Genomic DNA, 121,896 nt, shown 5'->3' with positions numbered 1-121,896 from the left:
ACAAGAGACACAGAGGAGCACAGGTCACGTGGGGAAAACACACAGAGACATGAGACAGGGCTAAGACCTGACATTATGAAATACGAATTATTCAGTTGTCAGGTCTCCAGGATCTCCTCTCACACACCCGAACTCTATTTCCCAAAATCCCACTGGCCATGACGTTACCGTCAGCCGCTCACTCTCACCCAATCGCGTTACGCTCCCCCGTTCTGAGTCACCTGTATTCTAAGAAGTTCCGGTTCATAGTAATTCCATGTTTTGTATATATAGGGTTCGGTTAACGTCTGTTCTTCGCGAGGTATTGCCGACTCATGTTGCGTACTGAGCGTTATTCCAAACCCTTTTCTGTCTGCCCTTTTGTTATGATCTTTTTGCCTGTATTACGGATTTTGCCTTTTGTCTTTGCCCTTATTGGATTTGTTATATTATCGGACTGTCTCTCTGGCTTTGGATCTTGGACTGTCTCCTGTATTACGATTCCTGCTTCCAGTGTGAGTCTTGTTCAACCTGTTCTCTGGCTGTGTTACTCTGTTTACTATTCTGTAAATAAACCCGCCTTTACCTTTTACTCGGCGTGCGTCTCTCCTATCTGTCTGGCGTTACATAATACCTCGCCACAAAGACAGATGGCTGAGTTTAAGGATTTACAACAGGCTGTAGATAACCAGAGGAGATTGCTCGGGCAGCATAGCCAGCTGTTCGAGGATCTCACTCATTCTGTTAGCGCCCTCACCGCCCAGCAAACCGAGCAACACTCCCAGCTAGCCCAGATAACCGCTAGCCTCCAGGGTATCTCTGCTCAGTTAGCCCAGCTGAGCATAGCCACCCCAGCTAGCTTAGCTCCCGCTAGCCAGGCCCCGGCTAGCTTAGCTTATCCAGCCCCGGCAGCAGCTGTTTTTTCCGTGAGCAAACCGGATAAATATGACGGCACCCCTGATCTGTGTAGAGGTTTTTTGCTCCAGATGTCGCTATATTTTTCCAACATGCCTTCTACCACCGACAGAGCTCGGGTTTCATTTTTTGTCTCACGTTTAACCGGCAAAGCTTTGGATTGGGCTACTGCTATCTGGCCGGTTGTAGAGAATGGCACCTATGAACAGTTTCTGAACGAATTTCAGATGGTTTTTGATCACCCTCATCAAGGACAATCACAGGGGGAGTTATTGATTCGTTTACGCCAGGGAAACCGTTCTGTTGCGGATTATGCGCTGGAATTCCGTACGCTAGCGGCGGGTAGTGGATGGAATGAGCCAGCTTTGCGCGTTATGTTCCGTAATGGATTACATCCGGACATTTTAACCGAGTTAGCTTGTAAGGATGATGGTCTTCCCATGAATGACTTGATTTCCCTGGCTATTAGACTGGATCAACTAAAACGTAACTCGTTTGTTGGTCAAAAGAACACTCCTACAGCGGCTCACCTGGCTACTCCCCGCGCTTCTGGATTTACCCCCCGCGCTGCTGGATTTACTCCCCGGTTCTCCACCTCACCTCGACCTGCTGCCATTTCATCTGCTCCAGAAGAACCGATGCAAATCGACGCTTCTAGGCTATCGAGAGAGGAGCGGCAACGACGCATCCAAGCCGGTTTGTGTTTATATTGCGGTGGAACTGGTCATGTGCTGCGGAATTGTCAGATTAGACCCCCCCGAGTATTAAATAACAATAATACTCCTGGCTTGTCCCGCGGTGGGCTCTCCCATGGTTTCCATGGCAACCCGGACCGTCCATACGAGCCACCTGCTACATACTCGGGAAAGCGTGTGGAATCCTCTCCACACGCTAAAGGGGTAAGCGGCCTATACTCTGACATGATTTCTAAATCTATCTTCATATCTATTGTTCTGCTCTGCCAGTCTGCTTCTCCTTTTGTGTTTCCAGCACTAATTGACTCCGGTGCCGAGGGTAACTTCATGAATCACCAACTGGCCAGACAACTCCAGATCCCAATAGAACCCCTGGATAACCCTGTCAAACTGTCTGCTGTGGATGGGAAACCACTTGGACAGGGAACCATTTCCCACGTCACCGTTCCTGTCAGAATGAACGTCAGCGCTCTGCACTCTGAGGAGCTCAGGTTTTTTGTCATAATGGACTCTGATTATTTTGTTATTTTGGGTCTTCCTTGGTTGAGAAAACATAATCCATTGATTTCCTGGTCTAATAATGAAATTATGTCCTGGTCTCCATATTGCCATACACATTGTATTACTGCTCCTAAACTAAAAGTCCAGTCTACCACTGTTGAGAGTCCTGAGCCTGAGTCTCTTGCACATATCCCAGTTGAATACTCTGATCTTGTTGAAGTCTTCAGCAAATCTCGTGCCACACAACTCCCACCACATCGTCCTTACGATTGCGCTATTGATCTCATTGACAATCAAATACCCCCCAAATCTCACATTTATCCCTTGACTCAGACTGAGGAACAAGCTATGGAGGAGTATGTGCAGGAGGCCCTGGCTCAGGGTTTTATTCGTCATTCCACTTCTCCAGTTGCAGCATCATTCTTTTTTGTAAAAAAGAAGGATGGTGGTCTTCGACCTTGTATAGATTACAGACAACTTAATGCAGTTACTAAAACTTACCCGTATCCTCTCCCTCTAGTGCCTGTAGCTTTAGAACAATTACGTGGGGCTTCTGTCTTTACCAAATTGGACCTTCGTAGTGCATATAACTTAGTGAGAGTAAGGGAGGGAGATGAGTGGAAGACTGCTTTTTTCACCACAAGGGGGCACTATGAATACCAAGTTATGCCTTTTGGCCTCAAAAACGCCCCGTCCGTGTTCCAGTCCTTTATAAATGATGTCCTACGTGACATGTTAGGAAAGTTTGTGATTGCATTTTTAGACGACATTCTAATCTACTCATCCGATCTGACCACACACATTCCCCAGGTCCGCGCTGTCCTATCTCGTCTGCTAGAAAATCAACTTTTTATCAAAGCTGAGAAATGTGAATTTCACCTCTCCTCTATCTCTTTTCTGGGATATATCATTAATGCTAAGGGAGTTTCAATGGACAATAATAAAGTCCAGGCAGTAGTAGACTGGCCCATTCCCAAATCAGTAAAGGAACTGCAGAGATTTTTGGGTTTTGCCAACTTCTATAGACGTTTCATACGCAATTATAGCTCAGTAGCAGCACCACTCACTAATTTGTTGCGACATAATACTAAGACTTTAGTTTGGTCTGAACAAGCGCACGATGCTTTTTCTACCCTTAAGGGAAAGTTCACTTCTGCCCCTCTGTTAAAACATCCTGATCCAAAAGAACCATTCATTGTAGAGGTTGACGCCTCCAGCGTGGGAGTGGGGGCTGTACTCTCTCAAAGATTAGGCTCACCCAGTAAAATGCATCCTGTGGCCTATTTTTCTCATAAACTTTCTCCTGCTGAACAGAATTATGGTATTGGGGACCGCGAACTCTTAGCCATTAAATTAGCTTTAGAGGAATGGAGGCATTGGCTGGAGGGAGCTTTACACCCCTTTGTAGTTATCACTGATCACAAAAATTTAGAGTTTTTGAAATCCATGAAATGCATGAACTCACGTCAGGCTCGATGGTCTTTGTTTTTTGCTCGTTTTAATTTCACTGTTACTTACCGACCAGGGTCCCGTAACACTAAAGCTGATGCACTCTCGCGTATCTATGATGAAAATAATTCAGTCATCTCAGAACCCACCACTATTCTAAAACCAGAGGTAATTTTGGCTCCTATCAGGTGGGAAATTTCGGAGGAGATTAGTCAAGCTAATCAAATTACACCTCCTCCCGCACAATGTCCACCTAACAAAACATATGTACCAAATCAGTGTAGAAATAAATTAATCACATGGGCTCACACTTCCCCATCTTCTGGACATCCCGGTGAGACCCGCACCTATCAATTATTGGAGGGTCGATTTTGGTGGGAAAACATGCGTTCAGACATCCATGAGTTTGTATCATCGTGTACCATTTGCGCTCAATGTAAAATTCCCCGTACTCTACCTGCCGGTAAATTAATACCATTACCAGTTCCAGCTCGACCTTGGTCCCATTTGGCAGTAGACTTTGTTACAGATCTTCCTGATTCCATGGGTAATACAGTCATTATGACTGTCGTTGATCGTTTCTCACGTGGTGTTAGGTTCATTCCCTTCGCTAAATTACCCACTGCTTTTGAAGCCGCTGAAAGCCTGTTTAATCAGGTATTTCGTATTTTTGGTATTCCCGAGGATATAGTGTCTGATCGCGGTCCTCAATTCATATCTCAAGTCTGGTCAGCATTCATGAGTAGGTTGGGTGTCTCTGTCAGTCTGTCTTCCGGTTATCATCCTCAAAGTAATGGTCAGTGTGAAAGGATGAACCAGGAACTAGGGAAATTCTTACGTATATATTGTTCTAACAATGTTCATGATTGGGCCCAATATCTCCCCTGGGCTGAATTGGCTCAAAATTCTCTTGTCAGCTCTTCCACTAAGTTAACACCCTTTCAGTGTGTCCTAGGTTATCAACCTCCGCTCATGCCATGGTCAGCTGAACCTTCTGATATCCCTGCAGTAGATCAGTGGATGCGCCGTAGCGAGGAGGTGTGGGAGGAGACTCACAGACGTATAGAAGCCGTGTTAGAACAACACAAACAGCAGGCTGATCGTCATCGTCGTGAGGCCCCGCTCTACTCCCCAGGAGATCGCGTTTGGCTATCTACCAGGGATTTCCGGCTCCCCGAAGGCAACAAAAAATTATCAGTTAAGTTTATTGGCCCTTTTAAAATAATCAAAAGAATCAACGAAGTTACATACCGTCTTGAATTACCTTCTAATTATCGTGTCTGTCCTTCTTTCCATGTTTCTTTACTTAAGCCGGTTATCCCTGGTCCGCTGGATGAGACCTCGCATGGGGTGCTGCCTCCTCCGCCTGTGCTCATGGATGGTGGACCCGTCTACGCGGTAGAGCGCCTGTTAGACTCCAGAAGGAGGAGGGGAGCCCTGGAGTACCTGGTTGATTGGGAAGGCTACGGACCTGAGGAGAGAAGCTGGGTTACTGCAGCAGACGTCCTTGACCCATTGTTGGTGGAAGAATTCCATCGGTCGCATCCGTCTCGTCCAGCACCACGCCCTCGGGGTCGTCCAAGGAGGAGGTCTCCTGACCCTGGAAGGGGTAGGCGCTATAGGTCTGCTGCTACTCGGTCTCTCAGTTCCGTCCGCGGCTCCAGGAGGGGTCGTCCCAGGACCAGGGCTCCTGTTCAGGCTATCCCCGCTTCGGGTTCTCGTGTCCGTCGGGCCTCCGGGCGGAGAGGGGCGGTTCCTGTGTGTCGTCCTCGTCCTTCGGTTCTTTCGGACTCCTCGGGGGGAGGTACTGTCAGGTCTCCAGGATCTCCTCTCACACACCCGAACTCTATTTCCCAAAATCCCACTGGCCATGACGTTACCGTCAGCCGCTCACTCTCACCCAATCGCGTTACGCTCCCCCGTTCTGAGTCACCTGTATTCTAAGAAGTTCCGGTTCATAGTAATTCCATGTTTTGTATATATAGGGTTCGGTTAACGTCTGTTCTTCGCGAGGTATTGCCGACTCATGTTGCGTACTGAGCGTTATTCCAAACCCTTTTCTGTCTGCCCTTTTGTTATGATCTTTTTGCCTGTATTACGGATTTTGCCTTTTGTCTTTGCCCTTATTGGATTTGTTATATTATCGGACTGTCTCTCTGGCTTTGGATCTTGGACTGTCTCCTGTATTACGATTCCTGCTTCCAGTGTGAGTCTTGTTCAACCTGTTCTCTGGCTGTGTTACTCTGTTTACTATTCTGTAAATAAACCCGCCTTTACCTTTTACTCGGCGTGCGTCTCTCCTATCTGTCTGGCGTTACATCAGTATTAACTCATTATTTATGAAATACTAATTATTCAGTATTAACTTATTATTTATTAAATACAAATTATTCAGTATTAGCTTATTATTTATTAAATACTAATTATTCAGTATTAGCTTACTATTTATTAAATACTAATTATTCAGTATTAGCTTACTATTTATTAAATACAAATTATTCAGTATTAACCTATTATTTATTAAATACTAATTATTCAGTATTAACCTATTATTTATTAAATACTAATTATTCAGTTTTAGCTTATTATTTAGAGAATAACTTATTATTTATGAAATACTAATTATTCAGCATCAACCTATTATTTATTAAATACTAATTATTCAGTATTAGCTTATTATTTATTAAATACTAATTATTCAGTTTTAGCTTATTATTTATTAAATACTAATTATTCAGTATTAGCTTACTATTTATTAAATACTAATTATTCAGTATTAACCTATTATTTATTAAATACTAATTATTGAGAAGAACTTATTATTTATGAAATACTAATTATTCAGTATTAGCTTATTATTTATTAAATACTAATTATTCAGTATTAGCTTACTATTTATTAAATACTAATTATTCAGTATTAACCTATTATTTATTAAATACTAATTATTCAGTACTTATTATTATTGCATACCTTAAGTTTTTTTTTCTTATATCTCCTTCATTATTCAGTGTCTATGAATTATACAATAACTATTAATTGTTAAGTACATTCTTCTTATTATTATTTAATATGTAATATTGAATAAATACTAATTATTTTGTCAAAACCCACCAGTGAACCTACACATCTTTTTGAGTACGCTGTTTAAATAAGTGCTGATTATTTTTAAAAATTGCGAAAAATATCAATAAACTATGTTTTTTTTTAGAGCCTTTTTTCCTACACAACTACATAGATGTTTTCACATCCCGTCATATTAATAATGTTCGGTTCTTCTCAGAACTCTGTACGCAGTTCCATTTGGAGAAATAAGCGACTGTGAGGGAGCTTTTAGAGGTTCAGATATTAGGATAAACTATTCTTAACAGATTTATCTAGTTTTTTTTTAAATAAAGAAATTTAATATATATGCCGAACCCACTCTGGAGAGAATTAAAACGGATGTAGATTAAGTTTAAAAGTCACTTTTGATTGAGGTTCATTAAAGGGGGAGGATATTGCTCACTGCAATAGATGTTTTTACAGCATATTTTTACACCTCCGCTCTGCTGTGATTCATGGGCAGCTGATAGTCATGAGTGTGAGGTGTGAGGTAACTCTGAGGTGAGAGCAGGGGTCCAGCAGGGTCTGCTCTGTTCTGCTGTATTATTATTCATATTAACAGTCGCCCCGTTCTATTGGTCAGTGCTTCTGGATGGAGGTTATGTAAGCTGAGTGTGAACGTCTGGTTCAGCTGTGGGTTATTATTAGGTCAGGGGTTTGACTAGGACACATTTTGTATTAGGAGCATCTGTGTGTTGCTTCATGAACTGAAAATTGAGAGAGCACTTCAGCTTCTGAATCAGTTTATCTGATTTTGATATTTATAGGTTTATGTTTGAGTAAATTATACATTGTTGTTTTATTCTATAAACTACAGACAATATTTCTCCCGAATTCCAAATAAAAATATTGTCATTTAGAGCATTTATTTGAAGAAAATGAGAAATGGCTGAAATAACAAGAAAAGATGCAGAGCTTTCAGACCTCAAATAATGCAAAGAAAAAAGTACATATTCATAAAAAGTTTTAAGAGTTAAGGAATCAATTGTTGGTGCAATAACCCTGGTTTTTAATCAGTTTTTTAGTTTGCATCTTGGCATATACTCTCCTCCACCAGTCTTACACACTGCTTTTGGATAACTTTATGCCTTTACTCCTGGTGCAGAAATTCAAGCAGTTCAGCTTGGTTTGATGCCTTGTGATGATCCATCTTTGCTCTTGATTATATATAACACATGATAAAAAGTAAATTATATTATGCCTATAATGTCTTGACAGTAATGACTGTATGTAAGGCTTTATAATGTGTTAAGCAACAGATGTGAGACCTGCAGTTCTTTAAATATTGTTCTGGGTTCTTTTGTTTGGGACCTCGTGTATGATTTGTTCATGCCCTTGTGGAGTAATTTTAGTCGGCCGGTCACTCCTGGGAAGGTTCACCAGTGTTCCATGTTTCTCCATTTGTGAATTATAATAGTGAATCACTGTGCTTCACTGGAGTCCCAAAGCTTTAGAAAATAATTTTATATGTTTTTTCTTCATAGTTTTGATGACTTTAGTATTAAAATCTACAATGCAGACAATTTTAAAACAATGTCCAAATGTTTATGGACACCCCTTATAATGAATGCATAAGTTACAGAATATGATACAGAAGTGCAAATGCACACATACAGCTTGCCTAGTCCCTGTATCATGTAGAAATATTTTTGCCAATAGTATAGGACTCTACGGTGTAGCTAAACAAATATCAACCTATTAGCATTATGTCGAAAGTTAGCTAAACACCCTACAAGAAGTAAAAACCCAAAAATAACCCTATTTTCACGTTTGTAATAGTTTTATAAGTATACACCATTTTCCAGGTCTTTGTCTCAGTTCTCATATCTGTTAAAAAAAGTATTTTACAATCTGTGTGCTGTAGATTATGGTTAATTACCCTAATATAGATTAGCTGGAGATGGTAGCGTTATGCTAATCGCATTCTGATCTTTTTGAAGCGGCTGTTCTTGTTCTCAGCTTGTTCATCTCGAACCTTTGATCTTTCGGTATATAAAGCACATTTTGCTGTGCTAGAAAAACAGGACAAAAGCCACAGAGATAATGCTTATAAATAATTGGCACAGAATCTGAAGTCCTACGTTTATTTATTATCTAGGCATTAATAAATCAATGAAGTGACTGGACTGCACATAATGACCACCTCCTTGTTTCTACAGCCATACTTTATTGTCCTCCTTTCACCCTGTTCTTCAATAGTCAGGACCCCACAGAGTAGACCCCCAAAGATCAGATATAGTGCCATTAAAAATATTTGCCCCAATATAGATTTATTAAATTTTTTTGTCATACTAATATTTTTCAGATTATCAAACAAACTTTAATACTTTAATATTAGACAAAGGTAACCTAAGTAAATATATGAAAAAAAAAACTTTTTAAATTATACTTTTACTTAATAAAGAAAAAAAAAAACTATCCAAACTCATCTAGCCCTGTGTGAAACGATGTTTTTCCCCCCTAAATCTAATAACTTGGTTGTGCATCTCAATCAGACTTTAACTAGATCAATCCAAAACCTTCATTTAGTTTTTTTTTAAGCCATCCAGAGGTGAACTTGTTTGTGTGCTTTGGGTCATTGTCCTGCTGCAGAACCCTGAAGTACACCTGAGCTTGAGGTCACGAACAGATGGCCGGATAATTTTTCTCATTCTCCTTCAGGATTGTCTGGTAAACAGCAGAATTCCTGGTTTCATCTACAGTATTTCAGCAAGTTGTTCAGCCCCAGACTATCACACTACCACCACCATGTTTTACATTCAGTATGATGTTCTTTTTCTGAAATGATGTATTATATTTACAACAGATGCGAGACCTGCAGTTCTTTCAATGTTGTTCTGGGTTCTTTTCTGACTTCCTGGATGAGTAATTCATGCCCTTTTGAGGTTATTTCTTTAGGTCAGCCGGTCACTCCTGGGAAGGTTCACCAGTGTTCCATGTTTCTACATTTGTGAATAATAATGGATCTCACTGTGGTTCTCTGGAATCCCAAAGCTTAGAAATCACTTTGTAATCTTTTCCAGTCTGATAATTAGGATCAATGAGTTTGTTTTCTCGTCTGTTTTTATTTTTATTTCTTCAGATCAGGGCATAATGTGTCGTTTTCGAGATCTTTTATCTAAATAAAAATAAACAAATATTACAAATAAGTGATTTATAGATTCTAAAGCTCTAAATCTCTTACTGCACAGTTGTGTTGGTCATCATCTAATCATCACCAGGGCCCACAAGACGCTGTTGGTGGAATATTCTCAGTCCAGTAGTGACACTGAGATCCAACAATGCTTGTGATCTCCTCAGTGTAGAGTGAAGCGACAACACCATCTGGTGACGGCGATAAAAAATACAGTCTGGTGTATTTTTAACAGTGTTCAGTTCTCTGGGTTGTTTTATAGATTTTTCTTATGGATTCTGCTCAAGCAGATTCTTTACCAGTTTATACACAAAGAACCTTGATGTAGTTCTCCATCTTTAAATTAATTAATTTAATTTAATGAATTAAATTAATTAATTCAAAAATTCTCAGTGCTTCATTTTAAATGACACCGGGACCCATGGATAAAAAAGAAATTTAATCAAACAAACAATATAGAAGTTTGTGCTCACGTTTTCTTTTAATCGAGTGAACGATTTGGATTTCGTGCTCCTGATTACTTTAATTTGTGCTCAGGCTTTTTTTTATTAAAGCGAATGATTTCTGTAATTCGAGCAAACAATTTCTTTATTTTGAGCAAATTAGTTTAAGGAATCATTTTTTGAAAGGAGCATTTTTGGTCTAGGTCTGTTACAGGGCTGCTGTGATGATAATCAGTTATCTACATTTATAACCTGCTAATTATTAATGCTTTAGTGTTAAAGTTAAATGATACAGTGTGTAGACTGTAGCCAAGTATAAAAATTGTTCGCTTGAATTAAGGAAATTGTTCGCTCCAATTTAAAAAAAATCGTGCGCTCGGTTTAATTATTTTTTATCCACATCTCCTCCAGGGCTCTGTAGAATTCTACCAATGAAGTGTGAAGCTACTTTGAGTTTGTTAATTGTGTAAAAACACTGGAGTTCTCCTTTACATGGCAGGTTTACCAGTATAGGGTATTTTTTACACCCGAAAGACCAGCTTTTTGAAACATGACCATAAAGACCAGTTCAGGTCTTGAGCTGGATTTTTGTAGCAGGGCTCTGGGTGAGGAATGTGTGTGTGTTTTAGTGAGTTAGTGTGTGTGTGTGTTAGTGAGTGAGTGTATGTGTGTGTGTGTGTTTTAGTGTGTGTTTTAGTGTGTGTGTGTGTGTGTGTTAGTGAGTTAGTGTGTGTGTGTTTTAGTAAGTGTGTACACATGACCCTCTTCCCCCTGGAGCTTTTTCTCACGCTGAGCCGCACCAGATCTCGCGATATGACGACACGCTGCTTTACCGCGGACTTATCGCGTGTTTTGAGAACTTTCCCACGCCTGTCCTACTTCTACCCCTCCTCCTCCTCCTTCTCCTCCTCCATCGCTCCTCCTCCTCCTCCTCTCGCAGCAGCTCACACTCCTTTCTCTCAGTTCTATAAACAGACTTTCTCTCAGTCTATCTATAGAACTAATATTATGTCCAATACACAGTTTTTTTGCTTTTAAAATTAATTAATTTAATATTAGCGATAAATAAAAGTGTGGGCAAGTCCTGTTGGAAAATGAAATCCACATCTCCATACATCTCCACTCTTCCTCCAGACTCTGCTCCCCTGATATCCAAACGAAATGCAAATTTTACTGATGGTCAGTGATGGTTTGGAGAGTCATGTGATCTGCTGGATGGGAACAAGATAATTTTAAAATACTTTTTAAAACATGGGAATGAGACCCTAATGCATGGCCACAACTTATTAAAGCATGGGAACCAGAACCCACGCATTAATCCACCCAGGATCTTGTTCCCACGCCTTAATTATCTCGTTCCCATGCATTAGGATCTTGTTCTCATGCCTTAATTATTTAATTCCCACGCATTAGGAGATTGTTATTGTCTAGTAGGCAGTAGGAAGAGAACAATATTTACAACAAAGTAGAATAATAAGATAAAATACATTTAGAAAAAAAAAATAAAAATAGAAATAAAAAAATTAAATAGAATAGAATAGGAATTCCCATGCTTTAATAAGTCTTGTTCCCACGCCTTAATTATCTTGTTCCCACCCCTAAATGATCTCGCTCCCACGCCTAAATTGACTCGTTCCCACGCCTTAATGATCTTGTTCATGTTATTTGTTATAAAATGATGTCACGTTAGAGGCTCCGCACATTATAGTACTGTAAATGAGAAGTTTTCCCACAAGAAAGAGATCCCTCAGGATCACCCCTCCTGCCCTTGCCTAAATTATCGCGTTCCCACGCCTTAATGATCTCGATTCAGTGCCTTAATGATCTCGCTCCCATGCCTTAATTAATCTCGTTCTCACGCAGATCTCGTTGCCACACCTTAATTATCTTGTTCTCGCGCACTAGGATCTCGTTCCCATGCTTTATTTATCTTGTTCCCACGCATCTAGGTTGTCTGCCCCTCTGTCTGTCTCCTGTTCTGTAGTAGTAGTAGTACCATAGACATATGAGCAGTACTTGCTGCTGCGTGTAACAGGAGGAGGGGGAAGTCTCGCGATAGTTGGACTTTATGAGCGACTTAATGGAAGATGGCGCCTGTTGTGACAGGGTAAGCGATGAATTTAACAGCGATGGAAAAGCCCTGAGTTAGGAGTTCGTGTTTAGACGGTCTGGTTTTGTTGGTGGGGCTTATTTCTGTCTGTCCGGGGCGAACCCGTCTCTCAGTGCTCCCCCCGGCCGGTGATATCAGCCCGGTCTGCGCGGGTTTAGCCCCTTTCTTTATTCAGTTAGCAGCAGCGCTAGCCAACTTTCAGCACTTATTTCACTAAAGTCGGAGAATTCCGCTAAAACCGGGGTTCAGACTGAGAAACAAAGAGTCGGTTTAGCGTTTACATGTTTTCTACTCGTTTAAAACAACAGGGAAAGCGTTAAAATACGTTTAGTTTAAGGCGTTCAGCTCAGTGTCAATAGAAAAAAGTCGTTAGCGCGGTGGCTAACCTAGCTAAGCTAACTGTTAGATGCTAAGCTAACTAGCTTGCTTAGATACTTAACGTTATTTAGCTTAGCTTAGCCTGGCTAGCGTTAACTGTACACTGAAAGTTAGCTAACTAACACAGCTACCCAACTTAGTAACAGTCAAACTTTTATTCAACAGCTTTTAACTAGTTTAAAACTGAACAAACAACAACTAAAGCCACACAAAACATTCACAAAGTTAAAGCTACAGTATGTAGATTAATAAATAGCGTAATAATCCTACAGGTAGCTTATCGGTGTTTAATAGGGACTCGCTAAATATAACTATAATACACAGAATTATTCGTTTCAAAGTGGCAAAAAGTGCTTTTAATTAAGTTAAAAAAGACCGAATTATTTATAACTACCACACAATGAACCATTTATTCATTTATAAGTAATGTTGTGTTTGTTAGTTTGTTTGCAAGAATGTTTAAAGTGTTCTTTGTTTAGTACTTTTATTAATATTTTTTTAATTTGTACTTTATAGTGACAAAACTAGGATTAATTCATTAAAATGTAGTTTTCTTCAAAAGGGTGTAACTGATTTGTTATGCTGTTCTATTATTATTATTATTGTTATTATTATTATTATTATTATTATTATTATTATTATTGACTGCTTCCTTACGCTATTATTATTATTATTATTATTATCTCAGCGGCATTTAACAGTACTTTAACGTTATCAACTTATTGTGCAATAAATATTAATATTTTTTAAATTTGTACTTTATAGTGACAAAACTAGGATTCATTCATTAAAATGTAGTTTTCCTCAAAATATAATAATAAATTATTATTATTATTATTATGTCAGCGGCATTTAACGGTCCTTTCACGTTGTCAACTTATTGTGCAATAAATGGACATCATTGTTGTATTGTCTGCTAAGATTAAGATGTTAAAAATGATAACTGTCCAGCAAATACGATGATACGATAATCACGTTATCGACTTAACGTACAACGAATGCACATGACAATACAATTCATTAACGTTTGATAGTAGTGATATCGTCCATTGTATGTATTTGTATGTATGTTCACATATATATCACAGTTTGTGAAGTTCACAGTATGTGAACAGTATTTTAGCCAATCATTCAACTCTTCACCATTGCATCAGTAATAATAATAATAATAATTGAGACTCCATACATCTCCTTCAGTGTTACAGCCAATGAAAACTGAAAAGTCAATGTCTCAGAAAGTTTTAATATTATATAAGACCAAATGGTACTTTTTTTTGGCAGTGTGCCAAGTCCTGCTGGAAAATGAAATCCGCACTTCCATAAAAGTTGTCAGTAGCAGAGGGAAGCATGAAGTGCTGTAAGATTTTGTGGGAAAACAAAACTGCACTGACTTTAGACTTGATAATAAAACACAGTGGATCAACACCAGCAGATGACAGACATGTTTGTTGAAATGTTCTACATAGACCTATCACAACAACTATTTATTTTTATTAGAATATATGTTGTCCTAGAAATAAATACAACCGTGTTATTGTTATTTGTACACTACTGCAGTGTACTCTGTGTGCCGTTATCAGTGCTGTCAGACTGTTTAATATTATCGTAAGTCTTGAGACTTATTGGCTAGAGCAAATAGTGACGTGAACAATGTCACCAACCAATAGGAGAGCTACAGGAAGCTGCAAGGCAAGCGCGGGAAAGTTCTGTTCACTCAACCAGGGTTGTGTCCACTAGGGGTGGGCAATAATATATCGTATACAATATATCGTAACACAGAAATATCATGATATTAAAAATCCATATCGTGATAATAGAGATGTTCTGTCTTAAAAGTAGTCTATTATTTACTGTGAAGCTTTAGGTGTATTTATTGTATAATTGTTTTAGTTTGCATTATTCTGCAATATGTTTTGCTGCATTATATTATTTTATGCTTATATTATTTATTTTGCCACATTATGATTATGCTGTTATACTATTATACTATATTCCTGAAATTAATTCATTATTTTTCTGTTTTCCTATATCGCCAAGTATATCGTTATTGCAAAAATACCCTGAAATATCGTGACATTATTTTAGAGCCATATCGCCCACCCCTAGTGTTCACATTCAGCTGCCTTGTCTTTTTCTTTTTGGCAGTTTTTTCCTGAACAAATAAGTACAAACCCAAAGGCAACTGTGGCCAAAATATGCTTCTGTTTCTGCTCCACTGTTAAACAGCTTCTCTTCCTGATAAAATCCACCAGAAGCATGATGGGAAATAATCTCAGAAAGAATCTAGTTGCAGTCTTGCAAATAGTAACTCTGCAAGATCCCTAGTCTTTGCAAAATCTTAGCTTATGACTAAAAAGTATCAGACTTTAGTCTATTAAAAGTCTTTTTAGAGTCTTTTTGGAAATGTCTAGTGTATTTTTAGCATAAGCCAATAAGATAATAATAATGTAGTTATTGTAGCGATGCTAATTTCAACTTTTCTTTTTTCCAACTTGAACAATATTTAAGTCTTAAGCTGTATTTGTGCTTTTTTTCGCAGGAAATTTGGGGACCTTCCTCAGCCAAAGCGCCTCACCAGGTAAATATCCCCAACTTTTTGTTAATTATCGACTTTTTAAGGGTTAATAAAGGTTAAAAGATCAGCAACTTTACATACCAGATGTTGTTATTTATAATCTAATGTGTTTTCATGCTCTTAAAACTGATAGCACTGTTAGTTTTCAATGAAAATCACAGTATAAAGTAGTTTTGAAGCATTTGAATTGGTCCATTAATGAAATTATGTCACAAAGTAAATGATTTTTGATGTAGATGACTGTCAGTATGAGGCTAATATCAGCATGACCTTATACCTTAATACTGGATCTGACCCTGTAACCAATGAATTGTGTCCTGAAGGAAACCTTCAGTACTCACACTGTGATGCTGAGAAGCTCAGCGATTGCCTGGAATGACTTATGGAATGATTTATGGGAACGTTTTGGTGGAGATACCACAGATACCACCTGCAAAGCTCTGTAGATTGTTATTTTTTTAATGGCACAGGATTTTATTTTCATATTATTTATTTTTAGAGCTTTTATTGTCTATTGTAAGACTATTTATTTTGGATCTTAAATCCGAATTATGGGTAGGGATTCTAACTGTGTGAATCTGTTTTATCTGTCTGATTCTTTTTAGAGAGGCGATGCGTAACTACCTGAAGGAGCGAGGGGATCAGACGGTGCTTATACTGCATGCAAAAGTCGCACAGAAGTCATACGGCAACGAGAAAAGGTACAGAGCATACAGAATGAGCTTTTTCTCTGATTACAAGTTCTGCAACCTTAAGATCGTGTTCTGTTATAGTGTTTTCCTTTAGGTTTAACTGTAATATGTAGCATACTGCTGAATCAGATACTAAAGTACAGTTTAACAGGAGTAGTTAACAGGTAAAACCAGCTAATTGCACAGGGTTTTTTTTATTTTTTTTTATTTTCCAGCCATTTTTTTATGATAATTATTCTCTTCATATGGGCAGAATCTCGCATCATTTTTCACATAAGCAACATAAATGTATGTATTTCCTTCTACAGTGGAAATGTGCTGTAAGATTATCCGCTGTGTTTTCAGGTTCTTCTGCCCGCCGCCATGTGTGTACCTGATGGGCTGTGGCTGGAAGAAGAAGAAGGAGCAGATGGAGAGGGAGGGCTGCTCGGAGCAGGAAGCTCAACCTTGTGCCTTCATCGGAATCGGCAACAGCGAGCAAGAGATGCAGCAACTAAACCTGGAAGGGAAGGTAATTAGGAAACACTGACAATCTGGAGCATTTTACAGCAGTAAAAACAAAAAGGATCAAATATGGGTTATACTTATGTTATAACTCACTGAAATATGAGTTTGTGAGATTAGGCCTGGCCTGGTCTGTTCCAGTGCATCCCTAATACTCAGACATTTATTAAATGAATATACAGTGGGGGAAAATAAGTATTTGATTTTGCGGTTTGTAATTTTTACTGTAGCTACTCCAACTGTCAGAGGCAGAATCTAAAAGAAAATCCAGAAAATCTCATTTTATAATTTTTAAATAACTAATTTGCTACTAATTGCATAAAATAAATGTTTGATCACCTAAGAATCAACAAGAATTCTGGCTAAATTAGAAAATGGAAGAAATGCAGTATGACGATCGATCTTCCTCGGTCTGGGGCTCCATGCAAGATGCACTTAATGCTTTAACAATGATTCTGAGAAAGGTTAGGAATCGGCACAGAACTAAACAGTAGAACCTGGTCAATGACCTAAAGAGAGCTGGTAACACAGTCTCAAAGATTACCGTTAGTAGCACATTACACCGTCATGGATTAAAATCCTGCAGGACGGTCATGTGTTCAGATGAGACCGAATAAGAGATTTTGGGTGTTAATTCCACTAGCTTTGTTTGGATGGAAAAGAACGATGAATACAACACCCAGAACACCATCCCAACTGTGAAGCATGGGGGTGGAAGCATCGTACTTTTGGCATGTTTTTCTGCAAGGGGGACAGGATGACTGCACTGTATTGGAGGGAGGATGGATTGGGTCATGTATCAGGAGAGTTTGGTCGGCAACCTTCTTCCCTCATTAAGAGAATTGAGGATGGGTCGTGGCTGGGTCTTCCAGCATGACAATGACCCAAAACACACAGCCAGGGCAGCTAAGGGAGATACTCTGTAAAAAGCATTTAAAGGTAATGGAGTGTTCAAAAAATACAAGAAACGTCTGATTCTGTCTCTCACAGTTGAAATGTACCTATGGTAAAAAAAAAAATTCAGACCTGTCCATTCTTTGTGGTTGGAAAACTTGAAAAACAGAAGTATCAATACTTATTTTTCTCACTGTATATAAATAATGAACTTCAAATGTCAAATGATTATTAAACGCTATACGCTAAGTTATTTTATATACTTGTTTCATTCTTTCTAAGTCTTTTTTATTTGGTCTCTCCCTTTGCAGAACTTCTGCACAGCGAAAACGTTGTACATATCAGACTCTGATAAGAGGAAGCACTTCATGCTGTCTGTGAAGATGTTCTATGGGAACAGTGCAGAAATCGGTGTCTTCCTCAGCAAGCGCATAAAGGTCATCTCCAAACCCTCCAAGAAGAAGCAGTCCCTGAAGAACGCAGACCGTAAGTCCTCCAGCGACGCCCAAAGTGCCTGAACTGCCACTGAACTGTCTGCTCAATTGGGAAACATTTTAAAATGATTTAATAATCTCTTTCTCTCTCTCTCACAGTGTGTATAGCGTCAGGGACTAAAGTGGCTCTATTTAATCGGTTGCGCTCTCAGACGGTCAGTACGCGGTATCTCCACGTGGAGGGAGGAAACTTCCATGCCAGCTCACAGCAGTGGGGGGCTTTCTACATACACCTACGTAAGTAAAACACACACATACTAGTGCGTCTCAAAAAAAACTCGAACATCATTGAAAAGTGACTTTATTTCAGTACCATAGTTTTCACACTATGAGGTGCACAGGATTATAAGCCACATTTTATGCGACGCTAGTAATTAGTAGTAGGAACAGGGGTGTGGCCATGTTTTCCTTCTAAATTCAACAGGTCTCACCACCTGTAAAGCTAAACAAATCTGTAGTTTATTATTTATATTATTTATTTATTATTATTATTTATATAATTAATAATATATATAATATATTTTTTTTTGCTATTTGGGCTAATTGGCACCTGATTAGTGTAAAAAAAAAAAACAAAGAATTATCTTTTTACATCATGTAGTTTCTGCTAAAAATTATGTCCACATATAGTTTTAGTTTTATAAGTGCAGTGTGAGTGCAAAACAAAAATAGAAACAACAATTGTGCCCCTATGCAAATGAGCAATATGGCTAATTTTAAGTGCTAAATTTACTGTATTTACTGTTTATTAACATTTCTGAACAAATCAATGTAACCTCGCAAATGTAACGTGTTAAACTCTTCTGCCACCACTAGGTGACAGTAAAATGGCCTTGTAAGAGGACACCAGGCCCTTGTAGACCAAAATTAGTGTCGTGGTCTTGACAACTCAAAATGTGATGTCCACGCATGTGGACGCCAGGTCCTAGGAGGTTATTTGGGTGATTAAACAGCTTAGATCTACAGATTTTCACTAAAGCTTGAGCATTAGCATTAGCGGCTTACCGCTATACTCACCTTTGGGCAGCCAAAGAGCTAACTAGTGCTTAGCACGGTTAGAGGCTAATGCTAATGCTAAGGCTGCTCTAGCAGTGCTATCTGGGCCAATAATACAAAAAAAAAATCACTTCTGAACGGCGAAAGAGGTAGCGCTTCGCGCAGTTAGCAGCTAATGCTACTACTGCTAGAGAACTAAACTGGAACTCCTGTATAACGCTTCACTTCAGCTGAGCGGCTTTAGCTCTTCTTATCCTTATCCTGACTGGTTACATTTTTACATAAGACGCAGCGGATTATAAGGCACGTTGGCGATTTTTGGGAAAATTAACAGATTTTAAGTACACCTTATAGTTCGAAAACTATGGTAATTCTGTTGAAAATGTAAAACTCATATATTATATAGATGCATTACAAACAAAGTGATCTCTTTTAAGTGCTTATTTCCTGTTATTGTTGTTGATTATGGTTTATAGCCAATAAAAAAAAAGAACAAAAATCATTGTCTCAGAAAATTCAGCATGCCAAATCCTGCTGGAAAATGAAATCCGCATCTCCATAAAAGTTGTCAGCAGAGGAGTGCTGTAAGATCAGAACAAGAGTGGAGCCCTGTTCCCCTATATGATCCACACTTTCACTGGGGGAGCAGCAGATGTACCACAGACTATATGTATGTTATTTATCTGTTCCCTTATTTCTTTCTCTTTCTGTCTCTGTAGTGGACGATGAGGAATCTGAGGGTGAGGAGTTTACTGTCAGAGACGGCTACATCCACTATGGTCAGACCGTCAAACTGGTGTGTTCAGTCACAGGCATGGCACTTCCACGACTGGTGAGAACTCTCATACACTCACATTTAAAGGAGGGCTAGTGTTGGTTTTTAACCATAATATAACTCCTTAGATCAGTGTTCTTCAAAACTGGTCCTGATGCCTTCCTGAAAGTAGAAGAAGAGAAATCAGTTAAAAAAAAAATAGACAAAATATTATGCTTAGTCATTCACTCTTTGCAGCAATAATTGCTACTAATTGTTTCCAGTAACTGTTAATCAGTCCATTTATAGTGGATTCCTCTGTATAGATCAATTTCAGCTCTGGGATGATTGTGGTTATTACAACATTTCCATTGGATTAAGGTCAGGACATGGCCACTCAGGATTTGACCACTCCAAAACATTTAACATTTAAAGTGTGCTTAGGGTCATCATCGTCTTGCTGCATGACCCAACTTCTCATGAGATTCAGTTCATGGACAGATTCCCTGAAATTTCCCCACAAAATTCTCAGATATAATTCAGAATTCAGAGAACAGCACCGCAATAGAAGCAGATATAGCTCGCTAGCTAACGCTAGCCTGTTAGCATAACAAGCCAACACACTGGAGTGACAGTAGCTCAGCTCTGTGGAGTCGAACACTCGTCGCTCTCTGTCCTGTCTTGAGAAACATTATGTGAAAGGAGAACAGCACTTTATCTGAGGAGCTCCTGCTGTTGTTCCTCACTGCATGAGTGTTTCACTCAGAAAAGAGAGGAATAGAATTGCGCTATTGATCCACAGCTCAGAGAAAAGAGCCTAGAATCAGTCCTTAGTACATGTCATTTATCATTTATTCAGCACAAGTGATATAAAACTCTAAAACTCTGGATACGAGGTGCAAAAAAGCTTTAACTATAGTCATTTTAAATATTTTAACACTGTAGCTTGAAGGATCATTTTAATGCACTGAACTAAATGTATTTGTTAACTGAAGAATGAAGGGAGTTAAGGTTGATTTTAATACTGTAATACCTCAAAAATAACATATTGTAAATTAATATTAAACTTGTGTCTAAGCTGTGCAGTAGAGCTTTTGAGAAATATCTCTTTTGAATACTTACGTTTTGAGTATTTTAAGTCCATTTATAGTGCACTTAGGGCTGAACGATTAATCGTTTTTTAATCGAAATCGCGATTTGAATGGACGCGATTTTTCAATCGCAGGAGCTGCGATTTGAATTAGCCAATAGCCTGCAAGTGTTTCCAACTTATGTGGTTAAAAGCGCCTGTTCTGTGTCTGAGAGGCTTGTGTGTGTGTGTGAGCACACCGCCTGCTCTTCTCCGATTGGCCTGATGCAGCAGGGGCTGGATTCATTTGAATATTTTTTTCACTGGAGGGCGGGGCTGCGTTCAACGCAACGAAGCCAGCATGCACTGCCGCTCTCTCCATTGCAGCTACATCAGGGTGAATTAAATTTAAAGTGGCGCTTGGACATGAGTGGAAGACTTGGATAAAATAATTTAAAGCCAGGCGGACACTGTGCAATTGTTTAAATGCGTTGTAGAGTTCAGATTGTCTGCGAACCCGAACCTGACTTGATGCCCGAACTCGCGCCGGGTCAGCAGAGAATTCCCTCCGCTTTCCTTTGCGCTCTGTCAGATGGTGCTCCAGAAAATGGTCTGTGAGGTAGATCTGTTTTAATACAACAAATCACACTATGATCTTTATGATGTACCACAAGTTACACTGTTATAATCACACAGTGCTGCACGCGTGTCAGCAGCTGCAGCTCTGCCTGTTTAAAGCTCCGCGCGTGGGTTAATCGGTTTGCGCCGCACACATCGCCGGGGTGACGACGCGTCTTTTTGGGGCAGAAATAATATTTCTTTATTTTATTTCTGCTATTGCGTGCCGTTTTTCGTTTATATCTTTTGGAATTCGTTATATTGTAATTTTATTAGTATTTGGGGATTATTAAATAAAATATAAAAGTAATATATAAACAGTATAAATAAATATCAGTTTGTACCAGTGTTGGGAGTAACGGCGTTAAAACAGCTTCTGGCCGCTGTGCCTGTGGTTTGGCGTGGTGAAGTGAGGCACAATTGTGACGATTTGCTGCTCTAATCAATTCAGTGATTGCCGTGGACAAGCCAAGTTCCGAATTAAGGACGTTAAGCTCTTTTTAGCTGCTCCGATGTTTGTGGTGCTGCTGCTTTCTCTTTTAGAGCTTAGATTTTCTGCCCGAACCTGACCTGACCCGAGGACCGACCCGAAATCGGGCTCCTATTTTTATTTTATATAAAGCTTTGGTGTGCTAATCATAATGTTGCTAAGTAACCAATTATTATTGTTCACTAAAGCGAACGAAATAGCGAAAACTGAAAGTGAAAAACATTTGTGTTAACTGAATCTAATAAAAACGGCAATTAAAAGAAAATAACATAACTATCTCGAACTGTATTTTGTGTTTATAAAACTAACTACAACTAACTGAAATTACTGATAGAATACCCTCATTTTCGTGTTAAATTAATTTAAAAGCGCTGTTGTACAGCGGAGTTGTACAGCGGGCGGTGTTGTGCCGAGCGCGTGGCACCTGGTCCGTGGCGTTAGTTCTTGTGTAAAGCGCTCGCGCTAGCCGCAAAATACGACAGAAAACACTGAGAAACTGCAGAACTATCTATGGGATTACAATATGAGCGCCAGGCAGATGAAAGAGAAACAGCAGATACAGCGTGAGAATATTTACCTGTGAGTAGTAACTCACACCAGAAATCTCTCTCTCTCTTTCTTTCTCTCTTGCAAAACGTGCACGTTTTGGGCCTGATCTAAGCTCTATTCTCTTTTGGCAAGGCTGTTGTTATATTAATACCATTTTAACGGTCATTAGATTGTTGTTTTTGTCCATTATTTTTTTTGTTTATATATACATATTTCCTTTGAGGGTGGCTTGGTATGTTTAATTTCATCCCCAGACGCGTTTTTCCGTTTTTTCCGTTTTTTTCAGTATTACAAGTTTTAGTAATTTTCTTTGGTTGTGTGGAGAATTTCGTTTTATTTTTTTTAAATTCGTTAGATTATATTTTTGTCAACATTTTGGGTTTATTTTCGTTTGTTATTTTTCTAATAGTAAATGTATAATTGATTTCCTTTTTTGATGGGCGAATATTAAAAAGTAACGCGATTAGTTACTTTTACTGGTAACTAATTACTTTTATAGTGGAGTAACTCTGTTAGTAACTCAGTTACTTTTTTGGAGAAGTAATGAATAACTATAACTAATTACTTTTTCAAAGTAACGTGCCCAACACTGGTAGCTACCAGTATGAAGCTAACAGCTAAAAACTGATTTACTTTTAAGTTCATTTATTTGTAAAAATGCATCTCAAAACTCAAAGAGTTTAGGATAAAACCGATATTTTGCTTTTTTTTTAGCTTTTCTGCTAAGGCATTACTGTCCACAGCGGACCAGTCAGTTACTGATGTTGCAGTTATACCTTTTGTGCATGCAAGCATTAATGATGCTACTTTTGCATTTAATGTGCAAAAAAACTGATTTACTTTTAAGTTAATTTATATTGTAAAAATGCATCTCAAAACTCAGACTTTACAGTTACTGATGTTGCAGTTAAACCTTGTTATTTATTTTGTTGTTACTTGCAATTTAAAAATAAAACTGAAAACTGCATTTAATCTGAGATACCTGTGAATATTTTATGTGGAAGAAGTTTATAAATTTATTTGATAGGTATGGTAACCACTAATACAGGTTTAGGTTTTTGATGGATTAAAAATAATCGCAATTTAAATCGCAATCGCAATATTCTGTGGAAAAATCGCAATTAGATATTTTGCCCAAATCGTGCAGCCCTAAGTGCACTAGCCCAAACCATGATACTACTGAGACTACCGAGTCTATACTACTAATATTTGCTGTGTTATATATTATTATGTGTCTGATAAAAGCTGGTGTGTGTTTTTTGTGTTTAGGTAATTCGTAAGGTGGATAAGCAGACGGCGCTGATGGACGCTGATGATCCTGTATCTCAGCTGCACAAGTGTGCGTTCTACCTGAAGGACACGGAGCGCATGTACCTGTGTTTGTCTCAGGAACGCATCATCCAGTTTCAGGTGAATTTTTGACTTAAAATAGCAGTTTCGGAATCTTGTTGATGGTACACTGAGTGTTTTTACTTTTTACTTACTTACTTTACTATTATAGAGAGTTTGGCGTCTCTGCTATTGCACTATGGAACTTTGGTGGAACTGCACTGTTTAGTGTTGCTGCTCCTGGATCTTTTGGCTTGTCCAAAAATGCATGTGTACAGCTTTCCATAAGGGGGCACTTAAAAGTGATCTGTATTTGTGGCATTAGTGTACAAAGTTTATCCAACAAAAAATATATTTACAGTATTTTTCAAACTATAAGGCACATTTAAAATCTTTAGTGGGCCTTATGTGTGAATTCTACCAGTCAGGTATTAAGGAGCAGTAAAGCCACTCTGCTGAAGTACAGTTTTATACAGGAGTTTCAGTTTAGTTCTCCAGCACCGGGGCTGGAATAGGAGTAGTATTAGCATTAGCCACTAACTGTGCTAAGCGCAAGCTGTTTCACCATTCCGAGGTGAGTATATCGGGCTGTAGCCTGCTGCTGAGCGTGGCTAGCACTGCTGGAGCAGCATGAGCATTAGCTGCTACCGTGCTAAGCGCTAGCTATTTCGCCATTCATGTTTACTGTGTTAAAATAAGCTACATGGGACGAACAGCTAGCCCGATATCGCCCTGGCTTATGGGAACACTCGTGGTTCCTCAGTTTAGCGCTGTCGGGCGGCATTTACTAGCGCTAACTGTGGCTAGAGGTTAGCCGCTAAATGCTAACGCTCTCGCTAATGCGAGACCTGCTGAATTAGAAGAAAAACATGGCGACACCCCTGTTCCTTACTAGTGTCACATAATGCACTTTATAATCCAGTGCACCTTATCTATAAAAATAGAGCAGAAAATAGACGTTCATTTATAGTATAATTTAGTATATAATATATATAATTTTAGAACATTTCTCACATTATGCAGCTTTAACTGTGTGTTATTTGTTTTTTTTTTTGTTGTTTTGTGTAACTAAAACACCCACAGGCCACTCCCTGCCCCAAAGAGACGAACAAAGAGATGATTAACGATGGAGCGTCGTGGACCATCATCAGCACAGATAAAGCAGAATACACTTTCTATGAGGGGATGGGCCCGGTCACACTACCCGTCACACCTGTACCTGTCGTAGAAAGCCTACAGGTAATAGGGTCTTTGAACAGTGACTGCTTTAGTGCATTTTGTGTATGCTCAGTGTTGTTTATATTGTAGATCATTATGATGAGGCAGAAGCCGTGCCATTTACTCACAATAATCACGGGCAGTAAAACGAAGGAAACAAAATGAAACAAGGTTTACACCACTGAATAAATTATGTTTATTAAAATTATATAGTTATGTATTGTTTTGAACATTGTCACTGGAGGCATCTTGGAGTAAACAGCAATATGACCTAAAATAAAGTTTTTTTTTGTTTGTTTTTTTTTGGGGCATCAGATCACTGAGCTGTTCGGCTAGCTGTCACATTCATTGTTTTTTATCCTATAATTTTACAAATATTTCCCCATCCGTTCTTGTGTGGTGAAGCTTGGTTTATTAGATGTCATTTTTTTGTTTCTTTAGATCTTCTTTTTTTGAATATGAAATATTTGGTAATTAGGAATCAGAATCACAATAATGACTTACTAAGGTTTGTGGTTTGTGTCTTATTGTATAAACTGTATATATATCATATTATTGATTGACTGCTTTGGTTTTAATGGTACAGTCCGAACAGTAATTCATGGTGTGTGTTTGTGTGTGTGTTTGTGCTGTTTGATCTGTAGCTGAACGGTGGGGGGGATGTGGCCATGCTGGAGCTGACTGGACAGAACTTCACTCCTAACCTCAGAGTGTGGTTTGGAGACGTTGAGGCAGACACCATGTACAGGTCAGCCAATCACACTGCTCTTTTCTTCCAAGATGAAAATGCCAGGATTTATGGAGCTGGAATTGTGAAAGAGTGCAGAGTTCAGGAAGCATGAGATCATCATTTTCACACATGGATTTGTTAGGGGTGTCACGATTCTCTAAATCCTCGATTCGATTTTATTTCCAATTTTAGGGTCACGATTCGATTCTCGATTTTTTTTTTTTTTGTTACAGCAGAGAGGTCTATGCCAGTTTTAGATTAGTCTATGGTCAGTCATTGGTTTGATTAATCAAATTTACAATATCTTATTTCAAAAGGTGGGCTTGATATAAGTGATACAAGTGATCTGTAATACACCACATTAGGCACTAATGGTCAAATTTAAAAAAATGTATTAAGAGATAAATGTAATGCCATCTAGTGGCTTTTTTTGGAAGCAGCAATGTGCAACATAAAATAAATAATGAAAAAATACAGGAACAGTCATGTACAAAATAATAGAACTATTAGAGCCTTAACAAACTGAACTCTATCCTACTATAACAGTTAAACATGAAAAATAAGACTTTAAGACTTTTTCTTTAATAAAGATATATTATTAACTTTATCTGAGAGAAAGATGCTCCTTAAGGTACCAAAACTATTATCATATTTGAGGCTAGACAAAACAACTGTTATTTTTATATTTTCAAATTTTTCTTTAGGAAGATGAGAATGTCCACATTCTCTGGAGAAAGAGCTGCTTTTTGAGCTACAGTGTGCTGCGCCACTTGCGCAATATTTTGATGAAATATTGAAATCGTGACACCCCTAGTGAATATAAATAAGGAACTTTTTGTTTCTATTTAAATCCTTTGTACATTGTGTGTTTTATTTCATATTTAAACTTCAAAATTAAATTATGAACACAGAATTATTGTCATGTACTGTAAAAATGTGTGTTTGTTGTGTGTGTGTGTATATGTTATGTGTAGGTGTGGAGAAAGCGTCCTGTGTGTGGTTCCTGACATCTCAGCGTTCCGTGAGGGATGGCGTTGGGTCCGGCAGCCGGTGCAGGTTCCGGTGACTCTGGTGCGAAACGACGGTATCATCTACTCCACTGCGCTCACCTTCACATACACGCCTGAGCCAGGGCCCCGCCCACACTGCAGCGCCGCTGGGGTCATCCTGAGGGGCAGCAGCACCTCCTCCTCCATCTCGCCGTCATCATCCTCTTCTTCCTCCTCGTCTTCGTTGTCGTTGTCTTCATCTTCAGCGTCCAGCCTCCTCGGCTACCAGGCGGCCGGAGGGGTGTCTTCATCGTCTTCTTCCTCCTCGGCCATGTCCGTGTCCTAACCTGGGGATCGCTTTTGTGTAAGAGAGAGAGAGAAACATAACGTTTCTGACTCTCTGGATAAAAACTGGTAAACTCGTAGGAAAGAACAGCAGTGCGGAAAACGAGAAGAGAAACAACGAAACAGAAAAAAAACAAAAACTACTCAAGACCAGAAACGGCTCTAAAATCTCTTCTTTGGTCTCCGACACCAGCAGAGCTCCTTCTGTACACCTTCAGCAGTCCAGCGGCCAAAAAAACGGAAACGCGACAGTCGAAAAACCCTGCGTAAGTATGGCCACGAGGGATTTAAAAACAAAAAAACAAAACAAAACAAAAAAAACGCCTTTGTTTAATTATTATTTTTTTTTGTATGAAAAGGGCTCGATGCACTGGTGCGCCAGGCATGGAAGAAAAGTTATCATAGTAATATAGTTTTCAAGGACCAAGGAATATTATTATTATTATTTTTATTGATATATAATTTTATAAGCTTTAGCTAAGGTACATTTTTCACCTTTTTTTGTTTTTGGTTTTATAACATATAGTAAACTTTTGTTACCAAATAGTTTTGTATATTTCTCGTGAGCAAAATTTTTTTGTGCTCAGAAGTAAAAAGTTCAGGCGATTTGTCTTTAAAACTAAAAAAAAAAAAAAAAAAAAAAAACGCTTGAACTTTATTTTTTTCGTCATAGCTGCCTTTTAATCCTTCTGGCAACTGCCTTAAAACTTCTGGACTTGTACCAGACTTTTTGTTTGTTTGTTCGTCTGTTTGTTTGTCTATTGTTTTTTTTTTCTTTTTTGTAATTCTGTTTGTCCTGTATATTTGTCTATTTTTTTCCTTAAACAAAAGTGTAACTGTGTGAGTTTTGTTCATGTTTTTGGGAGATGGTGGCTTTACTAGTTTGTCATATCAAGTCTTTAACACAAAAGCTTTAACTGACATCGATCTTGCCTAATGAGTGACCTTCTGATTGGTCACGAACTGCCACTATGACTCTGTCCAACGTTTTGCTCGTTTTACAGACTTGTCGACATTTCATCTTGCCAGTAGATCTCTGAAGTTGTACACTCATTCTGTAGCTGGAGTTAAACCCGTTTTAGAAATGATTCCATATTAGGAATGTTACTCTGAAAGTTCTTAAATCTTTAAACTCGCATAGAACGATTGATTGATCTTGCCTTAAACGCCACAAACAAGCTGGGAATCATTCAAAGTCTTTCTAAGGTCAGTTTTAGGCCATTAATTTTCCATTAATTCCCATTTTCCAACTTCCATTAGTACTCAAATAGCACTTGGTGCTTCACATCAGTGACACTGTGTGTCCTTGTTATGTAGTGTATTAAAAGTTGGCTTACTTTCATGTAGGGATGCATTGATATTTTTTTTTCTTTTTTCCCCAACTAAGTACAAATACATATTTTTTTTTTTGTATTCGCCAATACTGATACCGATACCTGCCTAGAATGAATCAGTCGGGAGCATTATCTAATGTTGCTAGTGGTTGTTGGTGTAAAGTAGTGCAAAGCAACAGTTAATTTGATATTTTTTTTTTTAAGTTTTGTTTTTTTTGGGACAGAGTCACATTTATATATTTAATCTAGGGGTGGGCGATATGGCCCTAAAATAATATCACAATATTTCATGATAACGATAACGTGATAACGATAGTCTTGCCGATATGACAAAACACTGAATTTTCTTTTTTATATTTTTCAAGAATGAAAATGATTTTTTATAATTGCGTACAATATGATATGGCACCCCCCTAACTGTGATATAAAAAAAAATACAAGAACTGAATTCGATCAGATTTGTAACAAAAGGCCATGATACTAATAAAACTAATAATGAACTTCATATATCTCCATATATCCAGGATTAAAGTATAATAAATGATACTGGGCAGATATAATCTGTCTCTGGTAGATATATAATGGGAAATAAAAACAGGGTGAATTTTTCTTTTGCTAAAAACAGTAAAAAAAAAAAAAATAATAATAATAATACAAATAAAAAGTAGTACCCTGATGTAATAATTAAGGGTGGGTGATATTGCACGATAATTCAGGGTATCTTATCGTTCACGTTATTTAAAAATGTTGGCGATATTATTGCGTACGATACGACACGGCACACCCCTCTGATATAAACTATTTTTTGCTGTTTCAAAGAAGCATATTTTAAATAATTTAGTTTTTAAATATTAGTTTTACTCTATAGTTTCGCTATTTTACAACCTGTGGATATTTTCTGTTGGATGTATGAAGTCTTTGACTTCAAGTTGGACCATTGTCCACTCCATGTTCAGTCATTTCAGTAATTCAGTTCAAAATTAGAACATTCTATAACACCAATTGGTATTTTTGGCAAAGTCCTGCTGGAAAATGAAATCCACATCTCCATAAACGTTATAATCAGCAGAGGGAAGAAGCATGAAGTGCTGTAAGATTTTGACTTTAGACTTGATAATAAAACACAGTGGATCAACACCAGCAGATGACAGACATGACTCTCCAAACAAACCATCACTGATTGGTGGAAACTTCACACTAGACCTCAAGCAGACTGTGTGTCTCTCCTCTGCACTTCCTCCAGACTCTGCTCCCTTGATTTACAAATAAAATATAAAATTTACTGATGATCAGTGATGGTTTGGAGAGACATGTCTGTCATCTGCTGGTGTTGAGCCACTGTGTTTTATTATCAAGTCTAAAGTCAAAATCTTACAGAACTTCATGCTTCCCTCTGCTGATGACAACTTTTATGGAAATAAAAACGGATTTCATTTTCCAGCAGGACTTGTCACACTGCCCACACTGCCAAAAGTACCAAATGGTCTTATATAATATTCCAATTTTCTAAAACTCTGAATTTGGGTTTTCATTGGCTGTAAGCCATAATCATCAACAATAAAAGCAATACACTTAGATCACTCTGTAATACATTACATTCATGTGGTATCATATCCCTTAGGTTTTTTTATTTATATATATTTAATTATGCTATAATGAGCTTGTAATGTCGTATTTCTAAGGATTCAGTGGTATTTAGAAGAAATGTGACCAATAAGACGAGACGCATAAAGTTTGAAACATATTTGAAGCTTGTATATTTAGTTTTACATGTATACAATATCTGCAGATGGTATTTTTTTTAATGACCTTAAATCCTTTCCTTATTTGGGCATGGCTCCACCTACAGAATGACAGTCAACTTCGCTATAGTATAAACAATGCCTGTAATGCACTTGAACTGATTTTCCTTCGCATAAGATTATCGTGGGTTTGTCAGAAGCGCATCACTTCCAGTCCTCTTTTTGCAACAGTAATGATGATGATGATCATTTGTATGATGCGATGTTTTTTGAGAACCTTTGTGTTGTAAGAAGGCTGCCTTATTCCAGTACGAAGCCGTGAAGCTGTAGAACATACCAGAATAGCCTGGTAATCGGTAGAGTATGATCTTCCATTAGCCTTGTAGATTCAGCCAAAGCACCAGACACCTGTTGTGACTGATTGAGTTTGATTGGAGGAAATTGTGTAAATTTAATATCCTTTTTCAAGTTTATATCAAGGTTGGCCCACACGTCAGTGGGTGGTCTCAGTGTTTAAGTTCCAAACTCTCCTCTAAATATTATTAATATCTAATATTCAGAACTTCTCTGCATAACTGAGATCAGCTCGTTCAGAGTCGGCCTCGTTGTAGTCCACCTGTCTGGCTGTTCTGTTATGCCAGGTTCACACCACACGATTTTCACACTTGCTGAGCCATCGCTGACTGATCACCAACCAGTCGCAGATGCTTGGCAGATATTTGCCATGCTAGATATCTGACCCAGTCGGTGACTGGGAGCAGCTACCCACAGTCAGTGGAATCACAGAGAAAGAAAGAACCGCGGGTCCAAAATACATCTCCTGCATTACTAGAGCAAAACATTTTATGAAGAGTCTCACCACTTTCTGTCCCCCTGTTATATCATGAATTGACTGTTAAACTCTAGAGGGAGCCCAAGAGTGAGTCCTCTATGAATGGGGGGAAATGGAGCTAAAAACGAAAAACCATTTGGTGTGAAAGTCTCAACAACTGAAGGACTCGCGATTACAGAACAACCAGTTGTGTAGTGTAAACAGCACAAGGACTGATGCTCAAAAAGTTGTGTAGTGTGAACCTGGCATTAGTAAAACAGGCCTAGATGGCTGCAAATGGCAACCTTGAACTACGACTACCATAGAAAGGGGATTCTGTCTCTGATGTTAAATAGAAACACTACACTTTTATTGTCTAATTAACTCAAATTCCCCATTGATCATTCAACCCAGATTCAGTCGATCATTTTAGATGTTTGGTATCATGATGCTCTACTTTACAACAGTAGGTGCTAGGCTACAAGCTGAATTATAAGGTGTAGCCACTTCAGGATGTGGTCTGAGATGCATTTAAAACAGATACAAATCCGAACACACAAACCTCTTTAGGAGTTGGTCTGAGACTAATTTAAAACAGATACAAATCTGATCACTTAAACCACTTCAGAAGGTGGTCTGAGACGCATTTAAAACCAATGCAAATCTGATCACACAAACCTTTTTAGGAGTTGGTCTCAGACTAATTTAAAACAGATACAAATCCGAACATTCAAACCACTTAAAAAAAAAGGTGGTCTAAGACGCATTTAAGACCGCAACAAATCCAAACACTCAGACCACTTCAAAAAAAGGTGGTCTGAGACGCATTTAAGACCGATACAAATCCGAACGCTCAGACCACTTAAAAAAAAAAAGGTGGTCTGAGATTCATTTAAAACCAATACAAATCTGAACACTCAAACCACTTCATAAAAAGATGGTCTGTGATTCATTTAAAACCGATACAAATCTGAACACTCAGACCTCTTTATAAAGTTGTCTGAGATCCATTTAAAAACAGATAAAACCAAACATTTATAGTTTTTTAGAAGGTGGTCTGAGCTGCATTTAAGACAGATACAAATCCAAACACTCAGACCTCTTCATAAAAAGCTGGTCTAAGACAGATTTAAAACCAATACAAATCCTTGAAGATCTGAAGGAGTTTTGAGAAACTGGTGAAGGTCTCAGTATAGTCTGTGTTTCTGTGTTTGTTAGTCGCGTTAGCCTAGCATCCCCCGTTGTTAAGTAAAGACGCACACTTGTCCGATTCCAAACAAGTGACAGATCAACTGAATGTGGGGTCAGAAATTAAATATAATGCTGTTTTTTATTTTTTGCCAAATTCTTTTTATTTTTACATGAGGAAAAAAATGAACTGCCAACAAGAGTAAAGTTGTATTAGGACTGAAACCAGTGTGAACAGGATGAGTTTGCTGTTAAACTGCTCATGAATACTGTTTGATTGAACCCAGTGCCTGCTTTCTTTCTACTTAACTTTTATTTCCTCACAGTTTTTTGTACTTTTCTGCCTTTTGTTTGGTTTGTACTTTTTGGAACCAAGTGCTTTTGCATCGTCCTGTTGTTTTTTGTTTTCCTTTAATGAGAACGGACACTTTGATGAAATAATGTGCTCTTAATTCGTTTCTTTGTCAGCTGGTTTTGGGTTTAATTAGTCTAATCTTGCTGTACCTGTACAGAATCTGTTTAAATGCTTCCAGTATTGGTGCGTTTCCACTGGGTGGTCGGGCGAAGAATCCATGACCTCTTGTTCTGCTGACGATCTCGACATTTCCACTGCCAAACAACTTGTACTCAATCATCCGTGTTAGTTGTAGTGCCTTTGCTACATGTTGTTCACTGTTCTCCTCTTTCTGCCTGCCCTCTAGGGAACGCAGAATTAAAATGAACTGCTTAAATTGGTGTTTATTGATGTAAATCTGCCCTTATAGGCATTGCAGTGAGTTTCTGCTGCACAGTAGAATAGTTTGTACAATTCAATATTCGGTGAGCTACCAGCTTTTGTACTTGTTGGATGCGCTATGTTTTTTCCCCTAGTGAAAACTGAACTAGTCATGTTTTTTTGGCTGAAAGAATGGCTAGTACACCTGTATTCTACCAAATTTTGTTCTCCAGTGATTTTTGGAGATCTATACCCTTTTAAAAAGAGTTATTTGCCTTATTTTAACCTGGTTAAAATTATTTGTCTCAATGATTAAGATTAAGAACCTCTCAGTACTTTTTCACACCCTTTTTCTAGATAATTGCACAACTTTACTAAACGTTAAGTGGTAAAATAACTCCTCCTCCTTTAATCGGTAGCGTTTTGACATGGAAAGTAAACACAGGTGATCACCCAGGGTATGGAAATTGCTGGATTCAGGTTCATAGCCACGCCAAACTGCACTACCCAGTGGAAAATTGCCATAAGACAGGAGTCAGATATGCCTTTCAGCATCTGCAACTGAACACATGGTTTTCTCCAGTGGTTGAGGGATAATGTTGTGCTTCTGTATGGCTAACCTAAATTTCGGTGGTGTTGATCACTATGCAAAACCACCCGCTGTAAAGGAGAACAGTCTACAGTGATTCAAAACTTTAAACCCTAGGTTTGTTATTCAGAAAGAAACTATTGGGAATTATTAAATTAATTGTTCACCGTTTAGTTTTTAGCTTTTTAAAACTAGCTTTCTATTTAATCCACCACAAAACATTTTTGGAGCCCAAGCAAAAATTTAATCAGCTGTTTTAAATGGAAATACAGTGCAGCACACAACTTTAAAAATGTGTCTGTACTATGCTAGACCAATCAACGTGTATTTAACAACCTAAAAGTAATTTTAAAAGTAGTTTTACTTTTGCAATGAATTTACAAACTGTCAAGGAAGTAAATTCCTAGCAGTACCACTGTGGCCCACTAAAACATTTAACTAAAACATTAGTATGAGCTTATATACAGGGTATTAAAGGGGTTAAAAGTTAAAAAATAAAATAAAAATAGTAATTTATGTTTGGAAGATAAATAAAACTAAACTAAACGGATAATTTCTAGCAAATACCTTGTTAAAACACGAACTTTTCAATCCTACAGTGCTTCATAATTAATGTGTCAATTAAAATAAAATCTAATCTTATTTTCGCTAACTAAATTTAAAATCATTTACTTAGTTTTGTCAATGGAATTTTTAACACCAGAGCTACAATAGCTTTAATATTATGTACCTGATTAGAATTAAATTTTAACTGTACTTAACTGTATAAAAGGACAATTTTAGGAACTAAAATAGCGTCCAGAATTAAAGCCGTAACTACAAGCCAAGATGCTTACCTGAGATGTCACATATTACCATTCTGCTTTTTAACTGGCTGCCTAAATCACCATACTTTTACCTCAGAAATCTAATAAAGTTGATTACCGTATTTTTCGCATAGTAAGATGTGCGCACTTAAAATGTCCCAAAAAAAATCATCTTATAATCTGGTCCACTGAAGTACATCCGTTATACAGGAGTTTCGGTTTAGTTTTCCAGCACCGAGGCTGGAGCAGCATTAGCATTAGTCACTAACCCCGCTAAGCACTAGCACTCTTGTCGTTTAGAGTTGAGTATATTGGACTGTACCCTCCTCGTTTACTGTGTTAAAACAATCTACATGGGATGAACCGCTAGCTAATATCACCCTGGTTTACCGGAACACTCAGGGTTCCTCAGTGTAGCGCTATCGGGCGGCATTTACTAGCGCAAGTGCTAACCGTGGCTAACCGTCACTAATGCTAATGCTGCTGCACCCAACCTTAGTGGAAATCTGGAAATTTAAGCTTACTGTAGAAGACAGGAGAGAAATCTGTGTAGATTAACATCTAATGCTTGTTTAACTTTTAAAAGAATTAGTTTTCTATACTTAACTTAGCTTTACATAAATTACCCACCACCCTTTATAATCCGGTGCACCTCATCTATGAAAATAGACCAGAAAATAGATCATAGTTCATCGATAGTGTGCCTTATAGCTCGGACAAATACGGTATATGGTTTCTGATGTGCTGTTATCTCTAAAGGTGGACTTAAATATGAAGAGTTCATGAATTTAATCCAAGTGATTCACGCAAGTGCTTAGCATAATGCTAATTTGTGAGGGTGTGTTGTATTAGCAACGTAGCTCCAGCGTAAAGCTAAAGAAGAAGAATTCACACACTAAGCACTACACACTATGTCTGATCAGACTGTACGTTATTTATCTGGTTGGTGATAATTTGGAAAAGCAAGCTCAACAGTGTGCTAGCTAAATGTTTGCTAGCTAGCTGTGTGCTAGCTAGCTGTGCTAATCCCCCCCCTCAGTCACTGAAGGGAACTGTGTGTGTGTCCTAGTTGAAAATAACCCTTTGTGCCTGAATGAAAACTAAAACTGAGTAATATCAAATCACGATGACTCCACTGCTGTGTCAGACCAAAGTGGTGGCAAATCCATGTCTAGAAAGTAGAAATCCACTCCGGGATTATGGTCCAACTGCTCAGGCAGCTCTGCTGTGAAATCCTGGGGTGGATTTTGGATTTTTACTTTTTCTTTCAGAGGAATTTTAGGCAACAAGGAAGAAAATCATTGAGTTAAAGTTTTGCTTTTACTTTTTACTTTTTACAGTTCAAGTCTTTTGCAACAGCTAACCGTGGCAGTTGGAACAGATTACTGGGGTGGGTTCTCAATTTGATTTTCAGAATTGCCCAGTTGGTTAGAACAAACTCTTGGAATGGATGGATTTTTTTGTTTAACTTCCAAACCATTTTTATTTTAGTTTTAATGTGGTGTGGTGGATTTTTAATTCAGCTATCAGCCCAAGTAGTTGGAATAAAATACTGGGCTGGATTTTTTAATTTTTTTTATTTTGACTTTCTGAACATCGAAGGCAGTTGGAACAAAACCCTGGGGTAAAATTTACTTCAGCTTTTGCAACAGCAAATGTAATTGGAACAAATTACTGAGGTGTATTTTTAGTTCGATGTTCAGATGTGTCCATGTAGTTGGAACAAAATTCTTGGGTCAAGTTTGTAGAACATCTAAAAGTCTTAATTTTAGAACATCCAAGAATTTGGACAAAATTTAGGGATGGATTTTTAATTTGGCTTTCAAATGTGCCCATGCAGTTTTAATTCGACATTTAGGTCTGCCCACGCAATTGGAACAAAATTCTGAAGTGGACTTTTGCTTTCTGCACCTGGATTTGCCACCTCTGTTCAAGTCTAGAGGTCAACTTTGTGAAGGTCGAGAACTTTTCAAGGATGTTTTCAGTGTTATTTTATTACAGTCTTCCGGAGTGTTTCACCGAGGCCTTCGTTTGAGTCTGATGTTTTTTGAGTTGAATTTTTTAACTGTGCTAATCTGTCATTGCTAGTTGCCTTTTTTTTATCTGTGCCACTTTACCTGCTTTAAGAAGCAAAACAAAAGGAGTGTATCATTTTACCTGTTCATGTCTGTCTGTTTAAAAAAAAGAGGGAATAGTTAAAAAAAAACAACAACTCATGTTTGTAAAGGCTGGTCTAGTTTGTGTTTATTTGTCTAAACTGTGCCAACAAATCCAGTTCCCATGTGAATATTTCAGGTTGACACGCTAATGTTGATATCAGCAAAAGGGAAATGTATTATTTAGGACACACCCTTTTCAGAGCGACTTACAAAAGTGCTTCATTGATTACATCAAAAATAGAAATGTCCTAAGATCAGAAAGATACAGCAAGCTTCTGTAATGTTAAACCCCCTTGGAGAAAAGTGTAGGAGGTTAAGGAATTCTTAACAAAATAAAAAATAAAAAAAAGATGAGTCTTCAGTCAGCATTTGAAGACCACGAGTGACCCTGCGGTTCTGACACAGATAGCGCATTTCTACCAAAAGAACTTCCGTTCAGGCTTGTAAGAACCGTGGTGCTTTTCACTGAACCGGTCCGTGTTTCCACCAGTTTTAGAGGAACCGTCAAAACGCCACATCGTACGTCATCAACTGAGGGCATGCCACAGTGGCGGTGAACAAAATGTGGTCATGGTTTGCGCAGAAGAACCTAGTATTATTCGGTTTGGAAACTTTTGTTGTATTTTTGTTGATGGAAACACAGCAAACCGATTCAAAATAAGGTTTGCGAACCAGAACGGTGCCAGTTCCACATCAGCGAGAAAGCGTTACCATTGGAAATTCGTTTCACCAGCTTGGTTTTAGGACGGAGAAGAGTCGGGATGTCTCTCTTCTGTGGAACTTGAGGAATGGTAGGTCGAATCGAGCCTTACTGGAAGCTCAAGGAGCTCTTGGTATACAGATCTGGCTTTGACCATTACCAACAGTTAAAGGGGAGCTGGACCATGTTTGGTTTGGTAGACCACAGGAACCCAGTGGTGGGAACACAGCAAAGAAGACATGACTGAACTTGAGAAGACTGAAGACGAGTCGTGCTGCTGTATTCTGAATCGGTTGCATGCAGGGGCTTGAAGGCTTGAAAAGGAAGACCAGCCAGAAGGAAGTTGCAGTAGTCTAGTCTTAAAATGAGTCGAAACTTCACAAGCAATTCAGTGGTTTCCCTAGAGAGAAACAGTCAAATTTTCTAGATGTTATAAAGAAGAAATCTGCATAATCAGACTAGTCAGATTTGGAACATGCTTCTGTCGTCCATGACTACTTCAAGGCTTAGTTTTTCTGCCGATGGAGTGACCAGTGAGTTCTCGAAGGAAATGAAATGAAGGTGAGATTGTGTTGAAGACCTGTAGTTCCTCGGATGAACAGTAGGTAAGTCTTGGGTTGGGTTTCAGGTGATGAGATGTCATCCACAATAAGACAGTGAGACATCCTGAGACATTGGAAGAGACCTGATGGGTGGAAAGAGAAAAAGAAAGGTTTAATCGAGTGTCATCAGCCTATCTGAGGTAAGAGATAAAACCAGTGTAGAGTGAGAAAAGAACAGCACCAAGCACTGAGCCTAGTGGAACCCCAGTGGAGTGTAGAGTGAGAAAAGAAGAGGACCAAGCACCGAGCCTAATGGAAACTCTGGAGTGTAGAGTGAAAAAATAAGAGGACCGAGCACCGAGCCTAGTGGAACCCCAGTGGAGTGTAGATTGAAAAAAGATGAGGACCAAGCACTGAGCCTAGTGGAACCCCAGTGGAGTGTAGAGTGAAAAAAGATGAGGACCAGGCACCGAGTCTAGTGGAACCCCAGTGGAGTGTAGAATGAGAAAAGAAGAGGACCAAGCACCGAGCCTAGTGGAACCCCAGTGGAGTGTAAAGTGAGAAAAGAAGAAGACCAAGCACCAAGCCTAGTGGAACCCCAGTGGAGTGCATAGTGAGAAAAGAACAGGACCAAGCACCGAGCCTTGTGGAACCCCAGTGGAGTGTAGAGTGAAAAAAGAAGGGGACCAAGCACAGAGCTTAGTGGAACCCCAGTATAGAGCCTGCAAGTTGCAAGATGCCTCCTGCCATGTTACTGTCAAAGAGGTAAGACGAGATGGGAGCGATCCTGTAGGTACAATCTCCTTCGTTTTTGCTATGTATCGTTCTGTTTTAGCCGTAGGAGACATATTTGATTGATGTGGGTGTGGACTTTGTGTGAATTCTCTCTTAACAGTAGGAACAATATAGGTGCTGTCGTAACACTTCATGGGCTGGGGAATCATACCTAAGGTGAGAAAATGCTTTTTGATCAGATAAAATTAACAAAAATATTTTTTGTATACCCCCCACCCTGCCTGTATATAAAACCTAAAAACACATTTCTGTGGGTTTAAATTAGAATATTAATGTTAATTACCCAAAGAAATACATATCAGAAAAGGAAACCGTCTGGAATATAATCAAGAGGAAGATGGACGGTCGGAAGCCATCAAACCAAGCTGAACTGCTTAAATTTTTGCACCAGGAGTGGCATAAATGTTTCCAAAAGCACTGTGTAAGACTGGTGGAGGAGAACATGCCGAGATGTACGACAACTGGGATTAAAAACCAGGGTTATTCCACCAAATATTGATTTCTGAACTTAAAACTTTTTTGTTTTCTTTGCATTATTTAAGGTCTGAAAGCTCTGCATATTTTTTTATTTGTTTTTTCAGCCATTTGCCATTTTCTGCAAATAAATGCTCTAAATGACAATATTTTTTATTTGGAATTTGGGAGAAGTTTATAGAATATCTGTAGTTTATAGAATAAAACAACAATGTTCATTTTACTTAAACATAAACCTATAAATAGCAAAATCAGAAACTGAAGTTTTTCCAGAGCTATATATTCTTGAAACTCGACAGAAAATATATCTGGTCTTTTGTTGCCCTCTGTTGGACAAAAAGCATATTACAGCACACTTTCATGAAATAGTCTTTTTTTTTTCAGACAACACACAATCATATGACAGTCATTTAATGGCTTTTATATAAATTGCTTAAGAGTAGAAACAAGAAACAATGAATTATTCTGAAAATACTGATTGAGAAAAATTGTAATTGAATTCTAATTGTAGAGCTATATGCTATATGGACTGTTAACTATTTTGCTCAATAACAAGACAAAAGTACTATGTCATTATATATATATATATATATAGCCAATAGCATTTATTAATAAGAAGGAAACTATTATTATAGTAAAAATCTTATTACTTAAGCTCTGAATCGTGGGGACAGTGAAGGTAGCCACCGTCTTGGAAAGCTATTAAAATTGCTCAGTCTCATTTTATTTTGACTAAGAAATCATTATATATATATATATATACATATACATATATATATATATATATATATATATATATATATATATATATATATGTATATGTATATGTATATATATATATATATATATATATATATATATACGTATATGTATATATATATATATATATATATATATATATATATATATATATATATATTTATATATATATATATATATATTATAATCATTATATAGTTGTTTTAATTCTAATCTAATTCTATGATAGTGATCTATCATAATGTTATATAAATAAACATATGATTGTTATATACGCACGATCTGATTTCCTCGGGTTTACAGTGATTGTTATAGACAATTTTCACACAAGTCCCAAAATTAAAGGGCTGTTAACGTTAAAGCGTTAATGCATGCAATTCCTTAGGAACCAGGTATTAATTTTTTTCTGGAGTGGTTCACTTGGTGGTGAGAACATGATTTGCTCTCGATCTGTCCCAGCTATTAAATATACTTATTTTGTAATTGAGCTAAACTGCTGGAAAGGAGCCTAAAACCAGCCGGATAATTTACTAGTATACTACTATGAACAAACGCTCTCTTTGCTGCTTCATGTTGTTTACACACTGAGCGCAGTATGAGCAGCGTTCACTACTTTTCTAAAACCCATTATTAAAAAACTTTAAAGGTCACCTTCCGCGAAAATCCGATTTTTCTTGTTTTTTGTGGAATACAGTAGGTCTCTCCGAGTTGAATGTGTACACCTGCACATTAAACTGTTTTGCAGCCCCCATTGTCTGCAGGAGCTAAGCAAAGAAATCCCCCCTCCCCCCCTCCGAAAAACGGGTGAATTTTGAATTATCTTTCTGCCTACGTAGGCAGAAACTCACAGACCAGCCCACCTTGGCTCGAGAAACTCCCAGAGGCGGAGCTGAAGCGACGCAACATCACCGCTCATCAGTTAGGAGGTGGGAGGCAGTGAGCGGCAGAGCGGTGGAGGGGCGTCGCAGTGCTCCTAGCCAACCAGAGGAGAGATATTTGCATGCTGTTTGCATGTATGAATATTTATGAGCAAAGCTGGAATCCGGTCATTTTGGACACACCCCTAAAACAGTCCATTAAAAAAGAGCTATACAGAGACACCTGAGCACTTTTTTTTTTTACAAAAACGGCTCACATGTCATTCATTCATACTAGAGACCACAACTAGACATTTTAAAATGAAAGAAAAAACGACGGAAGGTGAGCTTTAAGAAGAATGGGTGCTGGTTGGGTGTCTGAGGTGGGCGGAGTCTTGGTCAGCTGGTGCTGAGTGTGGGAGCTCTCTGGGCAGCTGGTGGTCAGAATAAACAAACACAATTCAAACACTGACAAACTACAAAGACTGACACCTCTCAGTCCTGCGCACTCAGAGGGTCAAAGGTTAACCCCACCCACCTTCTGTCTCTCTCACACACAAACAACTTTTGTGAGTTAAGGGCAGACGAGGTGGAGGTGTAACTTAAAACTGTGTGTGTGTTCCTATGAGAGCGCAAGAGTCTCATCTGATAGCTCTCTAAATATACTTCTGCACTGTGTGTGTGTGTGTGTGTGTTAAGAAATCCTGTATGAAATAGACTTGGCGTGTAGTGAAACCTGATAATGATGTTTGAGAAAATTAAAGGATTTTAGGGCACCTTAAAAAAAATACGGTATATAATACAAATTGGACATTATTACATATATCTACTTACATATATAATACATATGGAGATAATAATGACTATATAGAGATCTTTAAATATATACGTACGTATATATATATATATATATACACACACACATACATTACAGGTTAAAAGAACACTCCTAGCACTTTTTAGTAGCAGTGCTGCTTTTTTTTTCTCATCTAGTGCAATAAAGCGTTTTACAGTTTTATTTACTATATACTTTTACAATGTACTTATTTTATTTAAAAAAAACATTACAATGCTAAAATTACTTTCTTTTCGGTTTTAAGTTCGTTTGTTTTCATTAAAAGTCTTGGCCAAATTTATTAATTAGTTAATTAATAATTATTAATAATTATTATTGACAGAACCTGAAGAGCTTAAATGGTACAAATAAATGGGGGGAAAAAAATAGGGTGTCTAAAAACTTTTGACCGGTAGGGAAGAATCCGTATGATACCTTGTATCGTTGCTGTCCAATTAAAAACACGTATCTCCAAAACAGCAACTTTAACAGGAGAGAGATTGGACAGCAACTATATACAGATACCTACTGTACACACTGTATTCTATATAATATATATAAAGGGTGTTTTATTAGTAGGTATAGGGTGTATTTTTACTATATATTATATATAGATACTTTGAGTGTATGTGTGTGTGTGTGTGTGTGTGTGTGTGTGTGTGTCTTAGGCCCGCAGCTGGCTGCTTGCCTGGTGATTTTTTCTAACAGGTTTAAAACAGCTCTGCTTTAACGAGGCGGTTCCACTGAGCTCCGCTCTGTCCTGTTCCACAGCGCCGGACGCAGAACGCAGGGTTTAAACTCGGCCGTGTGGACGCTGAGGGGCAGGCCAGGTTATCTTTAGCCTTTATACACACACACACACACACACACACACACACACACACACACACACAGGCAGAAGATCCACAGAGTTTACAGTCACACTCATGTGGAGTCGGATGGACACAGTCTAAACCACAGAGCAGCAAGAGAACCCTGGACTATTCGTAGAAGATTTAAACCTTTAAACTGTGGGAATATCGGAGTATATTGAGTTTCTTTTAATTGATGGACCTCCTTTATGTGAATTTACACGTTTTTTAGATGTTTTTTGAGAAAAAAAAAAACCCAGGCTGGACTTTTGGGTCTTCCAACGTTCCAACATTTCTTCTGTTCTCCATCTTCGTTCTGTTTACTGATTTTTTTTCCACAATCCAACAAAACTGGGAAAATCTACAGTGTGGAGTTACCGTTACAGTTCTCAAGACCTTCTGTTGCTTCTGGGATCTGTTCTGAACAGACGGTTTGGATTTAAAGCTTGTGGATTGCTTTTCTTTCAAATTTAATGTCTCTCTTCAGCTAGATTGAAGGATTTTCCCGTTCATTTCAGGTGAGAATTCCAAAATTTCCAACATTTCTTCTGTTCTAGAATTAGTTTTAAGAATTCTTATGGTTTTGGTGATTTTGGGGAAGTCTTTTCTTTCTTTAGAGGAGTTCATCAGTTGTTTGAATGGCTTTTGTGTGTGTTCAGCATTTCTGAGATTTTTGTTTTGGTAAGAAATTCTGTTTTTAAACTTCTTTGAGGAAAGAATTGAGTTTCAGTAGTGGATTAGATTTGTTTTCATTCATTTTGTACATTTTCTAACCAACTTTATCCAAGATTTCAGTGATTGCTCAGCTATAAAATGAAAACCCGACCTGCTAAAGAGAATCTGGTTCTAGTGGCTTCTGTCAAGGTGTGAATAGGTTAGTGAATATGGTGGTTTCACACATACCCTGTTTGTTCTGGACTTTTGGACTGAATTAAACTGAATTAAAGTAACAGGTGTGAAAGGGGCTGAGAACCACAGTCTGGAATCAAGGACCAGAGTTTGGTCTGACCAAAATACACATTTTAGTTGTGTCTCTGGGTTTCACTCAGTCCTGTTACTGTAAAACTTTACCCCATCTGAAACATTCTACAAGTCACATCTTCAACATGAAGTGACATCAGCTGGTTCTTTCTGATGATCATGGGAAGACCAGAATTAAGTTCCTGAATTTATTTTTCTGTATATTTGATCTTATTGTAACTCTGACTGAGGAGCTCAATCTCAGCACTCAGTCCTGTTACCTAAATTAATTCTTAGATCTTATTTATTTATTTTCAGTTTTTTATTGTGCTCAGTGTCCTCATGCTATTAGCATAGCCGCCATTTAGCTATTTTTCATGTTTTTGCTAATTCTATGCTAAAACCTCATTCCTGTTACTTTAGTTGCTGTTACTCAAAAATGAACAGGAGTGAGTGCCAGTAACAGGAGTGCTTTTTTGTGGTCATAAATCTCAATTCTTTCAACATGCAGTCAACCATTTCTTCAAAATAAAGACTTTCTTGAGAGAAAAACAAATGAATTAGTGGACTTGCTTTTAAACATGTTTTGAAATGAGTTTCACATGAGTTTTGTAACCATCTTCAGATTAAAAATCTTGAAATATCGTAAAATATTAAATAAAGCTGCATTAGTTTGACCAGTACATGTTTTGAATAGTTAAATACATGTGTTATTAGATTTAGAGTTGAAAAAAGATTAAAAAAAAATATATATATATATTTAATTTGAAAAATTACAACAAGCAAATGGCACCCATTCGGTGGAATTGCTTAGAATTGCCTATAAAAAGAAATAAAAGAATCGTTCTCTTTCTGGGGTCCATGTACACAAAGGGAAGTCGGATTCTGACAGAGAGCTAGACGTCAGGGGAAGTGTTGGGGCTACATGGCCATAAGAAGAGATTTTTCACACTCGTGTGGCAGACTCCTGAGAATCACTGGCAAGATGGCGGCAAACGCAACCAAAGAAACTCACAAATTTGAGTATTTTTCTTATTAAAACTACAATAACCACTTTATTACCTTAACCTTTAATGTGTAGTTTCAAAGTTCTATAGTCATGACTATCATAAACTAATCGCTAGTACTTCGCCTCAGTAGCTAGCTAACTGGCTAGCTAGCTATCTTTCATATTCCACCTTAATTGGTGCAACAGACGGCAGGGGCTGCACCATTTTCACTGAAACAGAAAAATAAAATAAAAGCTAATTTAGTAATAAAAAGCAATTACTTAGTGGGAGAATGTCACCCTTTCCTCTTGTAACAGAGTTAGAAAATAGTTTTTTATTAGGGTTCCAGCCGAAATCAAAAGAGAAATGGGATTGGGTCCAAGAGTTAGGAGTTAGGTTGCATCCAGTAATAAGCAGTTACAACACAAAATAATGTAAGAATTTTTTTTTTTATAATTTTGTTTTTAATTTTTCTCCCATTTTCTCCCCAATTTACACGGCCAATTACCCAACCCACTCACTAGGACTCCCCCTTTCACTAGTAATGTCCCAACACACCAGGAGGGGGAAGACTAACACATGCTTCCTCCGATACATGTGAAGTCAGCCATCAGATGCAGCATTGCCGAGGAAAGCGCAGCGGCTCGGCTCCAATACTTTAGCTCACAGACGCCCTGTGCTGCAGACATCACCCTTTAGTGATGTGGGGAGAGAGCGCCGTCTACCCACATGGAGGGAGCAGGGCCAATTGTGCTCCCTCTGAGCGCCGGCAGCTTGATGGTTAAGCTGCATAAACAGGAGTTCGAACCTGCGACCTCCCGCTCATAGTGGCAGCGCTTTAGACCGCTGGACCACTCGGCGCCCAGAGGAAATGTTGATTTTAAAAACATAGTGTGCACACAGGGTTTGAATGAAATTTAAACAACTATGCTATGGACACCATATTCATTTGCTGAACCTACTAACATGTATTCTGGTTTACAGGACATCCCCGGACTCACCATGCTGATCTGTTGTGCCACGGTTCTGCTGGCACTCTTCGGGCCGATGAGATGCGACTACAGCAGTAATGTGACGGAACCGCAGTACGCCGGACTGAGGAAGGAACCAAGTCAAGCTACAATAGGCAAGAGTCTCTAAAACTAGCATGGATAACAAACACCAGGTTTTAAACTTTAATTATTACGTTGCTACTGCATTAAAACGACATTGATCTTCGATGTCAGAATTTATTTTTTTGTGCACATTGGTCAGACGTTTTAGAGCACCCCTATTTCTTCGGGTGCAGTCAGTAGCCAATCCAGTGTACAAAAGTTAGCACTAAACTGTCAAATGTACTGTACTAAAAAGTAAATGAAGTCATTTTAGAATTATAAATAATAGCAGTCATGCGGGCTAGGTGCTGCCTCAACAATCGGGAAATCGCTGTTTCGAATCCCGGCCATGCAGCTTGCCATCAGCTGCCGGAGCCCCGAGAGAGCACAATTGGCCTTGCTCTCTCTTTTAAGGTGTGTAGATGGCGCTCTTTCCCCTCATCATTTCAAAGGGTGATGTCGATCAGCACAAGGCTGCGTCTGTGAGCTGTGAGAAAAAGACACAGAGAAACACCGAGAACTCTGTGAGAACTCTATTAAAAGTAGGAGTATTTTTTTAAGAGAAATTACAGATTACTATTTCCTACAATTTCAAAAGACTTCTACAGGAAGAGTCACGTCTGGCTGACCCACATGGCAACAGCATCTTTACCTCAGCTTAACATTGGACTATTTCTCAGTTGCAGAAGTGAAGAGAATACTGCTTCTTGACAACAACGATAACATAGCATTAAATATGTCGAATCTGTGGTCTTGCAGAGTAGAAAATGACATTTAAATAATAAATAATGATAAAACAGCACCTAAAAGCACTGATGAGTGTAGCTTTAGAGCTTCAACCATTCAAAACCTTTAAATGAAAGTTGATTCAGCGTCAGAATTCCAACATTAACCCTTTTATGTTCATTTTTCAGGAACAGCAATCGTGTTCCGGGGTCAGTTTGACCCGGGGCATGTTTAATTATCCAAAGGATGTCTGAAACCCCCCCAAAAAATCCTAATAAGCAATACGAATATTTAATTACTAACTCCATTACTAATTGTTCTATCAATATTTAGTGGAATTGTGTTCCTTATCTCTAACAGGTCATGCTTCAATTAGGATAATTCACTCGTTTTTCATAAAAAATATATATATATGATTAAACTTTTTTCACTACTTTAACATATAAAACTCAATCGTTTTAAATAACATTGAAATTTGTTTTAGTTTTACTTTTTTGCAGAGGATGGTTGCGAATTTATAAGATGAACCATTTTCATATTATATGTTGATTACACTAATTTAACTATTTTTCCAGGATCTTCAAACTTTAAAACGGGTCAATTTGACCCGTGACATAACAGGAGGGTTAACCAATGTCTATTAGAAAATAATGTTGTCTATTAGAGAACTTTTGTTTTAAAGTTGTTTTTCCATCATCAACTTTAAATGATGTAGTGCAACCAAAAAATGTACGTTTATTCAAAGTTCTTTGCTGTCAAACGCAGACAAACGCAGACAAAGGGTTCAGTCAGTACATTGGCAAATAGGCAATGTGGGCAATAACTGCTGAAGGACTTCTGTATCTCACTTTATTTTTATAAAGATTGTTAAGATTGCACAGTCGCTAATATTAGCTAACCAGCTAATATTAGCAGTGTAAGGAGTCAGCTAGAGTCTGGCTAGACAGGATTACTGAGGTTTTCGGTTACAATACAGCAACAGAAGGGCGGCAAACTAGCAGGCTTACAGGCTAACAGGGCATAATTGGGCATCATGCAGCTGGATGTAGGGCGTGTCGATGTCTTTGGTATGGTGATGGTGCAAAAAAAAAATACACCTTGAGCAGCTTAAAAAAGAGCAAAAGACATAAACTGATTCTGTTAATTATTTATGGGTGTGTTTTGGGTGTAACGTAGCTTTGAGAGCCAGGTGAGCTCTGACTTTGGCGCGTTCGTATCTTAACAGTCTTTGCGGAGGATACTGACCTGCGCTTTCACGCTGTGGTAATGCTGTGCAGACTAACAGGCTAGCAGACTAGCAGGCTAACAGGCTAACATGCTAACAGCTTTGTTTCTCTAGTAGATTCTCTCTCTAAAACTGCAGCGCAAACCATAAAGAATGAAGAATGTCCTCTTTGGAGGAGAAAATTCTTTTAAAAAACTTTATTTTTTTTTATTTTTTTTTATTTTTTTATTTTTTTAATTGACGTTCTCATGCTGGAGAGGGCCACTGCCAGATTACATCGTGCTAAAGCAGCTACAAATCCGATACTGGTCAGAAGCTATCTATTGCTTTCATAAAAGATAATGTATATATAAACTGAAATAAACTAATGAATGGGTATTTGTTACATAGTATTATGTAGGGGTGCTTTGAGTTAGTGCTTGTATGTAAATTTTAATGTAGGTGGATGTATGTGGATGTCTGCTATATATATATATATATATTCTATGTATATTTTATCTATTTTTATATATATTTATATATATACTCTTGATGGAGGGGTGTGTGCAAAGTGTGTTAGGTTATTCATGGTGTTTTATGTTGTGTCTATATGTTTCTGTTCTTTGGAGAAAAAAAATATATGTTCACAAAAAAAAAAGAATGAAGAATGTTGACAGAGCACATGTTTTGAGAAGCGAAAGTGTGTTAGCTGGTGCTATTTATATGTCTAAATCATCACACACTCTCCGCAAACAGTAATAATGTCTAATAGACTTGATTATGCTTCTTTTTTTTTTTTTTAACACAGTTTGACTCACTGTTTCCTTTATGTGATCTCTGACCCCCAGAGGCGTGTCTGCAGGTGGCTCCTCCCTGTGTGACGGAGGCGGACCACTTCAGCCTGGAGGCTCTGCGACTCATCCACCGCGAGATGGATGATGATCAGGATGGAGGGATCGAGGTGGAAGAGAGTGTAGAGGTAACTGCGGTGTGAGACGATGAAAGAGCTCTCTCCCCACAACACTCCTAGGGTGATGTCAATCAGCACAGGGCGTCTGTGAGCTGATGTATCAGAACCGAGTCGCTGCGCTTTCCTCCAAGCGTTAGCGCTGTGATGCTACTCTGTAATGCTACATCAGCAGCAGCTCGAAAAGGAAGCTTGTGTTAGTCTTCATCCTCCTGGTGTGTTCTGTTGGGGCATCACTAGTGATGGGGGGAGTCCTAATGAGTGGGTTGGGTAATTGGCCGTGTAAATTGGGGAGAAAATGAGAAAAATTTGAAAAAAAAAAAAAATAAAATAAGAATAATAATAATAAAATGAACTATTCTGATTATATTCTATTATTGTTCACAAAAAAAACGAGTATACAAGTCTACTACTTGGACAATATTTAACTTTAGGTGACTAGATCTGACCAGGGTCTTGAATCCTGAGGGCTTAATCACTTTCTAAATCCATAGAAAATGGTGAGTCAGTGTGTCCAAACTTTTGGCTGCTTCTGAGTGAGTCAGTGGACGGTGGTTTCGGGAGCTGCTTACTTGCTCGGTGTGAAAGTGGACGCTATGTATCTGGGTAGGATTGGGTTTCTCGTCCCTGTTGCCATAGTACTGGCTGGGGGGTGGGGGGGGAGGGGCGGGGGGTTGAGATGTGAAGGACATGCCAGGGGCCATCACATGGAGGGTCCAGTTACACTGCAGGACACATTCCAAGACACACATACTCATACTCTATCTCTGTTTTTCTGACACAGACACACTTGCTTATAAACGCACAAAGTCAATTCATAATTTGTAATTTGAAAATGAATATTTGTGGGGAAAAAAACAATAGCAACTGTGAAACATGGTGGTGGGAGCATCATGTTTTGAGGATTCTTTTTGCTAATAATCTAATTACTGAAGGAATGGGTGAATAGATGGTGTAAAATTCAACACAGCCACAACATTAGACTATTAAAAAAAAGGCTGAACTAGAAGAACCTGTGTTTACAGGTCTTTCTGAATACATTTTACAGTATCTTACACATAAAATATATTTTATGGTAAAAAGGCAAAAGCAAGAATAGTTTTTATTGATGTTTATTGAAATATGACTTTTCCGGTTATTTTCAGAGGGTACTGACTGCAGCCTGCAGGAAGGGGGAGTTGGACGTCCAGCGCGTCCAGCTCCGCCCACTTTGTCAGCATCATGTCTTAGCTCCGCCTCTGAAGTAAACAATGTACAGGGCAGTTGGCGGACTTTAAATATAATGCGCCGCGTCGTCCGGCTTAAATACTGTGTAAATACTGTTACACTACAAGCCTGCGAGACTGACGAGGTGGGGCGTGGACAAAGTGGGTGGAACTGGACTCGCTGGACGTCCGACTCCGTCTTCCCGCAGGCTGCAGTCAGTAGTAGTTGGTCAGTAATATTTTTCTTCTGCTGCTGCCGTTGTTGAGGAACGCCTGCTCAGCTTCCTGTAATTGATCCGAAAGTTTGAACCATCCAGAAAAGCGCTTTCACACTGCAGGAGAACCAGACCATGGTTCAGAAGATCCGGACCGAGACCACCTCTCTTGGTCGGACCAAAATCTGGTCCTTTGGTCCGGACCGTGGTTCGCGGCCCCTTTCACACCTGCTACTTTGGTTCGGACCAAACTGAAAAGTCCGAAAGTCCGGACCAAACGAGGCAGGTGTGAAAGCACCCTTAGAGACTAAAAAAAGAAGAAGGAAAAAGAGAAGGAAAAAAAAAAAGACCGAAGTTTTGGTTCTGATGATATACTAATGAGTTCTGATGGCTTTTACAGTAGGTGTGTGTGTGTGTGTGTGTGTATGTGTGTGTACAGTTCATCATTGAAGACATGCAGCAGCAGCAGCAGACCAACAAACACAGTAAACTGCACAGAGAAGACCAGCATATCACAGTGGAGGAGCTGTGGAGAGGCTGGAAGTCCTCAGAAGGTAAAAGAAAGAGAGAGAGAGAGAGAGAGAGAGAGAGAGAGAGGGGGGTATATACAGAAAGAGAAGAAAACATGCAAAAGAGAGAGAGAGAGAGTAAGAGAGATATAAAGAAGAGAGAAATAGAGGGAATAAATGAGAAAGAAATAAAAAGATAGAGAAGAGAGTAAGAGAGCGAGAAAGAAAAAAGAACATGCAAAAAACAGAAAGAGAAAGATGGAGAAAGAAGAAGAGACAGATATCAGAAATCAATATTTGGTGGAGTAACCCTGGTTGTTTTTTTAATCACAGTTTTTTTCATGCATCTTGGCATCATGTTCTCTCCTCCACCAGTCTTACACACTGCTTTTGGATAACTTTATGCTGCTCACTCCTGGTGCAGAAAGTCAAGCAGTTCAGTTTGGTGGTTTGATGGCTTATGACCATCCATCTTCCTCTTGATTATATTCTAGAGGTTTTCAAATTGGTTAATTCAAAGAAACTCATCAGTTTTAAGTTAACAGGTGCTAGTCAGAAGTGAACAGTGTTTTTTGAAAAGCAGACACTGCGCCACTCTACATTATGCAAGAATATCATTCCACAATTCTCTCTTTTCTCTCTCTCTCTCTCTCTCTCTCTCTCTCTCTCTCAGTTCATAACTGGACTCAGGACGATGTCCTGCGCTGGTTACGGGAGTTTGTGGAGTTGCCTCAGTACGAGAAAAGCTTCAAGGAGATCCGCGTCAATGGAAACACCCTGCCCAGGTGAGGAGAACCAATCAGAACTGTCCGAGGTGTTGACGTTGACGTAGTTAGAAGCGAAATTCAGAGAACGCTTATAAATATAGACTGATCCCCAACATGAGAACAGATAAACTGAGCAACATTTTGTATTATTTAGGAATTTTTACATTTTTTCCTCCATTGCTTATTTATTATTATTACTTTAATTTTCGTTATTCATTTTGCTTTTCTCCCATTATTTAATAAATCTCTCTCTACCAACAATTGATCTTTACCTATTTCTATTTGATTTTGTTGTGCTTTTATATATAAATACTGTCCCAAAAATCGTCAGTGCGTCTTTTAATCCGGTGCACCTTATGTATGAATTCTTCCAGTCAGGTTGTAAAGAACAGTAAAGCCACTCTGCTGAGGTACAGTGTTATAAAGGAGTTTCAGTGAAGTTTCTCCAGCATCGAGACTGGAGCAGTATTAGCATTAGCTGCTAACCACGCTAAGCGCTAGCTCTTTCCCCATTCAGAAGTGAGTATATCAGACTGTATTCTGCGCGTTTACCGTGTTAAAACAAGCAATGTGGGAAGAACCGCTAGGTAATATCGCCTTGGTTTACCGGAACACTCAGGGTTCTTCAGTGTAGCACTGTGGGGCCACAGCTAGCGGTTAGTTGCTAATGCTAATGCTGCTGCACCCAGCCTTAATGGAAATCTGGAAATAAACCTAAGCCTAAGCCTACTGTAAACTTACTCACCCAAATAAACAGTTTTCTTTTTTTTTTTTTTTTTTACAGTAGTTTGAATTAGAAGGAAAACATGGCAACACCGCTGTTCCTTACTAGTGCCACATAAAACGCACCTTATAATCCAGTGCGCCGAATATTGCGAAAAATATGGTGTATACACATCATGTTATCTCTTACTGTCCTTTGATAAGTACATTTTTTCTCTCCTCTAAATCCATAAGAGGGCACTCACCTTGAAAGCTTACAGTGTTAACAGTGTGTGTACACTGCTGGATTTCAGCATGGCTTTGTCATTTTTTTAATGTATTTTAGGGCAAAATCAGTCTGAACTTGGACAGCTGTAGCAAATTATTATTTGCTTTATTTTTATTATTATAAATTGAATTCAAATTAAAATGTTAAATTTAATGACACGGGTTGCGGATCTCAAACTTCGGAATGTTTTTTTAAACCTTATTTGAAACTTTATCACCAGATGTCTTATAAATTTCATAGGACATGTAGTAGCTTCATTTATTTATTTATTTTTTACTTTATTTTAACCAACTTTAAAATCACCAGCTTTCTTCGAAAATATAAATCTCACAAGACATTTGTAGAAAACGTCATTATACTACTTTATTTTAAACAAAATTTGAAATCCTCAGATGCCTCAAAATAAAAACCCAAGTTTAACACTTTCATAAGACAAACTGAGTTGCAAACTCAATTTAAAACCTTTGAAAAAACAGTTTTTTTTTTCTAATTTTCTCACGCCAGTTGTTATACCCATTCAGCAATTACTCAGCTGTATAATCCCCCATCGCACCCAAGAAGGGTGAAGACTAGCATAGGCCTCCTCCGACACATTCGAAAGTCTATCACTGCCTGTTTTTAAATTACCGAGTAGCATCACAGCGCACTCTGAGGAAAGCGCAGCGACTCGTTTCTGATACATCAGCTCACAGATGCAGCCTTGTGCTGATCAACATCACCCTTTAGAGTGATGAGGGGAAAGAGCACCATCTATTGTACCCACCCAGAGAGAGAGAGCAAGACCAATTGTGCTCTCTCGGGGCTCCGGCAGCTGATGGCAAGCTGCATAACTGGGATTCAAACCAGCAATCTTCTGATCAAATTTTACAATATTTAACGAGACGTTAGTAACAAACTTAATTCTTTTCTCTTTTAACCTAATTGGAAATCATCAGACTTTTTTTTACTTTAAACATATTTGAAATCACAATACCAAAGACACACTGACGCCCTGAATCAAGCTGCGTGATGCGTAATTGACCGGTATGCTATAGATTATATACAAAGTTATTAAATTTTTTTTTTTTCCGATAACGACTCAACTGTGCTTTATCTGTGCTTTATCTTAATCAACGAACATCCAGGATTGCTTCCAATGAGCCGTCATTCATGAGTGGCTACCTAAAGATCCAGGACCAGCAGCATAAACACAAGCTGAAGCTCAAGGCGTTGGACGTCGTGCTGTTTGGACCACCCACACGTAAGTACTGGCAAACAAGCCTAGCCTCTTACGTAACTCAAACATAGCCTCTCATGGTTTAGCTTTTGCAGGTTTTGTCTGACTTGATGCAGTTTGTTTAACTCAAATAGTAAAGAGGATAGTGAGCGAAACCTTCAAGACCGGGATGGGAGGTTAATTGAAGTAACTGAATTAATTGAGTTACTGCTTTAAAGCGATTTTCAAAATGGGATAATGGAGATTGTACATCTTTGCATATCATGTAGATAGACATTTGGACCATATCAAAATACTCAGGCTCTCTTTTCCATCCATCCATCCATCCATCCATCCATCCATCCATCCATCCATCCATCCATCCATCCAACCATCCATCCAACCAACCAACCGCACATTCCAAATCAGTAATTTTTTCACAATTTACTGTAGATTATTGAGTCTGAAGAACACCTCTAAAACCTGTCAAATACATTCTGTATTTCGCATGTAGATATAACCAAATTGCAGTTCCTGCTGATTTGTGTATGGTTGCTAAGTTGTTGCTATGGTATCTTTGTTGGTTGCTATGTTGTTTCTAAGTGGTTGCTAAGGTGGTTGCTGTGCTATGGCCAATTCGTTGCTAGGTGATTGCGCGACATGCAAACACGTATCACAGCTATGGATGGATGCTAGTGTGCCCAAACTTTTAACCAATAGCTAGTTTATCCAATAGCTCCTCCATACAGACACAGTACTGGAGCACTGGCTGACATGCAGGGGTCATTGAGTTGCCAGATTGAAGACAATTAGGCAAGGACAGACGAGTCTTACTCTGTAAGCTGATCAGGGAATGTGTACGTTTGCAATGTTTGCCTACTGTTGTGTTCTATACCTGGCAAACTGGGGTGTGAAAATGAAACAAAAGGAATGATGGTGGGCACAGTTCAAATAAGAAAATGCTGGCTGCAACTCTGCTTTCAGAACAGAAAATATAACCCTTATTTGTCCTTTAAGAGGGATACCATGGGCCGATTGACCCAAGGACCAGACTTTGGACACCCCTGACCTAGATCTAGACCTAGACCTCTCACGGTACCAAAAAGAAGGCAGGATCAGTGCTAACTTCTAAAATTGCGCTGCTTTCTTCGTTATTTTGAGGGTACGTATATCAAATCCTCCAAAATCTTCAAAACTTCTCTTTGAGTTTAGATTTACAGAGACAAACCCAGTCTAAGATCAGGCTTGAGTAACACAACTGAAGGTCAAGGCAGCAGGTTTGGCCTCGTAGCGCTTTAAGAAGATTAATGTCATTGGTAAATATAGCTCGTCATATATTTAAGCACTTCTTTGAGCACCTGCTAAGTCCAGATCAGATGTAACTCCGAGTTCATCTCTGAACCTTTCAGTAATATTTACCTCATCCAATCGCAGAGCCATTCATGAATCAGGGGTGATGTTTTTGGTTTTAATACTAGAGTTTCAAGGCTAGTTAGAATCCCGGTTATGCAGCTTGCCATCACTGTCGGAGCCCTGAGAGAGCACAGTTGGCCTTGCATTCTCTGGGTGGGTACAGTAGATGGCTCTTTTTCCCCTTATTACTCCTAGGGTGATGTCGATCAGCGCAAGGCTGCGTCTGTGAGCTGTTGTATTAGAACCGATTCGCTGCGCTTTCCTCAGAAGCTGTTCAAAAAGAGGCGATGATTGACTTTATATGCATCAGAGGAGGCATGTGCTGGTTTTCACCCTCCTTGTGTTGTGGTATCACCAGTGATTGGGGATCATATACAGCTGAGTAGCAGCTAAATGGGTGGGACAATTGGCCTAGAAATAATGGTTGATGATGATGGTATTGGTATAAAATGGGAAGGTTATAAATATTGGTGGATGGGTATAGATATGGTTATGGATGTCTGGTGATGGGCGTCAATGGGAATGGGCATACATAGACATGGCATTGATATGGATTGAATGGTTATGGCTATAGATGAGAATATACAGCTCTGGAAAAAATGGAGAGCACTTCAGACCTCAAATAATGCAAAGAAAAAACAAGTTCATATTCATAAAATTTTAAGAGTTTAGAAATCAATATTTGGTGGAATAACCCTGCTTGATTTTTAATTACAGTTTTTAATCATGCATCTTGACATCATGTTCTCCTCCACCAGTCTTGCACACTGCTTTTAGATAACTTTATGCCTTTACTTCTGGTGCAAAACTTCCTTACGATCATCTGCCTTGCTCTTGATTATATTCCAGGAGTTTTTCAATTTGGTAAAATCTAAGAAACTCATCATTTTTTTAATTGTCTCCTACTTTTTTTCCCAGAGCTGTATATACATCAATAACCGTAACCATCCCCATCTACAGTATTTAAAAACCCTACCATACCCACTCCTATCTTCACCCATACCTGTTCACTATCCATCCATACATACATCCATACCAATACCATACTTAGTACACCAGTGATGACTTTCTTCTTTAGGACATTGCTCTTCTTTATTTTTTAAATACTGTTCATAGCCAGCACAATCGTGTGGAATGTCCTGAAGAGGAAAGTCGTCACTGGTGTACTAAGTATGGTGTTTTAATAGATGTATAAATGGATGGTTAATGGGCTTTTATACAGTATATAAATTACTGTATATAAAACAGTATCCAGGTAGGTTTGACTGGTGTTGATGGTTTAATGATAATTAAATATAACTCCGCTGTGTGGGTTCAGGGATGGATAGAATACAGTAGAAGTAGCACATTTTTAAAGCCTCAATCGTGTCCATATTTGATCTGGCCTTTTGCTCCCTTGATTGTGTTCCAGGGCCACCACACAACTGGATGAAGGACCTGGTGCTGATCGTTTCTGTGGTGATGGGCGTGGGAGGCTGCCTGTTTGCTCAGGCTCAGAATAAAACATCCAAAGAGCACATCTCCAAGATGATGAAGGATCTGGAGAGCCTTCAGAGAGCAGAGCAGCGTCTGAGAGACCTGCAGGAACAGTAGGAAATCTTTAGCTCTCTCTTTTTTTAGTTTCTGCTCTGTTTATTTCTAAAATGATTACTTTAATAACAGCTTAAGCTTTGATGAGTTTCTTTGATTTTACCAAATTGAAAACCTGTGGAATATAATCAAGAGGAAGATGGATGATCACAAGCTGATCATCAAACCAAACTGAACTGCTTGGATTTTTGCACCAGGAGTGTAAAGAGCATAAAGTTATCCAAAAGCAGTGTGTAAGACTGGTGGAGGAGAGAACATGATCCCAAGATGCATGAAAACTGTGATTAAAAACCAACCAGGGTTATTCCACCAAATATTGATTCCTGAACTCTTAAAACTTTATGAATATGAACTTGTTTTCTTTGCATTATTTGAGGTCTAAAAGCTCTGCATCTTTTTTTTTATAGAATAAAATAACAATGTTTATTTTACCTAAACATATACCTATAAATAGCAAAATCAGAGAAACTGATTCAGAAACTGAAGTCGTCTCTTAATGTTTTTCAGAGCTGTATATGAAGACAAATTAATTAATTTGAAGGGAACATATTATACTTTTTTTTTTTTTTTAAACAACATAAGTTAGAATAGACCTATGGGCAATACTATACATGTTCATTGGGCTTCTTTGCACAAAATCGCTCTCACATAAAGAATGGAGCTCACCAGCTCAGAATGTTGTATAAAAGCAATAGAACACTCAAGGTTGTCTTTTATCACAAATAACATTAGAGCCGTGATGTTACTCGTGGTAACACACTCCCTCGAGTGTTCTATTGCTTAAATAACAAGCAGGACAGAGAGTTCTTGGACATGTTTAAATAGCTTAATATTTTTTGTGAAATCAAAGCAAACTGTATAAAATGTACAGAAAAGCATTAAACAGGCATATTATTTTGATATGGACCTTATTAATGTGTTTTCTGGTGGCCGGTTTGTCCAGGCTGGTGCAGGCGCAGGAGGAGAAGCGGACAGTAGCGGTAGAAAAGCAGTTTCTGGAGGAGAAGATGAGGGATGAAATCCAGGGAGCTCAGGAGGAGGCTAACCGGCTTCAGGAGCTCCGGCAAGGGGCTGTAAGCGAACTGAGCCGCCTCCGCTACGCAGAGGAGGAACTGGAACAGGTCAGTGTGTGGCTTTCTCTTAGCGTTGGGTATAGTAGGGGTGTGACGAGACACTAATATCACGAGACGAGACGAGGTTTAAAAATAACAATTTTAAAGAAAACGTCAAAAATGAAAAATGGCTTGAAAACTAGAGTTTTATTTGACAAAATCATATAATGCAAACTTAAGAGACTGGTTTCTCTCACACATTGATTCTATAGGAAATAGAAATAAGAATATAAAATAAAACATTTCTAGGTCTTCTATAGTGCAAACAATAAGTGCAAACCACATCCAGTCATATTAAGCCTATGGTTTGTGTTTTTTTTCTCCTAAATCTCTTGTAATTTAACTATGCAGAACCATAACCAGTCATATTAAGACTATATTAATGCTTGAAATGCAAACAGAGACAGAACATGTTTTTAAATACAGTACAGAGCTAAGGGATTAGTACAGCTGCCTATAAAACAGTCACGTGTTGGATTTACTTACAGTATTTATATATGGTTTGTGTCTTGTTGGTCACTCTGTTACTGTTTATTGTTTCCACTGGAGCCAAAATGCAGCCAGACATACAACTTAAAAGTAGCAGAAGCATCTTCTATACAAATACCTGAATTTTCCTCTTCTGCTGAGAGCTGCTCTCACTGCTCAGCCACCACACTCGCTGCTATCGCTACTGGGTTGCCAGATCCCTCTTAAAAAGTCCACACTAAACTATTTTTTTCCCGCGACGAGATCTCGTCACACCCTTACTGGATAGACAACTAGGGCTGCGTATTGTTTTAAAAAGTGAGTCGCTGATGCCAACACTTTTTTCGATAGTTATTCTAACACAACGTATTTAAGCATTTATTTATTTTATAGTTGATTATTATGGCTTACAGCCAATGAAAACCCAAAAATCAGTATCTCAGAAAATTACAATATTATATAATAAGACCAATTGGTACTTTTGGCAGTGTGGGCAGTGTGCCGAGTCCTGCTGGAAAATGAAATCCAGCATCTCCATAAAAGTTGTCAGTAGCAGAGGGAAGAAGCATGAAGTGCTGCTGTAAGATTTTGTGGGAAAACAAAACTGCACTGACTTTAGACTTGATAATAAAACACAGTGGATCAACACCAGCAGATGACAGACATGACTCTCCAAACCATCACTGACCATCAGTAAATTTTACATTTCATTTGTAAATCGTGGAGGAGAGACACACAGTCCAAACTGCTCGAGGTCTAGTGTGAAGTTTCCACCAATCAGTGATGGTTTGTGATCAATGATCTCAAACTTTTATTGCGATGCAGATTTTTATTTTTCAGCAGGACTTTAGTTTACACTTTTAGTTTCTAAACAGAGTTTTTTTTTATTTTATCTTTTTCCTATTATTTTAATTTTTAATTTGTTTAATTTATTATTACTATTTTTTTTTACGTTTTATTTATTTAGATTCTTATGTTCTTTATTCATTATTGTTATTTATTTCATAATTTTTTTATCATTCTTATCATTTTACTTTTCTTCTTTTACTATTATCTTTATTATTTTTTTTATGTGTCAATTTTATGGTCTTTTAGAATCTTCTATTTTACATAATATTTTACACAAATTAGTAATTGTTTTATTTTAATTTTTTACAATTGTATTCCTTATTATTTTAAATGTATTATTAAACGGTTTCAATCCCTTTGATGCTCTAAATGCTCTGCAACATTGTAAATGAGGGTCACCCTCGATGTTTTCTTAAGTGAAAATAAAGATTGATTGATTGATTGATTGATTGATTGTTTAACATAATATTCTGCAAACGATTTATTTGGAGATGCGGATTTCATTTTCCAGCAGGACTTGGCACACTTCCCACACTGCCAAAAGTACCAATTGCTCTTACATAATATTCTAATACTTTCAGAGACACTGATTTTTTGGGGGGGGTTTCATTGGCTGTAAGCCATAATCCTCAACAATAAAAGAAATAAACTAGAATAAACTTAAAATAGATCACTCTGTGTGTGTAATACATTAATATCATATTTGAGTTTTACATTTTTCATTGAATTACTGAAATAAAGTAACTTTTTAATGATATTTATATTTTTTAAAACCACCAGTATCTTCTATAATAAATAAATGAATAACATTTTTAGACTTCTAACTAAAACCAGTACAATCTTATTTTAAGTTTAAGGGCCAGTGACTTCAAAGGTAAAAGGGTATGATGGGTATCATTTGTCTAAGGTGTGTGTGTGTGTGTGTGTTGGCTCAGGTTCGAGGGGCGCTGAAGAAGGCAGAGCTGGATATGCAGGCCTGCTGGTCAGTGCCCGAGTCTCTGCAGCTGTGGCTGCAGCTCACCCATGAGGTGGAAGTGCAGTACTACAACGTGAAGAAGCAGAGTGCTGAGCAGCAGCTGTCCACCGCCAAAGAGGAGGTACTGACCCAATTCCCAGTGTTGCCAACTTAGCGACTTTTCAGCAGAGGTGGAAAGTAATGAATTACATTTACTCAAGTTACTGTAATTGAGTAGATTTTAATTTTTTATTTTAATTGGGTAATTTTACTTTTACTCAAGTACATTTTGACACAAGTTATTTACTTTGCTACGTTGGAAAACTCCCAATTACTGAGTAAAAAATAAAATGCTGAAAAAAAAAGTAATTGGCACGTTTGCTCACGCGTGGAATAACGAGGCAATAACGTCCTCATGCAATTCAAAATGTGCCTCGCCCCATCGGACAGAGCTGTCAGCTTTCAAACTTCCACATCAAACCTGAGAAAGCAAGTGGTGTTAGTATTTTTATCATTAAACAATCTGCTTTAATGTTAAAAAAAACAGTTAAAAAAAAAAATATATATATATATATATAAATTGCAGTTAAAGCATAGCAATAGCAAGTTAAAAAATAATAATGACCTGTAAAACTATATGACCATAACTTTTTAATAGTTAAGAAAAAATAGATCATAGAAACATATGCCACTTGTTCTTGAAAATGTTTTATGTGGTGGTCTGAACAAATACTGTGGAATAATATTTATAAAAGTAATAAATACTTTTTTACATCAAATAATTAAAAGTAACTATGTAACTTTTACTCAAAGTACATTTTAAATTGAGTACTTTTTTACTTTTACTTGAATAGAATTTTAGCAATTGTGAAAGAGCTAGCGCTTAGCGTGGTTAGCAGGTAATGCTAACACTGCTCCAGCTATGGTGCTAGAGGACTAAACTAAAACTCCTGTATAACTCTGTACTTCAGCAGAGTGGCTTTACCCCTCCTTAATACCTGACTGATAGAATTCAGACATTATTTTATAAGGATTATAAGGCGCACTGATGATTTTTGTGAAAATTAAAGAATTTTACGTGCGCCTTATAGTTGCTCTATGGCAAGGAGTAGGTCATAATGTTATGCTTAATTGGTGTATAATTGGTTTGGTCAAAATCAAATGGTGATTTCATCATCCATGGTCTTGCCTTGGTAGATCTGATGTCTGATTTTTACATAATCCTATGCTATATTTTTACTCCATCATAATGAACAGATGTCTGTTTGTCTGTGTTGTTGCCTGCTTGTGTCTGAAGGCAGAGAAGATTAAGAAGAAGAGGAGCTCTGTTCTGGGCACGCTCCATGTGGTACACAGTTCCTCTTTGGATCAGGTGGACCACAAGATCTTAGAAGCCAAGTAAGTGAGAGATGATGCTTCTTGTGTTCATGACATGAATTAATTGGCCAGCAATTAAGTTTGGCCATTAGGTGGCGGGCCACACACATAAAAATCTGTTTTGGAAAATGAAAAAGTGTAATGGGATGGAGTGCTGCTACAGACTAGTAGCTCTCCAGCCCAGAGGGTTGTTGAACCCAATTGCAGAACAGTTGATCTCAAAGCAGGTAAACCCAAGAAGAAAGGATTTTAAAAATAAATAAATAAACACACCGCTCCTTACGTGGGATTGAACCCGAGTCGTCAGGGTCGCGGTCCAATACACTATCACTGCCCTAGCTAGTGACTTGGGACCTGGCCGGGAAAAAAACACCCTTATAAGAAGATAGGGAGCCCAAGAACAGGCGGAAACCAAAGTCACACCGAGCGCGACAGTGAGACAGGGGAGGAATGTAAACAAAAGCTCACCAGAGAAGTATTTTATTTATTACTTTCTTTCTTATCCTTCATTATATTTCAAACAACATCATGGGCCAGATGTTTCACGCTTGCAGGCCACATCTGGCATAGAGGCAGAGGGTTCAAGCTTGGATTATGTAATGATTTATGTACTAGTTCAGGTATCCCAATATCAGACTAGGCAAAATCTAATGGAAAAGCAAATAAGTCAAAGCCCAAATTAGTTAGATTTTGTTATTTTTAACCAGTGTGAGATTCAGAAGTTCAGAATTTCTTTCACATGGATGATGTCGATGTTCCTGCTAACAGGAATGCCCTGGTGGAAGTGACAGCATGTCTACAAGAACGTCTGCATAGGTGGCAGCAGATTGAGTGGCTGTGTGGGTTTCTCGTAATGAAGAACCCCGGGCTGCCCAGCCTCACGGCCACCCTGTACCCTGACCCCAACTGGATGCTCCTTCCGAGATCTGCCATGTCTTCCTACCAAATGCCCGCAGGTGTAGATGACATGGAGGACAGCATGCCCTCTGTGATGCCGCAGATTCCTGGTGCGTTCTTCCTGGTGAACATTCTTTGAAAATGCATATTGTCCCAATTTTTTTAAATGTTCCTCAGACCTACAGTACTTACTAGTGTTCTTTTTTGTTTTTGTCTGTTTTGTCTACAGTTACTGTGAAAGCTCCAATAAAGCTGTCCCCTCGTGCAGTGGTCCGTTCTCGCCGAACCGGCCACATCATCCCGTCGCCTGTAGTTCTGTCACCTGATCCAGACCTGCTAATCCCGATCCGGGGCCCGATTCCTAGATACGGAGAGGATGAGGGAGAGCGAATCATTTTCCCGACTCTTATGAAACAGTAAATTATCTTTTTTTTTGCTATTAGCAGTGACTGTAACAACAATAGCACGTTTCTAGTCGAAATGTTTGGCCAAAACTGAAACTAAACTAAACAAAATATTTGGAGGAAAGCTGAGTACAGAAGTCCGAACATGTTTCGCACAGGTTTTCTTGACTTTCAAAGAAAGAGGAATATACGTTTTAATGATACACATATCAAAAAAGCTGTAAACACTGTAAAAAAAAAAGCAGGTATGAGAGGTAGAGCGAGGTAAAGTGAAATAGAGCTAGGCAAACTGTGGTAGAGCAAGTTAGAATATGGTAGAGGAAGGTTGAACAACGCAGAGTGAGGTAGAATGAGGTAGAACAAAGCAGAACTATGTTGAACAAAATACAGCGAGGTAGAATGAGGTAGAATTTGGTGAAGGTATAAGAAGGTAAAGCAAGGTTGAACAAAGCAGAGTGAGGTAGAATAAGATGGAACAAAGCAGAACTATGTTGTAGCGACGGACCAGAGTCCGGACCAGAGTCTAAGGTAGAAGGAGGTGAAGCAATGCTGAACAAGACAGAGTGAGGTAGAGCAAGGTTAAACAAGGCAAAGTGAGGTACAACTTGGTAGAATAAGGTAGAGCTAGGCAAAGTGAGTTAGAATAAGATACAATGACTCATAGCGACAAGGCTGACCAAGACAGAGTGAGGTAAAGTGAGGTAGATTGTAGATTGGAATGAGGCAGAGGAGGGTATAGCCAGGTAGAGCGGATTAAAGTGAAGTAGAGTGAGGGAGAATGAGGTAAACCAAGGTAGAGTGAGGTGGAGGTCCACAGTAAACACACTCACCAAACTACTTCATAGTCTGGGGGACAAATGCTGCATCCAAGCCAACTGCTAAACAACCTCATCAATTGTGTCTGAAAAATGTTCTGCTCAAAAAAACAATTTTTGAAGGTTATTGCAAGTAGAGAAGATCTATGTCATATCTTAATCGTATTACCTTAGTCCATGGTCTGTATAACAGCATTTCTTTGTCTTCCATCCATGTGTAACAGGGAATGCATGGAGACAGCTCCAGACCCAGAGTCCACCATGGGCCGACTGTACCCAGGCACTGGCTTGGATACTCCACCTCGAAGACTATACCGCGAAGACTACGGCAGTAGCATCACACGCAAGGTCTCTTTTGAGGAACAGGAAGAATCTCCTTCGCGCAAAATCTCCCGGGAGGACCTTGGGGACTCTCTGAGGGCCACCTCCAGAAAATTCCTGCCGGATGAACTTGCTGTGGAAAATCCAGTCAGAAAGACATCCAGAGAAGAACTGGAGGCATCCGGGGAGACTTTGATGAGTCCTATGGGTACAGAGGAAGCAGATTCCAGAAAAGTAGCAAAGAGTTCTCCCGTTGATATTACCGATTCTTCTTTAAGATCTTCTACCAGAGACAAGTTAGAACCTGTGATTGAGCAGTATCCGTCCACTCAAAGACGCACAGCCTTTAAAGAGAGGAAGAATCCCTCAAAAGACAGCCTTTCCAGAATGATGTTAGGAGATGAAGGTTGTATGGATGTTCAGACAGGAACTGCAGGTCTGGATGCTGATGTGTTTGAGGTGGACAATGCTTCAAAGATGATGTCTGTTGAGGACAGTGGCGCTTCAGTGGAAGCCAAAGCTGGAACGCTGTTGAAGGACCTATCGAGAGATGAGTTTGATGTCTCAATGGATTTCCCGGCCAAGATATTTAAAGACAAAGACAAGTCTTCCAGAAAGATTCTTCAAGGGGAACTAGACCAGTCCATGATGCCGGAGAAGGGACAGATCTTTAGAGGTGCTTCAATGGACAGTATTTCTAGGAATAAAATGTTCGAGACAGTGGACCCCCGTAGAGGAATGTCCTTAAAAGAGCGAAGAGGGGATCCTGCTAGCGCTTCCAGGAAATTTTCCAGAGAAGAACGTGATGTTGCCACAGAAAGACGCCGACTGTTCAGGGACTTCAGGACGGAAAGTTCTGCAGACCCAGCCACAGAGGCGCAGAAACTCCAGCGAGATATGCCCATGCCTGTGGAGTTTACCAGACGCAAGATTTCCAGAGAAGAGTTCCCAGTTGCAGACCCAGGCTCCTTAAGCCAACCAGACCTCACGTCATCCTCCTTCATGCTGTGGGCTCCACCCCAAGAGCTGCTAAGCCATCTAGTCTACGATGGAATCTTAGAGAAGTCTTACCAGAACCCTCTCAATTCACCCTTTCCTGGAGATCGCGATTCTACAGCCTCAATGTCCGCCTCCTCCCAAAGCCTTGCTGCTAGCGAAGCTTCTGTACGATCTGACAATGCTTCGCCACCAGAGTCCAGTAGTGGAGAAAAAGTGAAGAAGCCCTCAAAGCTCAAGAGCCTGTTTAAGAAAAAGAAAGATAAGGAGAAAGACAAGGAACCAACTGGAGATAGTCTACAAGGCGGCCTGCAGAAACTTTGAAAGCAATTACAAGAGGAACCCAATGTACATACTGTATTTTAGCACTGTTGGTTTTAATGAAGACTATTTAACGAAGACTTCTGAGATACACCAGTCAAGCATCACAGCATCACAACCATTATCCATTTTTTCAGCAATGCTGAGCATATGGGACACTTTGCACATTTGTAGTGCAGTATTTATTTTTGTAGGTTCCTCAGTCTACTGCAATCAGCAGTCCTGCTAGCACTGTGCTTAGCGGCCAATGCTAATGCTGCTGCACCTAGCCTTAGTGCTGGAGAAACTATTAGAAATCTAAGCTTACTGTAACGTACTTTTTGCACTATAAGGCGCACTTAAATCCTGTCGACGGTGCTCCTTATAGGTGAGTATAATCTGCCTTTAGCCTTACCCCGGCTAGCACTGCTGGAGCAGCATTAGCATTATTCGCTAACCGCACTCACTATTTCTCCGTTCAGAAAGGAGTATTATTGGCCAATAGCCTGCTACTAACCCTGGCTAGCACTGCAGGAGCAGCATTAGCATTACCCGCTAACCTCCCTTGCTATTTCTCTGGTCAAAAAGAAGTATTATCGGCCTGTAGCCTGCTCCTAACCCTGGCTAGCACTGCTGGAGCAGCATTAGTATTACCCGCTAACCGCCCTTGCTATTTCTCTGGTCAAAAGGGAGTATTATTGCCCTGTAGCCTGCTCCTAACCCTGGCTAGCACTGCTGGAGCAGCGTTAGCATTAGTTGCTAACCGCACTCACTATTTCTTAGCTCAGAGGGGAGTATTATCAGCCTGTAGCCTGCTACTAACCCTGGCTAGCACTGCTGGAGCAGCGTTAGCATTAGTCGCTAACTAAACATTGTATGAAGCATGCAGAGAATCAGGAACGGGACTACAGTCTGTGATTATAGAACTACAAAATATCCTATACAATCAGTAGAGCTGAAAAATGGATAATGGGTGTAGACACAAGGAGGGTAGACATTCTGTTAAGCTTGATCGATGTATAAGTGATTCTTTTAGAGGGGCGTGAAAAAGTATTTGCCCCCTACAGATTTCTTTTATTTTTGCTTTTTTGTCATACTTATATTTTTCTGATAATCTAACAAATTTTAAGATAACCTGAGTAAATATATATATATATATATAAACACTTTTTAAATGTTAATTTCTATTTATTAAATAATATATATAGTTTTTTAACCCATTCAGAGGTGAACTTTCTGTTTGTGTGCTTTGGGTCATTGTCCTGTTGCAGAACCCAAGTACACCTAAGCTTGAGGTCATGAACAGATGGCCGGATTCTGATTCTCCTTCAGGATTGTCTGATAAACAGCAGAATTCCTGCTTCCATCTATTACAGCAAATTATCCAGCATCCCCAGACCATCACACACACACTACCACCACCATGTTTTACGTTCAGTAAGATGTTCTCTTTTCTAAAATTAAGTTCTGGCTTTTGGGACCTCCTGGATGAGTTGTTCATGCCCTTTTGGAGTAATTTCATTCGGCTGGTCACTCCTGGGAAGGTTCACCAGTGTTCCATGTTTTCTCCATTTGTGAATAATAATAGCTCTCATTGAAACAATAAGTGTGATTAATTAATAAAATTCATGTTATGTTCAGGTATGGGGGGATAAACACTTTTTCACAAGGGCTAGATTGGTGTGGATAGTTTTTTTTTTCCTTAATAAATGAAATCATAATTTTAAAAAGTGCTATTTATATTTACTCAGGTTGTATTTGTTCGATATTAAAGTTCGTTTGGTAATCGGAAAAATGTAACTATGACAAAAATTGTAATAATTAAGGGGTAAATACTTTTTCACGCCACTGTATATGCATTTGAAGTGCCTTTTTTCTTGTGGACCTTTAGTCTAGCTGGTAGGGAGACATGTTTTTACTGTTGGGATGTTCAATACCTGTTTGATTTATTTTGTTATGTTTTGGTTAGTAATGAATTTGTAATTTTATCAAGCCCCATAATGCTGCAAAAGCAAAAAAAAAAATGGACAAAAGTGCCAATTAGGCTGTAGATTTATAGGATTTATTTACATTTATTAGGATTTTATCAGTGTCTTTTAGTATATGCTGATACATGTGTGATTTTTATTTTTATTTATTTCTTTGCTTGATTATAGACTTATTTATTTCTATAACTGCTTGCATTTTATAGCTGTTTTATATATTTGTGTATATATATATATATATATTACAGCATTGCAGGGCCATGGAGTAGGGCCTATGTGACCTTTGCCTAACTGCAGAAAAGTCTTAATTAATTGTTGGATTAATTATTGGATTTATTTCTAAGAATTAAAAAAACTTGTTTGCTTTTTCTTTTCCTTTGAATTAATGCACTGTTTAGAGGCACTTTTTTCTTGGAGCCCATGCTTATTTGAGTCATTTTTCATGGAAAAAAATCAACATTTCATGAACGGTCCAAAATTACACCAAACGGTAATACTGTAGCCTTACGTAATTTGGTGACTTTGGTGAAAAATGAAAAGTGTATTTTATTGCTAATGTGAATAAAACTCGATATATTTCACAATGCCCAGGGGTTTTCCCTGCTTATTTGAGTCATATTTCATGGAAAAATCAGGGTTTCATGAACAGTCCAAAATTACACCAAACGGTAATACTATAGCCTTACGTAATTTGGTGATTTTGGTGAAAAATGAAAAGTGTTTTTTTATTGCATATCTGAAGAAATCCGGATACATTTCACCATGCCCAGGGGTTTTCTTTGCTTATTTGACTCATTTTTCATGGAAAAATCAGGGTTTCATGAATAGTCCAAAATTACACCAAACGGTAATTTGGTGATTTTGGTGAAAAATGAAAAGTGTTTTTTATTGCATATCTGAATAAAACTCGATACATTTCACCATGCACAGTGTTCTTCTCTGCTTATTTGAGTCAGTTTTCATGGAAAAATCAAGGTTTTATGAATGGTCCAAAATTACACCAAACGGTAATACTACAAAATACTGACCTAATTTGGTGATTTTGGTGAAAAATGAAAAGTGTTTTTTATTGCATATCTGAAAGAAATCACACAGAATTCACCATGCTCAGACATTTTCCTACTGATTAGAGTCATTTTTCATGGAAAAATCAAGGTTTCATGAATGGTCCAAAATTACTCCAAACGGTAATACTATAGCCTTACGTAATTTGGTGATTTTGGTGAAAAATGAAAAGTGTTTTTATTGCATATCTGAATAAAACCGGATACATTTCACCATGCCCAGGGGTTTTCCTTCTTATTTGAGTCATTTGTCATGGACAAATCAGGGTTTCATAAATGGTCCAAAATTACACCAAACAGTAATACTATTACGTAATTTGGTGATTTTGGTGAAAAATGAAAAGTGTATTTTATTGCATATCTGAATAAAACTCGATACTGTTCACCATGCCCAGGGGTTTCCTGATTATTTGAGTCATTTTTCATGGAAAAATCAAGGTTTCATGAATGGTCCAAAATTACACCAAACGGTAATACTATAGCCTTACTATACTATAAGAAAATACTGACCTAATTTGGTGATTTTGGTGAAAAATGAAAAGTGTTTTTTATTGCTAATGTGAATAAAACTCAATACATTTCACCATGCCCAGGGGTATTCCTGCTTATTTGAGTCATTTTTCATGGAAAAATCAAGGTTTCATGAATGGTCCAAAATTACACCAAACGGTAATACTATAGCCTTAGCTAATTTGGTGATTTTGGTGAAAAATGAAAAATGTATTTTGTTGCATATCTGAAAAAAATCGCACACAACTCACCATGCCCAGGGGTTTTCTCTACTTATTTGAGTCATTTTTCATGGAAAAATCAGGGTTTCATGAACGGTCCAAAATTACACCAAACGGTAATACTATAGCCTTAGCTAATTTGGTGATTTTGGTGAAAAATTAAAAGTGTTTTTTATTGCATATCTGAATAAAACTGGATACATTTCACCATGCCCAGGGGTTTTCCAGGGTAGTTTGAGTAATTTTTCACGGAAAAAACAGGGTTTCATGAATGGTCCAAAATTACACCAAACAGTAATACTATTACGTAATTTGGTGATTTTGGTGAAAAATGAAAAGTGTATTTTATTGCATATCTGAATAAAACTCGATACTGTTCACCATGCCCAGGGGTTTCCTGATTATTTGAGTCATTTTTCATGGAAAAATCAAGGTTTCATGAACGGTCCAAAATTACACCAAACGGTAATACTATAGCCTTACGTAATTTGGTGTTTTCGGTGAAAAATGAAAAGTGTTTTTATTGCATATCTGAATAAAACCGGATACATTTTACCATGCCCAGGGGTTTTCCTTCTTATTTGAGTCATTTTTCATGGAAAAATCAGGGTTTCATAAATGGTCCAAAATTACACCAAACGGTAATACTATAGCCTTACGTAATTTGGTGTTTTTGGTGAAAAATGAAAAGTGTTTTTTATTGCATATCTGAATAAAACTGGAAATATTTCACCATGCCCAGGGGTTTTCCAGGGTTGTTTGAGTAATTTTTCATGGAAAAAACAGGGTTTCATGAATGGTCCAAAATTACACCAAACAGTAATACTATTACGTAATTTGGTGATTTTGGTGAAAAATGAAAAGCGTTTTTTATTGCATATCTGAATAAAACTGGATACATTTCACCATGCCCAGGGGTTTTCCAGGGTTATTTGAGTAATTTTTCATGGAAAAATAAGGGTTTCATGAACGGTCCAAAATTACACCAAACGGTAATACTATAGCCTTACTATACTATAAGAAAATACTGACCTAATTTGGTGATTTTGGTGAAAAATGAAAAGTGTTTTTTATTGCTAATGTGAATAAAACTCAATACATTTCACCATGCCCAGGGGTATTCCTGCTTATTTGAGTCATTTTTCATGGAAAAATCAAGGTTTCATGAATGGTCCAAAATTACACCAAATGGTAATACTATAGCCTTACCTAATTTGGTGATTTTGGTGAAAAATTAAAAGTGTTTTTTTATGGCATACCTGAATAAAACCAGATACATTTCACCATGCCCAGGGGTTTTCTCTACTTATTTGAGTTATTTTTCATGGAAAAATCAAGGTTTCATGAACGGTCTAAAATGACACCAAACGGTAATACTATAGCCTTAGCTAATTTGGTGATTTTGGTGAAAAATGAAAAGTGTATTTTATTGCATATCTGAATAAAACTCGATACTGTTCACCATGCCCAGGGGTTTCCTGATTATTTGAGTCATTTTTCATGGAAAAATCAAGGTTTCATGAATGGTCCAAAATTACACCAAACGGTAATACTATAGCCTTACGTAATTTGGTGTTTTTGGTGAAAAATTAAAAGTGTTTTTTTATGGCATACCTGAATAAAACCAGATACATTTCACCATGCCCAGGGGTTTTCTCTACTTATTTGAGTTATTTTTCATGGAAAAATCAAGGTTTCATGAACGGTCCAAAATGACACCAAACGGTAATACTATAGCCTTAGCTAATTTGGTGATTTTGGTGAAAAATGAAAAATGTATTTTGTTGCATATCTGAAAAAAATCGCACACAACTCACCATGCCCAGGGGTTTTCTCTACTTATTTGAGTCATTTTTCATGGAAAAATCAGGGTTTCATGAACGGTCCAAAATTACACCAAACGGTAATACTATAGCCTTAGCTAATTTGGTGATTTTGGTGAAAAATTAAAAGTGTTTTTTATTGCATATCTGAATAAAACCGGATACATTTCACCATGCCCAGGGGTTTTTCTTCTTATTTGAGTCATTTTTCATGGAAAAATCAAGGTTTCATGAATGGTCCAAAATTACACCAAACGGTAATACTATAGCCTTACGTAATTTGGTGTTTTCGGTGAAAAATGAAAAGTGTTTTTTATTGCATACCTGAAGAAAACAGGATACATTTCACCATGCCCAGGGCTTTTCCGTGCTTATTTGAGTCATTTTTCATGGAAAAATATGGGTTTCATGAATGGTCCAAAATTACACCAAACGGTAATACTATAGCCTTACTATACTATAACAAAATACTGACCTAATTTGGTGATTTTGGTGAAAAAGGAAGTGTTTTTTATTGCATATATGAATAAAACTCGACACATTTCACCATACTCAGGGGGTTTTCCCTGCTTATTTGAGTCATTTTTCATGAAAAAATGAGGGTTTCATGAACGGTCCAAAATTACACCAAACGGTAATACTATAGCCTTACGTAATTTGTTTTTGGTGAAAAATGAAGTGTTTTTTATTGCATATCTGAATAAAACTGGATACATTTCACCATGCCCAGGGGTTTTCCAGGGTTATTTGAGTAATTTTTCATGGAAAAATAAGGGTTTCACAAACGGTCTAAAATTACACCCAACGGCCTTACGTAATTTGGTGATTTTGGTGAAAAATACAGCCAAACACACACAGCCCATACACACACAGCCCATACACACACAGCCCATACACACACAGCCCATACACACACAGCCCATACACACACAGCCCATACACACACAGCCCATACACACACAGCCCATACACACACAGCCAAACCACACACAGCCAAACCACACACAGCCAAACCACACACAGCCAAACCACACACAGCAAAACCACACACAGCAAAACCACACACAGCAAAACCACACACAGCAAAACCACACAGCCAAACCACACAGCAAAACCACACAGCCAAACACACACAGCCAAAACACACAGCAAAACACACACAGCAAAACCACACAGCAAAACCACACAGCAAAACCACACAGCCAAACACACACAGCCAAACCACACAGCCAAACACACACAGCAAAACCACACAGCAAAACCACACAGCAAAACACACACAGCAAAACCACACAGCCAAACACACACAGCAAAACCACACAGCAAAACCACACAGCAAAACACACACAGCAAAACCACACAGCCAAACACACACAGCCAAACCACACAGCAAAACACACACAGCCAAACACACACAGCCAAACACACACAGCCAAACCACACAGCAAAACCACACAGCAAAACCACACAGCAAAACCACACAGCAAAACACACACAGCCAAACCACACAGCAAAACCACACACAGCCAAACCACACACAGCCAAACCACACACAGCCAAACCACACAGCCAAACCACACAGCAAAACACACACAGCCAAACCACACAGCAAAACACACACAGCCAAACCACACAGCAAAACACACACAGCCAAACCACACACAGCCAAACCACACAGCCAAACCACACAGCCAAACACACACAGCAAAACACACACAGCCCAAACACACAGCTTTCTCTCACTCAAACAGTCCTCGAGAGCACACTTTTCCCGCCTTTTTTATTCACCTCCAGGCAGACCTGAAAGCTCAGCTCTAAGGACAGCACCACCTAGTGACATGGAGGTCTACAGACAGAGAGACAAAAATCAGGGTTTCATAAATGGTCCAAAATTACATGTAGAAACTGTAAATTGAAACCATGATTAACCAATAATGCCTTTTGTTAAGTATTATTAACATCTGTTAAACATTACTAAGCCCTTATACAGCTCTGTTCAGTAAAATATATATACCTGATGTAAAGGGAAAGTAAAATAATTCTAATCCATGTAGAGATGTATTGCAAATAGAAGTAAAAATGTAAAATATATGATATTGTATTACTTAACGGACATTATTAAAAAAAAAAAAAAAAACTGGCTACCACTGCATAAGTGTTATCACAGCCAAATGTATTTATAACTTATATTTCATTCAGAAATATTCAACAATTACCGTATGCATAGCTGCGGCATGAAGTGTATGATTTATTGTTCATCTTAACAAATGCTTTACTTCTAACGTTATTGAACAATGAATCTGAAACACCTGTCCTTTTAGTGTGGGAGGTTTCATGGCTAAATTGGAGCAGCCTGGTGGCCAATCGTCATTAATTGCACATTATTGCACCAGTAAGAGCAGAGTAAGAGTGTGAAGGTTCAATTATCAGGGTAAGAGCACAGTTTTGCTGCTCAAAATATTGCAATGCACACTATAACATTATGGGTGACATACCAGAGTTTAAAAGAGGACAAACTGTCGGTGCACGTCTTGCTGGCGCATCTGTGACCAAGACAGCAAGTCTTGGTCATGTATCAAGAGCCACGGTATCGTCAGCAGGGTAATGTCAGCATGTCACCACCAAGAAGGACCAACCACATCCAACAGGATTAACTGTGGACGCTGTAAGAGGAAGCTGTCTGAAAGGGATTTTCGGGTGCTTAACTGGATTGTACAAAAAAAAAAAAACATAAAACCACGACTGATCAAATCAGGGCAGAATTCAATGTGCACCTCAACTCTCCTGTTTCCACCAGAACTGTCCGTCACCACAATAAATGATTGTGCTCTAAAACCAGGTGTTTCAGTTTCATTTTTTCCAACCCCTGTACATTTCATGTGGAAATAACATTAATTAATGCCGTAGGTCCGTGTTTAAGTAACATTATCTCATGTGTTATTCATGGTAGCTAATGCATTAATTCATGTTAGTTAGACAACACGTAATGTAAAGTGTTACCAAAGTTTGTTTGATAATCAGAAAAATATCAGCATGAAAAAATGCAAAAGCAAAAAAAAAAAAAAAACCTGTAGGGGGCAATATCTTTTCACAGGACCCATAGTTCAACCGGGACTCAAAAGTTCAAAATGAAACTAAACTAAGCAGTGCAGAGGAGGAGCTACAGTCTCCTCTTGTGGTTTGTGTTGGTGTGAAAGTCTTGTGCCTAAAGCTACTGTAGTGAACCACAAATGTTTCCACGGCTCTGAAGTAGCCCTTGTTCTGTGTATAGAAAGGATGCGACATACTGTTACATAGTAGATGTTTCTGTAAAATGTCCTTTATCATTAATAATTGCATAAATATAACAATGTAGGTACGTGTGAGGTAAGTGTATCTACAGAACGTGCAACGGGATTGCACACAATAGTGCAACAGTGCCCTTCCTCCCACCAAACTCTGCACCAAGCGTGCAAGCTGCAGAATATACATCTTCTGAAACAGGAAACCCACAGTTGAGGCCTTGCAGCTCAAGCCATTTGCAGAGCCCTGCAACCTGTGTGACTCATCTCATATCTGCCCTTTGTCCAGAGACAATATTTAAACCCATAGCAGGGTTCTTTTTTCCCCCATTGTCCCACATATTCAGCTGCTACTGATGCCTCAAGTGATGCACAAAAGAGCTCTCAAAAAAACTACGTTTAAGAATTGTTGACTTGCATGAAGCTGGAAAGGGTTACAAAAGTATCTCTAAAAGCCTTGATTATGTTCACATGTTCACGGTAGGTAAGACAGACGCTCTACAAATGGAGAAAGTTCAGCAGCACTGTTACTGTTGCTGCTCTCCCTAGGCGTGGTAAAGTCCTGTAAAGATGACTGCAAGAGCACAGTGCAGAATGATATCAATGAGGTGAGGAAGAATCCTAGAGTGTCGGCTGAAGACTTACAGAAATCTCTGGCACACGCTAACTAACAAATTTTTGTTGATATATCTATAATAAGGAAAACATTAAACAAGAATAAAGTTCATGGGATGACACCACGGAGGAAGCCACTGCTGTCCAAAAAAAACAACATAGCTGCACGCTTGAAGTTTGCAAAAAAATAAAAAAAGCACCTGGATGTTCCACTACTGCACTACTGGCTAAATATGCTGTGGACAGATGAAAGCAAAATTGAGTTGTTTGGAAGGAAAACACACAACACTATGTGTTGCACACCATCATCAAAACCTTATCCCAACCGTATAATGAAATATGGTGGAGGGGGCATCATGGTTTGGGGCTGCTTTGCTTTGCTCCCTCAGGGTCTGGACAGATTGCCATCATCAACGGGAAAAATGGATTCCCAAGTTTACCCAGACAATTTGCAGGAAAACTTAAGACCATCTGTCCGCCAACTGAAGCTCAACAGAGGATGGATGATGAAGATGATGCAACAGGACAACGACCCAAAACATAGAAGTAAATCAACAACCGAACGGCTTCAACAGAAGAAAATAAATACGCCTTCTGGAAAAGGAGTCCTGACCTCCTGAACCCAATTGAGAAGCTGTGGCATCATGACCTCAAGAGAGCGATCGATTCACACCAGATATCCCAAGAATATTATAGCTGAACTGAAACTGAAGTTTAGTGAAGAGGAATGATCCAGAATTCCTCCTGACTGTTGTTCAGGTCTGATCTGTAACTACAGGAAACGAATGTTTTTTGAGGTTTTTGCTGCCAAAGGAGGATCAACCAGTTATTAAATCTAAATCCAAAGGTTCACATACTTTTTCCCCACCCTGCACTGTGAATGTTAAACATGTTGTGTTCAATAAAACCATGCAAACACATACATATTAGTTTAATCAGACTGTGTTTGTTGTCTATTGTTGTGACTTTAAATGAAGATCAGAACACATTTAATGACCAGTTGATGCAGAAATCCAAGTATAATCCCAAAGGGTTCACATACTTTTTTCTTGCAACTGTATGTTCCACTAGCTTCAGCCAATCAAGAGCAAGACACAACTACACAACTACATCAAAGACCCCCTTAAAACAAACAAACAAACGGAAAAGGTAGGAGTTGTTTGTGCATCTTGCCGTTGGTCACCTGTAGTTGAAAAAAGCACTTTAGCTCAAAGACAGAAAATTTCCACTGACGTGGACCAATCAGAGCTCAACACCTACATCCGCTTCATAGACCTTCGCCCCTTCTTCAGCCCCCCAGCACGAGTCTCACCAGAGATGAAGCCGTCAAGAGCTGTTCTCCTCACTTTTGTATGTAAGTCAACTTTTATAGCTCTATATTTCTCTTTTTTATTCGCAATAATATTTAGAAAATTATACTGCTGGTAATGTCCTTCATGGAAGTCAGCAGATTTTTGGAGTTGAATAATTTGGAGTTAGAATTAAATGCTTGAAAGTGTTAAGATTTAGTTAGACTACAACTTGAGTTCAGGGTACTTTTGCTGGTGTAGTATTTTGGAGTCTATCTGCAAGGTGTTGAGGAGCATAATTCAACTCTTCTTCTGTTGTGTCACCTTTACTTTACCTGAACTTTACTTTACTACTACTAAAGTTTGAAGCAACAATTTTAGTGGATTACACAAAAACGTCATCTTACCTATTGGCTCCTGGCATTATATATTTGAAACCTCACTCGCCTTTAGTCTTAGTAGCCTATCTGGACCACCTTTCCTTGGGTAGTCAGATTCATTTTATGTAATGGTTGATGGTTTAGCTACTGTGTTGTAGGTAATAAGAGCAAGTTACCATTTACTGCAATTACCACTTTTTTTATTCGGATTTTCCTAAATGGTGAATGCAAATGACAATTAGTTTAATTTCGTAAAGTCATGACCCATTAGAGTATAAATCCAACTTTATTGAACAAACCTCCCAATGATAACAGTCACTCAAAATGCACTAATCGATATTACCGTAATAATCAGGCCACAGGTTTCAAACAATATGGGAAAGAAAAAGCATTCACGCAGAAACCCTCCAAAAACTTGTGAAGGTAACAATAATAAAAGAGTCCTATTGTAACATGTAATTTGGGCTGTGAAGATGTTTTTGATTTTAGTATATTTAGGTGTTTTTTATAGCCACATGCTATTTTGCTATTTTCTTTATACCAGAAGACATTGAACTGCTCAGAAATGGCAACATTTGAGACGTAAATGCTTCCAGAATTTGTAAATCTTTCTGGAATTGATTATGTTTTAGATAAAAATTGTACCCAGCACCAGGTGGATTTATTTTTCTTGATATTCCCACCTCTAGGATGCACTTTGCTTAGACCTAAAAGTTTGAGTAATTTGGGACTATATGGACACTACTGGGTTTACTCAAATGTTATTTGATTTCATACCTCATAGAAATATTTTAGAAGCACTAAAAGTAAATATTATTGGCTTAAAAAGGTCATGTCTTTTTATTTATATATTATTATTATTATTTATTTTATTTTAGCAATGCCATCATGATATTTACCACAGACCCCTGAGTAAAAGCAAGCATGCAGATTATGGTGTTTTGAGACAATTAATGGTGCTGTAATGAAAGAATAAAGCATGAACAATTGTGGAAATATGAGGGTAAGCCTATTTTCAGGTGTATTTCACAATAGATTTCTTAAAAACTCTTCATTTCAGCGCGAGGTCAATGCTATTTTTAGAAACAATAAAATAAATAATACTGTTTGTCACAATGTACCAATTATGTTGGTGCATTAAGGCATTCCTGAGTAATTAAGCTGTATAAACAACGCATGATTTAAGGCGCAATTTGCGTCAATAGGGTTCTAAAAGTTAACGTGTCATGACTTGAAATTTGCGTTGGTACCACTTTAAAATAAGACTACCTTTATAAAAGGTTTATAAATAGTTTACAATTAGTTTATTAATGGTTCCTAATTAGGTTATAAATGCATTAAAAGTTATTATTAATCAGTTATAACACATACGTAGGAAGGGCAACAATATAGATGGCTGTGGGTTCACTATTTGGCAAACGACAGGTCATTGTTGCCCTTTCTACGTATGTGTTATAACTGATTATTAATGATTCATAAGGCATTTACAACCTAATTAGTAACCATTAATAAACTAATTGTAAACCATTTATAAACCCTTTATAAATGTAGTCTTATTTTAAAGTGGTACCATTGCATTGACCTGATCTGAGAAAAATACCATGATCTTCGTTTCCGGTGTTTCTCAGGTGTTTGGTTCTCCAGGATCTCTGGAGCAGAAGTGGAGATGAGCTCTAGATCAGGAGATGACGTCACTCTCTACTGCGACTGTCCTATGCCTGATGGATTCTACATTGCCTGGTTCAGGAACTGCTCTCACCAGCATCAGCCTCCTCTCGTGATTACATATTCAGAGATTTTCAAGAACAAGTTCCCGCGGCTTGGTTTTGTGAAGAACTCCTCCAGTGGCTCGTATGATCTGCTGGTGAAGAACGTCTCTGAGAAGGACCTGGGGCTGTACTACTGTGCTTTACATGAGATAAAAGTCAGTAAAGATGGAGCTGAGATGGTTTACCATTATGGGAACCTGACCACAAGACTCTCTCTTAGAGGTGAGTACTGGCACTTTGAGTTTTTAGGTTTTATAGGCGTATATTTCTTTATTTCAAATATAAGTTGGGAGTTTAATTGTTGTTCCAATCACGTATTTACACTACTACTATATGGGTGCATTTTAAAGGGTTTTTCATTCATTTAAAATGAATTTTCCAAGTGTCTAGTTGTGGTTATCTAGCATGAATGAATGACTGTTGAGCTCTGAATGACTGTTTGCTCCCGGTGATCCGGTATAACACTGCTTTAGTCCAGTGTAGGCATGAGCAGGGGGAAACGATAGGATTTCAGCTCTTGCTCATGAATATTTATTTATACATGCAAACATATTGCGACAACTTTTACACTTGCTATTTTGGTTTAAACCAAACTAAAAACTCAAACAGTCCAGACTAAAAAAGCCAGGTGTAGAAGAACCTCTAAGAACGTCTTGCAGTGCACTCTAGGAACATTGAGGAATATCTCCTAGCAGTTCTTGGAGGAGCCTGTAGGTTAGCAACTTAGTACTAACTTACTGGTTCTTCAAGGGCAGTTACAAACAGCAGTTTTGTTGTGTTCCTCAGAGTCAGTTTCTCCGCGTCTAAAGGCCTTTACAATTCCCACCTCCACCCCTCCTGAATCAGACTGTAGCGTCTGCTGGAAGCTGCTGGTCAGTGTGTGTCCGGTTTGTGTTCTTCTCTCCTCACTGCTCTCCTCCACCTGTGTGTACTTCATCTGCAGGTCCAGAAACAAAGGTACTGCTGATAAACCCTAAAAAAGCTAATTTTTAAAAAATGAAAAGAAAACATGCACAAAAAAATTATGTGTTTCCCATACATGTTTGCGTTTATTTACAGCAGTTTCTTTAACTGATCAACGAGGAGGGGTGAAGGTGATGAAACAGGATGAGGTATAATTTAAACACAAGTATATATTTACACTGAAATGGAATTTAAATGTTATTTCAACAGTAAAATACACTATATTGCCAAAAGTATTAACGCAACCATCCGACCAATTAAACCAGTTACAGTGTGGTACAGTGCCCTCCAAAAAGTATTGAAAGAATTGGATGCATGCTAAAAAAAAATCCACAATTTGGTTTCTTGTGCAGTTAAATGAAACAAAATTCTTTCTCTAAAGTTAAATTTTACATTTCCCGCAGGTTGGAGGGGGAGATGAGGTGTGCTACGCTTCGCTGGATCTCCCGAGCAGAGGACAGAAACGTCTGGAAAAAAAGAAAAGGGTTGAGAACTCAGATTTCAGCACATATTCTGAGGTTAAAACCTATAATTTCTGAGGATTCTGGATTTTTCCAAGAGAAAATTGACAATTGATTGAATTCCCTTGATTGTGATAAAGTTAAAGAGTGCAAAATCCTCACTGATAAGTTCTAAAATGCTGAAGTTCATATACCCTGTAATCTGGTGATCAAATGTCAATAAATGACTGAAGGTTAAGTTAACTTTATTTCTTTATTTGAGTTTTTTAATGCATTTTTGCAGTTATGGAGTTACTCTATGTCCATGCTACCAATCTCAGCTAATTTTTGCGACGAATCAGATTTTGCACCTAACTTTTATTTTTTTTTCTTTATTGACTCAAACCGACTCAGTCTCAGGTTTGATTCAAGGCAACGCATACTTAAGAAAGGTCACTTTTTCATAAAGTTTTGTTTTTACTGATTCAAACTGCTTCAAATTGGCTGTTCTATTCGACTTTTCGATCTCAATTTCGATTCAGGTTCATACATGTGAAATGTAGCTCTGAAAAGTTCAGGCTGTATTAAAATAGGACCTTTTTTAAGAAGGTTGTATTGAAAAAAGCAAGAAGATATGGTGAAAAGTTCTTGCAATATGGATTTTTACAGCCCTGAAACAACACAGGTTCCCAGAATGCTCTCTGTCTGATTTCTAAATTTCTCTATTAACAGTGGGGGCGTGGATGGGAATTGCAAAGTTGTCTGGAGCCAACAAGGGGGTCGCACACATAAAAAGGTTAAGAACCCCTCTGGGCGTTAGATGATCCAGAGTTTCAGCACCATGGACAGTGTTTGACTTTGTAAATACAACTCTGGAAAAAACAATTAAGAGACCACTTCAGTTTCTGAATCAGTTTCTGAATCAGTTTCTCTGATTTTGCTATTTATATTTTTATGTCTGAGTAAAATGAAGATTATTGTTTTATTCTATAAACTACAGACAACAGTCATTTAGAGCATTTATTTACAGAAAATGAGAAATGGCTGAAACAACAAAAATATTCAGAGATTTTAGACCTCAAATAATGCAAAGAAAATAAGTTCATATTCATAAAGTTTTAAGAGTTCAGAAATCAATATTTAGTGGAATAACCCTGGTTGGTTTTTAACCACAGTTTTTTTCATGCATCTTGGCATCATATTCTCTCCTCCACCAGTCTTACACACTGCTTTTGGATAACTTTATGCTTTACACTCCTGGTGCAAACATTCAAGCAGTTCAGTTTGGTGGCTTGTGATCATGCATCCAAGGGGAAGCCCTTGATTATATTCCAGAGGTTTTTCATTTGGTAAAAACAATAATTAATAAGAAAGAGACTGGGTTGGAAATGGTCTCCATGGGAGAGTTTCAGGGTAAAAAACACTGCTGACCAAATATAACACAAAGGCTTATTTCACATTTGCCAAAAAAGCAGCAGAGGGGAATAGGAAAGGAGTGGTCAACAGAAAACAAGCAATAAATCAGCAAATACAGAAACGGGTCAAAATAAAAAGCCAAACTGAGGGGTTTTTATACTCATAGACCAGGTGCGAACAATCAGTAGCTAGGTGTACCGGAACTCCGTAGTGTCATGTGATCCGATGAATCATTGTAGTCCTGAGTGGGAGAATGCTGGGAAATGGAGTCTTTGTGTCCTTCAGTGTCCAAAGCAGGCAGACTGACAGCTTTAAGACTGAAGATGTAGTTAGTGTTTAAGATTTAGCATACGATTTAAGTGTATATTTAATAAGATGATTAATTTTTTAATTAATTAAGTTCATATTTTACCTGCTCACAAACCTGATGGTACTGTACCTTAGAGTCTGAGAGATCACCAGCATGAAAGTTCAGACGTGCAAAAACAGGAAAACCACAGAGAGGCCCTGCAGCTGGTTGCTATTAATAACTGACTCCAGATCTGCAAGCTACTGGCTAGCCTTACAGAAGATGGTTACTGTTCTTAAATCAGTTTGTACCCATCTGAACTGAGGTCAGGGTCATACCTGCAGTTTAATTCTTAGTAAGTTTAATTGCTCTCAGAAAGGTTTACAGTATTTGGTGGACTGGAAACAGTGGTTTAGATATAAGGTTCTGCAGTAAAATTTTTGGATTCTTATTTATAACGAATATATAAGGAACCGTCTTATGAGATTGCCGATCAGGAAACATGTAAATAGCTTTCCCATCACACAATGGTGACTTCTCGTAACACTGTGATGATGGGAGGCGCAATCAAAAATAGAAAATATTCCACTGACGTGGACCAATCAGAGCTCAACACATACACACATCCACTTTAAAAGACCTTTACCTCCAGCAGCCACCCATCAGTGCCAGTCTCTGCGATGTCGAGAACAAGGGTCACTCTCATTACTTTGGCGTGTAAGTAAACTTTTAAACTTTTATACTTTTATTCACATGTTTAATAGATCTTTTTTTATGATTTTCACTATAGGGCAGTTTCCTAAACAGGAATTGAGCCTACTCTTGGTGATTATGGCTTACAATAATCAAGTCAGTATGATAAGTCAGTATCTCCGAAAATTAGAATATTATATAAGACAAATTGGAACTTTTGGTTTGGAGAAACACGTGTTGGTCCACTTATACGGAGAGGCAGACTTCTTTTTCCAGCAGGACTTGGCACACTGCCCACACTGCCAAAAGTACCAACTGTCTTATATAATATTCTAATTTTCTGAGACACTGATTTTTGGGTTTTCATTGTCTGTGATTCAGATTCATTGTCCAACCCCTGTATATCTGTTCACTTTTCTAGCAATTTCTTTTTAATGACATCAGAAATGTGAGGTGAGGTTGATTTTTTTCAGGTGTTTGGTTCTCCAGCATCTCTGGAGCAGAAGTTGGGATGAAAGTCAGACCAGGAGATGATGTTATTATCTACAGCGACTGTTCTTTGAGGAAAGGGTTTACACCAGTTTGGTTTAGAAACTGCTCCCACCACCATCAACCTCCTCTCATGATATTAAACAGAACTAAAACAAATCAGGGATCAAAGAATTTGATGTATTCTTCTTTATCACGTTACACCTTTGTAAGGAATCATGGCATCAAAACTTATGATCTGCTCATAGAAAACGTCTCTGAATCAGATTTGGGTTTGTACTATTGTGCTATTTTCACTAAAAGAGCAGCCAGACAGGGTGTTCAGAAGGCGCGATATCATTACGGACACAAAACAACTCGACTCTCTTTCCTGGGTAAGATCTCTCACTCTGACCTTCCAAATATTTTTGTTAGTGACTGAATTCAAACATTCCGTTTTTCTTGTATGGATTTATCAAAGAATTAATTACCTTTCCCTGTTCATTATACAATTTCAGAGACCACCTCCACACCTTCTTGCATGACCTGGAAGCTGCTGGTCAGCCTGTGCCTTGGGTGTGTTCTTCTGTCCTCGCTGATCTCCTCCACCTGTGTGTACTTCATCTGCAGATCCAGAATCAAAGGTACCAAAGTGTTACCAATACTTCATTAATAGTCCTTTATTGGTGGTCAGTTTCTCACTATAGAGCTGGGTATATATATTTGTCTGGATATATTGTACCCTGCCCTGTATTGAGTTTTTGGTATTTATTACTGCTGTAGCTTCCAACGTTATCATGTCTCAGAACAGACACCCATATTTGTCCAATCATAGTGTCCATCTCCACAAGTTAAATAGAGAAGTAGAAAAATCCAACAATGAATCAGGAACATTGCTTAAGCCAAATGGCATTACATGTTATTCTTACAACTAATATAATAGAAATTGTGAGAGAAAATGTGATTAGAGCTTGGATTTGGACCAAAAAATCCAGCCACTGGATTTTGGATCCAACCACTTTCTGCCTTTCGAGCCTGACCAGACCCATAATCTGTCATTATGAGCCCGAGATGAGTCTGATTTAAACTCTTAAATCACTTTAAACACTTTTTAAGGAAGTAGAACAGGCGTCCGCAATTAAAATTGGCCACAAAAATATTCTGTTGTGGAAAATGAAGTGTAATGGGATGGAGTGCTGCTACAGACTAGTAGCTCTCCAGCCCAGAGGGTTGTTGAAGCCAATGGCAACAGAACAGTTGAATTCAAAGCAGGTAAACCCAAGAAGAAAGGATTAAAAAAAAAAAAATAAACACACCGCTACTACCGCTGCCCCGGCTAGTGAATTGGGAAACGCCCTTATAAGGTGCTGGTTTTGACTGGTATGTTTCTATTGGCAGGATCGAAGAAACAGACGAAGACGAATAGGCATCGAAAACAGAATCGGAAAAGTACAAAGGCTAACAAGGTATTAAACACACTCCCACAGATGATCGAATGAAGTATGATTATACTTGTAAGGAAAGACATAAAATACAATTAACTCTGTATCTCTATTCATATCATTTTCAAACTTGACTGCAGTTCGGAGAAGAAGAAGATGGTGTGTGTTACGCTTCGCTGGATCTCCCAAACAGAGGACAGAAACATCAGAAGAAAAAGAAGAAGAAGAGAGTTGAGAGTTCTGATTTCAGCACTTATTCTGAGGTTAAAACTGATAGAATGGGGGCTCTGAGTGGTCCAGCGGATTAAGGTGCTGTCGCTACGATCCGAGGATCGCTGGCTCAAATCCCGGTCATGCTGCTTGCCCTCAGCAGCCAGAGTCCGAGAGAGCACTATTGGCCTTTCAGTCTTTCTGGGTGGATAGACGGTGCTCTCTTTCCTCGTCACTTGTAGTGTAATGCAGGTCAGCTATTCATATCTTAACTATTAAATGATTATAATCTTTTCAGGTTCATTTCCTATCATAAGATAACCTGAGTTTTGACTGAAGTATGATTTTTTTTTTGTAATTAAAAATGGAACGTGACTTTAAAACATCATATCAAGTTTTTGTAATTTAACAATCTTTTCTGTCATCTTTGATGACGTGTTATTTGTTTTTTGTTTTAAGTATTTTCATTTATGCTCTGAAGTTGCTGTACTAATCATCTTTGCAGCTTTAATAAAATCAATTAATGGTCAAACAGTTAGTAATGATGAGTTTCTTTAATTTTACCAAATAAAAAAAACTCTGGAATATAATCAAGAGGAAGATGGAAGATCACAAGCCATCAAACCACCAAACTGAACTGCTTAAATTTTTGCACCAGGAGCGTAAAGCATAAAGTTATCCAAAAGCAGTGTGTAAGACTGGTGGAGGAGAACATGATGCCAAGATGCATGATTAAAAACTGTGATTAAAAAACAACCAGGGTTATTCCGCCAAATATTGATTTCTGAACTCTAAATTACAATATTTTATTTGGAATTTGGGAGAAATGTTGTCCGTAGTTTATAGAATAAAACAACAATGATCATTTTACTCAAACATAAACCTATAAATAGCAAAGAGGAGGTAGCGTGGGCTGTATACTGTAAATAGCCCTATTTGATTAATGTTCTAATCCATATTATGGCAAGAACTTGAAGTGCAGTCTCAAAGACAAGTCATCCAACATTATGATGAAACCGGCACTCATCAGGACCACTCCAGGAAAGTCAAAATGAAATGAAATGAAAGGTCATCGTTTATCTGACATGCAGTGACACTGCGTCAACCATCTTAGCCCCTCGCTAACACAGGAAACCCACAGCAACACCCTCAGTGCTCTGATCAGTTTGATCTATTCTTTCTTGGGTAGAAACACATTTCTGCCCTTAGATTTAGATGGCAAAACTGATCTGGGGTCTGGTTTAAAGGAGGTACTGCTGCTATACAAGTCCAAGACCCCACTGTTACACCAAGTGTTGAGAATAAGAAAACGAAACTGGAATTGTTGGCCTGTGGTAGCAGATACTGTGCCCTCTGCCCTACAAACAAACAAACAAACAAAGAAACGCAGGCATGGAAACATCTGTGGTGAGCAACACTAGCTACCCAATTAGCGTGGGTGGCTAGTATGGCCTGAGCTGCTGGGCCTCACTGTGGGTTTCCTGTTTTCGCATGACTGAACTTTAATGCTGATAAACTCATAGAGATGCACTTCAGAAGATCACTGAATCACTAACTTTAATCTGGAGCTCCATTAAAGGACAATGGTCTTTGGGTGTAGTAAAACATGATAAAGAGTACTAATCTACCAATCTTTGTTGAACAGCCCGCCTCCGCCCTCCCACAGCTTTCTGAGATCCAGTAATTTTGTGTTTTTTTGCTCAGCCTTTTTTTACAAAGGCCACTTCAGGACATCCATTTGCCCCTGCAGATAAATCAGTTTTTATACCGTTATCCAGGTTCAAAGTAGCTCCACACCTCATTGGTAGAATCCAGAGAGCTCTAACATTTAAAACGAGGCATTAATAACTTTAAAAGTGCACAACAAGCTTATTAAAATCCACTGTTTACTACCAGAAGCGTAGCCTAATCTCCGGATTTGGTCAATTAAGTCAATTTTACACTTGAGTTCTTGTTGTAGCGAGCTGTATCTGCTTCTTTGGCGGTGCTGTTCTACACAGCACTCCACAGCGCCTCTAGTGGTATGACGGTATGGGAAAAATGCATACCTGTTTTAATTTCCCCTCCGGTATACCGTATGAACCAGTATACCGCTCAGCACTACTGTAAACATTAACTCAAATTCATGGAGTTCATGGATTAGATCTAACTAGATTAGAGTTAGTGATTCAGTGATCTTTTGAAGTGCATCTCTGCGAGCTTACCAGCATCAAAGTTCAGACCTGCAAAAACAGGAAACCCACAGTGAGCCGCAGCAGCTCAGGCCTATATTACCCAGGCTGGTAATATTTGTATTTTAAAGTAAAAGTTGTTCAGACTTCTAAAACTTTCCGAAAATTGGCCTATAGTTAATGTTGACCAAATGTTAAGATCAAAAACTATATCTACTATATCAGGGTGCCAAGATATAGCAGATATGGTCCAACAGGTGAAAGCGCTGCCATTATGATCGGGAGATTGATCGCTGATTTGAATCCCAGTTATGCAGCTTGCCTATATCAGCTGCCTGAGCCCTGAGAGAGCACAATTGGCTTTGCTCTCTCTCTCTCTGGGTGGGTACAGTAGATGGCGATCTTTCCCCTCATCATTCCTAGGGTGATGTCGATCAGCACAAGGCTGCATCTGTGAGCTGATGTATCGTAACCGAGTTGTTGCGGTTTCCTCCGAGTGTTAGCGTTGTGATGCTGCTCGGGAATGCTACATCAGCAGCAGTCCGAAAAGATGCGGAGTCTGACTATATCAAGTTCAAGGGTCTCCAGAAGTGATACCTTGATATACCGTGATATCTCCTAAAGTGCATCTACGTATGAGAGCTTACCAATTTAGTTTGTTTCAATTGCATTCAGACTCTAAAAGCTTTCTGTAGTGTTTTAGAGTTCACGCTTCTTAATAAATCAGACAAGACTGTGATGTAACAGTTTCTGGGTTTTGGAATTGGCTCGTTTTACATCTCTGTTTTTTTTGTTGTTGTAGTGAACTCTAATTATTATACTTCTATATTTACTATCTGATAAACACAATTTTCCATTATGGACTACAAAACTAGGCCTTGAATTCTTTAAAAAATAATGTTAAACATAACAAACACTTGTTAATACAATCAGATAAGATTGTGATGTAACAGTTTCTGGGTTTTGGAATTGGCTCGTTTTACAGCTCTGTTTTTTTTGTTGTTGTTGTTGTAGTGAACTCTAATTATTATACTTCTACATCTACTATATGATAAACATAATTGTCCATTCTGGACTACAAAACTAGGGCTTGAAACACCCACCAAATGAATAGAAATCAACAGGCGTTAATATATCTACAAATTTAAAGGCATAAAACAAAGTCAGGAGAGAAAGCATGCCATCATTCATCACATGATTGTTTGCTAAGGTGTAATAACATCTTTAACCACTGTCGCGTGGGACGTCATCAGACAAACAGACTCGTTCCACTGGCATGGACCAATCAGAGCTCTACACACATATCAAAGACCAAAGACCTCCACCAAACCAAGCCCCCCAGCATCAGTCTCTGAAATGGAGAGGTCAAGAGCTGTTCTTGTCTTCGCTCTTCTGGGTACGTAACTTTTACACTTGTCTCACTGGGTTCTGTTTGTATAATTTATTGATTTGGGTTTTTTATATATTTATCAACAGAATAGTGACAGATGCTGGTGAAGCCTTCTCTTTTTGTGGTTAAGATTAGGAATGGAGAACTAGAATGGATTTTAGTAGTTGTAGTTGAAGGCATGTTAAAGGCATCTACAGCTCTGGAAACAGTTTCTGAATCAGTTTCTCTGATTTTAAGAGTTCAGAAATCAATATTTGGTGGAATAATCCTGGTTTTTAATCACAGTTTTTAATCATGCATCTTGGCATCATGTTCTCCTCCTCCACCAGTCTTACACACTGCTTTTGGATAACTTTATGCTTTACACTCCTGGTGCAGAAATTCAAGCAGTTCAGTTTGGTGGTTTGATGGTTTGTGATCATCCATCTTGCTCGTGATCATATTCCAGAGGTTTTCAATTTGGTAAAACCAAAGAAACTAAACATTTTTTACTGGTCTCTTATTTTTTTCCAGAGCTGTATATTGCAGGTTTACGATCTACATGGATTTTTACCTTACTGCCAGAGAATTACATTTACTCAAGTTACTGTAATTGAGTAGATTTTATGAGTAATTTGTAATTTTTAAAGTAGTTTTTAAAAAAGGTAACTTTACTTTTACTCAAGCACATTTTGACACAAGTAATTTACTTTGCTACATTGGAAAACTCCCAATTACTGAGTACAAAGAATGCTGGGGGGGGGAACAACTGTCTGAATAAAAAAAAAAAAAAATGGCACGGATGTTCGCATGTAGAATAACGAGGCAATAATGTCCTCATGCAACGCAAAATGTGCCTGTCCCGCCGGACAGAGCTGTCAGCTTTCAAACTTCCACATCAAACCTGCAAAAGCATGTGGTGTAAGTACTTTTATCATTAAACAATCTGCTTAAATGTAAATAGCAGTTAAAGCAGAGCAATGGCTATAATGCCATAATAATGTATAAAATTACAGTTTATAGTCACCTATATGACCATAACTTTTTAACAGTAAAGAAAAAAAATTATCATAGAAATCTATAACTTATGCCACTTGTTCTTGAAAATGTTTTATGGGCTGGTCTGAACAAAAACTGCCTGAAAGATCCAAATTATTATGTGGAATAATAGTTCATTAAAAAACTATTTAATTTATGATTTGTTTTTACTTTTTACATCAAAGAGGGGGTTGCTTTCCCATTCTATCAATGCAACAAGCAGTTCTTTTTAAAACGTTATTTTGTAATCTTCCAGTTTCTCTTAAACCATTTCTGTTAACTCCTATTTCCTAAATACATCAGGAACTAAAAAGATGCCAACCGAATAAACAATTAACTATCTTCTCATGGTCTTACAGTATTACAGTCCCCTCCAATAGTATTGCAGTGAGGTTAATCCTCTAGTCTCATTAATCCATAATCAGTACTTTTTGCTAATTTGTGTTCTTTTATTTTCTGGGGAAACCTCTGTACTTCTGTTCATGATGTACTGTGAACATTAAAACAGTTGTTCGGGTTTTTTAGGTCTTTACATCACTCACAGTGTTTCTGATCATCAACTGCTGTGGTTTTCCTTGGTCTACCTGTTCAACATCTGTTACTTAGTACACCAGTGACGACTTTCTTCTTTAGGGCTTTTTTTTAACGCTTTTACTGACTACGAATAATATTTGGTTCTGATTGTTTTTCGTTTTTTTATCAGCTTCACGGTTGCACAGTTGCAGTTTTTCACCCATAGGCAGCTCTCTGTTTTTCTGCTGTGGTTTTCATTGGTCTACCTGTTCAACATCTGTTACTTAGTACACCAGTGACGACTTTCTTCTTTAGGGCTTTTTTTTAACGCTTTTACTGACTACGAATAATATTTGGTTCTGATTGTTTTTCCCGTCTTTCATCAGCTTCATAGTTGCACAGTTGCAGTTTTTCACCCATAGGCAGCTCTTTGGTTATCGTCATGGTTACTCCTCTAACAATAAATGCACAGTCTGCATGGATAAAACCCAAATCTGAAAGAGAGTGTAGGCATTTAGCACTATTTAGAGATTGGCTGGTCTACTCTTTTGAGTCTAAAGTTGAGGTTGATTTGTTTCTCAGGTGTTTCAGGTGTTTGGTTCTCCAGGATTTCAGGAGAAGAAGTGGAGATGAGAGTCAGAAGAGGAGATAATATCACTCTCTACAGCGACTGTGTTTGGAAGACTGGGTTTAAAACACTGTGGTTTAGAGGATCCTCACCCGAGCGTCCTCCCACTATACTGGCTGAAGATTCAGTGTTCATGAATCATCCACGTTACTCTTTTGTATGGAATTCCACCAATCAAGCTCATGATCTGCTGTTAAAGAATGTTTCTGAACCTGATCTGGGTCTGTATTACTGTGCTCTACAAAGGATTAGACCTTCAAAAATGAAACATGGCAATAAATCCAATAAATCCAATAAAGGAAACAGAACTATTCGACTCTGTATCAATGGTAAGATCACTGGTTTAAACCCACTGTTTGGTGATGATATATTTGGTTTATGAGTAAGACTATGTTCGGATGTTCAGATAATCTGAGTAAATATAAAAAACAGTTTTTAAATTATGATTTTATTCATTAAAGGAAGAAAAAACTTTTTAAACCAATCTAGCCCTGTGTGGAAAAGTGTATCAAGCTTTACTGATAACTGGCAACAAATCTTTGTGGAAGAATTTTGTTCCACTCTTCTTTACAGAATTACGTTGGAGGATTTTCCCCCATTTACAGCATGTTTAAGATCATCCACAGCATCTCAATCAGACTGTGACTAGACCACCCCAAAAACTTTATTTAGTTAAGTTTTTCAGAGGTGAACTTGTTTGTGTGCTTTGGGTCATTGTCCTGCTGCAGAGACCAAGTACACCTGAGCTTGAGGTCTCGAACAGATGGTCAGATATTCTCCTTCAGGATTGTCTGGTAAACAGCAGAATTCCTGCTTTCATCAATTACAGCAAGATATCCAGATCCTGAAGCAGCAGAGCAGCTCCAGACCATCACAACACTACCACCACCATGTTTTACGTCCAGTTTTTGTTTTTGGAACTCTCCCATTGAAGACCATTTTCTCCCAGTCTCTTTCTCATTATTACCTAATTATTGTTAACACTGATCCTAACTCTTTAAATGTTGTTCTGGGTTCTATTGTGACCTCCTGGATGAGTTGTTCATGCCCTTTTGGAGTAGTTTCAGTTGGTTGGCCGGTCACTCCTGGGAAGGTTCACCAGTGTTCCATTCCTGTTTTCTCCATTTGTCAATATAATAATAGATCTCACTGTGGTTCTCTGGAGTCCCAAAGCTTTAGAAATGACTTTGTAACCAGTTTCAGACTGAAAGATGACCAATTAGATTGTTTTCTTATCTTCTGTTTTTGAATTTCTTCAAATCAGGGCATAATGCGCTGATTTTTTAGATGTTTTATCTGCTACATGTCGTCAGACAGGTTATATTTAATTGATTTCTTGATTCTACAGGTCTGGCAGTAATCAGGTCTGGTTGTGGTTAGTAGTGAAATTGAACTCATGCAGTTAATCACAGTTAATTTATGGGGGGGGGGTTAAAAAAACACTTTTTCACAAAAGGCTAGATTGGTTTAGATAATTTAAAAAGTGCTTTTTATGTTTACTCAGGGTATATTTGTCTGATATTAACGTTTGTTTGATCATCTAAAAATGTACCCATGACAAAAATGGGTAAACAAAAGAAATCTGTACTTTTTGAAGCCCTTTATAGCCAAATAACACCAGAATCTGCCTAAATCAAGTCCTAATTTTTTTTTTTGTCAATGTCAGACTCCATTGTTCCGTGTACTGATGACTCCAAGACCACCTCCACCCCTCCTGTATCAGACTGTAGCGTCTGCTGGAAGCTGCTGGTCAGTGTGTGTCCGGTGTGTGTTCTCCTCATCACCATCTGTGTGTACTGCATCTACCGCTACAGAACTACAGGTAGAGTGTGTTTAATATGAAATATCAATAAAAATAGAGCAAACACATACAAATTTGCTTTAAATGGTTCATATAACGATGCATTGGGGAAAACAAACAAATAAAGAAACAAAGTAGATCAAAAAAAAAAAAAACTAAAAAAATCCAAAGAAATCCAGGAATAAATGAGAAAGAAAGTCATTGATCATCTTTCAGTCTGGAAAAGTTATAAAGTCATTTCTAAAGCTTTGGGACTCCAACGAATCACAGTGAGAGCCATTATTCACTAATGGAGAAAAAATATTGACAAGTGGTGAACCTTCCCAGGAGTGACCAGCCGACCAAAATTACCCCAAGAAAGCAGTGAATAATTTCAGTAATTTTTAATTAGGATTAATTATGGTAATTTTTGGTAATTCATGAAAGAGTAAATTCCTATTTTTTCCATTTAAAAAAAAAATGCACCAAAAATTAAAATTCCAAAATATAACAGTACTTCTCTGTTGTTTGGCAGTTATAGTAGACAGAAATAGTAACTGTAAAAAGGAGGTGTGACAGAAAGTAAAAAAAATTATTGTATGTTAATTTGCTTTCATTTTTTTGCTGTATTTGACAGCGATACATGCAGATAACTTTAAAAAAGTGTGAAAAAATACTGTATTTTTGGTGAAATTACTAAGTTTTAAATGTGTAATATAATTGATAAAAAAATATGCTGATTTATTTCGGAAATCAATGACACATTTTTTTATGTTAAGGTGATTTTTTCAAGAGATAAAAATTAATTTTTTACTAAAAAAACTATACAGCAAATTGATTATTTTACCTGTATTTGACAATTATATATCCACATAATTACATAATTTAGATGTAAAAAAAAAAAACATTAAATAAATGCTGTTTTTTTTTTTGGGTGAAATTACAAAATTTGTAAATGTCTAATAATAATGTATTAATTTAAAATGTATGCCGTTTTATTTTGGAAATTACATGACACACTTTTTTATTTTTCAGTAATTTTTTCAGAGGAAATTTGTACACATAAAATACTAAAATTTCTGTGATAAAACAAAAAAAAAGTTTTTTTGGACTGTAGTTGTGAAGTTCCATTTTAAGCATCTAGATAATAATCTTACTCTGCACCTCTTTAAACCTCAGGTCACATCCTTCCCACAACAAGATCTGAAGGTGGAGCTGACCAGCCTGGGAAAACACCAAGAATGGGAAAGAGTAATGAGGTAAAATATACAGAATATACTCATTTAAAACATTTTTTAACCCTGAACATTGATTGTATTCATTGTTCTTCATTTTTCTATCACACCATACCTCTGCAGGTTGGAGAAGAAGATGTGGTTGAGGTGTGTTACGCTTCATTGGATCTCCCAATCAGAGGACAGGAACATCTGAAGACGAAACAGAAGAGGAAGGCAGTCGAGAGCTCCGATTTTAGCACATATTCTGAGGTTAAAATTGGAAGAGTGTAGATCTTCTGAGGAGAACAAGCACAAAAAAAACTCATTTTATGTCTTTTAAGCTTATATTCTACCATTCTAGCCATTAATCAGAAACTAAAAACACTGCACTGCAACCTGAACACACATTATCCCCACTGTGAAACATGGTGGTGGCAGCATCATATATGAGAATCTGGTCAGAGATGATAAAAAGATGGATGGATCTAAATACAGGGCAATCCTGGAAAAAGAAAACCTGTTTGAGGCTGCAAAAGACTTGAGACTGGGAAGGAGATGGAGCTTCCGTCAAGACGATGACCCTAAACATACAGCCCAAAGCTACAGTGGAATGATTTAGATCATGAAGAAGAGATATTAGAGATATTTGACTAAGCTTGAGCTGTTCTGCAATGTGTAAGAATGTGCAAAATTCTAATTATTATGTTATATAATAACCCAAATAAAAACGACCCCCAAAAGAGCTATTTATTCGTAAAAAAAAAAAGTGAAAACTATAGCCCGATCTAGAAGGCATCTGTTTCACTGAGGTTTTTGGGGTTTCTGTTCTCTTTAATGGGGGGTTCTTGGTGATTTTATTCCCGTCCAGAATGACCGTGAATGTGCATTTCTCAGACGTCCTCTAAGAAAATTACAGGCTGAATTATCTACTGTTTTCTGCTGAACTTCTTGGTCCTCCGGTAATTTTAGTCCTGTCCAGGCGCACATCTCTGAGTTTCATCACCTCGCGTTTAATAACATAGCTATTTGTCCACTGCCACGTACCGTAATTACACTGTGGGCACTCGTTTCCACGGAGATCCACGTAAAACACAACTGCAAGTGGAAATGGAGGAGCTACTGAACAAAAAAGCCAAAAAAACTCACTGGTCCTCCTGTTTTTTTCAATTGCAGTTCAGATGCAAGAGTTTTATCACTGAGTAGAAGTGTGAAATATTTTTCACAGACGTCCCCCTGAGAAACTAATCCCATCCGGATAGGGCTTTAATTTAATTTTCTTTTTAATTTGCAGTTACTTGCTGTGTTGTGTTTATTTATCACATAAAATACATTTTCAAGTGAATGAACTGTATTGTGATTATTCCAAACATCTACTCAATAAACTATTCAACAAATTCTTTTTTTTTAATTTATTTTCTTGCATTTGTAACAGCATTTGACAGTAATATATTCACACTTAAATACGAAAAATACTTTAAAATATATTGTATTTTATGGTGTAATTACACAATTTGTAAATGTGCAATTATAATGGATATAAATAAAAAAAATTATGCTGATTTCTTTTGGAAAATCATAACACGATTTTCTTTTTATTTTGAGGTGATTTTTCCAGAGAAAATGTGTACAGCCATTTATTATATTTATAGTTACTGATCTCTCTTTGCAATTTCCCTGCCTTTTAACATACACAGAATCCTCCTAATGGTTTAATAATATTACACTTGTTTCTACAAAGGGTCTTAAGCACCCTTAAAACGAGTCCCAGCACCCCTAATGTTGAAATGACTGTTATCTGTGTATTGTTCCCAAACTTCACACAGAATTTGGAAAGCCTTGGGCCACTGGGACTGGTACCTCTTTCTGTTGTATATTGTCGCTTGCAGTATACCGGTTAAAGATGACCTGATATTCTGCTCCTCGCCGCCATCGTCTCCAGCTGCCCTCCTGCTGCTGAAGGTGCTCCCCAGGTTTCCAACCACGTAAGTCAGCTGTAAGCAGAAAGCGTGGTCTTCCTACCCTCACACCATGAAGACAATCTGCTGCATTTCTTCTGCTGCCGCCCAGGATTCCCAGTTGGTCCCGGTCCTTCAGGCACTTGCTGATTCAAAGCAGGGCAAGTTCCCTCCTGTGGAAGTCAGATGTAAGCAGGAAGCGTGGTCTTCCTACCATCGCACCATGAAGACAATCTGCTGGATTTCTTCCGTTACTGCCCCAGCCCTCTGCCACCCAAGAGCCCCAATTGGTCCCAGTCCTTCAGGCACTTGCTGATTCAAATCAGGGCAATTTCCCTCCTGTGGAAGTCAGATGTAAGCAGAAAGTGTGGTCTTCCTACCATCGCACCATGAAGACAATCTGCTGGATTTCTTCCGTTACTGCCCCAGCCCTCTGCCACCCAAGAGCCCCAATTGGTCCTGGTCCTTCAGGCGCTTGCTGACTCAAAGCAGGATAAGTTCCCTCCTGTGGAAGTCAGCTGTAAGCTGAAAGCATGCTCTTCCTGCCCTCGCACCATCAAGAAAATCTGCTTGATTTCTTCTGCTGCTGCCCCAGCCCTTTGCCGCCCAGCAGCCCCAGTAGGTCCATTTCCTTCAGGCACTTGCTGATTCAAAGCAGTGCAAGTTCCCTCTCGCATAAGTCAGCTGTAAGCAGAAAGCGTGGTTCTCCTGCTCTGCCACCATGAAGACAACATGCTGGATTTCTTCTGCTGCCGCTTCAGACTTCTGCTGCCCAGGAGCCCCAGTTGGTCCCTTTCCTTCAGGCATCGAGTCTCGACTACTTGCTGACTCAAAGCGGGGCATCGAGCGCATTGTGGCGGGTTTACTCTACTTGCGATGCTTGATTTTCTGGGCACCTTTGACCCTCCACAGCGCCTCCTCTGGCCCCTGCTGCCCCTACACTTCCTGACGTGCCTCTTCCCTGGGACTACTGCTGCTTTGGCCGCTGTTTCCTTCGGTCTATCTACTGCTGTGTCTGCCCAGGCATCAGGTAGGCCGTTCGCTTCCCCTGCTATTGCTATGATTTTCCCCCGCTCGGGCGCTGTCATCCTTCCAGGTAAGGATGTTAATTTGGCATTCCTGATGCTTTCTCCACCTGGTTTCGATCTGGATGGTTGGTGTGTAAGTTCTTCTAGCACCATCTCTAGTGTAGCTGCACTACATAACCAGTGGGTTCACAGGAGAAAGCAAGACAAACCACTTGCTGCCCAATCAGAGCTCAAGATACATGTACAAAGCTTTCAGCAAGTGTGAGTTGTTGGCTTTATTAGGTGTCCACAAGACATTATAAGCAAAGGTAGGTCAGATTGGTATCAGGTATCGAGGAGCAGCTTTCATGACATGTGGTCTGTGGTTGGTTCATGCACCAGGTAACCCACCAATGCAATGCAAGTTTTTGATTGGATGAAACAATGTGCTTTAAAATGCCCTCAAGAAAGGTATGATATGATAAAGCTGGTTTATCAAAGGTGCAGTTTGATAAGCTTCACCTTCACCTTCATCTTCACCCAAAATCCGCTTCTATCAAATTTATTCGAGAGAAGTGTTTCTTTTTTTTCACATGAACCAGTCAAGTCAGGCCCTCTGAAAAAAAAGTGACCAATAGGACGCATGCAATTGTCTTTTGAAGTTTTCGCATGTGGTTATGTTACAGCCAGCGTGCTGACGCAGACCAATCAGAGCTCGACACATACATCCGCCACAAATACCCTCACTGCTTTCAGACCCCCAGTACCAGACTCTGAGATGGCGAGCTCGGGAGCTGTTCTTCTCATCACTCTCGCCTGTGAGTAACCTTTCCTATCTTCTTATTTTTGGATCAAAGAAAACAATTAGGGACCTTAAAGATCTGGTGATCTTATTGGTTGAGTCTAAAGTGAGGTTGGTGTTTTTCCAGGTTTTTCTCAGGTGATCTCTGGAGAAGAAGTGGAGATAAGAGTCAGACCAGGAGACGATGTTACTATCTACAGCGACTGTGTTTGGGAACTTGGATTGAATTCAGTTTGGTTTAGAGAGTGCTCACACCATCATCAACCTCCTCTCATTATATCAAACAATGATTGGGAGAGTATTGTTAATTCTCGTTACTCTGTTGAGTGGAATGAATCCAACCAAACTCATGATCTTCTGGTGAAGAACGTCTCAGAGTCAGATCTGGGTCTGTACTACTGTGCTCTACATGAGAAGATTATTACCAAGGATCGAAACAAAGTTGTATTTTCTGAGGACGTTTATCATTATGGAAACAGAAGAACTCGACTCTCTCTCCTGGGTAAGATCACTCACTCTGATCTATTGCTTCTTTTAAAACTTAACGATAATAAACTAGAAGAAGATTGAACTGGTCCATTTTTCTTATGTGCTGTCGTAGGTTGAAGCAAATTTCTGAACTTAGTCGAGATCTATCAGTAATTTAGTTCTCCTGCCTGATTTAATCTCCACATTTGCTCAAATTTCAGTGCCATCCTGCACCTCCACCTCTCCTGTATCAGACTGTAGCGTCTGCTGGAAGCTTCTGGTCAGTGTGTGTCCGGTGTGTGTTCTTCTCTCCTCAGTGATCTCCTCCACCTGTGTGTACTTCATCTGCAGATCCAGAATCAAAGGTACTCTCTCTCCATCATTTCCTTTATCTGAGCTCTGATCAGTAGAACGATCTTCTTGTGTGAACTTTCTGATTAGAGTCTAGTCTTTGACCATGTTTTCCATTCAGGCCAAGACTAGACTAGACTAGTCCTAGACGTATCAGGGAAACTACACCAGTATGTTCTATGGATCTTATTCTCATGATGGAGCTGCTGCTTCTCCACATGAAAGAGCAGCACTGGGTAAACTGGTGTTTGATGATGATGATGGTGATGATGGTGATGGTGGTGTTTGGTTTGGTTTATCTCTTTAGGTTCTGGAGAGAGAGGAGAGCTGATCACTGAGAACGTGTATCAGGTAGCTGTATCTTCACCACACGCTCAGAATTATTGATAACTGATTCTGTACTGATATGTTGGTACCACTTTAAAATAAGACTACCTTTATAAAGGGTTTATGAATGGTTTACAACTACTTTATTAATGGTTACTAATTAGGTTGTAAATGCCTTAAAATCATTAATAATCAGTTATTAATAACACATACGTAGAAAGGGCAACACTATAGATGGCTGTGTAGTATAGTTCACTATTTGGCAAACAAAAGGTCATTGTTGCCCTTCCTACGTATGTGTTATAACTGATTATTAATGATTTTTAAGGCATTTACAACCTAATTAGTAACCATTAATAAACTAGTTGTAAACCATTTATAAACCCTTTATAAAGGTAGTCTTATTTTAAAGTGGTACCGATATGTTTTGAACTGATAAGATAAAATTAATAAGTTCTCGCTCTCTTTCTTTCTTTCTCTCTATCAGGTGGGCGGAGCTGAGGAGCATCAGTGTAGGAGGAGCATGAAGGGGAAGTTCTGTTTCCACACTGAAGTCTCGTACACACCTCTGAACTCTGATCTCAAATCAGACTGAATTCTCCGTCAACTTCAGGCTGGAACAGGAGCTTTAAAAACGTTAAATTTGATGTTTTATGAATTTTAGAATGATTTACAGAAGATTAATAAATAAAAGATTACATTACAAGATCTAAATGTTTGTCCGTTTCCCTTCTTCTTTGGTCTCTAAATATGAGACGTAGCCTCGTAGAGAGTTTCACTTTCATTTTTTGGGGTTTTAATGGAGTAACTGGGCAATATTTTAGCTCAACAACCAATCAGCTCACAGTAGCAGTAATGCTAGTGCTTTACAGTGTTAAACCTGTTTTCTGTAGATAAAAATGTTAGTATTTTTAGTAAAATACATTTTTCTACTTTCTAAAATGAAAGAAATACTTAAAACAAGTGAATTGTGTATTATTATTTTTAATTTAAAGTTTTTAGCTTTTAGCTCCATTCCTCTAGAGTTTAACAGTTATTTTTGTATGATATAACAGGTGGACAGGAAGTGGTCAGACTCTCCATAAACGTTTTGCTCTGGTAATGCCAAAGATATATTTTGGATCTGTGTTTTTTTCTTCCTTCGTAATTCCATGATTCCATCGGCAGTAGGTAGCCGCTGCTCCTGACTCCCAGTCGCCGACTGGGTCAGATATCTAGCATGCCAAATATTCGTTATTAGTTTTTGTCGGCGATCAATGAAAAAAAAAAACTGTCTGTGATTGAAAAACTGGGCTAAAATCGTGTAGCGTGAACCAGCCAGCACTCTAAAACTCTTATCTTAACACTTATCCCTCAATAATCAAACAAAACCACTGATTAAATGTATTCAAAACATAATAATTTTGCAGAAAAAAGAGGCATTGGAGCCTATCAGGCTTTATGGTTAACATATGAATCACCAGAGATCATATTAATACTGAGTAACACATTGATTATGCTAAATATTGATTAAAATAACACAATCTGAAATAACACAATGGATTATGAGGCAAAACTGTAAAATCAGAGCATTAGAAATTGTGAAATCTTTAAAGAATAATGAGTAATTCAATGACATATTAGAAAAGATGGAACACTGACTTATCTTACTTATCTGATGGCATGGACAATTCTAGCCAGACACTGCCAGTCACAATCATTATCTCTCACTGCACTGTTCACTTAGATAGGAATGCCTTCTAAGATGTATTCCCAGTATAAATGTAACTCTGTGGATTGACTTAACTTTAGAAATGGAAGATTCCATCCATATGACACCAGCAGATAACACCTCACAACTTATACAAGCTATTCATTGAGGTTAAACTTCTTGATGAGTGAAGATTGATAATTGCTAATTGATAACTGCTCTTGGCTTTTTTTTAAGTTTACATTCCAATTTGGTTGCCAAATCCTTAACAAAGTAAACATTTTTTAAATGATTAATATCTTCTTCTGATAACAGTAAAGCTCCTCCCCTTTCTTCAACCCCAACCCAACGTTTCAGAGTTTTAGAGTCACGCTAAAACAGGAAACCCACAGTTTAGGCCCTGCAGCTCAGCTCAAACCAGACCACCAGACCACCACACACTGCCTTTACTGTCTTTACTGACTGATCTCACATCAGTTCAGCACTAGCTAGAGTAGAATCAGCTTTCACCTCAGCTTACAGTAGAGAAACTGATCCAGGACCAGATTGAAACATCTCGATGGTGCAGGACCTCAAATAGTAGTTTAGTTCATTGTCTGCACCACCTTCTTTTTTACCCCCATCCATCCATATACAAAACACCTTCACCTTGAGAGACTTTGACCAGCATCAACATTCAGACTTTCATAAACAGGAAACCCACAGCGACGCTCTGCAGCTCAGGCCAAATCAGAACATCTCACTATGAGAGTCTTTACTGACTGATTTCAGATCAGTTCACACTTCAGTGTTCTTATATGTGACTCTAGTTTATAGGTGCTAGCTGCTCCAGGGTCAGTTTAGAGTTTAGAGTCTGAAATGGTTACTGTGAACATGCAGCTCATGCAGATTACGCTGAATGTCATATTATACTCTGTAACTGGGTGCTACCAGGCTACTAGGCAGGCTGATATCTGTATTATACTTGGCAACCAAGGTTTAGGCACATGCAGCTCATGCTGAATGTTATATTATACTTGGCAACCCAGAATTAGGCACATGCAGCTCATTCCAAATGTCATATTATACTCTGTACCCAAGGTGCTGCCACATGCAAGGGAGGCAAATTTCTGTATTATACTTGGCAACCGGGGTGCTGCCACATGCTGGTCAGGCTAATTGCTGTATTATACTTGGCAACCAAGGTTTAGGCACATGTAGCTCTTGTTAAATGTCATATTATATTCTGCAACCGGGGTGCTGCCACATGCAGTTTAGGATAATTTCTGTATTATACTTGGCAACCGGGGTGCTGCCACATGCAGTTTAGGATAATTTCTGTATTATACTTGGCAACCGGGGTGCTGCCACATGCTGGCTAGGCTGATTTCTGTATTGTACTTGGCAACCAAGGTTTAGGCACATGCAGCACATGCCATATTATACTCGGTAACCGAGGTGCTGCCACATGCAAGGGAGGCTAATTTCTGTATTATACTTGGCAACCGGGGTGCTGCCACATGCTGGTTAGGCTGATTTCTGTATTTTACTTGGCAACCAAGGTTTGGGCCCATGCAGCTCATGCTGAATTTTATATTATACTCGGTAACCGAGGTGCTGCCACATGCAAGGGAGGCTAATTTCTGTATTATACTCGGCAACCGGGGTGCTGCCACATGCTGGTCAGGCTGATTTCTGTATTATACTTGGCAACCAAGGTTTAGGCACATATAGCTCTTGTTAAATGTCATATCATACTCGGCAACCGGGGTGCTGCTACATGCTGGTCAGGCTGATTGCTGTATTATACTTGGCAACCAGGGTGTTGGCACATGGAGCCTCCAGCCCGGATATAAACCAAGCATTTGGGCCAGAATCAAGTCTAGATTCTAACTGGAAATGGCCAGATAGTGATTTTTGCTATCTGGGAAGGTTCTTACATAAGTTCTCTTCAAATCTGTGGATTTGGGGTTCTGTGGAGCACAGATTTAAAGCACTGTAGTCTAGTAGTCTAGAGCTGGAGGCTATAATACGTTCTGTTTCACTACATCTGATTTTTATTCGTAGACGTCCTCTTATCTTCTTCTAGAGTCAAAGATCTGGTTTATGGAAAAGGTCGTTTAATCAGTCGTCTAAATCAGAGACCACAGTGTTAAGTGAGACCAGTCAGAAATCACATGATCAGTTTGCATGCTTTTCATTGGTGAGTTGCTCGAACAGCCAGATTAACCACAGCAGAGCGAGACGAAATCGAAAACACAGAAATTTTCCACTGACGTGGACCAATCAGATCTCTTCACACGCACGTCCGCTTCAAAGACCCCCACCACCATCAGCCCCTCAGCGTCAGTCTCTGAGATGGAGAGATCAAGAGCTGTTCTCCTCCTCGCTCTTCTGGGTAAGTTAACGCCTCATTTTCTGCTGTTTAGAGAAAAAAACGTAGTTACGAAAGTCTTTCCTCATTTCTAAAAATTGATTTGGTCTTTCAGGCGTTTGGTTTTCCAGAACCTCTGGAAGAGTTGTGGAGACGAGAGTGAGGCCAGGAGAAAACATCACTTTCTACAGCGACTGTGGTCAGAAAGCTGGATTTAAATTAGTGTGGGTTAGAAAATCGATACACGAGGATCAACCTCGTCTCATTATGTCAGAAGAAGACTTAAGAAATAAAGTTTTTCCACGGTACTCTAATGTGTGGAACAACTCCAAATTTACCTACGATCTGCTGGTGAAGAACATCTCTGAATCTGACTTGGGTCTGTACTACTGCTCTCTACATAAAACAAAGACTAGTAAGAATACAAGTGGAGGTCGAGTCTTTGAAGATGTTTATCAAGATGGAAACAGAAGCACTTATCTCTCTTTTCTTGGTAAGATTTCTCATTTTTACTTTCTTATTCTGGTGCTGCAGTTCTAAAGTCTTTGTCTAAACTCTCAGATATGATCTGGATAGTATTTGTGGTCTCCAGATTGTGTGTTAAGTTAGATTTGTATTAGTCTAAGAATCATTTGGAAATTTGGAATCATATCCATGGTACTTATACTTATGGTTGAAGAGCTTTATTTAAAGGAACAGTGTTGGTTTCCAGGGTACCTGAGCTTGCAATTGGCGTGGTCTTCATATTATTGGTGCTTGATCTTGTTTAGGTCCTAATTTTGACTCAACTTTGGCAAGAACTCTGCTCTAATTTAAACATGGTCTTGACTAGTTATAGTATTAGTTTTTTTTTATTTCATACTAAGATTTTTTAGCTTATCAAACAAACTGATCCAAACCTGTGCTCCAATCTGAAGAAATTCAAAAACAGATGAGAAGAAAACAAAGTCATTGATCTATGGAGTCAAAAAAGGGTCATAAAGATTTTGAGTTTGTAAAACAGAAGTCACAAATGTACTGAAACTTGTAACTGCGTTTAAACAACTGCATGCACGAAAATCCAAATCCACAAATTAACTGGAATGTGCAAACTTGAAACAGAAAGTAATATTAATAATAACTCAAATGTACAAATGTGAAAAAATATTTTAATTATATATAAATATATATATTTTTTTATTTGTAAATCCAATCTCTTGAATGTGTGAATCAGTACTGCTCAAATGGCTTAAGCTGGGTCAGACCAAAAATCACATGGAATTTGTGAGGTTGTAAATGTGACAGTGGGTGTTTTTCACTGTGGAGCTAAAAATCCTCTCATTCATCTTCTCTGCTGCGTGTGCGAAGCTCTAGCTGCAGTTGCGAATTTTGACCCTGTTTTGACGCCTGATTGATGAACCAATAGGAAAGCTTTATCCGGACCAATCAGATTACGGGGTTTGTTTAACCAATCAGAACAATGGGTGGGTCTCTGCAGCTCAGAGTACTGGGCGTGTCGAAAGGTGGTCGTCTATTGGTCTATTGGAGCTGACGTTCCGCGTGGCCGCCATTTTGGAGTCGGCCACCATGCGCCCCCCAGTGGATTAATTTACACAGAGGAAGGAGTTTAATAAACCGATAATATTCATAACTCTACCAATTTTTACCCGATTTACACACGGTTTGTTTTGTTACAAACAGCAGAGATGTAGTAATGATACAGGACGCTGTCACACATTACAAATATGTGCTTTCATGCTGAAATACTTTACGTTATGCTCTTTATCAAAGACAGACATATGGTATAGCATATTAATTAGTACATAAATTAATTAATTTATTAATATATATAAATATATATATATATATGTGTGTGTGTGTGTGTGTGTGTGTGAGTGTGTGCATCTATGTACATAAATATAAAATTAATTCATATTATTTAGAACATAATATAAAGTATTTCAGCATGAAAGCACGTATTTGTAATGTGTAAATCGGGTAAAAAATTGGTAGAGTTATGAATATTATTGTTTTATTTAACTCCTTCCTCTGTGTAAATTGATCCACTGGGGGGCGCATGGTGGCCGACTCCAAAATGGCGGCCACACTTTCGACACGCCCACACCTTTTGACACGCCCAGTACTCCGACCTGCAGAGACCCACCCATTGTTCTGATTGGTTAAACAAACCCCGTAATCTGATTGGTCCGGATAAAGCTTTCCTATTGGTTCATCAATCAGGCGTCAAAACAGGGTCAAAATTCGCAACTGCAGCTGGAGCTTCGCACGCAGCAGAGAAGATGAATGAGAGGATTTTTAGCTCCACAGTGAAAAACACCCACTGTCACATTTACAACCTCACAAAGTCCATGTGATTTTTGGTCTGACCCAGCTTAAGCCATTTGAGCAGTGCTGATTCACACATTCAAGAGATTGGATTTACAAATAAAAAAAAATATATTTATATATAATTAAAATATTTTTTTCACATTTGTACATTTGAATTATTATTAATATTACTTTCTGTTTCAAGTTTGCACATTCCAGTTAATTTGTGGATTTGGATTTTCGTGCATGCAGTTGTTTAAACGCAGTTACAAGTTTCAGTACATTTGTGACTTCTGTTTTACAAACTCAAAATCTTTATGACCCTTTTTGGACTCCATATTGATCATCTATCAGTCTGGAAAAGGTTACAGAGTCATTTCTAAAGCTTTGAGACTCCAGAGAACTACAGTGATTCACTATTATTATTCACAAATGGAGAAAACAGGAATGGAACACTGGTGAACCTTCCCAGGAGTGACCGGCCGACCAACTGAAACTACTCCAAAAGGGCATGAATAACTCATCCAGGAGGTCACAAAACAATCCAGAACAACATTTAAAGAACTGCAGGTCTCACTTACTTGCCTCAGTTAAGGTCCGTGTTAAATCAAATGACTTTCTCATTGATTTCAGAGTCGGCCGTCACCTGTTACGAACCCCCCCAGACCTACACCACCTCCACCTCCACCTCCACCTCCACCCCTCCTGTATCAGACTGTAGCCTCTGCTGGAAGCTGCTGGTCAGTGTGTGTCCGGTGTGTGTTCTTCTCTTCTCAGTGATCTCCTCCACCTGTGTGTACTTCATCTGCAGATCCAGAAACAAAGGTACTCTCTCTTTCTTTCTTTCTTCCTTTGTCTTCTTTGAATGAATGGTAGAATCATTCATTGATTCATTGTAATCTGTTCTTTCCGTTCCTACCAGCCGATCGTAGAGCCGAACGACGAGAGAACGACGTGAAAATGAGAAACCGTAACGAGGTACAGCATCACTACATCACGGGGTCTTAACCTGGGGGTCTCAACGTAGTTACTGGGGAGTCTTGAGAGTAACCAGCATATGTAATTTAAATTAAAAGCTGGATGCAGTTTATTAATATGAAGTTTTGATCTTTTGTAACTGTAGGCTGGAGATGAGAACGTTTGTTACGCTTCGTTGGATCTTCCAAAAAGTGGACAGAAACGCCTGAAAAAGAATCTGAGAGTTGAGAGCTCTGAATTCAGCACTTATTCCCAGGTTAAAACTGAGAGGGTTTAGATCTGGATGTTCAACCAGGAGATGGTTGAAGATTTGAAGAGGATCACAGCCAGTAGAGCTAAAGAGTTTTGGGTCATCTCATGGTTTATCTTTATTTTCTCTTGTCTTTAAGTAAAACATTGAATTTGCTTGGATATCTTCCATAGATCATCATCAAAAGATGATGTTCAATTCGTTTTCTGCTTTTTAGTCATTGAAATCCAATAAAGCTTGTTTGAATGCTACTGAACTGTTTGAGATGGTGTTTAATGTTCTCACATCTTGGTAACCAAGCCTTAGCCAGCTCTTTAACCAGCTCTTAGCCCACATTACATTACATTACAGTAGCTGCCACAGCTTCCCACCTGTAAGATGGAAAAACCATCTCTGATAAACAGATTGTTGAGTACTTCAACCAGTACTTGAGTTACTGTGGTTAATCTGCTTTTCCCCACATTTAAATGAGAGAAATCCATAAAGTTCCCACTAGTTTCGAAAATCAGGAGATCATCAGAATAGAAGAATCCAATAGGCTCTTACCTAAGTCAGTACTAATAGCAGTTTCAGCACCATGGACAGAGATCAACCCTGTGGTTTGGGTCATTCAAATCTCAAATCTCTAAATTTCGTTCCACATGTTTTATCTAAAGTTTGTAACCGTTGGACCAATTGAAATGGACTTCTCTCTGACCAATTAAAGAACTTGCTTGATTGTATCTACATAGAAAGTAAAGAAGGTAGAATTCTTAGCATTGGCTGTTTAATCTGTACTGGAATCACCATATCAATGGAGATATAAGTCTCCTCACTCAGGTTTATGAGCTTCGCTAAAGTAGAAAACCCACAGTGATCTCCTATAGCTGACTATCTTCACTGATGATCTCACATCAGGTCTACACTGTGTGTAGAACGAACTTTAAAACATGACTACAGTGAAGAGAAAGCTTAAAACAAGACTCTAAAATCAAGAGTGTGAAGCAGATAAAGCTTTACATCTCTGTGGAGGAATTTTATTCCACTCTTCTTTACAGAATTGTTCTTAATTCAGCCATATTGGAGGGTTTTTGACTAGGCCACTCCGAAATGTGTTTGTGTGTTTTGGGTCATCGTCCTGCTGCAGAACCCAAGTACTCCAGAGCTTGAGGTCACGAACAGATGGCCGGATATTCTCCTTCAGGATTGTCTGGTAAACAGCAGAATTCCTGCTTCCATCTATTACAGCAAGCTACTACTACCACCACCATGTTTTACGTTCAGTCCGATTGTTTTACTTTTTCTGAAATTATGTGTTAGTTTTACGCCAAATCTTCCAAAAAGTTCCACTTTTGTCACGACCATCCAAAGAATATGTACCCAGAGTTCTGGAGATCACCATAAAGATGTTTGTTGGTAAATGTGGGACAAGTCATTGTGTTCTTTTTGGTCAGTAGTCTTTTTTTTATCTTGGAATTCTCCCATGAAAACCAGTTCCCCTCAGTCTCTTTTTTTAGATTATTGAATCATTAAAACACTGACCTTAACTGAGGCTGTAAGTGAGACCTGCAATTCTTTAAATTTGCTGTTTTAGGTTCTTTTGTGACCTCCTGGATGAGTTGTTCATGCCCTTTTGGAGTAACTTAAGTAGGTCGGTCACTCCTGGGAAGGTTCACCACTGTTCCATTTTTGTGTTCTTCGTTAGTGAATAATAATAATAGCTCTCACTGTGGTTTAACTGGAGTCCCAAAGCTTTAGAAATTACCTTTCTTACTCAGAACCTTTTCCAGACTCTGATAGATGATATATCTCTGGAATGATGATGGTGCTCTATCCAGTACTTCAAGGATGAGTTGAGGAGTTCCTTCAGATCTTTAAGGAAATGCTTCCAAAGCTAGTCTTTAAATACTCTTGATTTCAGAAGAAGGAATTGATGAGTAGGTGTCTCAACACTTTTATTCATTTACTGTATTCATGTCTTACTAAGAGGAGAAAAGTTTCAGGTGGGAGGAGCCTTACGAGCTCAGCAGACTTTCTTCAAAAACAGGAAAACCACAGTGAGACTCTACAGCTCAACCCCCCACATTAGGTGAGATCGCACACTGATAGCTGTTATTAACTGATCTCACATCCAATAACCATAGCTTTTCTTATTTCTAAGAACTTCTTCTGATTGGTTTATTAACTTCTAAGGTGATTAAACTTCTAGTTTCTCTCAACTTGAGGTCAGAATGCTTAAACTCTCACTGATAACTGCTGAAGAACTGGAGTTGCAACTGGATTCCTGAGTATTTTCAATGCTTTTTCTGGTTTAAGGTGTTAAATTTGATACATTTGATGACTTTGGTCATTATTTAATGTTCTTAGTTCCACTATAAAAGATATAAAGAGGAATCAAAGCTACATTTTTAGGACTAAAAATGACTGTGCTACAATATTTTCCTCAAAGTTTCATACAAACGAGAAACAAAATCAGACTAATTTTTTTAAGAGAAGCTTTTTTTTTTAAAAAAAGGAAACAGACAGGAAGCATGTGACTCTCAGAGGTGGGCTGTTTTGAGGTGGACCAATCAGAGCCCAGCACACACTTCCACTTTAAACACCCTAGAAATCACAAGTCACCCAGCACTGCTCTCTGAAACAGAGACATCAGACATCAAGAGTCTCTCTCAACACTCTTCATAAGTAAGTACACTTTCTCATCTGATCATTTCATCTTAAAATAGACATTTCCTCTCATTTAATACCTTTATTTAGTGTTTTATAGAGAAAAAAAACAGCAGATTTGCCTTTTTGTACAAGAAGACACGCAAGACTGATCTTTTTTTTCGGGACGAAAAATACCTTCAACATGTTTTGGAAGAAAGAATGAAGGACTGTAGGAAGAAAGAGAACTTTGAGAACTTGGACTAAAGTCCAGAACTACTGAGGAACGAGGAGAAGGTGTGGATGTGTGATGGGATGGAAAAAAAAACGAATGAAAGGACACCAAAGGTACAGGAGCATCTAAAACAAACAAAATAAAATATATATATATCATTAAAATTGTTTTATTTCAGTAATTCAGTTTAAAATGTGAAACTCATATATTATATAAATGTTTTACACACAGAGAGATCTATTTTAGGGGGTTATTTCTTTTATGGTTGATGATTATGGCTTACAGTCACTGTGTTATTATCAAGTCCAAAGACAGTACAGTTCTGTTTTCCCAAAAAATCCTACAGAACTTCATGCTTTTCTCTGCTGACAACTTTTATGGAGATGCTGGATTTCATTTTCCAGCAGGACTTGGCACACTGCCCACACTGCCGAAAGTTCCAATTGGTCTTATATAATATAAAAAATTTTTGAGACACTGATTTTTTGGGTTTTCATTGGCCGTAAGCCATAATCATCAAGAATAAAAGAAATCAACGCTTAAAATAGATCACTCTGTGTTTAATACAACTTTATAATATATGAGTTTCACATTTTAAACTAAGAAGAAAACTCAACTGATCACGATTCATGTTCATGATTTCCCTTTTCTTTGTTTTCTTTCCTCAGGCTCAAAAAAAAAAAGAAGGAACCAACTTGTTCTGCATGAAATTGACCGATGTTCACCACAGATGCTGGAACTGCTTCATTCATGTTGTGATTGGCTACTTGTACAAAATATGCACAAGTTGACCTGGAGCTTGAAACCAGTCAGTACAATAAAGCCAGAGTGCAGTGCTTGTCAAAACAGGAACCACCATAGAAAGATGAGCAGATTTTGACATTGATCAGTAATATGCATCTGAAATTAATAGTCATTTTCTGAAGACCCTATAGGTTGAATCAGAATCAGAGATACTGTATTTGGTTTAGCATTGGTGGCACCAAAGATTCAAAGGACTCATTGGGCTTAAACCCCAACACCACTACTGGGTGTTACACCACAAAGGCATTGTGTCATCCTACAGATAAAGGGGAGCATCCATAGGTTCTATTTCCCAAGTTTCCAGGGTGTGCCTCTTCAGGAAGTGATATACTAAGTAAATAATCTTGAGTAATCTCTCAATGAGCTGAAGGGAAGCATCTCCTGGAACTACAGGTTTCTCTGTTGGAGACCCATTGAATTTTCTGGGGTCTAGCCTTATCATGGTGATGCTCCATTGGTTGGTGTTAACGCAAGTCATCCACCATACTGTTCATATACTAAGGCAGACACTGATTGGTCTACAGAAGCCTGTAGCTATTAAATCAAACAGACCAAGCTTTAGTAGATTTGGACCATATTTCTTCTAGGAATTGCTACATGAACCTTTTAAGACACTAATTGCACTACACTAATTTCACCAAAAGAACTCTGGTTCTTGAACCAGTTCTGTTTGGGCTTATAAGAACCACCAGTTCTAGTGTAAGCATCAAAATGTCACTTCATACACCATTAATAAAGAGCTTTGCACAGCGGTGGTGAACAGAAGGACTCACAGTTCGTGCTGAAGAACCAATTATTCTTTGGTTCCAGGTTCAGAAACCTACTTTTGTTGGTGGAAACATGGTTCAGCCAATGGTTCAAAACCAGAACGGTATCTCAATGGAAAAGCACTATGAATTGACAGACCAAAGCTGTCACTACTGTGGGCTGAATATGAGCCATGGAGAATCTACAATGGTGGAGCCAATGAAGGAACCCAACAGGAAATCCACAATGAGGCTCTACTCACTTAATAACTTATTCATAGTATAGTCCAGTCCAATCAGGGTTGTGCACTTCACATCTATACCAAAAAAGGCTTTTTTATGACTTCCTTAAGAGTGCTTCATTTCATTTGATCGAACAGTCTGTTCTAAATTGACCCTGTTTTAGATAGTAAACGAGTTAGTCATCTACCCACCCAGAGAGAGAGCAAGGCCAATTGTGCTCTCTCGGGAATCCGGCAGCTGATGGCAAGCTGCATGACCGGGATTTGAATCAGCAATCTCCAGATCATAGTGACAGCGCTTTACACTACTGGACCACTCAGCGTCCTCGTCTTTATTCTGTTTATGTGTAAATGCGGCGCTGTCCACTGTGGGTTGTAATGCCTGGTATGATGTGAGTAAGTATTTCCAGTATACTGTATGTGACCCTGTGGATTAAGGAATTGAGGAAAGTCCACTCCATATAAAACCAGCAGATAACACCTCACAACTTATACAGGTATGAGTCTTTTCAAGCCATACCCTGAGGCAACACTTTAAGCAGTTAATAAAGCAGTTTAGATGATGCCAACCCATTGCTTTTGGCGAGTAAGTGCACATTTCAACAAACAGAACATTCTAGAAGTTAATGAAACTCCTTCTTAGAAACAGTGAAGTTCCTCCCCTCCACCCCCCTCTTTCTCCAACCCAGAGTTTCAGAGTTTCACTAAAACAGGAAACCCACACTGAGACCCTGCAGCTCAGCTCAAACCAGACCACCACACACTGTCTTTACTGTCTTCACTGCCTGATCTCACATCAGTTCAGCACTGACTAGAATCAGCTTTAACCTCAGCTTACAGTGGAGAAACTGATCCAGGACCAGATTAAAATGTTACACCAAAGCACCCATCAATTAACAGTCATCTAAAGTCATATTAAGGACATTTCAGAAAGGTCAACGTTAGTATACTGATGAAGAATATTAAACTTCTTGATGGTTCAGAACCTCCAATAGTACATTAGTTAATTATCTGCACCACATTATTTACCCTCATCCATCCATATACAAAACACATTGACCTTGACCTTGAGAGCAATATTAAGCTGAAATCAGACTAAACCTTTCCTGTTTTAGGTCATTTACCATTACCCAATAAAACAAAAGCAAAATAGCTTGTGAAGATGCTGCTGAAGCTGGTAAGAGTGTGTCTTTATCTACAGTGAAACCAGTACTGAAAGGCCACTCTGCCATGAGGAAGCCATTACTCCAAAAGAAACATAATAAAAACAGATTAATATTTACAAATGCACACAAAAACAAAAACCTTCATTTTTGGGGACATGCCCTGTGGTCTGACGACACTAAAATTGAACTGTTTAGTCATAATGACCATCGATACATTTGGAGGAAAAAGGGAGAAGCTGAGAATACCAAGCCTGAGAATACCATCCCAACTGTGTAGCATGGGGGTGGCAGCATCATGTTATTTGCTTGTTTTGCTGCAGGAGGGATTGGTGCACTTCACAGAATAGATAGATGTTTGACCCAAGTCATACAGTTTAAGAGCAATGGCAACCAAATCCTAATGAAGTGTATGTAAACTTTTGACTTTGCAGGAAGTAATAAAAATGCCTTTAAAAATCTCATTTGGCAAATATTAATAATTTAAATAATCCTAATTGAACTAAAATAGGAATGGTTTGTTCTGATTTCATGTCAGACAGCGAGAAAACTTCTGGTTTCAACTGTACCTTGTTTTTGATTGTGAACGAGTCAAATATCACGTGATGTCACTGGAATACTTTGATCTTACTTTTACTGGGGCTTGTTTTCCTGTGGTTCCTTGTTTATGTGGGAAAACCCTAGTTAACCACTTGGTGCCATTTCGAAGGTAAACAGGAAGCCTGATCTGGTCTTACAGCACTTTCTGACGGGTGACATGTTCCCTTTATGTAGAACAGTCATGTGTAAGACAGCCACAATAAAGATTCTTCTGAAAGTAACTGACCAATAAGCAGGCTTGTGCTACCATTGCATGCGGTTACATACATCTCAACCTGGCTGCTGTAGACGTATGCCCTGATATATCCACTGATAACAAATTTTCCAATGACGTGGACCAATCAGAGCTCAACACGCATACATATCCGCTTCAAAGACCCTCGCCATCGACAGCGACCAAGCACCAGTCTTTGAGATGGAGAGATCAAGAGTCGTGCTCTTCGCGCTGATGTGTAAGTTTCTTTTGCACACTTAAACCTTCAGTTTGCACTTTTACACTGACGATATATGAGATCTGCTGAGCTTCTCTGTTGAGTCTAAAGTGAGGCTGGTGTTTTTTCAGGTGTTTCATGGGTTTGGCTCTCCAGAATCTCTGGAGAAGAAGTGGAGTTGAGAGTCAGAGCAGGAAGTGATGTCACTATCTTCAGCGACTGTGTTTCTGAAGATAAATTCAATATAGCTTGGTTTAGAAACTGCTCTCACCACCATCAGCCTCGTCTAGTTCTATTACCTAAATATGTGGTAGGGAATTCTTTCCCTCGATTCTCTCTAGAGTTAAATTCTTCCAACCAAACTTATGATCTGCTGGTGAAGAACATCTCTGAATCAGACCTGGGTCTGTACTACTGCGCCGCGTACAAGCAACAAATTACCAATGAAAAAACAGCAGGAATCCGCTATGAAGACGTCTTTCAATATGGAAACAGAACCACTCGACTCTTTCTGCTGGGTAAGATCCATTTACTATGATTATATACTACATTTTTCCCTCATGTTTAATGATATAATTTACGAAATGAAGTTTTATCTCATTGTTGTTGCCTAAAACACAATTCCGATGAACCCCAAAAGAGACCAGAAACTTCCTAAATGGTTCCTTATCACAAAGCTGTCTCACATCAATGGGGGTGTTTTGCAGGAGCAAGAGGCAAAAATGATGTAGAAACAGCTTTAAAGAACTGTATACAAAGTTACCTTAGTCATAGAAAATATTGATTTTTAACCCTTTGAAAGTGTACTATGGTTTACTTCCATTAAGTCCTTGCATATAAATTCATGACTCCTAAAGAGATCTTTGAGCAATCTTATTGTTTTATAGTGTATATAACCACTACTTTTGATAAAACCTATGCTAAACTCATGACCTTTTAAGTATAAGTCCAAATTTATTGGACAAACCTCCCAATGATAGCAGTAATTTAATGCCATGGACAAGGTATGAAAACATTATTAGGTATTTCACAAAAACAGAGGCATGATCATCATACTTTGAACAGATTTGAGGATGAATCAGAGCACAGACAGGTTCATGGAGATAAAGACAGGTGCTACACAGGTATTTAAAGCTGCTGGTGCCTCTGGGGTCTCGTGAACCTCAAGTTGAAAGATCCTCCAGAGGCTTAAACCTACTATTCACCCACCCCTAACCAGTGCTCAAGAGCAGAAATGGTTGCAGTGGCCCCAGATATACATGAAGACTAATTTTCAAACAGTATTGTTTACTGATGAATGCTGTGCAACCCTATATGGTCCAGATGGGAGGAGTAGTGAATGTACACACCATGGTGTGTAGGAAAATCATGGTTACCCACCTAGCTTGGGTCCCTACTACCCATCTATTGGGTTAGACCCTGCACAGATCTTTGATAGATACGTAAAAGTACTTTTATTTAAATCATTTATCATTTAATTCACTGCTTTCTCTCATATTTCAGACACCTCAAAAAATCGACTCAATTCCACCTGTCCAGAAACAGACTGTAGCGTCTGCTGGAAGCTGCTGGTCAGTGTGTGTCCAGTGTGTGTTCTTCTCTCCTCACTGCTCTCCTCCACCTGTGTGTACTTCATGTGCAAATCTAGAATCAAAGGTACGCTCTCACTTTCTAAAGCTACATGATTTGAACATGACCTGGACCCTCAACATTCCTGATTCAAAAAAATGTTTTAATTGTTGTCATACTAGAAATGAATGTGTTCTGGTTCATTTTACCAACAGTGGAGAAGAATGCTGAGAAGAAAAGGAGGAATGCTCTGAACATAACTGACTTAGCTAAGGTAACAATGATCTTATTTCAAGGTAGAAGGGTTGAAGAAAAACAATGAAATGTGAAGGACATTGAGTCCTCCAGGACCATGTTTTGGAAGTACTGCTGATTAAAATGAATGTTTTAAAAGTGCCAGGGTCCTTGGTTCCTATACATCAGCTCACAGATACTTTGTGCTGATCGACATCACCCTTTGGAGTGATGAGGGGAAAGAGCATCATATGCCAATCCAGAGAGAGCAAGGCCAATTGTGCTCTCTCTGGGCTCCAACAGTTGATGGCAAGCTGCATGACTGGGATTCGAACCAGCAATCTCCAGGTAATAGTGGCAGCACTTTAGACCGCTGGACCACTTGCACTTGGTGCTTTTTTCCCATAGGTTCTTTTTTAATGGCCTACATATAGACAGGAAACAGTACAAGAACATTCAAATGATTGCATGAATGAAAGTATGTTGGCAGAAACCTATTTTTAGATAATTGTTTGTCTATGTTTTTTATCTGCTGCAGGTTGGAGAAGAAGATGAGGTGTGTTATGCTTCTTTGGATCTCCCAAGTAGAGGACAAAAACGTCTAAAGAAGAAGAGGAAATCTGAGAGTTCTGATTTCTGCACTTATTCTGCGATTAAAACTGACAGAATTTAAATTTTCAGAGGAAGGTTTTAAAGATCTGGGAGCTAACGTTATGAAATAGTTCATTCTGACAGGATTAACTGGACAAGACACAAGACAAGATCACATGATTAGATTTTTACAGCTAGAGATTATGTCCTATCCTTAACAGCTCTACTCCATTCATTATTGGTAAGAGACACCAAAGTCTCTCAAATTAGCATCAGTTGACCTGTTCAGGTAAGTCCCACCCTCTGCTTACTTGAACAGGTTAAGAACATCACCTAGGCTCATTAAAGTTGTAGTGTTTTTCTTCAGCCTTTAAAAAGTTGAACATGTTTAATTTTCTTTTACTCTCAAATTTCAGTTCTAAGGTGTTTTTATCACTTTGCAACTGGATTTCTGCATTGTTTACTTTGCTTTCCTTGTTTTCTTCTTTGATTGTTGATTTGTCAGATTTTGATTTTATCATTAAAACTATTTTTTACTCCCAAATTACCTTGGCTACCTTAATAGATACCTTGTTTGCACACTTTTCAGATATGTAATATTTTTCCTGTTCAGTTTAATTAAGTATTTAAGTCAATATTGGGGTTGAAACCCAAAGACTGAGTGAGTCCTAATAGTCGGCATCTCATTTACCATTAATCCTAAACCTGAATCAAATCCTGCCACAAAATGCAGTTGTATCTAATGTTAAGTGATGAGTGAAAGTGAAAAATCAGAAGGTTGTGGATTCAAATCCCATGGCTGAGCAGGTAATACTGGTTGGTAGGACCCACATAATTAGCTTTAACAGGAACAATAGGCCTATCATCAACTATAGGCACCATTTGACAATAGATGGCTATTAGATAAGCAATATATCATATTGGTGAGAAGGTTCTGGATTCTATTCCCATTTGAATATGCATTGTATTTTCAAATCCCTTGGTTTACTGACTAATACATGTAGGTACTGCCCACACAATTTGAATAAATCATGATTATAGGCTAGACATGCATCCAAACACCAACCATCCTCTCAACATAGGTAGTTGATAAAGACACAATATACAAAGACACAAAGTAAGCAGTCAGATGGTTGAGGTTTCAAATCCCACTGTACTCGAATTTCAGGGTTCAGTAGGTACTAGAAACGGGTTTAACATCCCCACACTGTTAGCATTGATCTTAAGCAAAGAAGCAAAACGTCAAAAGATTGTGGCTTCAAATCAAAATCAACCATAAAAATGGAATAAGATTGTAAGATCTTTAGGTGTTTGTAGCTCTGCTAGCTCTGAAACTCTTTAGAACATTGCTATCTCTGCACTGAAACAGGAAACCCACAGAGAGGCCCTGCAAATCAAGCCACACCAGACCAATTCACACTGACTGTCATGGAAACATTTGTGGTTAGCAATAGCCCCTTTTAGACATGCAGAGACAATCAGCAGTTCACCATGCAGAGACACATAACCACACATGTGCAAGCAACAAGATGACCTCCAAAAATTTTTAAACATTATTGAAAACCATTTGGTCTTTTAAAACCTAACTACACTACAAGATTGACTGTCATACTTGTGATTCTTTAGTTACCATGTGAACAGTCAGTTCTTAAAGTTGATGAGTCCTATTTTAGCAATCTATAGGGCACCGGTCAATTAGGATTTAGGGATTGCGCAGCTTGTTTGGTTGCAACGTGAAATTAACCATCTGTGTGCCAGTTGTCATTCCCTTTAAGAGCCAGATGTGCTCTGACTTTGGCACATTGGTATCTTAACAGTGCAGCACTTTAGGCATCTCAGCAGAGGAAACTGAGCTGTGCATTTACGTTGTGAAGATAGAAACACCAAGATAGAAACATGCCAGAAAATAGACTGTTGATGGGGTATAAGAAGCACCTTGCACAGGATATATGATAGGGTACGATGTGTCGCAGGAAAAAAATCTGAAACAGTTTGGCAAAAACAAAGTGAAATGTCTTGACAACTGAAGCAGAACATCTCCAAAACTTCAGCTCCAGCTGACCATTCCCAATATGCATCAGTTAGTACCTACCAGAAATGCCAGACAACCAGTCAACCAGCAATAGGGTCATGAAGAGCCCAGGCTTATTGATACTCATGGAGTCTCCCTCCCTCCCATATTTACAAGACTGCTAGCTTCCTGGTGCCAGATACCACAGGACCCCTTCAGTCATGTTCATGCCTTGACAGATCAGAACTACAGTAATTCTGTAGTACAATGGTAACATATGCATTATTAGTCTTGTGGTTTAATGTGATAATGTTGACTGCTCTGTTTAAACAAACCCGTCAATGACATGATAATGACATGCATGTTGGCATGCTGCCGATGCACCTTTACAACCATAACTACAGCAATTAAACACACATCCTCAGTTTAGACTGTCCTGAAACAATGTTGTTTATTGTAAAAGATACAAAAAACAATGTGAAGAGTCACCTCCCACACACCCCCTCCTCAAGTCCAACTCTCAAGCCTGAGAGCTCAGTAACATCAAAGTTCAGACATGTGAAAACAGGAAACCCACAATGAGGCCCTGCAGCTTAGGCCACACCAAGCCACCACAAACTGCCTGTCTATAATTGACTGATCTCATGACTCCTTAATTTTGAGATATACTTCAGTCAGTGTATTGCCTACATAAGTTTCAAGAGGTTAAAGGGTTAGAAACCTACTGATAAGCCAAATATCATATTGAACATTGGTTGAGGATTATTTCAATTTTTTGCAATGCCGTTTGGACTAAACAATGCGCCCGCTCCCACTGCCATTCATCAGAACTACTGTTTCTTGTATTTTGATGACCTCAGCTTTGCATTAACTTTGATCTAGAATGAAGCAATAGTGAGATCCACTGGTGCACATATACACTTTCCCATCACCCCCTCCTAGCCCCTGCAAGAGTTGCTATTAAAACTTGCAAAAGCTGCTCCAGTAAATGTAAATTCATCCAAGCAGCACAACAGTGATGTAATGGTCCCAATTCTTGTTCATGATTGACATGTTCCAGATGGTTGCAGAGACTGTTCCACTATATTTGTATATATTACAGCCATTGAGCAGATTACAGAACATTGTATCTCACATGGATTCCATTCCCTAGTGTTCAGACAATGGAAACGCAATAGGTGTTTAAGTAATAATAGAAGTTTCTACATAAACAGTGATGATCTTCCTCCCCCACTTTAAAGATTTGAGTGCCATGCTTAAACAGGAAACCCCCAGTGAGGCCCTGCAGCTCAGACCACATCAGACCATCACACATTGACTGTCCTCGCTGACTGATCTCACATCAGTCCTACACTGTATAGAGTCTATTTTTTTCAGACCTTGTTAAAGTGGAGGGACTGATCCAGGACCTGATTTAAACTCATGCTCAGCTTCAGGGCAGCGTTTATTTAAGGTTTAAAGTTAAGACTAAAAATAAAAGCATGCATAAACACATCAATATAATTGGCTTACTCCAATGGATATTGTTATAAAGAATGCACCAGGCCACTGTAATCATTAGAGTATCATTTCACATCAGAAGTATGATATGGTATGGCATCTAAACTAAGTTAAGTTCACATCACAACACACCTCAGGGCTCATGGTGACTTGGACTTTAAAAAAAAAACAATGCACACAACAAATGTAATGGAAATATGGTTGCTAAGTGTAACATCAGATAAACAGAGATATCTGAAGATTCATCTTCACCACACCCCCTCTCAGGCCTGAGAGCTCAGCAGTATCAGTTCAGACAGGCAAAAACAGGAAACCACAGCAAACCTCTGCAGCTCAGGCCACACTAGGACCCCTCACCCTGGCTGCCTTTACTGCCTGATCTCAGATCTTGCAAAAATGGACTGCCTGTAACTTTTAGACTACATTGTACTTAGTAACTGTTCTGGAGTCAGTTTCTACTTTAAGTGACTGAGTAAGATTAAGGAGCTTTAAATGATCATATTTAACAGTGACCTGATCAGGCGATAAAGTTATTTTAGCTGGTTCTACAATTAGTACAAATGTACAAGTTGTAGAACTCCCCCCACCCATTCCCATCTCCTCTCCCTGGAGCATACATTAACATCAGACACAATGGACAGCTAAAAGAACCAACACTCCTGTTCATCCTAATAACCTAAGCTGATTTGGAGGCCCAGGATCAAGTCAGTAACAGCACATTCTGAAAGAAAGGAACTGTATATTCAGTTATGTTCCACCACTGCACAAATCTATGCATGGAGAGCCTGACTCTATTGAGATTACTAAGCTAAGTGTGTAAGGAAATTGAAAACGGTGTGGTTAAAGTGTATGTCTTCTGTTGGTCAGAGATAAAATAAAAGAGAAAGTTGATTCAACATTTAACATAAAACTGTTACACTTCAAATCACCCACCTTCACATAGACCAGTCAATAGGCATGTGATTCGATTTCACTCTCTTATTGGTGACATTGGAAACAGATGCATTTAAAAATAGAAATGTTACGCTGATGCGGACCAATCATACTTCAGCCCCGATCTCAACATACACCCTCACTGCCATCAGCCACCCATCGCCAGTATCCGAGATGGACAGATCAAGAGCTCTTCTCCTCCTCCTCACTCTTTGGTGTGAGTACACTAAACTACACTTAATCTTTCTGCATGTGTAGCTGTAGCTGTTTCACATACTTTTGTTGGGTTAGAGATTTATTAACATTTAATTAACATCAAGTGATGTTTCATTAGACCTTTACAATTGTTTTCACACATCTATATTAAATTTTTTATTGAAACTGTTCTGTCTGGCATCACTCATGCATCTTTATCTCTGGTTAAATTTTAAAATACTGGTGAATTCTAAAGTATTCTCTTAAATTGCAGGTGTTTGGTTCTCCAGGATCTCGGTAGCAGAAGTGAAAAAGAGAGTTAGACTAGGAGACAACGTCACCCTATACTGTGACTGCGTCGTATCTCAGCGAACAAATCTTGCTTGGTTTAGAAATTGTTCAGATGACAGCCACCCTCCACTTCTTTTAAAATCTACCCCTGGTTTGAAACAGCACTTCCCGCACTTCAGTTTTGTGAGGAATTCCTCCAGTAGAACCTACGATCTTCTGGTGAAGAAAATTTCTGAAAAAGATCTGGCCATTTACTACTGCGCAAGAATAGAGAAAAAGGGCACCAACAATGAGACTGTTTATCATTATGGAAAACTGACTACAAAGCTCTATCTCAAAGGTAAAATAACAGCTTCTTCTACTTTTTGTTGTTTGTAGTGATGCCAAAGAAGAATCACTTACGAATCCATAAGGGACTAAGTATGAAATTGAGATGTGTATTTTAGAATTGATTAGGAATCTTAAAATCTAGTGATATTTTTGTCTTTGAAAGGTTCTAAACACACCAAACACGGTTCGCTCATGGCAAATCTTTTAACAAGGTCTTTCTTTAAACCTGTAGTTTGTTTTTCATATATGATCTTCCATTACTATAAGAGATCTATAAGTAATTTCTTAAGCATTTTTTCTCCCAGGTTTAAGGGGTTTGATTGCACTACTTAAAGAGAAGTAGTATGTAATTTATCTTGTTTTATTTTAGATATGACTATCCCTTGTGAAGATCCCCCCCAGACCACCTCCACCCCTCCTGTATCAGACTGTAGCCTCTGCTGGAAGCTGCTGGTCAGTGTGTGTCCGGTGTGTGTTCTTCTCTCCTCATTGCTCTCCTCCACCTGTGTTTACTTCATCTGCAGATCCAGAAACAAAGGTACTCTCTCTCTCTCCATCATTTCCTTTATCTGAGCTCTGATCAATAGAAAGATCTTCCTGTGTGAACGTTCTGATTAGAGTCTAGTCCTTGGTCATGTTTTCCGTTCAGACCAAGACTAGACTAGACTAGTTATAGACGTATCAGGGAAACTACACCAGTATGTTCTATGGATCTTGTGTAAACTGGTGTTTGATGATGATGGTGATGATGGTGATGATGGTGTTTGGTTTGGTTTATCTCTTCAGGTTCTGGAGAGAGAGGAGAGCTGATCTCTGAGAACGTGTATCAGGTAGCTGTATCTTCACCACAGGCTCAGAATTAATGATAACTGATTCTGTACTGATATGTTGGTACCACTTTAAAATAAGAGGGTTAATAATCAGTTATAACACATACGCAGGAAGGGCAACACTATAGATAGCTGTGTAGTATAGTTTACTATTTGGCAAACAACAGGTCATTGTTGCCCTTCCTACATATGTGTTATAACTGATTATTAATGATTTTTAAGGCATTTACAACCTAATTAGTAACCATTAATAAAATAATTGTAAACCATTTATAAACCCTTTATAAAGGTAGTCTTATTTTAAAGTGGTACCGATATGTTTTGAACTGATAAGATAAAATTAATAAGTTCTCGCTCTCTTTCTTTCTTTCTTTCTCTCTATCAGGTGGGCGGAGCTGAGGAGCATCAGTGTAGGAGGAGCATGAAGGGGAAGTTCTGTTTCCACACTGAAGTCTCGTACACACCTCTGAACTCTGATCTCAAATCAGACTGAATTCTCCTTCAACTTCAGGCTGGAACAGGATTTTTTTTTAAATGTTAAATTTGATGTTTTATGAATCTTGGAATGATTTACAGAAGATTAATAAATAAAAGATTACATAAAAAAATCTAAATGTTTGTCAGTTTCTGTTCTTTTTTGATCTCTAAATAACTGGGCAATATTTCACTCAACAACCAATCAGCTCACAGTAGCAGTAACGCTAGTGCTTTACAGTGTAAAACCTGTTCTCAGTAGATAAACAAATTGTTAGTAAAATACATTATTCTACTTTCTAAAATGAAAGAAATACTCAGAACAAGTGAATTGTGTATTATTATTTTTATTTTAAAGTTTTTAGCTTTTAGCTCCATTCCTCTAGAGTTTAACAGTTATTTTTGTATGATATAACAGGTGGACAGGAAGTGATCAGACTTTCTATAAACACCTCTGGTAATGCAGAAGTTGTATTTACTTTCTCTTTAATTCAATTGTCATCATGTTATCATTTCACATCAGAAGTATGATATGGTATGGCATCTAAACTAAGTTAAGTTCACATCACAACACACCTCAGGGCTCATGGTGACTTGGACTTTAAAAAAAAAACAATGCACACAACAAATGTAATGGAAATATGGTTGCTAAGTGTAACATCAGATAAACAGAGATATCTGAAGATTCATCTTCACCACACCCCCTCTCAGGCCTGAGAGCTCAGCAGTATCAGTTCAGACAGGCAAAAACAGGAAACCACAGCAAACCTCTGCAGCTCAGGCCACACTAGGACCCCTCACCCTGGCTGCCTTTACTGCCTGATCTCAGATCTTGCAAAAATGGACTGCCTGTAACTTTTAGACTACATTGTACTTAGTAACTGTTCTGGAGTCAGTTTCTACTTTAAGTGACTGAGTAAGATTAAGGAGCTTTAAATGATCATATTTAACAGTGACCTGATCAGGCGATAAAGTTATTTTAGCTGGTTCTACAATTAGTACAAATGTACAAGTTGTAGAACTCCCCCCACCCATTCCCATCTCCTCTCCCTGGAGCATACATTAACATCAGACACAATGGACAGCTAAAAGAACCAACACTCCTGTTCATCCTAATAACCTAAGCTGATTTGGAGGCCCAGGATCAAGTCAGTAACAGCACATTCTGAAAGAAAGGAACTGTATATTCAGTTATGTTCCACCACTGCACAAATCTATGCATGGAGAGCCTGACTCTATTGAGATTACTAAGCTAAGTGTGTAAGGAAATTGAAAACGGTGTGGTTAAAGTGTATGTCTTCTCTTGGTCAGAGATAAAAGAGAAAGTTGATTCAACATTTAACATAAAACTGTTACACTTCAAATCACCCACCTTCACATAGACCAGTCAATAGGCATGTGATTCGATTTCACTCTCTTATTGGTGACATTGGAAACAGATGCATTTAAAAATAGAAATGTTACGCTGATGCGGACCAATCATACTTCAGCCCCGATCTCAACATACACCCTCACTGCCATCAGCCACCCATCGCCAGTATCCGAGATGGACAGATCAAGAGCTCTTCTCCTCCTCCTCACTCTTTGGTGTGAGTACACT

At 38.5% G+C, this 121,896-nt stretch overlaps 2 protein-coding genes across 9 annotated transcripts; both read left to right on the top strand.

The window, feature by feature from the left end:
- Window positions 1–12,240: 12,240 nt before the first annotated feature.
- Window positions 12,241–34,286, top strand: rbpja (recombination signal binding protein for immunoglobulin kappa J region a). Of its 2 annotated transcripts, XR_007429532.1 has the most exons (12): window positions 12,241–12,327; window positions 15,248–15,286; window positions 15,889–15,984; window positions 16,321–16,486; window positions 17,685–17,859; window positions 17,967–18,104; window positions 19,583–19,695; window positions 23,613–23,753; window positions 24,756–24,911; window positions 25,535–25,638; window positions 26,595–31,356; window positions 31,473–34,286. XR_007429532.1 is itself a non-coding variant. In XM_007239678.4 (11 exons), the coding sequence occupies exons 1-11, from the start codon at window positions 12,308–12,310 to the stop codon at window positions 26,953–26,955; spliced, it is 1,509 nt and encodes a 502-aa protein (XP_007239740.1). In that variant the 5' UTR covers window positions 12,241–12,307; the 3' UTR covers window positions 26,956–34,286. The 2 variants fall into 2 exon arrangements, 1 of the variants encoding a protein (XP_007239740.1); XM_007239678.4 differs by having other exon boundaries at window positions 26,595–34,286.
- Window positions 34,287–42,050: 7,764 nt separating this feature from the next.
- Window positions 42,051–70,301, top strand: stim2a (tromal interaction molecule 2a). 7 transcript variants are annotated; one of them, XR_007429555.1, is made up of 14 exons: window positions 42,051–42,629; window positions 45,045–45,186; window positions 47,933–48,063; window positions 49,911–50,025; window positions 50,654–50,765; window positions 52,863–52,978; window positions 55,758–55,935; window positions 56,880–57,057; window positions 59,301–59,462; window positions 60,618–60,718; window positions 61,466–61,704; window positions 61,824–62,010; window positions 63,038–67,230; window positions 70,259–70,301. XR_007429555.1 is itself a non-coding variant. In XM_022681689.2 (13 exons), exons 2-13 carry the CDS (start codon window positions 45,063–45,065, stop codon window positions 64,452–64,454), a joined length of 3,060 nt encoding a protein of 1,019 aa, XP_022537410.2. In that variant the 5' UTR covers window positions 42,051–42,629; window positions 45,045–45,062; the 3' UTR covers window positions 64,455–67,340. The 7 variants fall into 7 exon arrangements, 1 of the variants encoding a protein (XP_022537410.2); XR_007429557.1 differs by lacking the exon at window positions 70,259–70,301 and adding an exon at window positions 69,725–69,767 and having other exon boundaries at window positions 63,038–67,051; XR_007429553.1 differs by lacking the exon at window positions 70,259–70,301 and adding an exon at window positions 69,725–69,767.
- The last annotated feature ends 51,595 nt before the right edge of the window (window positions 70,302–121,896 follow it).

The sequence above is a fragment of the Astyanax mexicanus genome, chromosome 25, assembly GCF_023375975.1.
Source record: "Astyanax mexicanus isolate ESR-SI-001 chromosome 25, AstMex3_surface, whole genome shotgun sequence".
NCBI lineage: Eukaryota > Metazoa > Chordata > Actinopteri > Characiformes > Acestrorhamphidae > Astyanax > Astyanax mexicanus.
Note: the sequence above shows the minus strand (reverse complement) of the source record. Positions and strands in the feature narration are given on the sequence as shown.

Coding starts and splice junctions, on each gene's coding strand:
- rbpja (XM_007239678.4), top strand. CDS start 12,308: ATGGCGCCTGTTGTGACAGG. Junction 15,985..16,320: donor TCATACGGCAACGAGAAAAG/GTACAGAGCATA, acceptor CTGTGTTTTCAG/GTTCTTCTGCCCGCCGCCAT. Junction 24,912..25,534: donor CTGTCGTAGAAAGCCTACAG/GTAATAGGGTCT, acceptor TTTGATCTGTAG/CTGAACGGTGGGGGGGATGT.
- stim2a (XM_022681689.2), top strand. CDS start 45,063: ATGCTGATCTGTTGTGCCACGGTTCTGCTGGCACTCTTCGGGCCGATG. Junction 50,026..50,653: donor AGGCTGGAAGTCCTCAGAAG/GTAAAAGAAAGA, acceptor TCTCTCTCTCAG/TTCATAACTGGACTCAGGAC. Junction 59,463..60,617: donor TGTCCACCGCCAAAGAGGAG/GTACTGACCCAA, acceptor TTGTGTCTGAAG/GCAGAGAAGATTAAGAAGAA.